The sequence below is a fragment of the Columba livia genome, chromosome 1 (genome assembly GCF_036013475.1).
Source record: "Columba livia isolate bColLiv1 breed racing homer chromosome 1, bColLiv1.pat.W.v2, whole genome shotgun sequence".
NCBI lineage: Eukaryota > Metazoa > Chordata > Aves > Columbiformes > Columbidae > Columba > Columba livia.
In genome coordinates this window covers 139,350,512-139,455,773 of record NC_088602.1, presented here as the reverse complement: position 1 = coordinate 139,455,773, position 105,262 = coordinate 139,350,512, and the positions used below count along the sequence as shown (strand labels likewise).

Here is a 105,262-nt window from a genome sequence, read left to right as displayed (position 1 = left end):
ATATATATAAAGCAAGCATCATTAGTTGTTATTTTGCACATAAATTTACAAAAAATATTCACGATAGATCAGTAACTGGCATAAGAAACTGCAAAATTATCACACGCTTGTGTCAGAGATTCTCAGGAACAAGATACAATCCACAGAGATTGCTTAATTTCAGTTTTATATGAGGAAGATTGCATTACAGATCCTAAAGAAATTTTTGTATGATGCTGTAGGAAAGTTTATCAATTCCTAAGCACTGGGAGTGGGTCTGTGAACTAGAATGTGACATCATTGGCAAACATACATTTTTGTATGCAATAGACCTACTACAGCAACTAAAAACAAGGAATCAGGTCTTAGATTCTGTCATTATGTAAGAAAAATCATGTCGTTTGAAAAGATGTAAGAAAGATGGATTTTTTTTTTCCCCTCACAATTTTAAATGGTAAGCTGTGCGGCATCTACTCAATTCAATGGCTGTCTCAAATTGTAAGTGAATTGGTTTCCATACTCTCGAGAAGGCAAGAATCCACTCAGTTGTAGATTTGCTCTTCATATTCCAAACTAACCTGGAATATTCTGCCTCAAAGGGGAGAGGGCAATGCCTCATAGCAGCAGAGGACAAAGAACTATTCTCTTGTGTCTCCCAAAAAATGGTGCCTTTCCTTACCTGTCTCATAGGACTGCTTTAATTGCAGTCAATTGGTACTAGTTATGCAGCGTGGAGTGCTTTTTCCTACTTAAATGATAGAAAAATATCGGTTCTGCTTCCCTGTAACTACCAAGAATGTATAAGTTCCAAGTCTTTAGAAAACCTGCGCTTCATATATGTGTATGGGTGGATTTATTATGAAGGTAGAATGATCAGCTCTGTCCACAAAAACACTACCAAATAATTTTTAAAAAGACTACTAAGTAAGTTTTGGAACCATGAATTCTTCCTGGAAGGCATTAAAAAGTTCCTGGTTTTGCATGGAAGAATTTTACTCCATCGGAGTTGTTTATTCTCAATAGATAGCTGTTACTTTTATTACAATATTCATTTACTGCCCCCCCCCCCCCCCCGCCTTTGCTTTTCTCTTTCCTTTTACCTATTATTTTCCTCCTTTTTTGTTATTTTATGTTTTTCCTTTCTCTTTCCTCTGTCCAAGACCTTTTGAGACTAATTTAATAAAATGGAAGAACAAATGAAAGCAATGAGAAACCAGCCTATGAAAATTAACTGTTTTCCTTGTATATTATCTTAGAAACAGCTCATAGCGTCTTACTTGCCTTGATAATTATACAGTTATCCATACGGTCTGGATGTTGTGCTTTACTACAGTATGGTATATAACTGAGATAGAGCTGTTCTTTCTTTGTTCCACTGAAAGTCAGAGTGATACTGCGATGAAAAGATGTTTAGATAACATAGATGAACATTTTCAATGAAAAATAATCTACTTCATATAGCTGCCATTTCTTTTCTTTTGTCCTTCAGTCTTCCACTTCTTGTTTTTCTTTCCTCATTGTTTTTCCTGGACACTAGGTAAATATTAAGACAAGTCACACTGAAATATCAATACTAACACTTGGTTCCTGACTTCTTTTTTTCTGTCATTATTTGAAGCAGATATTTAAAAAGAGACAAACTCCAGTTGAAGTGTTTCCTGTGGCTGAAGAAATCAAGATTTTTTTTTCTCCCACATAGTTTTTTGTCAATGAATATAGATGTAGGCTTTTCTTGAACTAGACCTTTAATGAATTCTTCTCTGTTACCTATATTCAGACTTGTGAGAACTTCTCACTGAGACACTTCTTGTTCAGTTAAGTGTGATTGAAATTAGCTAAGGAGTGTCAGCTTATTAGGGGAGCCATCCAGACAAAATGACACACAGAATAGTCATATACTCTTTTCCCCAAAAGGATACCTGTCAATTATTTTAAGTATTCTGTTTATTTTCACTTGCTGAGCCTTTGCCTGGCTAGAATATTGTACTATATGGTTGCACTTGCCAATTTGGAGGAGTAATGCTGCCCCCCTGTTCTTTTTCTCAGTCCTTATCAGGTCCCAACTAGAGACACATTGAAGGCAGCAAAGTTATTTGCCTCCTTTCCCCTTGACAACTAAAAGGTAGTGAAAAACTGAAGGACCATTAAGAAAATTGAGAAGCATATTAACTTTTCTGCATTGGAAATTTAGAAGTTTTTCATTCTTTGCTGAATATCTTCACAAAGATAGCTCTGAATGCTAATATGAACAGTAATCTTCATCTAAACACCAGCACATGTATTCCCTTCTTTTTTTTAGATGCAAGAAATGAAATCACAGAATCACAGAATGGTTACGGTTGGAAGGAACCTCTGGAGACCATCTGGAGACTCCCTGACCAAAGCAGGGTCATCTAGAGCTGGTTGCCCAGGAGCATGTCCAGATTGCTTTTGAATATCTCCAAGGATGTAGGCACCACAACTGCTCTGGGCAGTTCTGTTCCAGTGGTCGGTCATCCCCAAGGGAATTACTTCCATCCCATGCAAAAATTGCATTATACACTGTTTCATAATGCAATGTAAATGTTTAGGTAAAAACAGAAAAGCTAAAACTGGAGATTCATGTTGGCAGTCAAATAAATCATCACAAGAATATGCTGCTAATTTTACTTCATTTCTATATGTATATTTTTATCTACTATTAGGGATACAATTCTCATCTGAAAAGTTTTGGTCCTTGTTTAGTCTCTGTAAAATGAATTTGGAGATAACTCTATATATTTGCACCGAATACCATTGTATCCTTTGATGAGACTATAAGAATTTATCAGAAAACAGAGGACATCTGAGATCCCACAGCAGAGAGAGGACAGCACTGAGATCCCCCACTATTGACTTTAATGATTTGGGATGTGAATATAAACCACTTTGAACCAAAACTCTCTTCAGTGTACATCTCCCTCGAGATTCCAGAAAAGAAAGATATCAGCTTAATCAGATCAGTAAACTTGTATATTGATGAAGCATAATGACTGTTATACCTATTATACATATATTTTCTCCAGATGTTTAAGAAAACAGAGCTAAAGCTTAGAAATGCAACTATACTTTCCATGGAAAGTAAGAATAAAAATTACTTCTATGGTGTGTAATTTGTGCATAACTTACTCAGGGCTTGAGGCTTTAGCATTCAAATATTTTCTTTCTCTTGCACATAGTTCTAATTCAGATCATATTATGACAGTGAAATTTAGTCAGATGATCAGAATTTGATTATTCTGTGCATCTAGGACCTCACAGTTCTAGCATATTAAAACTATTAACATGGCTCCATTCTAAAGATAAACAACAGTTTCTAGACACAACAACAGATTTTGTTTGCATAAATGCTTTTTACTGAATCTAGGCAGCATTTGAAAAACCATATATTCTTTGTTTAATGTTACTTGCCAAGAATGAGAACACCATTTGGGCTACAAGCTTAGTGACATCATTGCTGAAGAATGAAATTATTTTCCCATCTACTTAAAAAAACCTGCATGCTATATAATGCTTAAAAAAGGTAATGTCCATTGTCTGTTCCTAGTATATAAATTTCTAATAATTTACATTTCCTAGTGGATACACCTGTTTTTAGAGAGATCAAACAGAATATGCAGAAGACAGGGTACATTATTCTTTTTCACTCTGTGCATCACAGAAAAATGAAAAACAAAACCAGCATTAAAAAATTTTCCAGTTAAAGGATAATATGAGAAGATACTAACTATTGGATCAGACCACTGGTCCATCTATTGTAATATCCTACCTTTGACAATAACTTCTATTTATTTTAGGATAAAGCAAAGACATAATAGACACCTTCAAAAGAACCTGCCCATAGTTGTATTATCTTTCTAACAATGAACTCATAACTCCTCAGCCACTAAAGCACTGAAGTGCAGCCTATCTTTAGGCATGAATAGTTCCATTACCTTGAATGAAACTTTGCATGTTCTTAACATATTTTAGTGATTTATCAAATGGTGGTCTTAATAACTGGCTTAAGCCCAGAAACATGACTGTTTACATAATAATTTTCACACCATGCCTGAAGTAGTCCAATAGATTCTCATTAGCCATATAAACAAATTATTTTAGTACTTATTAAACTGTCTCAAATATTCTATTTCCTTACATTGTGTTGCTTTCAAACATTTCCTTCTACAATTTTAAGCATATGGTCTTCCAGTCTCATTGTCTTCCATCTTATGTTACAGAAGAATAAGTAAGACAGCCCATTCACTTTGTTTGTGTTCTCGGCTGTATAATTTGTAGAAAGCTTGAGTGACAGGAGACACCTGAGCCAGCACAAAGCCAAACCAATTTAGATTGCAATTCTGTATGAGTACAACTGCTCTACTTTCAAGGTTGGTTGCATTTCAGCAGCAGCTGGTGTCATGACACGTCACAGAAGGCAGGTAAATAAACCTCTGCAAACCTGAGAAGATGCCTGCAAGATCTACAGAACTAGTAAGTCCCAGTAGTGTGAGACCTGCAGTGACTCAATGTACGTGTGTATTAGCTGAGATATTTGGGCCTACCAGTTGCCCACAACAACTTGAAGTACTTTGTATCTATCAATTTATCTTCTGTATTTTTATACCTTTCTATGGTGACACAAAATCTTTAGTACATTCATCTTGCCCTAGTCAGTTCTTCCACTTCAGTTACCTTTATTATTTGATGCAATTATTTAATCTTACTATTTGACAGTAGCGCTGTGAAACAGTCTCTTCAGATTTCAGGTTAGAAAGCAGGAGTAGATCTAATCTAAGTATTTGTTTATATTATTTTCTCCATAATTATTGTTTTGCACACTGGAAATTGAAGTGGAGGAAGCTTTAAGAATGCTCTTGTGGTCAGGCATGAAATGTGTGGTAGACCAACGATAAGCAATCATGGTCTCCACTATTCTAAACTAGTGCAGAAACTATTTTATTCCTAGGTTGAAACCTTTTTTTTTATCTTTCTCAACTCCAAATTGCCCTTCTCTCCACTTTAGAATTTTTTAGCAGAGGACAATCAGAGCCAAGCGTAATGTATTTGATCATATGTTACTGAGTTACATAATTTCTTAACCTATTATTTGGCTTTGGGGGACATGTCAAAATGGCCGTAAACTTTCCCCCATCTGTCTGTACCTGTCTCAGCTCTTTTTCTTCAGTGGCTACAATTTCTACTTGATAGGTGTCATTATTATTTATAGCATCCTTTACCCTTCACTAGGTTTAATGTTTTCTCAGTGCTGCTTACTGACTTTATCTGTGAAGTGTTCTATGTAGTTACTATGGTACAGAAGTACCTCCTCATTTGTTTTATGGTTTCGGAGACCTGGGCTAGAGAAAATATTATATTTATATGATGTCTATAGATCAATGTGACTTGCTTTTTTCATAAGGAAAAAAGACTTTCAGTGTCACTGCGCCCGTATTGCCCATATTGTGCATTCCTGCTTTCTTCTCACAGCAGCACATTGAATCTCTTCCCTGTTTCAATCTAAATAAAAGAAGATATAAATTCCTTTGAATTCCACAAGATGAGCTTGGAGAAGGTGCAAAGAACAAAGCTAATTGTCCTGTTTAGGGAAAGGATGCAGCAGGAACTCAATACTTCTGTTCAATGTGGCTTTGTAGCTGGTTAGACATCACACTTACAGGTCTGAACAAACCACAGAATTTGTGGTTACATGACACAGGAGGGAGACTGGGAATTTTATTGCAAAATCGCATCACTGTAGGGTAAGTTTAAATACTGTTATTTCACTTATCAATGAAGTCTTTTCTCTACCTGTATCATAACATCAGAATACAGTAAGTCTCATATGCTGGAGAACTATTGTACAAACTGATTTTTAAGTGGAGATGCTAGCATTACTCAAATACTTTCTCTTGACATTTACCTTCAATAGAATATCAACAATCCGATATTTGATCCTAGAGTAGATAAAGTATGAAATTTTCCAGAAAACTAAAACATATGAATTAGTACAAAGAGTGCAACTGAACAAACATTTAAATTCATAGTAACGCAGGTAAATAAACTCTGGGACAAGATCGTTATACAGGTATCTCTAGGAGTCCACCTTACTAACAATACTAGAATAACTAGTTATTTGCTGTGCTGGCCAAACTTGCTACACTTTTATTGTTAATTAGCTTTTTCTAATAAGCTGATCTTTTGTACTGAAATACGACAATAAAACTGTTTTCTAGCATTTACCAAAGGACTGACGAAGGTGGTTGAGTAATTTCTTTTTCCCCAAGCCTTTGGTACATTGAGCTATAGATTAGTAACTTCAGGACATATGGGTTTTATCAGACAGAAATGCAAAATATATTTTCTTTAGCATAAATCACATTTCCAGAAGAGAAAAACATGCACTTTTTATTTAAAAACTTTTCAGCCTTACTTATGTCTAACAGAGGCTTTTTCTCTACTCCGCTCTGATGCATTTCCTCATAAACTGAATTATTTCACAGTTCTGTAGCTTATTTGTAGACAAGCTAAATTTAAAACCAATGCTGTTTTCCAGACTTAATTTGACACAGGGTTTTGTCTTCAGTGAGGGTGCAAAAACCCTTTGCTTCCTCAAGGTATACAATTCAAAACATGAGTTTTATCAGGAAGACAGGAAAGAAAAATTGCAAGTTAGGACAACATTGATGCAAGTCTCTTTTTCTATACTATTCACTTTTTGTGCTTATTTTATTCCAACATTGAATATAACTTGAAATACATGCCCATTTAGCAGCCTATGATTCTTCCATCTCTACACAACCTGGCTCTTGAATATAATCATGCAGGAGGAACCATGAAGATTTCTTTTTAATGTAATTTTAGGACTGTCTAACTATAACTACTCTTACATTTATACAATCCTAAAATTACACTCAGCCCTTTGAAGGCAACAACGAGGCTGAGGTGGCCCCCACTGAAAAAGAGTTTGACACCCTGATCTAGATTGTAAGAGGAGGCAGTCTCTCAAGTATTCTTCTCTGTTAACTAAGCCTGTGCAATTATGCAATAATGGAATTTCTTGTCCAATTGGCAGGTATAAACATCTACATCAGGATAAGCAAGCAAGAGATTATAACAAGTGTGAGCCACAAAGACGATGAAGGGAGTGGAGCATCTACTGTATTAGGAAAGGCTGAGGGAGCTGGGGCTCTTTAGCCTGGAGAAGAGGAGACTGAGGGGTGACCTTATTAATGCTTATAAATATGTAAAGGGTGAGTGTCACGAGGATGGAGCCAGGCTCTTCTCGGTGACAACCAATGATAAGACAAAGGGCAGTAGGTACAAACTAGAACACAGGAGGTTCCATTTAAATATGAGAAACTTCTTCTCAGTGAGGGTGCCAGAGCACTGGAACAGGCTGCCCAGGGAGGTTGTGAATTCTCCTTCTTCTCTGGAGACATTCAAAAGCAGCCTGGACACATTCCTGTGTGACCTCATCCAGGTGTTCCTGCAGGGGGATTGGACTAGATGATCTTTTCAGGCCCCTTCCAATCCCTGGCATTCTGTGATTCTCTGTGAAACCATGACATCTTTGTAGAACACTAATGAATCAATGCACCTTGTAAACTACAGAATAACAGGGGCGGGCTTATGTCAGAATGAAAGACAAGTTATAGAAACTGTTGCCTTCCATTGTCTTGAGCTTGGTACATGCTGCTTCTCATGTTTTGGGAGAGTGGTCACATAGCTGTACACATTTTGACTTTCAAACCATGGCTGCAGGCAACAGTGTCCATGATCACGACCAGAATTTCAGTGACCTCTGCTCTATTTTGTTCATAAATTACTTCTCAAGAGACTCTAAAGTGCAAAAGTTAGAAGTATCAATTATTACTTTCATAATTTACTCAGATTTTCATACAGTCATTCTTTGATGCTTCATTTTTTTCATCAATTATTATTTACATCATTATTTTTCAAATTTTTTTTTTCCATTCTGTTTCTCGGTTAGCTATCTGAAAACACAGATGATTTAGTTAACTAAGACAAACCATGCCACTAACCCTTGTATTAATGAAATTTTATCTCATCATCTTAGAGAAAATTGCAGTTATATCTATAGAAGATGCTAACAATTGCTTATCATCCTAGAACTGGGTGGGAAGTAGGAATGAAAATACCCTGCTGTATTGTTACCTCCACATCATGTTGTAATATTTTTTGGGAAACAGAAGTCTGTTATCTATGTTTTTCACGTCCACACACATTTTTGCGAACTCAAAATATGCAGTAAGCAAACAATTTTTAAATGAGAACAAAGTGTTCTAGACCTTTTAAAATTAAAGTATACATTATGTAACAGAAACTTTTTACTATTAACAATATTAGCACTTATGTTAATTTGATGGCTTTTCAAAAGCTTTAGCCATTTTTTATTTACTTTTCAAATCTGTTACAAAATACCCTTGTATTTTTACTGTACTGCCATTTGTCAATTGTTTAGATCTGTTTCCTGTTTTTTCCAGATCTTAGAATGTCACATAGGTCTGGAAAGAGATGAGTTTACAATTTTTCTTTCTGTGCATGTCTTTAACTCTTTAGATTTTCTTCCATCATTTGATATGGATCAGATTCTAGTAATGTCATGTTCTCCTTTTTGTTTATATAAAATATACTCACTGACAGTCTTATGTAGAGCTTATTGGGGAAGGGGGTGGAATAAAATAAAAAACTGAGAGATACTGGATGAAAATTTGGTTCCACTCAGGGGTTAGGTTTTCACATATTATTATATACCTTTTAAACATACGGTACAAACTGGAACACAAAAGGTTACACTTAAATTTGAGAAGAAATGTCTTCTCAGTGAGGATGCCAGAGCACTGGAACAGGCTGCACAGGGAGGTTGTGGAGTCTCCTTCTCTGGAGACATTCAAAACCATCCTGGACACCTTCCTGTGTAGCCTCATCCAGGTGTTCCTGCTCCAGCAGGGGGATTGGACTAGATGATCTTTCGAGGTCCCTTTCAATCCCTAACACTCTGTGATTCTGTGATAAGTATACACTGGCAGAGCTCACTTGTTTGAACCATACATGCCCAATGCTCTCAGTTTTGTAAGGACTGTTAGTCAACCTTCTAAGGTCTCAAAACTAGAAAAGCTAAGAGCCTTTAGACCCTACCTTAAAGCAGTTCATTGAAGAAATAAGCTGTTTCCCAGCTCTACACCAGCTGTGTAACACTTGGCTAGCCTTGGCAGAATCTCTCATTCTCCAGTCACTTAAGCTTCCAATGAAAAACATTGTAGACAAAAAGCTTATGATCTCTGTTGGAATGAACTCTATTGCTGGCCATCCTTGCAGAAGCCCAGTATTTTATTATTATTTTTTTTTTAAACTCAGCAGGAGCTAAACAGATGGCTTTGAAAACTGCACTTTCATTTATGTATATGCATCCGCACTTACGAATTACATGCTCATATATACAGTGGTAGGCTAAAAAACTGACCCACTGTAATTTCAGTTATCCTGAGTCTAGACTTAGTATTCAGATCTCTGAGCTGGACTCAGATCAGATGCACGGAAACCTGAATCTCCCAAGAGTTCACAACTCAGACTTTTCATCGCTTTGGACTGACTATCATCCCAGAAGGAGCATGAATGTGGGAGTGACAGTGGATCCATCTGCCTGTGATAAGACAGCATTTTCCAGCTAGATGGCTTGCTGGAGACTGCAAATTAGCAAATGGATAAAATCATCAAACTCCAATTACTATGTGTCTGCACGGTTTCTTTTAACTGAGTTTTCTCATATACTACAGTTTTAAACTGTTCACCAGTTTTACTTTTTTCTCATGTTCTTTTCACCCATTTCCTCACTCATCCTGATTCCAGAGCAGTGTCATTGGTTTCAGGTATTTTAACCAATTTCCAGGACATCTATGTTTTAATAGCTCATCACTTAATTGCCAATGACAGCATTAAAACAACAACTAATATTTTAATATTAACGGGTTTTTAAACAAAATATTTCATTGGTAATATTTTTCTGTAGTTGGCTCTTCTTTTTTGTCATTTTGTCCTGTATATGCAGTATTTTCTAATCCTCATTTCCTTCATAGCATTTTCAAACAAGGAAGTGGTATGAACTAACTCTTACGTTGTATTGATGGAAAAAGATCACAGAAAATTTAATAAAGCTCAAAGCTAAATATTTTTCATTTTAAATGCTGTGTCATAGATAGCTAGTACTTACAGTAGTCTTTCTTTTTTAACATATTTCAAACACCACCACTGTAATAGCCAATATTCTGCTAAGATAGCCAGACCACATATGGGACTGCTGTTTTGTTTCACATCGGTGTGATGATGATGTATCTGGATCCTCAGTACTTCCACTCTCTTGTATTATTGCAAAATGGGATAATTACACTAGCTCACATATTATTACAAAAGAATTATCTACCTTTATCCATCTTTTCTAAGGACAGAAAGAAGGGGCCTTTTTTTTTCTGGAGCTTAACATGACTATTTTTTGCTATGTTAACTGCAATTGTGCAATTTCTACTATGACGTCTAGTGGCTGCTGTTTGTTTTCTGTGGTTTCTCCTACAGACAAGATTTTTGTGGTTTATGCTGTGATGAATTATGATTGCTAATAAGAAGCCACAGGATTTAGACTTCTCAGGGTCAGAGTTCACTATAATTTTGCTGAGCAGCCCTACATTTTTGAGTTAGAGCATCAACAAGAAAAAATCCAACAGTAACGTCCTCCTCGCCTGATGGCAAATACTCATGCAAGTATTTTATACATCACTGAAGTAACCAGTGGAATTTTCTCTAAACTTGGGACAAATCTATATTTATATGGCACTCACTTTTCACTACTAGTCTCCTCTATACATTTTGATCCATTCTCCTGGCTGATAGTTCAGTCAAGAAGAACTATGACTTTAAACTACAGTAAGGAGTATCTTTCTGAAGGTTACTGCATAAAATGCAGGTAGTACATACCATCAGTAAGGTGTCTGGCTGTGCAGTGCTGTCCCATTCTTGTAATAAATCTAGAAATAAGAGGACAGTTTATTTGGAAAAGCATTTAAGCAAACACAAAGTATGGTGAAGTCCTAAAGAAGTATTCAAAGATTCCTGCAAAAATAGGCACAGATATACAACTGTAACAAAAGAAACATACAGAACAGTAGCGGTCATCTATTTAATAAAGTTAATTAAAAAAAACAATAAGCTAAACCAACCCTTAAATAAATTCACCTTTAGATAAAACTCTGCTTCCAAAAAGCAGTATCTATCCTGATTAAATTATTGTCTGAAGTACTCCTCATACTCCCAATACATCATCAGCCTTTAAGTAGAATGTCTGCTAGGTATTCAGTTTTTCCTGGTTCCATGTGATGTCATCTGAAAAGCATTTCACTCTAGTAATAATTACAATGTGATACGACAGAAATCACACATAAAATTTACTGGAACAGACTTACTATTCAATTTCTCCCTAATTCATACAGAGTATTTCCTTGCTTCAAGAATTTGAAGTACAGTTTTGAGGTATTACAGGGCTGGGAATGAACACAGTATCCTCAGGAAAGAAACGTGGAGGTATATGAGAAGCAAATAAAGAAGAGTACAATTATAGTCTGAAAACCAGAACTGACCCGTCTTCATTAAATCCTTTTGTTTATTAGCATTACTAAAATAACATTAGGTAAGAAGAAAATACTAATAACACTTCACTAAAAGATGAAAATAAAGCTTAACTTCACCCTTGCATCAGGAAAACCAGGAAACCTTAGTAAAATGTAGTTTATCTGTTCAGAAACTGATTATTTTTCCCATTCAGAAACTTTCTTCCAGTTTAAAATCTATATGGCCCTTTGTCTATGAACAGTTTGCCTTGTTTATTTGTACATTGAATTTATGATTATGTAACATATCTGCCTACATTGCCAAGTTTTGAGGTTAATGTCCCTTGAATTGGATACGAAACAATATCTTCAGTAATTAAAAACTGGTTATGAGAAAGTGGTCTAAATATAACTCATTTGAACAGAGAAATATCAAGATCCTCACAGAAATATGAAACAGAATAGAAAAAGATAATTAATACTTTTTTATCATTCTATAATAATTTTTCAGTATTTGAAATAGCTACGTTTACAAGAGTAGAAATCTCTTTAATATTGCTATAACAACTTATGCAATTTGTCAAAGCAGCAGCAGCAATTTACTAAGTGAACTCCTCCAAATCCGTATTAGTACACCAACTTTGCACATGAAGATTTGCACTCTTCCAATAGACATTTATTCTATTTGTATAGAATTTAATGCTCGTAATAATATAAATCGCATGTTGTTCACCAAACCAAAATTCACTAATATAATAGGCTTAATTCTGATTAGTTCAATTCAGAGGTTAATTTTATTCATGCCAACAAATGAAAAAAATCAGTGAATGGCGAAAGTTGAGCCAGAAAAACACCAAAAAATTATTTTATAAGGTCTGTTCACTCCTTTTAGATTTATGATGTTCTGGGGTTTTGTTTGTTTGTTTTAGCTGAAAAATTGCTTTTTTTTCAGTTTTTTATTATGAAGTTGGAGATACACTTTAAACATCTTTCTTGTACCATGCAAACACTCTACGGAAGTATTACATTTTACTTCAAAGCTGTATTTCATTAGCTACTGTAATCCAAAGCTCACTAATACCTATAAGACTCTTACTAGGCTTTTATAAGTTAGAGGAAGAAATGTAATTACGTTAGTAACTCAGCCATCTCTTCTTGTAAAATAGCAAATAAAACAGCAGACTTATTTTTCTTTAAACTTTTAATTAACTGATAAAACCAGAACATCCATATATTATTGGAAGAAAATAAACAGCCCACTGGCATGTGGGTAACAGGGATTTTTTTTTGTTTGTGTAGTTTATTTTGTCTCTCTCACCTATGCAGTAAAATAAAACCAGTGGGAATATTTTTAAATTTCCTAGATGTTATGAAAATTCCTAATTAAGAAAATAACTACTAAAAAAATAAAAGTAAGCAAAATTAAACATTATCAAGTGCGGCATGGAGGAACAATGCACACTGGGATGCAGACAAAGATGCACACACAGGCAGAGATCTTGTTCAGGAAGGAGCACAGAGCCAGGCAGAGCAGAGAGCTGAGCCAGACTGAGACCCTCTTTATTAACCATTGGCAATTTATAGCATTTACAGATATGAGCCTGGACTAAGAGGTTAAACAAGATGTTTTATCAGTAACTGTTATTAAAACCACACCACGGTCATGTTACGTTTGTTTCAGTTATGTTCCCACTCATTCACGGACCAGGCCCAAGGACATTCACACATCACATGTACTTGGAAGTGGTTATCCGGCCCGAGATACCATTCTCGTGAGTCTGGGCTGTCACTCTTTACAAGTATGAGAAACGTACTTCAGCACAACCTGTCCAAGGCCCTTTATATTTTGACTAGTTGCTATGATCTAATTATGTTAGTACTATTTCTTCTTTGACCGTCCAGATGGTCATGTTAGTATTGATCTTCCCGTATCATCCAGGTGGCTGGAATCGCACACCTTGCTTTCCCACATCTTTACTTTCCAACCTCTCCCCCTTTTTTGTTTTGGAACATCAGGTTCACAATGAGCACAGCAAGGACCCTGGCTTTATTCTTCTTTGCATTCTGTATCATTCTCCAGATGATTCGGAGAACTACAAGAAAAAACATTACACAAGCACATCTGATTCCCACAAAAACCCATATATGCAGATTGAGGCCTGAAAACCAAGTTTTTGGGTCTAATAACTTTATGCTATTAGATAATGTTAGCCATTATGTCTTACAGTGATAATTCTTACAAATTATACAATTGTTTTGCAGGGCACTGGCTAAATCCTAAATCAGGCCTTGCACATTAGCTAAGACTGCTCTCTGGAGGTGTTGTTTTACCTGATTTCACTCATAAACACTATAATTCAATTTCAATAGTATTACACATATTTAGCACTCTGACAACATAACATAAAATACAGGTTCAGGTATTAGTTGAGGAGATTATTTGAATACAATAACATAAGAATAATGAGGATCCACAACGTGCATGTAGTCACTCACAAGAAACAAAACTAGAGGCCTCTTACTTCAGGGTACTCACAAGAAATAATCACTCGCCTGGGTTAGGCGAGACTCATTCAAGGATACACCCAGTAAATAATCACTCACCCAAATGAAGAGGTGAGGTGTTCTCAATCCCAGGAAGTTTCCTTAGACCATGTTCCTGTCTAAGGAGAGGGCTCCAGTTTACAGACCCGCAGCTCCGAGAAGACCACTCAAAGCATGTCTTCGGCGGGAACCCCGTTTTATAGTCTGGTCAGATGTGGCTGTGGGCATTACAACATAGACCAGAAGCTTTGCAGCTAGTCTGGGCACCTCCTTTGTTAAGGACCCTGTCAATTGACCAAGGGTCCCACCCCTCCTGCTCCATCAGTTGGTAGCGGTGAAGCTGACTGACAACACCTTGGTACCACTCTAGGTGTATATATGTGGGGACAGGCACAGTGGGGCACAAAAGGTGCTAAAGAGCCATCAGCCTCTTCATTGAAGGCTCCAGATTTCAGGGGAATGTGCAACTGCCACACAATCCAACCTGTGACCACAGTCATCTGACAGGCTACTTTGAAGTGGTACTGCAGTCACCTCTTGCCTCCAAAGTCAAAAGGGGGCATTCTGTTGGTGAGTTTGAATGCCCACTGCGGATCATCATACATTATGTGTCATTTTTCTGTTATACATTATTATTGCAAATCAACCTACAATAGAATAGAATAATACAAATTACAACAATTGTAGTTATTAATAAATATTGGAGAAGGCTGGTTAGTCATCCTAATAAGGAAAACAAATGGATTGAAAGATTTTTTTTTTTTTTTAACCAGTTAGTAATCTGTACAATTCTGATATGCTAATGCCTCTAATTTACAAGGGGCCCAGTACAAACTCAAAATGTCTTATATACCTTACACATTAAGACCCTGAATAGAAACAAAAACCAAATTGCTCTGAGCCACATCTCCATCCCCCCATCACTGATAAAACAGACAAAACTTCTCTGACAAACAATTGTTAATAGGTTTCTTAGAAATACATACAGGAGGGGTCTCAACAAAACACTGTTGTGTTTGGTTAAATTCAATCCGATCCTTGTTTTCCAGCAATTGACCTTCTGGTGGTATCCATGCACCACCTACCCAGTGTGTGTTATTGTTACTGCACTGTCATAGGAGATGATAGCCAAGTAGGCTAAGAAGGTGTTAATTGGAGTGAGGGGCCTGCTGCTGCCAGCATAGTACTTGCATTTTGCTGTAACTTCTTAGCTGCCCCCAGGTAACATCACTGGCCTCTTTCTTGGGTCTCTTCTGTTTCTTCATTACCCTCTGCTGCAGGGACAGGTGTTGCATCTCTGGTACTGGGTCCTGGGTCATGTTTGTCCAACTCATAGAAAGGTTTAACATATTTCGCAGGAAGCCACTTTGGTCCTGTTGGAAGAAGAACACAAGCACACCCCCTCCCCCAGGTGATTAGTTCTACAGGCCCTTGCCACTGACTGTTGTGCAGAGTATCCCGGTATGAAACCTTTAGTCTCTGAGACAGTGAATCTGGAACACAGAAGTGTTTTTTCCACTACTGTGATAGAGAAGGGGGCATGGTACGATTAAAAAAATTTAAAGTATATGCTGCATTGTCTAACTGTTCTTAAGGCATCATATTCCCCCTTGTTTGTTTTAACAACATTTGTTTCAGTGTGGAACGCGCTTGTTCAATGATAGCCTGACCAGTGGGAGAATGTGGAATACCTGTGACATGTGAGACACCCCACTGCTGTAAAAAATATTGCGTGGATCTAGCAGTGTATCCAGGACCGTTGTCAGTTTCAATCTGTTGTGGCACACCCAGCCTAGCAAAACAGCGGGTCCAGTGGCACTGAACATCTCTGCTTTTCTCACTCATATGAGCAGGTGCACAAAGCATACCTGAAAAAGTATCTATAGAAACATGTACATATTTCAAATGGCCAAAAGATGAAACATGTAACATCAGACTGACAAATGTCATTAGCTGGGAGCCTGCAAGGGTTATCTCCAAGGGAAGGCGAACTTGTTATCAGACCATGACATTCCAGGCAAGAGCGCACTATGTCTCTCACTTGTTCGAGAGTGAGACCAAACATCTTTTTTAAAGCAGCAGCATTCTGGAGGGAAAAAAGCATATGAAGCCCTGGCAGACTGGAAGCGGACTGCAGCTACAGTATAAGAGTCTGCAACTGCATTGCCTTCTGTTATGGGACTTGGTAAAGTTGTATGAGAGCGTATATGAGTAACAAAAAGAGTGTTCACGAAGCAATGATACAAACATTTCAAAGAGCTGCTGTTGCAAGATTTCTTTAAGAAAAGCAGAGGGGATGCATTGTAAGACCTTGACTACGTGCTCAGAATCACAAACCAAATTTAGAGGTTCCTCCCTAAAAAGCTCTAAGGCATGTAAAGCTGTGCCAAGTTCTACTAATTGGGTTGTACCTTTAATAACTTTAAAAAGAATGATGCCAACCGTTATCATCACACCAGACCACTACAGCTTTATGAGACTTCCCTGAACCATCAACAAAAACTGTGCGAGTATGTGGGACAGGACGGTCTGATGTCAAAGACTTGCAGATTCTGCAGCATTTTATATTTAGGGATGCCAAAAGCTATGCTGTTAAGAAAACCAGCTAGTGCAATTTGCAAGGACACAGACTGTGAATAAAAAAAATCAAAATCAGATTTCACAAACTGTACATATATGAGAGATGGGTCATGGCCCACAAAGACCTGAATCCATCCTCTGCCTTTTTTGATCAGAGTAACAATCAATTTCAGGGGCTGAGTAATAGTTTTACGGAAAGAACTGGGCAAAAAAATCCATTCCAAGTATATCAGTCTGTTTGCATTCTCATCATACTGTCCCACAATAGCCACAGGTTGGTTTTGTGTTGTAACTATAAACAGACATGTCTGCAAGTCCAATCGAATGCTGTCAGCCTATAAGTTTGTAATTTCGTGTGCTACCAGCTCTCATTCTCTCTATGCTGTGGAGTTAAAGCGCAAAGACATGCTAAATCTGAATCTCCTTTTAGCAAATTAAACAGATGCTGGAGTTCATGGGTAGAAATTCCAAGCATGGGTCGTACCCAGTTAGCTGTACCCATCAATTTCTATAAATTATTCAATGTCTTAATATCATTATTAATTGTCAAAGGCTGGGGTTTGATCATAGTTTCTGTTAAAATCCAGCCTAAATATTTCCAAGGAGGCACAGTCTGCACTTTTTCCTGCGCAACTTGTAAACCATGAAGTTTCAGAGCTTGAAGTAAGTGTGTTACTGCACTCTGTAGATAATCAGATTGTTCAGCACAAACTAAGATATTGTCCACGTAATGATGTTTTACAGCCTCTGTGAATGCCTCACGTGTAGGCTGCACAGCAGTACTCACAACAAGCTGACAAATTGTGGAGCTGTTCATCACGCCCTGTGGTAAAATCGTCCACTGATAACGCTGCATAGGCTGAGCATTGTTAATGCTGGGAACTGAGAAAGCAAAATACTGACAATTGTCCGGATGTAGTGGAAAGGTAAAAAAGCAATTCTTTAAATCTATAATCTGTAGCGTCCAATTACTAGGCAGCATAGTGGGATTCAGGATGCCACATTGTAAGGCTCCCACAGGTTGCATTACTACATTAACGGCACATAAATCTTGTAGCAAACACCATTTCCCTGATTTTTCTGGAATAACAAAAATGGGAGTGTTCCACAGACTTGTGGAAGGTACTATGTGTCCTGCCTGCAGCTGTTCTTGAATTAGTGAATGAGCCTGGAGCAATTTTTTCCCCTTTCAAGGGCCACTGGTCAACCCAAACCGGCCTGGCTGACAACCAAGTTTGAGCAGGGGCTTTAGATAAGAGACCCTTAAGATAAATTTGTGCCTGCAGTGGTTAAAGTCATGCCATTGCCATAGCAAATCCCTACCCCAAAGGTTGATAGCAGTCTGTAACACATATGGCTGAATCCAAGCTGAGATATTATCTGGGCCAATAACCTGTAACATCCGAGCACTGTTTGAGTTCCTCCAATTCCAACAATTGTGGCCATAGCTACTTTTAGGGGCCAGTTTCCTGGCCAGTCTTGTTTAGAAATGATAGAAACATCAGTGCCAGTATCCACTAGCCCTGTAAAGGTTCTGCCCTGAATTTAAACAGTAAGCATGGGTTGCTGTGTAGAAATCTCCTGGGACCAAAATACTTGTGGTTGGCCAGAAATTCCAAAACCAAAATCACCTTGTTCAGCTGTAACTATTTGAGGGACCCAGTAGGCAAGAGCAACAGTTGTGCAATTTGCTGATTAGCTAGAATTTTGCAGGGAATCTGAGTCGCTGTAAACATGATTTTAATCTCTCCGACATAGTCTGCATCAATTACACCAGGAAGGACAAATATACCTTGTACACTAGCAGTAGAGCATCCAATAATCCATCCAAAAAATCCATTAGGCAAAGGTCCCTATACAGAGGTACTTACTGAATATATCCGGGATTCTGTAATTAACAATTCTGTCGCAGTTGCCAAATCCAACCCAGCGCTGCCTGCGATTGCAGGGATGAGATCATAGACTGTGCGCCGGATTGTGATACTATTGCTACTCTCGGGGGAGAGATCGTTCTGCGGCTGAGAGGTCGGATTCCAAACCCTGTTGGATTGCAGGCCACCGGGTTTTGTGCCCCTCTTGCAGTTTCCCAGCAGGGGTTTCGCTGATCTATCAAACTGAGATTTGCAGGAATTACTCCAGTGATATCCGTTCTGACAGCAAGGGCACAACTGCGGTGAGCATCCTCTCTGCTTTTTATAGCGCTTTTGAGGACAGTATTTACTGACATGACCCTCATTACCACAAATAAAGCACTTAAGATTCGCTTGATTTACACTTAGCTGAGACAACGCGGCTGCTAATACTAAAGCCTGATGTGTTTCAGTCCCTATATTCTGACAAACCTTAACATATTGCATGACATCAGTGGCTTTACCTTTCACTGACAACAAAGCAGCCTGGCAGTCAGAGTTAGCATTGTCATGTGCCAGTTGAAGCAGTAAAACTTTCGCTCCATCTTCATTTTCAACCTGCCTTGCTATAGCGGTTTGCGTCTGTCAATGAAGATTATCTAAGACTCCTGCGGTCCCTGTCTTATTGTTGCAAACGAGTTTACGCACTGCCCTGCCTCCGGGACCCGACGCCACACCATAATAGCAAGACGAGTTGGCTGTTCAGAAACCTGCTGCAGAAACCCAGCCTACGCTTGTGGAGTGACATACTGTCCGGTTCCTAGCAACATATCCTGATTTATCCCTACTCCTGATGACAAACTTTCCATGACCTGTTCAGTCACAAGATCTTGATTCTCTAATTGCCACACAGAATATTGCACTGGTGTTAAAATTATTTTAGCAAGCAATTTCCAATCCCATGGAGTCATTACGTATGTGGCACCAATACCTTCAACAATTTCCATTTTAAAAGGACTGTGTAACCCATTCTCTTGCACAGATTTTTTTAACTCCTTAACCATTTTATAAGGTATTCTGTCATGTTCTGGTGATTGTTGTGGTTTGTAAATAACTGAAAAAGCGAAAGAAAAATTGCCATGCTCCATAGCCTTTTCACGGCATTTTTGCATCACCCCTTTGTGTTCTGCCGTCTTAGTCATGAAGGGGTTACTGTGTGCTGTATAAGCATCATTAAAAGGAGGCAAAGGAGGTGCTGTGGGCAGAGTTTTAGACTCCTGACCCAGCTCCTCACAAATTTCTGCCTTATCTTTACACAGCTGTGATGGCATTAATGATGGATATAAATCTGACTCCTTTTCGAGATCTACAGATCCTGACTCAAAAGGATTAGTGCTGTCAGTGCTGTCAAGACTCAAATCATTAGCAACCTGCTCATTTGTGTTTTTCTTTCCATATTCCCCTTTTTGCCCTTGCATTATTTGCTCTGCTGACTGTAACTGCGACAGCGCAGAGTACACAAATCGCCAAGTTACATGCAAATCATCGGGAACTGCAAAACCTAAATTCTTTTGTGTGTAGATGTTCCCCAACCTTTTTCCAAATTTTACTGTCAAACATACCATCACTCAGAAACCAATCACAATTCTCTTTCACCCATACCAGGAGTGAAGTGACCTGCTTCTCAGAAATACGATACCCAGAAGAACGTAATATATGTAGTAAAACCTGTAAATACAATTTATGTTCCTGAGAAGCAGCTTGCCCCATACTAACGCAATCCCGCAGTTCTCTCCTTCAAAGAGGACAGCTTGTCCCTATTACTCCCCAGGGATTAACGTGGCCACAAGTAAAATTTACTCACCCATCAGATTGCGTGGTCGCTGCCACACACACTGCTCGATGAAGGGCCTCAGAGGGGTCAAACACTCACACCGGGCAGCACTTGCGATGATGAGGAACGATGGACACCAGGACGCAGACAAAGATGCACACACAGAGAGAGATATTGTTCAGGAAGGAGCACAGATCCGGGCAGAGCAGAGAGCTGAGCCAGACTGAGACCCTCTTTATTAACCATTGGCAATTTATAGCATTTACAGATATGGGCCTGGACTAAGAGCTTACACAAGATGTTTTTTCAATAATTGTTATTAAAAACATACCACATTCACATTACGTTTGTTTCAGGTATGTTCCCACTCATTCACAGACCAGGCCCAAGGACATTCACACATCACATGTACTTGGGGGAGGTTATCCGGCACGAGATACCATTCTCACAAGTCTGGGCTATCACTCTTTACAATTATGAGAAATCTACTTCAGTGCAAGCTGTCCAAGGCCCTTTATATTTTAACTAGTTGGTATGATCTAATTAAGTCATAAAATTTTTATTCATTTGTGAATACCTAAGTAGCAGGTAGTCTGAAAGAGAAGGCTGTAGGAGACAAAATTTATAGGAACAGCAGTCAGAAGAAATAAGGTTATTGCAAACAGATTTAAGAAAATTTTTGTGTGAGTAGGGATGTTTCCAAACCAAAATAATTTATTATGTGGACATATTGGTAGATGTCTCAAGCCATTATGTGGACTACAGAGATTACAGAACAGCATAACAAAATGGACAGTAATAAATTGTCAAGAATCAATGGTCTGGTTTGAAGAGAAACAACTAATCAAGTCCCACAAGACTTTGTCCTGGTAAAATGGTATTCAACATACTGAAAAAGGAGGTAAATATTGTGATCATATACTTTACTGCTCATATTAACCTACCAGTGTAGCAAAAAGATGGTGAAAAGAGCTGCATAGTAAGTTTGTGATACTGAGTGATGGGGAGATAAAATGGTAGGTGAAGTTTGATACAAAAAAAATCCCAAAAGTAACGCACAATAAAACCTCAAACAAACACCCAAACTAAACCAAATCAAACAAAATGCCCACAACCTTACGTTTATATATATTTGGTGGCCCTGAATGAGCTGATACCACTGAAGAAAAAGATCACCGAGTTAGAGTATAGAGTTCTATGAAAATGCATCTCACTGCTCAACAATGGCCAAGAAACCAAAACAGATGTTGGGATTATAGGGAAATATACATATAAATACTATGGAAAATACAATAGAAAATACCATTCTTACACAATCTTCTGACTTAATCTCAAAAAGTTTATGTAGTAAAATTCTTGAAGTACAGAAATGGTTAGCAAGGACTGAGAAATATACATTACAGCTGTTTAATGAGGAATTACTGAACCAACTAAGGATTCTTTTCATCCTAGAAAAAGGGAAGATTAAATGGTGATGTGACAGAGGTCTAAAAAACTGTAAAGAAAACAGGGAATAGCTGTTCACCATTTTAAAATATTTTCATAAAAAGATTAACAAGCACCAACCAAAGCTGGAAGATGTCAGGTTCAGAAACAAAAAAACAAAAGGTATGGAGTCTGCAAAAATAATTTTCTATCACAGTTCTTAAACTTAATAACAAGCACCTATAGCTCTGCAAGTCCCTAAGACAGTTTGATGGAAACTAATATTCCTTCATCAAAGAGAGGAAGATGATTTAGTTGGATACTTATTCTGTCACATTTCTTAGTCCCTCTTTAGGGAAAGAAATGGAGGAAGGGTAACGATACACAGAATTTCAAACTCATTTGCTCACACCAATTACCATAATTTCAAAGACTTAACTATGCACTTTTCACTATGTAGTGAGATACACTGAAAAATAGATCTCATTTAGCTAGTTCACGTTCCAGTGAAACACAGAAAGATTTATACCAATGCAATTTAAACATTACAGAACTACAAACATAACCAAACCAACTGATTGCCATGAGATTCTTTTCTACTAAGAATTTCCTTGGGTCAGAGCTTTGCTCCAGATTTAGGATGGAGAAATTCCCCACAGCAAGGAGCAAGGTCATTTAACATAAACTGATGTCTTCTACAACAGCCAGAGTAATTTTGTGTTTTCTTTTCCTGAAAGCAATCACCATTATCTTGCTCAACAGCATCATGGACATGCATTTTTCAAAGCTGCACATATATTCTATCTATGTCACCTCTCAGTCTTCACTCCTTTACCTGCCTGTTTGTTCATCTGTAGATTCAATATTTTTTGATACATGAATCTTGCTTACAGCAAAACTAAAAGCAAATACAATTATATGAGTGAAATTATATTATGAAGTACAGACAGTGACCAGCTCATAAAAGTTAACAGTTGCCTTTTCAGTGGGGAAATTAAACATCGCATATTGATCATTGACAGTATTATGTACAATATTATAGAAGTATAAACTTTGAAAACTAAAAGCAAGTAGATACTGTTAAAAGGATGTCCCAGATATAACTTGGGAAGTATACAGCAACAGATTAAAACAGAATGAATAGACCAGGCAGGGAATAATCGTTATCCTTGGAAGTATTAGCTAGCCAAATTTTGCTGTTGTTAACATCCATTAATTCAATAGTTTTAGAAGGCCTTCTTTTTTACATCTCTATAAAAACATCAGTTTCATGCTAGTCTCTCTTCAGAGAAGGAAATACAAGTTAATCTATCACATAATATACAATATTCAAAGAAGTGTAGCTTAATATGAAAATATCTCTAATACAAAATTACTTATATATCAAGTCCTCCTAGGAACAAGTGAAAAGGTTTTGTGCATACAGTGTATGGAATTATAAAAAAAAAGTGTAAAAAAACCCAGGAAAAAGTAGAATACTGGACTCAGTTCAACCACTGTAACTTTTTTTTTTAAACTTTAAATACATACCTTTTCCCAGGTTATTAACCCAAAGTACAACTGTTGTAAAGTCTGTAAAAACCTACTCACACAAGTTGGACAAATGACAACAACTTCATGAACTTTTCAACACTTTCTTTATTAATTTTTCTGTCCAATAACTAAAACTTTAGTTAAAAAAAAAAAAAAAAAAGTCAGAGACGGAGATATTCACCATAGATCAAAATGAACCATTTGATGGCCTTTCTATTCTAGTATCTGCACTCCTGAGATTGTTAATTTAATATAGTATTTGGTAATACTACAAAGACATCCAGCCATGTGTGAATCCTAGTCTGACGAATAAATGAATCTCCAAATGCTACCACATTAGAATTTCTTGAATCCCATCCCTTCTTACTTCTTTGTAGTCCAGCTCATCATTAGTAGTGCATGTGTGATCTGTTCTCAGGTTTTATCTTCAAACCTTGCTGAACAGCATATTCTTCAGTTCCTGTTTTCCAGCAATAATGCATTTCTACCTGGTTTCTACCCATACTGCAATTAGTTCCACTTGTATTAATAAACTAAAACTGTGACATAGCTTTTGGCTATGGGTTATACTGTCCCAAGACACTTTATTAGCCATTTTTATACTCTCTCCCTACTTGATTTGCTTACTCCTCTCCATCTAGAAGGATTAACATGATGGTCTTTTCCAGACTTCTGCTGTTATTACGTTGTTCAAAATGGTAATTAGTCATATTGGCCTGATCCCACAGGGACACTATTTCAGCTGAGCAAAGAGACCTGTTTGAAAAGAGTCCCCTTTCAAGGAATGCAGACAGACCTGTTTGAATAGTGCCCTTTCAAGGAATGCTTCCTTCAAACACCTCAAAATCCTCCTAATAATAGCTATCTTGAGAACCATGCATTCTTCATTATTTTCACAAAGATGAGAATAACTCATTAGAGTTTACCTTGGCCTCAGTTTCTTAAACATCTTTCCTACTTAACTTGGTGCGGACATCTTCAACCTGTTTCATCAGAACTCGAAGTTATTATTTATCCTGATACAAAGAACAATCAGAGGAATCTTTGCCAATATTATGAGGAAGTTTTAACCACAAGTTTACATCCCAGATTCCGGCAAGCTACAAATACGTATTGAAGACGTATTCTCATGAACTGCCTCTCCTTTTATTAGGTGTTTACAATCTCTTAGAGGTCTTGGATGTTTAGCTGAATATCTGGTCATCTCTCTCTCATTCTTTCATCTGTTTTGTATCATTAAGTTTTCTAATCCTTCTTCCAGTCCTCTGTATGTCATCTCTTTGCCTTCTGGATATCTCCATCATCCATGTCTCTTGTGCAGTTAGTTTCTTCCATTGCTTCTTCATATTTTCTTCTCATGTGTATCACTTGCCAATTTTTCAAGGATCATTGACTGGCTCTTCCATTGCTAAGTCAATTTTGTAACCATAAGGCCAGGAAGCAAACTATTTCCCTGAATTGCCCCACTCAAACTGAGATTTTTCTCATTGATTTTGTTTGGTACACACCTACTTCGTGCTCCCTCTTCCATCACATCTGTAAACCCTCCCTACACTCTCTTTCAGAAGCACACTGCCCTTAAATTTTCTCCGTTATTTCTAATGAGTGACAGCATATGTTGGAATATTTTCGCCCCACACTTTTCCCCACTTACTATAACACACATTCCATTTCTGTGTCATGCCTTATTGCTATAATCATCTCAGTAAATATCCACATCTTCACAGAAGCATAGAAGGGTTTTGGTCAGAAGGGATCGTAAAGATCATCTAGTCCAACCTCCTTGCAATGGACAGGCTCACCTTCCACTAGACTAGGTTGCTGAAAGCTGCATCCAACCTGGCCTTGAACACCTCCAGCGATGGGGAATCCACAAATTCTCTGGGCAGCCTGTTCCACTGCCTCACCACCCTCATGGTGAAGAATTTCTTCCTTTCATCTAATCTAAATCTACCCTCTTTTAGTTTACAGCCATTACCCCTTGTTCTGTCTCTACATGCCCTTCTTCTCTTCTTATTCCCACTATCAGGCAATAAAAGTGACACTTCTGAACCAAGCTGTCCATTTCTTCCTGTTTGCTTGCTTTTATGTTCTGGCCTTTTTTGTCTTAAAAAACCAAACCAAGCCAAAACAACAAAGACCAACAAAACAAAACCAAAACCGAACAACAACAACAAAACCAACCAAACACAACAAAAAAGAAAGCTCAAAAAGAAAAAAAAACCACAAAATTTTGTGCCTAGGTCATCTTTTCTCCCCTGCTATACAATCTGCTAAGTGTAGATCACCTGTGATCTATGTCAAGCAGCAGTGCTCTCTGACACCAAGTTGCCTTAAGTAGCAATATATTTTACATCGTGATTCCTTTCCAGAAAATTATTTCTAAAGGCATGGAAAATGTAAATATTCCATTATGCCTGAGACACACACAGTCAAACAACCTACTACTGAATCTACTAATACTTTTTGGGAAAACAAAGTTCAAAAACTATTACAGTGTTCTCCTCCTCTTAGCACAGATGTGGCCTAGCAGACTTTTAGTTTGAGTGTACTGTTTGAACAGGGTAGGGAACAGATGAAAATAATAAAACATAGGATTTCTCAATTAAATTTTTAATATGTCTACATACTTCTGTATATTTCAGGTTGATGCATCCAGAATGTCATCGGCTGGTTGTATTAAACTGTGCATAGTACTGGTCTGTTGGAAAGTTTGAAAATTCTTCTTCTTTAAGGTAAATATTCCTAGCAATAAATAAAAGAAATGCAGTTAGTAAATGTTTTCCCATTATAATATGGAAATAACCTGAGAAACCTAAAGAGGTAAGGCATAAGCAGTCATAAATGTTCATAAAATTCAGAATTATTTTAAATTGAATTAAATATAACTAGATTTTTTCCTCCTAAATGTATGCCATGTCTCAATGTAGCAAACTTCTTCACCCTAAAATAAGTTTCCAAAAAATCACACAGTGAAGAACTAAATTAACACAATTCTGAATTTTTGCTTTCATAACAGAAAAACATCAGGTACTGGAAATTCTTTTGCAAAATGCATGTACGCACGATGAAGGAAAAAAAAAAAAAAAGACCGGAAGACTAGAACACCAAATCTCTTGGGTTTATTTTTTTTCTTCACATAGTATCTTCCTCCTTTTCCCATTAGAGCAGACACAAGATCTGTCCACCGAGACACGTCCAGTGGTCAGCTAAAGAATCCTCTAGTTTTCTTATAGATAATGGAAGAGATCTGTTTGTGCTGTTTGCTTAACCTTAAGCTATCAGAAACTGGCAGTTCTACTGAAGTCAGTGGATACCCATCCTCTTTTGTTTCAGAAAGCTAAAGTAAATTTAAGATATACATACTGTTTTACACCTGATAATGTAATTTTCTGCACAATTAATTGTATTTATTCTTGATTTTGCTATCTGTATAAACTGTCTGTTGTCAGTGGAAGACTTAAGACTTCCAGCTACTAATCCATACATGTAAGTCACTAATCACTAACAATCATAACCTACTCTTTGAATATTGTTTAAAATAGTACTGAAAAACACACTTAAAAATCAACAATTTAGCTTAAGTAAGTATAAACTTTTGACAAATGTATTTTAAAAGTAACAAACAATACAAGTGAAAAAGCTCTTTGAAAGCCAAGCTATTGTGTCAATGGTAAAGATTTTTATTTGAAAAAAAAGAAAACTCTTTTGTTACTTACTTTGATTTCTGCTCCCGAGATAGCTCTGCATTTACATTATCTAAAGCTCGGCGGTATTCCCGATTTTGTCGTTCTAGATGCCGCTCTAAAATCAACTGCGCTCTAGCAGCCTGTAGACGTTGCCTGTCCCATTCGGCATCTCTTCGGCGTTCTTCCTCGTTTAGTCTCTATAGGAGTGCAAAAAAATTGCTTCTTTTTCTCTTTGTTCAAAGATGAAACAGTATATGTAAAGTCTGATTGGTAAATTCATCCAAACTTGCTTGCCTTTACTGAACACTAGGGGTAACACTTGAAACGGAGAAAACTAGGTAGGAGCCCATGCTTTAGGCAGAAGTAAGATACTGCAGATCAGAAAACTGTCCTTTTCCAGGGAGCAAGACAAACTCCTACTTCTGCACAAGGTAAGAAAATTTGGATCTGCTGCCTGGCAGAAGTTAATCAGTAGATTACTATTTCTTTCTGACATATTAGATCTCTCTAAAAACCCAGAGCAGCAAAACAGGTTTGTTTTTTGTCTTTTGAGGTTTTTGTTTGTTGTTGTTTTTTTTTTCAAGTTCTTGTTTGCAGGAGTTCTCATTTACTGAGGTTAGAAGTTAGTAGTCATCAGTGTGCCTTAAAATATAGCTAATTCAGTGTAGTAACTGAGCCACCAACACCAGATGCCTAGAGCAAAATTGGGTTTTTTGCCTCTGTTATACTACCACTTCCTTACTTCATGTCTGACATCACGTTGAAATAATTCAAGAAACCAGGCCTGCAAAAAACTCACTTTCCTTGGTGGGGCTCTTTTTCTGCCAGCTTAACTAGCTGACTAGGTTTACTTTAGGGTCACAGGAGAGCCATGACAATGACAATTCTATCTTCAGGTTTAGTGACAGCAGTAGATAAGACACAGTGTAGCATATGGTACTATAGGGATTAAAAAATAAAACTGAACAGCTATTCATTAGCTGTTATGAATCCAGCCTCTGCACTGAATGAGGTAAGTAGCTTCTTACTTCACGATACCTAGGCCTGTACACTCATGACTGCCTAGGAAGGGTAGATTTCTTCATTTTGACTGCCTGCTTCTATCCACCTTAAGAGCAGCAATTATTGGCAATATTTTGTTTTTCTGTTGTAACTCTGTCACAGAACATGGCTCATAGTTGTGTGGGATGGTAGGAAGAAAACTCTGTTGTGTTCATGAACTTGAAATATGACGATGAAATATGCATGAGCAGGAACACTAGACCTGTTCTATTTGTCTTGCTTGAGTAGCCCTGAGCACAAGAATGATGCCCCAGCTGCCCTGCTCTTACCCTCAGCCCCTGGCTCTTCTTCCCGTATGGAGCAGCACACTCCTTCTCATCCGTTACAGGTAACTCATGCAGCTTTAAGTCCTAAACTGCACAATGAAGCCTGGCCCTCAGGCTGTGGCACAGCTTTGCTCCTCGGCAGGACCACCACAGACTGTGACCCAAGAACCACCAGGCCACTTGGCCCTGGGCTCCACAGCAACCTTCCTCCCAGCCATACCCCAGGGCTCCAGCCCACTCCTGCTGCTCCATGACATTTTCCAGCTGCTTCAGAGACACTGTGTTCAGTTTGACGGATTAAAGTTTGGGTAAAATTCAGATCAGTGAAAAACACAGTCTTATAATGGGACATGCAGGGCAAACAATAAATATTTTCCTCTACAAGCATCCTCTATAATATTATTACAACCAGGAATAGAGAATATGCATGTAAGCTTAAATACCATTTTCTCCAGAACTTGTTCCTTTTGAGAGTAACGGATTGCCATCAGCTGATCCTTACTCATTCCCTTCCATCGATCTGTGATCACACGATGTCTACCAAATGAACTGACTGCTTGTTCAGGGTTTTCAGAAAGTAAGTCTCCTTGAAGGAGGCCGGAAATTTCATCCATGTCATCTTTCATTTTTTGGTGCTTTTCCAACTTCTTTCTCTCAGCTACTTCAGCAGCCTAAGTTAAGTGAAAGGAAAGAACTGATAGTTTTCCAAGAGAAAATATTAACTAAGGGGTGCAACAAAGTCAGCACATCGTAACAGATTTCTTTCCAACTTGCATACCATTGTCAATTGCATCACATATAAATACTATGATTATGGTCCTATAGGCTAATACGTTTCTTAAATGTTGTCAGATCACATACAGCAAGTAATTTGGGGAAAAATAATTTTGTTTTATAAGAAAAGCCAGAATTAAATAAAAACTAATTTCACATTAGTCCACAAGCAAACACCAGTTGCAATTTGCAAGGCAGACACAATATGGAAGAAATTTATGATAAACATTTACAACCTTGAACCACTAGCCTTGATACATATTACATATACCTGGAGAGCATGGTTAGGCACTCAAAAGAAAGAGACAGCAGATGCCTTTGCTGATCCAAAATGCAAACTTGAATCACACTATGGGAATACATCAGTAGTATTGGAAAACATAATATGCATTTCCTATGGAAATTACTGTTTCTAATGTCCACGTGTGGTGGGTTAACCTTGGCTGGATGCCAGATGCCTACCAAATTGCTCTATCACTTCCCTCCTCAGCAGGACAGGACAGGGAGAAAATAAGTTGGAAAAACACTTGTGGGTCAAGATAAAAGCAGTTTCATAAAGTAAAGGCAAAGGTCACACATGGAAGTAAAAGAAAACAGAAGATTTATTCTCTTCTTCCCATAAGCAGGCGATGTCCAGCCACTTCCCATCAGTATGTGTAGCACTTAATCCAGAGGATAAAGGTAGTAACAACAAATTCCCCGCCCTCACCCCCTCTTCTCTTAGCTTTTATTGCTGAGCAGACGTCAAACAGCAAGGAATATCCCTTTGGTCAGTTTGGGTAAGCTGCCCTGGCCATGTCCCCTTGCAAGATCTTTTCCAACCCCAGTGTACTGGGTGACAGGGAGGAATGTTGGAGAGATGGCCTTGAATCTGTGCGAGTACTGCACAGCAGTAGCCAAAACACTGGTGCATTATCAATACCTTTCCAGCTACCAATACAAAGCACAGCGCTATGAGGGCTGCTATAGGCAAAATTAACTCTGTCTCGGACAGACCCAATACACCACTGTAAGATCATAGTCTCCCGTTCAGAGGAAATTTTCCCCTCATAAAATTCCAGAAAGCAAAAGGATTTTACTTGAAAGTAATTACCTTCCAAAGAAGAACTAGACCAAGCAAACTAATTCAAAGTAGAATGATAATGCCATGCATCATTCATTTCTAATCTGTCTCATTCTTCTGTAATGTGTAAACTAAACCATCAGGAACAATGCTGACTGCCAGCTTCCACTTGGACAGAGTACAGACAATCTCCTTCTTGCTCAGGCACAAAGAGCACAGGTTACCAAACCTGCCTCTCAGTTATGTAGCTTTACACATATATCTTGTCCGCGACAGACCAGTGGACACCCATCTCTCCAGTTTTTTCAGGATTGTCTCATGCTCTGTTCAAAAATCAAAAAACTTCTAATAAAAAATAAAACAAAAACAGCAAAAATTTTCAATCATCTGGTATTTTTGGGAGACTAAACCAGAGTGTCTGTGTATGTACTTTTAGCTCATTAGTAATATGAATAGAGCAATTATTTTTTAGTTCTGAAGATGCTCCAGAGTAAATCACATTTAACAGAAAGTCATTTTGAATGGGCCTCACATAATTACTGGCCTATGATGAATTATTGAAGCTTAAAATGTGCAATTTTTGTTTAGATCACTCGATTAATGTAATTCTACTGTGATCTAGCAATAGGTCCAAAAATGGCACCAAGATCTTGCAATTCTAACCTTCTCAGTAAGAGGGAGAGCCTAAAATTTCTGAGCTGTCTGGGAGTCTTACTGGACAAAACTCCCAGCTCTGTGCATACATATGCATGTAGCACTACTATGCAATGATTAATGACACTGCAAACCAAAGATTTTAAATTCACAAAATGCATTAGATTTAACCTATCAAGCCAAATCCCTAATAAAACCTAATTCATTGGCATAACACAGAAAAAAAAAAAAAAAAAAAAAAATCAGATGCACAAATACATGCTCCAGTATTTATTTTGATTTGTGATCCAACATTATATATCTTCCCTACGACTAAATGCTTCCTTTCAACGTTGATTCAAGTCAAAGCACAAGAAGAAATGCACATAGAAGCATTATGAGGCCAGGACTCCACATGCTTAGAATAACACCAAGTTTCGAGTGCATGATGAGCTAACTGCTACCAATACAGGACTAAAGGAATGCGCAGCTCCTAAACTCCTTATCACTAAGTCACAAAGCTCACAGATGACCAGAGTGACCTATGCAGGGTCTTAGGAACTTGAGAAAGTATTCTTAGTCTGTATAGTAAATACATTTCCTTTGTCTGTATTGTACAGAGACTTCTCTCACAGTAGAGAATTGCATATCCAGCACATTCAAGCTAGGAACTTGTGCTTAGCAATGTCTGTTAAAAATCAGTACATGCACTATGCTTCCTTATGCCTGAAAAGACGGTAAAAATGTTGTTGATTCTAGACACTGAATATCAGGAATAGGATGTAAATGATAACAGATATTTGCACAGTACACTTCAAACAATGATAAAACGTTACCATTCTTCTTCTACGTTTAGGCACTCAAGATATTTCATTTCAGGTGAAAAATGGCTCCACAGCGAATGCAAATACATCATTTACTCAAAGCCTGAAAAGCTATTTCTCTGAAGTGGCTGCTGGCTCTGAATTTGTTAGTAATGATGACATAATGTCGAGTGAATAATGAAGCTGAATAATGAAGCAGAATAATGCCATCAAATGTCCAAGATAACAATATTATCAGCAAAACTATAAAGCTGTTGTGGTATGCCCAGGAATAAATTCTAACTGCAGCTACATAAGATTTATAAGATTGTTAACAAGTCTATAAATATGAGATTGTTAAATTAGAGATCCTTTGTAGTCACATCCTCTCATTTTCTTAGCATTATCTACAAAGTGTCTTGGAAAAGATTCAAGTCCTCTGCTACATAAAGCAAAAAGACCCTTTCTGATTTCAAGAGCACAATCAGTATATCTACCACTGTACTGCTAAACTGGGCATTCCCAAGTGTTAGTATCCTTAGTGAGGAAACTCTTTCTGCAACTGTAAGATTCTGCTATGGAATCACAATCACATCAAAAGAAGTGAAAAATATATACTCTAGTCAGGAGTCTGGGTAGCCTTCATTTCTGTTACCTGGCCTGGCAAATTAAAATGATTACTATGTATGTATGAATGATTGCAGAAGGAATAACTGACAGTTCGAGCTGGTATTAAAAGTCTTCTCTTGCACCAAGGACAAAAGCCATTTTGGCATTTCTGGTTAACACATACTTAAGTGAAAGAAAATCTGAGATGAAGGATAGCATGAATGTTCTGGATACTACACACACTTAAAATGTTTACAGTACAGGATCCTTCACTGCTGGGAAATACAGTACCAAAATTACCATCAATTCATTGTCCTGCTAGTTAATTTCAGAAGAAGAAAAAGAACCATTTGCAATTAGCTTGTTAAAAGTCATTGGCAATGGTACTATGGTAAGTGGAGGAAGGTGAAACACTGTCACAGGGGGCAGCAACATCAAATCCTGTAATAAAGGCAGGCTGTGATGAACTAAGATACCCTACTTTCAGTCACCTGCTGGGATTCTTTACCAATTGACCAGAAGACTGAACAAAAAATGTTTCTCCTCAAGTACATGACTTAGCGGTTTTTATGGTTCTGTGTCTCTTTTTTTTTTTTTTTTAAATAAATTATTTTTTACATCCCCTATGGTCAAACTCAAGGACTACAGATGATGGTCATGGAGATAATGATTGATCCAAAACCAAATTCTAAAAAATTTCTTCCTTTCTGAAGATGCATTCCCATATTACACTTTATCCAAATTACAGTAACTGTGGGTTGCCTTAGGAAGGGTAGGTTTGCTTTTTCCCTTTACCACCTGGGCACTCACTCCTCCCAGTCATATCTAGCAGTCACTCATTCTAGACCAGAGTTCACTTTCTTTTGGACTTGAGAAATGATTTAACACATCCTGAAGCTTTGTGATCATTAGATCCACTACAAGAGACAAAGTAGAAATAAATGAATGAAACTTAGGGAACAGGAAGAAGGAGTTCCTCTTTTGGTAGTCACTGACAGGTAGAGTAGTTGCGGGTAGAGCAAAACATACTGTCAGACTGCACCCTCAAGAGGTTAAGGTCTTCAAACCAGCTGTTCAAAATGTTGAAACTGCTGGAAACTTCTGTTTGATGTATATGAGGTTAGATACAGAGATTTCTTCTGTGAAGTTCATTCTCAGTCTAAATGCCCTAGTTTGCTCTCTTGGGAAAAAGATGTGTAGTAAATCTCTCTGTAACATAGCTTTCTCTTAAAGACAATGTCACTGAAAGGCCTGGCAACCTGAAACCTCTGGCTTGCATGTTTAATAAGGCAGCAACTGTGGCAAGCACATCATTTCAGGGAAACAGAAGAGCTTTTCTCAATCATTGAGCAAAAAATCGAAATGCTGAAAACAGTATTGTGGTCTTAACTAACTAGCTCAGAAAGAAAGAAAAAGAGGTGCAAGCTCCAATCTATACAACACAGCAAGGGACAGTAAGAACTAAAATGCCCCAACCTCTGTTATCATATTATCTATTATATTATAAAAAAACCCAAAGAGCAAGTATTCTTTCTAATTTTTATAAATTTAATATGCACACAAGGCAAGGAGAATGTATATGCCCAAACATTAAAAACCATACCCAACACAAATGTCCCACCCCACTCCATCCCCAGATCCTGTCACAAATTCAGGAAATTTATGTGGAATCAATTGGTATGACAATAATTATTTGGGATACTACTGCTACCCTATGTGTACCAGGCACCTAGTGTACTTCTGTGGCTATTCATAAAAAATACCGTTCAGTAGACATGACTTCAAGCAGTAAAAGCCTTTTCAGTTACCTTGGGCTATCTATAAACAAAATTATATGCCCAATGTGCCCTGAAAGGCTCAAGCAACAGTTACACAAAGATCTGTACACTTTAGACTTAAACCAAAAGATAGCATACTTAAAGTAGGCAATTAAAATGTGATAATTTTGATGTGGCTAAATAAATTCAAAGCTAATTCACACCCAATACAGTTTAATCAAACTAATGGCATCCATGTAGCCCTTTGAGCTGTAAGTGTAAGCTGAACGGAAAACAAATCTGCGCAGTAAGGTAAAGAACCGAAGCGTGACAGATAATGGTACTAAGACCAACAGAGAAAGGTTCATGTCATGTTTGAACAGGTTCCAAACCATGCTTGGTAAAGAACTGAGAGATAAGTATGCAAATACCAAGGAAGCTGCCAAAGCACCAAAAACAGTGGTTGTGAGGAATTAACGTAGGCAATAAAGACAAAAAGCTACTGGTAGTAATATGCCCACACAAGCAAAAAGAAAAGTAGGCAGACTCAGCTAAGATTATTCAATAAGTGACATAAAACCAGAAGAAAGCATGGGCGGCATTTGCTGTATCCCCATTGACAGACTAGAAGTCCCTGAGAATGGGGTGTTGTTGCTGTCCTCTAGTGAGCAAGCTGAAAACAAGGAGGGAGAATTTTGACACAGGGCAACTAGACAGAGGATAGCTAGATCCTTGCAGAGTTCAAAGTGAATAAATCCTGTCTTCCAATTACTGAAACAACCTTGGAAGTTAGCTGCTAAAAACCCCTCTAAAGACATCATTACTTGCTGTAGTTTTGCACATCTTATTTTCCTTCTGTGTCTCCACTTCTTATAAAACAAACTAACCAACCCATTAATTTACCTGTGCTCTGTTGAAATCTTTAGTAGCTGCACAAACAGCACGCTTGTTTTCTTCTTCTTTTTGTTGTAACTCCATAGTCTTTTGGTCAAGTTCAATCCTATACTTATCATGAAGATCATCTAAATTAAATTAAAGTGAAATGTAATCAATATTCATGGATATGATGTGCCATATGGTTAAGCCACAATAAGACAGATGGAGGAGCTACAAATACAGTAGGCTGAATTACATGACTATTTCTAGATCCTACCACTGAAGCGTTCCATCTTGGAACTTCAGGTGACTCATTAGATCAATTTATTATTGTCCCGGTTTCAGCTGGGATAGCATTCATTTTCTTCCCAATAGCTGGTATAGTGCTGTGTTTTGGATTTAGTATGAGAATAATGTTGATAATACAATGATGTTTTGGTTGTTGCTCAGTAGTCAAGGGCTTATGAGCTTCTCAAGTAGTGTCAGGTGCCTGAGAAGCTCAGAGGGGGCACAGCCAGAACAGCTGACCCAAAATGGCCAAAGGGATATCCCATACCATATGATGTCATGCTCAGTATGTATTTTGGAGGAAAAACAAAGGAAGAGGGGTCATTTGGAGGTATGGTGTCTGTCTTGACAAGTAACTGTTATGTGTGATGGAGCCCTTCTTTCCTGAAGGTGGCTGAACACGTGTCTCCTAATAGGAAGTACTGAATAAATTCCTTGTTTCGCTTTGCTTGCATGCACAGTTTTTGCTTTACTTATTAAGCTGCCTTTATCTCAACCCATGATTTTTCTTACTTTTACCCTTTTAATTCTCTTCCCCATCCAATCAGGGTGGGGAGTGAGCAACTGTGTGGTGCTTAGTCGCCAGCTGGGGTTAAACCATGATGATTATGTAGCCCATGTTTTCTTAACAGTCAGACAAAGCTAAAATGAAAAAAATGTTTCACAACAAGCTAGAAAAGAAAAATCAGTATTATTTCGTATGCTCTAGAGGAGCAAAGATTGGATAATCTGGTCTGATGAAGTAAACGTTAACATCTAGCATGAAAAATAGATGTTTTTTTCAGAATGCTCTGATACTTCATTTGAGGCATAAGACAGAAATGAAATTATCATGTTATTAAGTACAGATTTCTTAAATGAAATACTGAATGCATTAGAGCTTGTCAAGTAAAAACTGCTGCAGTATTTCTAAAAGCTGAATACTGAATATACTAAAATACTGCTGTCAGACTCTGACACAATAGGCTATCCCATAGTATTGTCAGATATACCAGAATTTCAGAAAAAGAAGATTAAAAATTTATTATCTTTTTTTGTTACCTGCAAATTTTTGATCAGCTAATGCATTCTTCAAGTCTTTCTGCTGCTGAAGAGACCACTCTCTTAACTGCTCCTTTTGAAATTTGATCCTTTGATCATAGTTCAAGTCTTCACCCATAAACTTCTGCAAGCCAGATATAGTACATCGAGGATCATCGTCTGAAAGTCGAGCAGGTCTATCCTTCTTTAGAGCTTGCGGATCAGACAGGTCAAATTCACGTCTTGTTTCTGGCTTCTGAAAGTTCTTCTGAAATTCATTGATAGCCTTATTTATGTTTTTGATGTCATTTTTCTGTCGTTCTTCTAGCATACACATGATCTTGTCATTTTGCTTCATTTCATTAGCTAAAAAAAGTGAACACAGTTTAAATACAGTTCCTAGAACTGTGCATGTATCATTGAAGTGCACATCTAAGATGGAAAATAAAATTTTGAAGAGGAATAAATACAATATAAGTCTTCAAACTTATATACCTTAGGAAAGAGTATTCAATCTAGGAGTACCAGCCCAGTGAACACGCTAATGTTAGTAGTATTTCCTAATAAAATATTTTCAGTTTTTTAGGAATCAATTATCTTATTAATGTTACAATGAAATATATGCATGTGAAACAAAGACAATAATATACACTTCTAGAACAATGAGGTTTCATTTGATTAAAACTTACAGTAACACATGAAACAGAATGCATACTAATTCTTCCTATTTACTTTTAGTTTACAGTTACAACTGAAATATATTGTTTCGTAAGGAAAAAAGTAAAAAAAAAAAAAAAAAAATTCAGGCTCCCAATGAAAGAAATATAGTTTTTTCATAGTTAAAATGATTTTTACAACCACAGCACTAAAAGAATTGTCTGGAACTAATAGTTTTTGAAGAGCTTACTAGCTCTTGCCCATTTAATCAAAATGCTATAATTGATATAGTTTTAAAGAAAACCAAGCAAACACCAATAAAACCCCATCCAAAACTACCCATACTAGCCATTTAAATATAACTCAAAATAAAAGATCATTTCCTCTGCTGCCAGACTACACATTGCTTCTGGCAGTTTCCTAGGAGCCAGAGTCTGACAGGTATGCTGCCAGGAAAATCACAAGCAGCCACAGAAGCACAGCATGGAAGTTGGCAGCTCCATTCCAGCTCTTCTTGAAACCCACAGAGAGCTCTGTCTGTCACATGATACCACAGGAAAGCATTCCGAACACAGAAGGCCACAGAGGGTTTTGAGGTCAGAGGACATGGCTGAAATATTTGTGTCGTTATGTGCTCTGACTCAGCAGTGGTTTCTGCTTACAGCCCTGTTGTACATGACTCATGCTTCTAGCAACAATAATGTATAGACAATTCTATAAAAATTTCTATATCTGATTGAAGAATGGCCAGACAGAACATGGGCTTACTCTACAAGAAAGCAACCAAACACATTTGCCACAACTATTCTGAAAAGAACAGCATTAAGTAATAAAGGTTTTTTTATAAAATGTTCCCATATCTTCAAGGTCTTTAAACAATGCTATTTGTCAACATTTATTGAAAGAAAACACAGAAAATTCTGGCCTCTTAGGAAATACATACCAGTTTAATCATGTCAATATAAATCTCCAGATACTGAGGAAAACACATACTGTACCAATCCAAATGTATGAACATAAATATGACTACACATTATAGCATTCAGTTCATATGTCTAAATTCAGAGAACAGCCTATAATTGCACTTACATATATATATCTTGATTGATATATTTATACAGATAGAGTAATACAGCAAGACTCAAGGAGATACGTTCCATTAGAAATAAACACTGCAGTTTGAAATACTTGAAGGGAAAACAGGAAACAGTAAATTACATTTAACTCATCACAGAAATATCAGAGTATCTATATATATACCAAATTCTTCGTTTCGTGCTCTTTCAGCTGCTTCTTGAATTTTCCTCTCCTTGACTTGGGTATCCAGTGCATCTTTATCAACCTATGAAAAATTTAAAAAAAGCAGCTCTTTAAGAGATACTATGTTTGAAGGATTAAAAACAGTCATTGTCAAGCTACATGGATTCACAGTTGTACAACACAGATATAAAACCACTACCAACAGCGTATATACACATCACTATTTAATGTAGGTAACATAAAATGAAAATCCAGAAACAGCAAAATTCTTGTTTGTTTGCTACATTTTACTAATGATAGGTGTAATCCTCCACCAACTCAGAACAAAACACCACATTTACATGACATATAGAGCTATAAATACAAACATTTTAAGCTGCATTACATAGAATATGTTTTCCCCATTATAGATAGCATTTTTACGTAGTTTTTTCTTGCTTTCACTTAAAAAGCAGGTATTTTGACAGTCAAGATGACAGGAAGTTATAATGGTTCAGATTTGAAAAAAACATAGATCCTTCCCTATAAGTACATTGAGGAAATAATAGTGAATGCAAAGAAATTTTCCAGTCTTATCTGATAGTGGGACTCATTTAGTTGCCAAAATGCAATATTGGGTGCCATTTGAGATACATGCAGACATCTACAATGAGCAGACAGATACAATACATAATATTTGACGTTCCTGGAGAGTGGTAGCTGAGCAAGGCATAACACTCTAAGGTATTTCATCAAATTGTAGCAGCCACCTACATTTTAGGCAAAAGAATCGGGTTGACAGAAGGTGACAAATTAATAGGCAGAAACCTAGATTATTTTTTTTTTCAACTGGTTGAGTCACTTAATGTCTTTAAAAGATTTAACAAAAAACAATGACAATTCTTCAAGAATCTGGTAAACTACTATGATAGCCTTTGCCTCAAAACTATTCAGATCAAGACAGAAAGACCTAAACAGATCATGGCTGAAAATACACAAGAACTACTAACTATACCAATCCGGAAATAGGTAAATCTGTAAGCAAGGGTGAAACCATAAAGAATTCTACAGGGTATCATTGTCCAAAACCAATGGTGTTGTGGACATTACATAACAACTCATTTAGAGGTCTCATTTGGGAAATCAAACTTTCAGTCTGACTGTAGGAAACACTGTTAAGAGAAATTCAATATGTCTCCATCAGTAGTTTCTGGCAATAATACAGGTAAGTAAATGTATTGACTTGTGTGTGCAAATTCAGTTACACTACCAGCTCTCTCCCATTAGGACTATTTTCACTTGAAATGTATACATCCCTAAAACAAACATTCCTTGTCACATAAAGCTACACATTCAACTTCTAAGCACTAAAATAAGAAATTCCTTACTATGAAACAATTTAAAGTCGCTAATTTCTAATCTACTTGTATTTATGCATAATAGTTCATCTATAAATGGAAAGCAATTTTTCATTTGGACTACTCATCTAAACGCTTTTGGGAAATCACTGATTTACTGAGGATAAATTCTTAAACCTGTAAGTGAGGAGACTGGTATCTTACTTTTTCATTACTCAGATGAGGAAACATACAGAAGTCCAAGTAGTAATAAAATCAAGGAAAAAAATAATTTAAATCTAGGTTCCCATTCTGCTTTCCAGTCAGTATATTATCTCCATATTTTTAAACTACTCAATCCCTGCCTAAGGATTTGTGGTGTCTAAGTAAACATTGCCTTGATCTTTTTTAATTTTGTGAGAAACATCTGCTCTGCGAAACTGGTGACAGAGAGAAATCAAAGAAACTAAAACCACATTAGAAATACTGATATAGTATATCTCTGTATAGATTTGTTGACTCTTCATGCTTGGCCTAATTTCAAAGAACAAGAATAGCCCTTTTGTCAGCAGTCATTATTCAGTCAATGAATAAGGTACACTGAGTGACATTAATCAAAATATTTACAAAATCCTTCCAATGGGCTCGCCTTCATTTTAGATGTTTGTCTCTTGCAAACTGATCTATCAAAACCTGTCTGATAGTTAGTTCTGCAAAAATATTTGAGAAAGACCTTCAGATGCCATAATTCAATATTGCTCAATGAAGTACACAAAGACATGCTGATCTCCATTTTACATTTAATTCTTAAGGTTCTAGAAAAGACTTCTTGCAGGAAAATTCTGTGTTTCATGATGAAGAAAGTTGATCTCTATTACTATACCCATCCTGCCTCTATTAAAAAAGGTTGTTAGCTGAGTGGATTGTTGGCTACCATCTATGTCAGGATGCTGTATCATGCGGACAACCCGACCTGATAATTAAGTGGGAACCACTATTTAGCTGTGGAAAATGACTCTTGCATAAGAGTCACAAGAATAAATCCTAGGTGCTGTCAGAAATAAGGTGAAGATACCCTTCCACTAACATGAGACATGTTTCAGGTACTTAAATATGATGGATCAAATTGGCATCTGTTGCATTTCTTCCAGTCCAATGAAGTCAACAGACTGGACTTATTTTCACCAACTCTAAACATGGTTCTTTGCTAGTTAATGCTATGGCACTTAGACACGACATATTTATCAGCATAAAGCACTCAAAATCCTTTACAAGCAAAATTTAATCTTATTTCACCTCGCAGCACTCTCCCTCCACACACATATCTGGAGTCTTAACACGGGCCTTTGGACACAGGAAAATTAAATGAACTACTGTATGCAAAAATTTAAATAGGTATAAAATACAACATCATTGACATTCAGGGTGCAAACTGTATAGATGACTCTAGACAAAACCGATCAGATGGAAGGTATCATCCCCACAGATCTTCACAGACTGAAGGGCATTCACATTCTGAATCTTAGAACCATAAAATCGTTTTGGTTGGAAGGCACCCTTAAGATCATCGAGTCCGATCACCACTTCAGGAAAAAAAGGACATATTAGTTAATTCCAGATACATAAACACGGCCTGATGGGTCTGTTCTATTTTGCCTGATGCAAAATAGAGACCAACAGCAGGATCCCTATCAACAATAAATCTCTAACAGACTGTATCTTCTAGTCAGAATCAAGGACATAAGGGAAGTATCAGCAAAGCAGTTTACTAGTTTCCATCACATTGCATGAGCTGAATCTGCAGGCTTCTGGCTTACCCCAAAGCAAAGCATACTACATTAAGTTAACTCCTACACAGATATTGAAACACAGACTTCCATCTTTTTTTCCCATCACGGAAAAATTACATGTTGCCCTCGAACACTGCAGCTGGGAGATACAAATCCCCCTCATGCTCCCTCAGAAACACTCGCCAGCGAGAGCTGCCAGAAATAACGCTGCTGACGATACTTAGAGAACCTCAAATCGCTTTCACCAGGAAAATTTTCAAAAGCGCCTCAGCCCTGCAAAAGACGCAACCGGGTGTTTATCCCCCGTTTCCCGCCGCCTGCAACCACCCGCGCTCGCGCACACTTAGGAGGCGCTGAGGAGGCGCGCGCTGCCCGCAGCCGTTGGGGCGGCCGCCACCCGCGCGCCCAGGCGGGTACAGCTCCCCCCGCTCTAGCGTGCCCTAAGGGTCGCCCCCGCTTTCCAACACTCCTCTCAGGGCACATCGGGGCAGGGAGACGGCGCCATCCCTCCTCCTTCGGCAGCGCCCTCACCCCTATGGTCCGGAGTCGCGCGTTGAAGATGCGGCTCTGCCGCTGCCGCTCCTGCTGCCGCCTCCGCTCCACGGCGGCGGCCTCCTGCAGGTCTCGCTCCGGCCCCAGACGGCTCATGGTGCCTAGGGATCAACCGGCCGCCGGGGCTGCGCCGGCGACGTGCCCGGACCGAAGCTACCGCTCCCGGAGCACAACACACAGGGTCGCCATGGGAGCAGGAGCCCCGCCCCTTTCCCGTTTGGCCCGCCCCCTCCGCACCCTCGCGCCGCCGCCCAACGTGGTGAGGCAGCGTGGCTGCAAGCACAAGGCCGAAGGCCGTTGAGGGCCGGGCCGTAGCGGCGCCGCCTGTGGCGGGGAGAGGCCTGGGGGCAATTGGAGGCCGAGCGGAGGGGGGGCCTCCCCTTCGCCGAAAGGCAAACTAGCGAAGCAGACTCGTTGATTATTTAAATTTTCGGGGGAGTGAGAAGTTACTGAGCTACCTGCCTCAGCTGTGCCTCTACCAGTGCTGCAGGGATGGGTTACCTGAAGCTGCTGGTGGTGAAGGACTTCAAGTCATGGAGGGGGGAGCAGGTTATTGGCCCCTTCATGAGGTTCAACTGCATCATTGGGCCCAATGGATCAGGTAGCAGGCTGGGGGGAGGTCGGTGGGCAGCTGGTCACCCTGGTTCTCCACTGTAGCTATCAAGATTGAAGTTTGTTTTGGGGTCTTTGACAGGTTTTTTTTTGTGTGCGCTACAGGCTTGATGGGGAGGAAATCATAGCGGTGCAGGTGCAAGCCCAGGAATAGGGCCAACATGGCTGCACTGGGTGAGCTTGGTGATAGCTTTTCTATTCAGCAGAGTTGTAGGGCTATGTGGAGGGGAAGTAAGGACTCTCATGGGCCTGCTTAAAGTGTCTTCATATGCACCTGAGGGGGTAGCAACACAAATTGTGGAGGTTCCTGATCTGCCATTATTTCTTTAACTGAGAGCAGATTTCTTCTTTCTAGCATGGAAGGACAGGGTGGTGGTTGAAGGCATTTCCATTACTAGTGTCTTCTCTTTCTGGCCCTTTTAGAAGGAGTGGATTGCAAACAGCACACCTTGCCTCTGCCATTCTAGTTTGTAGTTCAGCTTACCAAGGTCATGTAAAGATCGTTTAATACTCTGGATTGTAAACTGTAGCAATGGAAAGCTGCGTCTTGATTTGAGTCTGCGGTCTTTGCCATACAAATAAAGGCCTCTGGGAAAGAGAATAGCTTTACAGGACGGTAGCTGCTTTGTAGTTTAGCCCCCAAGAGCCTTGGTTTGTAGATGTGACTCCACATTGTTAGCTTGTGGGTGCTGGAACTTTTTAAAATATGATTCCCTTCTTCTGAAAGCTTCTTCTAGAAAATGGGATTTTACCTTCTATTTGCCAGAGAATACAATAGGAGGTGAGGGTTGTCCTAACAAAGAAGGGCTTTGCATTTGGTCTTAGTTTCCCCGGTCTGTTAATGATTTAGTTTATGATTTAGATTTTTAGATCCTGTTTCTTCATTTATCTAATTGAAGTGAAATAAATGAGTGTAAGTAACTATATTTAGCATTATTATAATATTCTTTGTCATACTATCCTCACTGTTCCCTATGGGTAAGTCTCAAAATTATGGATAATTTTTCCAGTTACTTCTCCAGCTAAATCTGAATATATTTTCTAAAATAACTGGAGGAGAAAAATTGTGAATATTGTGTAATCTCTATTTTCTCACGAGTGTTCTTCCTTTTATGGTATTTTGGAGAATAAGTCAAAATATTGCCAAGGTGGCAAGGTTGAAGGCAGATAATAATTGTTGTCAACAGAAATGCTCAAGACTGAAGGAGAAAAACAAAAATAGGGTTCAGTTAAGGGAATATTTGTCTAAGATGTATGATCAGACAACTTTGTGGTGAATGAGTCTGGGAAAGTACTCGCTTTCTTTAGAACACTGGAGTCCTAGTAGAGAAGTCCTTGTTGTGGTACAGAGTGCTTTTGCAGCAAACTGCAGTAACTACATTATATAAAGGAAACTACCGAGTAATAATTATGATGTTGCTTGCTCAGTTTAAGTAATGACCTCTAGAGATTCCTGTGTAAGAAAAATCTGTTCAACAAGGCTGAACAAATAACAAATCATTTTCGTGATGATTTTTGTTACAGACAGACTTATTATCTGCTGCCAGTGTGTTACATCTCAGAAATTTATTTCTTTACTATATGCAATATTTTTTCCTGGATGAAAAAGCAAAATATAGAATTAGAAATAAAATTAAGAAAGACTTTTCCATTTATGTGTGTGTTTTTTATTTGATTGTTTATCAAATGCCTCCTCTACTTTCTGCCATGTCAGAGGATTTTGTGGTTTTTTTTAAGGAAAATCTAACATAATGGATGCTGTTAGTTTTGTGATGTGTGAAAAGATATCTAATTTGCGAGTTAAAAGTGTTCGAGAACTTATTCATGGAGCACATGTTGGAAAACCAGTTTCTTCTACAGCTAGTGTGAAGATAGTATACTGTGAAGAAGATGGAGAAGAAAAAACATTTTCAAGAGTTATCCGAGGTAGGCAGTAGATTCGGTTGCACATACTTTCTGTTGTCCAATGTATAAAAATGGAGACCAAGAACATTCAATTTTAAATTTCAAATACCTAATATTCTTTCATATTCGAGTGGACTAAGCTCATGAGTCTTGCAATACTTCTTATAGTCCTTCTGTAGCATTTTGATAGCCAAGTGTTACAACTGGAAAAATATACTGAGGCAAAGTTAAAAAGTTAAACAAGTCATTAATATTTGTTCTTTGCACTGTGCTTTGATCCATAGATATTCACTTGGAATATGTAGATGGTATAGGCTCTATAAAATGGAGTCTGACACCTTGCTGCAGGCATGAGCACATAAGCATTTGTCAATACCTTTTGGAAGTATGCAAATAGAATTTTCATATGGAAAAGAGAAATTATTTAAATTACTGAGGGAGTAACTGAGATCTGCTTTCTTCTTTGAGGAAATTGCTTAGTTAAATTGTTCCAGAACTTTGGGGTTTTTTTCTATGAATTTTGTGTTTTAGCTATTTTATAGTAATATTCTTTTTTTCCTCCTTTAGGTAGTTGTTCTGAATATTTTTTCAATGATAAATCTGTCAGCCGATCTGCTTACATATCTGAGCTTGAAAAAGTAGGCATACTTGTCAAAGCAAGGAATTTTCTTATTTTTCAGGTGAGCATTTAAGGTACTTTTGTAAAGAAGCTAAAAGCTTCTGAGATACAGTTATCTATTAGATAGAAAAGAGGGCACCATTAGCTAATTTCAAGCCAATACACTTTCACCTGACCTCAGCCAAGAATTATGAGACTGCAAAATGGAAATTATGGGGTTTGTGTGTACATGAGTGCACTAGTAAGAAAGCAGCCAATGTGGAAGGAATTAAGTACTTGCGATATTCAGAGTGTATAAGAAAATGTGTGTCTCTTATTTATAAATGTTTAGTGTATTAAATTCTAGAAGTGTTATAAATAGGAAAAGATAATTTCATCTTGAAATACTCCTATTTGTCAAGATGCATGAAAATTTACAGGATTTTTTGTTAAGATTGAAGGATTAGAAATCTAACTGGATTATTAGTTCACAGGTATTAAATGGTATAGGTTAGAAATGCCATATGATTACGATTAATGTGTTGCATTCCTTACAATTGCTGAGGAAAATTCCCAAGAACTGATTTTTCCTTTTTGTAGAAACCCTAAATATAGCTTCTTATTGTGATAATAATGTCTATGATTTGTCTGCTATACAACTAGAATAAAACCCACAAGACTGCTGAAAATAGTAATTCCTTCAAATCAGTGAAGATTTGAGCAGTTAACACATGGACAGAACCTCTGTGCCTGTTAACTCTGGGAGCTGTGTAATCATCTAGTGTATTGACTTCAACTGTTTTGCTTTTGAAATACTGTGATACTGTGATGGCGGGGGTACGTTTATTTTTCTTTGAAAACGAGTTTCAGTTCCTTTAAAGAAGCTAAGATTTAATTTCTTCATTCTGATACTGCTCACTGGTTTGTGCAGGCTGAATTAGTTTGAAGGCGTTTTTTATAGATCATGTCTGACATCCTAAAACTTTTAGTGATGTCATTTGATTGAGGTGGCTAGGTGATACTTCTCTTGCTACTAAACTTTTTCTTTATTTGAATCTGAAAGTATTGTCATCCAATTCTGTTAACCATAAATATATCTGGTGATTAATCTGTACTATATGCTCTTAAAGAAATTCAATACATGACATAATGATCTACAGTGCTGCTTTTTTTTGTTTTGTTTGGTTTTAGGGAACAGTAGAATCAATTGCAATGAAGAAGCCAAAGGAGAGAACTCAGCTTTTTGAGCAAATCAGTAATTCATGGGAATATGCTGAAGACTATGAACAAAAAAAGAAAAAAATGCAGCAAGCAGAACAGGATGCACAGTTTAATTATAATAAGAAAAAAAGTGTTGCAGCAGAACGCAAGCAAGCAAAGATGGAGAAAGAAGAGGTAAATCAGTTATTCCTTTTTTGCATGTTGAGATGTTGGATTTTTCATCTTTTTTTTGAGCTTAAATACAGGTTTTTCTTAAAAAAAAAAAAAAGCCACAAACTTCTGTTCTTTTTCATCTAGAGTTTTTTCAGTATGCTATACTATATACTAATTTAGGGTGATGTAAAAGGGTAGAGGAGTCGTTGTAATAAAGTAATTGGACTGTAAGTTTGCCAGTATAATTAACTTAAGTGTTGACTTATATGTTTGAGTTTTATGATTAGCGTGCATTACCAGCATTATAGCTGCTGGTACATCAACTTATATCACTTTGGACTTGAAATTAGACTGCTAGTGATTAAAATTTTATTTAATATTTCTAAAAAGGATTTTTAATGTTCATAGGCAGAGCATTACCAGATGCTTCTCAAGGAACTGGATGAAGAAAGGATACAGCGGCAGCTTTTCCGGCTTTATCACAATGAAAAACACATTGACTTTCAGAAAAAAAATTTGGATGAAAAGAATATGGAGGCTAGTATTAAGAAAGAGTCTCTTTCTGCAGCAGAAGATGCATTTAGAGCCAAGAAAAAAGTACTTGGTGTGCTAAACAGAGACCAACAGAACATGGAAAAAGAAATGAAGTAGGTTTTCCAGTCAGATTCTCTGATAGTTGAGTTAAAGCATAGTCTGCACTGGGAATTGCTTGGCAGGCGTGCATGACCTGTTAAAGGAGTTGGGTGATAGCCCAATGCAATGGAAGTCAGCTTGTAGCAGTTTGCTGAAGTCATATCTAGATATTTATTTCACCTACAGCACCATGCTCAGGTTGACGGCCATTTAATTATATAAATACTTGTTAAATTTTTTTAAAAGGTTATGCTTCACTTGTTGAATTTCAATTTTCAGTGGATATTAAAAAAAAAAAATTACCTCTGGATATGTAACCTTGCAGTTGACAGTTGGTTATTTGATTGCATGTGTAGCTGGGAGGGTGGTGTTCTTTTTCCTTGTGGTGTGGTTTTGTTGTTTTGGATGCATTTTGTGGTTGGGTTTTTTGTTTCTTTAAGAGTTGGTATGTTCATTTTGGTTTTTATTAGGACTCTAGAAGCATCACTGATTCAGCAGAGACCCCTCTATATAAAAGCAAAGGAAAACACTTCTTACCAAATCAAGAAAGTAGAAATGTCTAAAAAATCTCTAAGGGACAAGGAGAAATCATGTGATAAGGAAAAACAGAACATAAAAGAACTAGAGACAGAATTGGATGATATTGAGAAGGCGTGGAGAGCGTTTGAAAAGAAAGCTGAAGAGGAGATACTGAAGAGAGCAGCACGTGTTGAGCTGGGAGACAGTCAGGTGAATTGGGAGGCCAGAAAGTACTATTTACTAGTGAAGTCCAAAAATCCCTACTGATGAAACCATTGTTTCACCAATAACCTGTAATTTCTAATGAAAATTTGTTCTTGTTTGAGCTTGACACCAAAATTATAACTCTTACTTAGAGACTGTTTCATGTGATACAGAGAAATAATGATACATCCTCTTGAGGGAGTGGGCTGTCTCCTTTCTTGGAGGTGCATAAATATGTCTTCAACTAAAAAAGCAAGACAACAAAAATGAAGACAAGACTGTGGGTCAGAATCCAAACAGATTCTGAGTGAGCTACCTAGTTTTAGAAGGAAAGGACTGCATCACTTTACTGTAAATTCACATTTGAAGAAGGTATCTTTGCAACCATGTAGCCAGAAACACAAAAAACTAAGTGCTAGCTTCTTTTTCCTCTATCTGTTCCTTAAAGTAGCTTCTGATCAACTAATGGAGAACCTGCAGGGTTGTTCTTTTTGTTTGTGAATCCTCTTACTCTGCATTTTAGAGTCATAATTTTGCAGGATTGTTTAATATGTTGTTTTATAAGTTCACCTTAAAAATATGCATATAACGTAAAGAGTACTGTAATTATAAATAGCGAAACTTGCACTAATTTTGAGCTGTGCAGAAACTTTGTGTTGACCATAAGATTAACTGGGACGTACTTTGAACTTTATAAACTTTCCTAAAATATAACAGTCATTTGAAGTCTAAAACAGGACTGTAGGAAAGAACTTTAAAGTATAAACTTTGAGTTGGATCTTTCTCTAATAAAATATAAGTTTTGATAACACAATCAGTAACTAGAAGGGTCTTCTGGAGAATTGGGTGGTTTTCATAAACTTCATTATGATAAAGTAGGAATTACTAATAGAGGCTATAACAACATGAGTCTCAACACTTTCAGTGAGTGAATTTTTTTATGTTATTTGTCCAGTTGGAGCGCTATAAGGAACTAAAGGAAATAGCAAGAAAGAAAGTAGCTACACTAACCCAGCAGCTAGAAAAACATTGTTGGGAGGATAAAGCAGATCACGAAAGGCTGAAACTTAATCAGCGCAAGAAACAAGAAGTTCAGGTATGTGTATTAAGCTACCGTTACGTTTTCAGGAGGAAAATGTTTCCTTCTTTTATAAATGTCTGTATAAATGTGTTAAATGCTTTGATGTAAACAAATCCTCAGCAAAGGAGATACACTGCAAGTGTCCGTTCAGTTTTCATATTGCAACAGGTTTGGCAAAATTACTTCTAAATTTATTCAGGGAATGGTTGTGTGGGTCCATCCTGAGGACTTGGTTTTGAAAGCTTTGGCTCTAATATTTGACAGTTACTGAGAACATATGCTTAACTATAATCAGTTCCTGTTTCTGTAAGTGTAGTTTTTCTTTCTGAGATGTCCTGCTGCTCTTGTATATCTGTATGTTACTCACACCCTTTAAAGGTTCATTTTGATCGCAGCTGCCTTGTTGCTGAGTGGTTTTTAAGGTCAATGATGTGTATTAGTGTGTTGTAGTTGGAAAAACCTCCTTGGTGTCCACTCTTCTTTTGCCCTTCAGAGGCAGGATGTTTAGTGTGAATATAGTTCATTGCCGTCATATTGTTTCTGATTTCTTTTATCATTGCAGATCCCAATATGTAGTAATAATATGCTGATATTTTTCACTATGACTTAGTCACCATGCCTGATGTTCTCTTTTGGAAAAAATAGTTCCCAGCTGATTGTTCAACTTCACATGATGCACATGATGGTTCTGATAGAAGTAGAAAGAACAGAAGCTCAGCTGACAAAGTCTTTTGCTGGAAACCGTGCACTTTTAGGTGTTTTGGCTTTTTTACTTTTTTTTTTTTTTTTTTTTTTTTTTTTTTTTGAAACCATGCTAACTTGCAGATTTGCGACCTACTAAGAAGTTATACAAGGCAACGTGCATGCATTTCTTCACCATTTAGTTATGGAGTCAAGGTTTGAAGGTTTGAAGAGGACTGTGTTTGGAAAACTTAAAAATCCATCAAATGAGATTTTACCACTTCTAGAGTTCCTAACACCTCATTCTTGCGCATATAAACTTGCTTGCATGGAAAAGCCTGTATTGTACTGTTTAGCTATGAAGATGTGAGGTCATCTTTGCCGTGATATCTAAGTTAATACTTGTACATCCATTTGCTTTTGAAACAATACTACTGCTTCTTTTTGAAGTACCAGTTACCAGGAAAACGTAGTTGATATCTAGAAACAAAATAAACTCTGAAAGTCCTATTGTACTGTTGAGAAAAAAATAAGGGATAGTTGAGATTTCATAAAATGTCTGTCTGACCATTCAGAGTTGTCATTACTTATCTGTACTACTGAAATGTGATGATCACGCCTCACAATTCACTACATCCAGCATGCTCTGAGTTCTGGGCTTCCCAGTATAAGAAAGGTACTGGCATCCTGGAGTCTGGCACAGAGCCACCAAACTGGCTGAAGCTGGAGCACCTGGCTTATGAGGCAAGGCTGAGACAACTGGATCTGTTCAGCTTGGAGAAGGAGAGATTGAGGGGAGACCTTATTGCTGTCTGTAGTTACCTCATGGGAGGGTGTCAAGAAGAAAAAGCCACACACTTTCTAGAGGTGCACAGTGATAGGATGGGAGACAACAGGCTCAGCCTAAAGTGCATAAAATTCTGAATAGCTATTAGATAAACTATTTCATCTCATCGGCAGTCAAATGTTGAAGCAGGTGTGCAGAGAGATTGTGTACTCTTCGTCCCTAGAACTATTCAAAAGGTGACAAGTATTTCAGAAGTTAAATTAAGGCTTAATAAAATGTGTAGGTAACACTAATTTTTTTTCTTTCATTTCCCCTAGTTCATGTATTTTTATTCAGTCTGAGTAATTGAAAGTACTTGTTTCACTGTTGGTTTGGTTTTTAGTACAATGCTTTTTTTGTCAGGTTGGGAAAGCTGATATCAGTCTTGGGCCAAGAAAAGCACCTTTTTTAACACCTGTAACTTATTAATACTATGTTTAAAGTTGTTTTATTTCATGGTGTCATGATTCTTTAAGCTCAAGAGGCTTTTTCTGAACTGTAACTGAACATTAAAAATCCACTAATGGCCTTGATAAAGTAATTTCCATTATTATTCATAGTGCAATTTGGCATTTACTATTGAAAAAGAGATCCAACTACTTCAACGGTGAATACCAACAAGGCAGGAAAGATCTGTCTCAGTACTTGTTCTGAATTAGGAACTTCATATCTTGCTATAAAACTGTCATTTTTCTCTGTTTCATTTTTAAAGCATTGTATTTGTGATTGCATAGGAAAACATAAAACGGACTGTGGAACAGATAGAAGAGCATAAAAAACGAATAGAGAAGTTGGAAGAATATGCCAAGATGTGCACGTATGTTTAAATATTAAAAGCTACTTGGATTTCTTATGTATTATGTTTTCAAATTAACATAACAGGTTTCTAATTATTTCTAATTCTTCATCAAATTTTTATAAGAATTAGGAATCTTACTAATTCTAATTAATATTTCAGTTACTTGAGCTGTCAAAATAAAGTAGGAAGTATGATGACTCATCTGTATTTTGTTTGAAACCAGTTTTATAATTGCTTCTAACTTCTCAGAGGTTTGCAAATTATGTCAGTACAGGTAGGGTATGGGTCTATTAGTGTACAAATTCTGGGCGAGAGAACAGGGCAGTTCTGTAGTTGTGCTGCTCTAGGAAAATGTTAAAATTGGGTAATTATAATTGGGTATAAGGAGCACAGTTCAGTTCCTGCTTCCTGGGCCTTGTCTTCTACCTTATTTTTACTCTTTATGAAATAAAGTGTGAAAGCCCTTCACTGAGCAACCTGAACGAACTTTGACATCAGCCTGTGTTTTTTGCAGGAGCTCAGAGTAGTTGATCTCCAGATATTTATTTTTTTTCCAACTTATCCTTTCTTATGCATCTGTAATGTGTGCTTTGGCTTAGTGCTGTGTATTGAACAAAGTTCTCCCGTTGTGATTGGTGTGATGCTAAATTATTTTAATTAAGTAGCTGTGGTAGAACCTTAGTGACTTTGGTAATTGTGTAAAGTGAGTCATAATTTTGCATGAGAATTCTGAGTCTTTCTTAGTTTTAAAATATCAGCCCTTTCCTTGATGGACAATAAAACAGTATGGTTGCATGTTACACAGGCAAAAACTCTCTTGAACTCAATTTAGAAACCTTAAAAATAGCTTAAGGTATAGAATACAGGTTGTGTAAGAAGTAGCTTCTTAAAGATACTTAATCTTTAATGATTTTCAGAGTCTGCAACCATAGAATGACTTTAATTTTATAAGCTAAATCTTGTATAAATGAAATGCTAAATTGCTTTCCTATTTTTGCTTGCACTTAAAGTGAGTCATTAGCAGAGAAAAAACAGCAAGAGGAAGTGCTAACTAAGGAAGTTGAAAACGCAACAAAACGAATGGCTGAAGTGAATGAAGAATTGAATAAAATAGTTGGTGAACTGCAGAATGCCAAAATTGATTACCATGAAGGAAGGCGTCAGCAAATGAAAGCAGAGATCCTGGAAAGTCTGAAAAGACTATATCCGGATTCTGTGGTAACTGAATGGCCTCATTTAAATGCCTTATTTTAGGATTACAGGTTAAGAGCTATGCCTGAGACTGAGTAAGCAGCTAGAGTAATTTGAACTGTCTTGAATATTATTTTAAACTTTATGCTTGTTTGAGTGTGCTTGGTGCAGTAGTATTACCGTAAGAATAGTAGCATATACTGTCACTATTTTTCACAGTTTCCAGAAATAGATTGCTACTTAGATCAAGGAATATTTTTTATCTCTTGTGTGATTTTTGCAGTGTTTGATTTATTTACTTTTTGTTTTCTCCTGTCCTCGAACAGGACTTATTTTGAACAACTGAATGGGAAGTTTAGCTGTGAGACCATTTATTCCAGAAAGAATGCTTCTTCCAAAGGACAGTTTTTATATGTGCATGAGATTTTTTTCTGTTAGGAGATGGTCTGTCTTTGCTAATCAGTTACCATATTTTACTTAAATTACTCTTCAGTAATGTCATTAAATGTTCTGTGTATTGATCCGGAATTGTCAGCAGACACTGATTGTTTTATGAGGCATATCTTCACCTTTTTATTGACACTTAAAAATATTTACTTGAACATTGGAAACCATTCCAAATAAAACTTTTTAACAAATCTAATCAATTGAATAGTTGATATCTGAGTATGTCCCAGTATGATCAGTCTGTTTTGAACATAATCAGTTGAGATGTACATGCTGGGAATCTTCTTTTTTTTAATGTTTAGGGGGTGACATATTTCTGATTCTGAGTGCTGCCATATGAACATAAAAATAAAATGTTTTCTGTTGTTCTTGGTTTCTTCATCTTTTGCAGAACATCCTCAGAATCTGGCAAGTGTCTGATCCTGTTGTTTTCTTGAGAAACATTAAAATTAATTATTAAAAACTAAGAAATTTGCTTTTCTTCAGGATTTTTTCATCCACGTTAACAAGGTGTTCAAAAAAAATCAAAAATATGATTGGTATATCTTTCTTTGCTCACTCTTTGTAAAAGAATCCCTAGTTGAAAAGAAGTGGATCAGACTGGTGATAGTTTGTTGGCTTAGGGGCGTGCAGGTGTTCAGGATGTTCTGTTATTTTCCTTCAGGAGCTGCAAACATAAGAGTACTTACAAGTGTGATCACTTCTAACAAATGAAAACTAGATAAGTCAAATCAGTTAAATAAATTATCCAATTACAGAAAGTCTTAATGCTGTCTGCTTCAACTACCTTTGCTCCTGCAATAATTTTTCTGACACCAACATATGAGGTAACGGAGTTGCTTCTGAGCTGCTCCTTATACTCTAGTGTACCAGTTCCAGATTACTGAACACAATCCAAGCTAAAGTCTTGGGATGGAAGGGTTGTGACACATTTCATCTTCTGGTAGTCCACTAAGTACTCAGTCAGAACTGAAGGAAATCTTGGTATCGGTCTTTTGGATTTCGTGGGCATAAAATGGCATACTGCTTCTACATGTTTAATTCTTACATCCATTTTAAAGCTTTTATTCTTCTGTTCTTGTAATGGTTGGTGAGCATTCCAGGTACTGGAATAGCCATGCAGCAATATGATGGCCACTGTATGAGTGACGCGTACATTTTCGTGGATATGTCTGATTTAAGTTAATTTTGCAGCTGATTACAGATTTTACAGTTTGATTTTCAAAATGGCATTCTTACTTTGGCGGTTTTAATTGGCAAGATTGCTATTTTTACCGATTCAGTTGGGCTGTCAATATTTGTTTTCACAGAAATCTGGCATTCCATCTGGACTTAAGTGCCTGTGTCTGTTATGGGATGTAGATCCTCTGTATGGTTTTGCATGTCTGAAACATTGTGTGTCTGAGCTGTAGACAGAAACATCCAAGTAGATGACTTGTGTGAGAAAACCAGAAAACTAAATAAAGACCTTTGTGATCTTGGGTGTTTTCCTTACTTCTACTGTTTTTCAGAAAAAGGAGAGCATTTGTCAAGAGAAGGGTAGGAAAGTAGATCATAGTGGGCCATGATTTGATCTACTGGCAACTATCTCAAATACATAATTCGTGAGATAATACTGTGGGTGACCTGTCACATACAGCTCTTACCAGTTGTCTTCCTGTTCTCATTTGTTTAAATTTGATAAAGTTAAACCTGTAGATATGCAATAGGAGACCAGTAGCTGTATGTCAACAAGCAGGAAAATTGTTCTTGCATAAATTTACAGGTTATAATGTTCAGAATGTACATCACTAGCTTTAATAATTTAAGAAAAGGTCATCTGTACCTACAATTACAAAAATGGAACAAAAGGCCTTGAGGGAGTGTGTACAGCAAAGAACTAATTAGTTTTATCTGTGGAGGTATTATTTCAGTATATGGCAAAACAGACTTGATTATGTGGACTGTGTAGTACAAGAAAAGTGGTTTTTATTCTTTTCATGCTACTGAAGCAAGCAGATACTTCTTTTTTTGGGTTAAAACTGGAATACTGCTTTTCTTCCTACCATTTTCCAGTTAACAGTTCTATTTATTCAGGACCTTACTGTCCTTCAAAGACCTTACTGTGTGTTAAATACTTTCTTTTTATTAGCTAATTTTGCTGTTTTCAAACTGTCATACTTCTAGAAGTTGATACTATACATTGTGAGTAAAACATAGATATGTAACTGCAACCTCAGAGAAAAAATAGCTTCAGATTTTGGAGGTGTACTTTGCTGTTTGGATTGATGACTGCTACAATTTCTTTTTTTTTCTGATGTATAGCCATTGTAAGAGGGTGCAGCTGGTAGACATGTGACACATTTTCCTCTTACTACTTCAGTGTCTTCTATGCAGAAATATTATTTTGTATCTAAAGTAATATATTGCTATATTCTCTATTTTTATATTCAGTTTGGAAGACTGCTTGACCTGTGTCATCCTATTCATAAAAAGTACCAGCTTGCTGTTACAAAGGTATTCAGCAAATACATGACTGCTATTGTTGTTGCCACTGAAAAAACAGCAAAAGATTGCATTCGATTCCTAAAACAAGAACGAGCTGAACCTGAAACTTTTCTTGCTTTGGATTACCTTGATGTAAGTACATTTTTCTTTATCCTGTCACCAGCAAGTTAATACACTTGTAAATCTTGATATTGGCTCATTGAAGCTTAACTAAAATAGGCTTAAGTGTTAAGTCAAAGCACTTATGAAGTGAACTTCATGAGGTTGGCCCGTTTCTCTCCAGCCTGCTGAGGTCCCTCTGGAAGGCAGCATGACTATGTGGCGTACAAACAATTCCTCCCAGTTTTGTGTCATTGCTAAAGCTTGCTGAGGGTACACTCTGCCGCATCATCCAGATAATTAATGAAGATATTAAACAGGATTGGTCCCAGTACTGACATGGCTAGTTACTGGCCTCCAACTGGACTTCGTGCCAGCAGTTGCCACTCTGTGGATCTGTCTTTTCAGCCAGTTTTCAGTCCACCTCACTGTTCATTTCACCTGTATTTCAGCAGCTTCTCTATGAAGATCTCATGGGAGACAGTGTTGAAAGACTTACTGAAGTCTAGGTAGACAGTATACACTGCTCTCATCTACCAGGCCAGTCATTTCGTTGTAGAAGGCTATCACTTTGCTCAGATATGGCTGACTTGGTGAATATATGCTGACTGCTCCTTCAAGACTTTTGTGTCCTTAGTGTGCCTAGAAATGGTTTCCATCACTTTCTCAGGGATCAAGGTGAGGCTGACTGTCCTGTAGTTCCCTGGGTCCCCTTTCTTGCCCCATTTTGAACACAGGAGTGCCACTTGTTTTTTCTCCAGTCCTTAGGCACCTCTTTCAGTTGCCGTGATTATTCAAAGATTATTGAGAGTGGCCTTGCAATTACATCAGCCAGCTCCCTCACCACTGGTGGCTGCATCACATCAGAGCCCGTGCATTTATGTGTGTCCAGTTCACTTAGGCATTCCCTGACCTGATCCCCTTCAATCAAGGGTATGTCGTCTTTGTTCCAGACTTTCCCCCAGTCTTTGGAACCTGGCACTCCTGGAGGCCAATCTCTCTAGTAAAGACTGAGGTGAAGAAAGAATTCAGTACCTCAGTTTCTGCTATATCCTGTGTCACCAGGTTCCCTTCCTCATTCAGCAGCAGGCCCACATTTCTCCTAGTCTTCCTTTTATCGCCTATGTAGTTACAGAAGCCATTTCTTTGACATCACTTGCCAGATTCAATGCCAGTTTGGCTTTCACTTTCTGAACCCCATATCTGCATGCTTGAACAGTGCCTCTATACTTCTCCAAGGTTACCGGTCCCTACTTCTGCCTTCTGTATACTTCCTTTTTTGTATTTGAATTTTGACAGGAGCTCCTTGTTTACCCATGTAGGCCTCCTGGTATTTTTGCCTGCCTTCCTGCTCGTTGGTATGATAGCTCTTAAGGCTAGAGGAGGTGGTCGTTGAATATTAATCAGCATTCTTAAGCCCCTCTTCACTCTGGGACCTTATCCCATGGGACTCTACCAAGCACATGTTTGAAGAGGCCAGAGTCTGTTCTCCTGAAGTCCAGGGTTGTGATCTTGCCATTTGTCCTGCTCCCTCATCTCAGGACCCTGAAATCTCCTATCTCATGCTGACTGCAGCCAGGACTGCATTTGACCCTCCCATCTGCAGCTAGCTTTTCATTGCTGGTGAGTATGAGGTCCAGCAGAGGCCCTCTCATTGGCTTCTCTGTCACTTGATTGAGGAAGTTGTCATGAATGCCTTCCAGGAACCACTTGGATTTCTTATGCCATGCTGTGTTGCCTGTGTAGCAAATATCAGGGTGGTTCAAGTCCCCTGTAAGGACCAGGGTTTCCGAATGTGATACTGCTTGTAGTTGTCTGTACAAGGCCTCATCCACTTGTTCTTCCTAGTCAGCCTGTAGCAAACACCCACTAAAATGTTAAATTTATGTGTTCTTTCTTCAGTCCTTACCTATGAACTCCAAGTTGGTTCATCATCCTTCCCCAAGCAGGACTCCATGCATTCCAGCTGTTCGCTCAGTTACAGGGCAACTCCACCTCCTCATCTTCCCAGCCTGTCATTCCTAAAGAGCCCTTACCCCTCCACTGCAGCACTCGAATTGTAGGAACCATCCCGCTGTGTCTCCATGATCCCAAGAAGATTGCAGCCCTACAACTGCACACAGATCTTTAACTCATCTTGTTTATTCCCCATGCTATATGCACTAGTGTACTTGTATTTCATACACAGTGAAATAGGTTATCAAGATTTAAGGACTATAATATATGCAGAATATGAAAACCAGATTTGTTCCTAGTCTTGTGGCGATGGAGACTCCCATTCCATTGATTTGTATGTCCTGTCCCTGGACTACCCATATTTGTACATGCATTGTTATTACAACATGGATTCTAAACATCATTTGTTTGCTTTACAGGTTAGACCAATCAACGAAAAGTTGAGAGAGATAAAAGGAGCTAAAATGCTGGTGGATGTTGTGCAAACTCCATTTGCTCCACTGAAAAAAGTGATTCAGTTTGTGAGTGGGAATGGCCTGGTCTGTGAAACAGTTAAAGAAGCAAAGCAAATAGCATTTGATGGACCAGTGAGGTTGAAAGTAAGCTGAATTTTGTTGCATATGTTTTTTGTTGCACTTATGTATTTCATGCCATTTAAATAAATCTTCTATAAACATCCCATGAAGTATTGCAGATGAATGCAGTGGTATTACACTGTCTAGTCTATTCCCACATAAATAAACCCCCAGATATTTCACATGGTCATACTTTGCTCTGTATGGTAGGATGTATAAGTGGTTTCCTGGGAAACAGTCTGGTTTAAAAATACTTTATCTTTCTAGCTTTTCTATGAAGAAATGCTTTCAAAAATTATTTAAAATATCTGACAGAACCACTTCAGTTGTAGATGTAGACTGTGGTGAGGACTGGAAGCTTCTCTCTGTCTCTTCCTGCAGTTCTTCTCCCTTATCCATATCTCTGTTGTTGTCAATAGTCCACAGAGCCTTTTTATGCACTTAGTAAACTTCTAAAAATCTTGATTAAAACAGCTTCATGTTGAAGGTGAGTATGAAACTGTGTTTATTTGGAACCCAGTTAAATCAGAAAAACACCCACTTTCTTTACTAAAATTTACACTTGTTGTTTATAAATGAGCTGTTTTCCTTCACTTCATTATCCCATTGCTTGGTTCACGCTACAGAGCTAGTTGCCTTCTCAGTTGCCAGTGTATTCACAAATGTCTCATAGTATTTCCTAAATACAAGGAAATTATATAATTCCACTTCCTTCTCTGATCAGTTGCAATAATACCAAAATGTGACTAGTGCCAAGAAACAAAAGATGTTTTTTGTGGCTTCGTGTATCTTATTTTAGCAGGTTTGGAACAGGAAAAAAAAAACAACAACCTGGAGTCCAATTAAAATGTGGTTGTTTCTTGTTTAACTACCATATCTTGGTGCACTAGTTCATGGGATATTTTGGCTGCTTTGTGTTCAGATTTATTTAGCTATAAGGTGTTTTTTTTTTCTTCCAGACAGTGGCTCTTGATGGAACATTATTTTTGAAATCTGGAGTGATTTCTGGAGGATCCAGTGACTTAAGAGTTAAAGCTAGATGTTGGGATGAGAAAGAGATGAATAAAATGAAAGAAAAAAGAGATAGTTTGATTAATGAGTTAAAGGTACGTCTCTTAAAAGCACTTAACTGCAAAAGGCATAAAGGGTTGAATGTCAGATGTAATTTAATTCAGCTATGGGAAGATGATTTTCTAAAAAGGTGATTTTCAAAACATTTAGAAGATGCAGGTAGGACATAATAGCTGTTTATCCTCTTCCAGTTAATAATAATCAACTGTGGGTCTCTGTCCTTAGCTGATGGGTTGGTTCACTTATCACAGAAGCAAAGAGCCAGGACAATGCTGTTGATACAAGTGCCTTCAAGGAAATTGAGCTGTTGTTTTCAAGTACGTGAAGGCTTTTGGTGGAAATGATGATACATTCCGTTAACCCGTTAACATTAAAATATTTGTACAGACCAAAACATGTCAGTGTAAAATTATTTGTCATACCTCTAGTTATTTTGGAGGAGGGATATGGTAGGAATTCAGGAATTTGCAAGCATGTGTTTTCTTTTAATAAATCTGTTACGCTGAATACGACCAATGCTATCAGCATTTACCTTGAATGTAGCCTATTCAGTGAAGCTAGCTTTATGTAGTGCATGAAACTGAAAAATTAGTCATTTCCCAATAAGTCATCTTTTACTCTATATGCTTTTTCTCCCATTGTGATATTTTTCTAGGACTTAATGAAGATCAAACGAAAGGAGACTGACTTGAAGCAGTTGTATGCTCAGTGCCATGGAATTCAGATGCGCCTTAAATATTCACAGACTGAATTAGAGCTTATTAAAAAGAAACATCTCGCTAATCTCTACACGGTATAGTACTAAGTCTTTATAATTTTCATGTTTAAAAATTTTATTGTTTTACCTAGGCTGTAATTACTGGTGAAGTAAATACTACTTCCTTACGTAGTTTTTTTAATTCAGTTTAAGTTTTACCTAGCAGCAATTATGACTGACGAATTAGTAAAATATATTTAAAAAAAAGGTTACAAAGTAATGTACATGAGGCTTTTTCTATTTTAGGTTTTAAATTTAATTTCTGGTAGGCTTGGTTTGTCATTTAGTAACCTTCAGAAGTCCGTAACTCAAAATGCACTGTAAATTATACTTATGTAATTTGCTTTTCTACTCATTACAACTCTAATCATTGCATGCATCTTTGCAATTCTAGTGGGTAAGTGGCATTTGAGAAGATAATATTTAATGTTTTTAGTCAGAAAAATACAGTTAATCTGGAACAGAACTGTCTCTGAATTTCTAGAAAGTTGACTGTCCTTTTAAGAAAAATTACCATCTTTTTACTTCCTATGTAGGAAAAATCAAAACTGGAAAGTGAACTGTTAAATATTGAGTCTCAGCATGATATGCTGAATGAAGGAGTAGCACAAAGAAAAGAAAAAATTGAAGAATTTCAGAAAAAAATTAATGAGGTAATGCCTTCTGTCCTGGTCATATGTAACAGCTTGTGCTGTTGAACTGCAGAAACTTCTTTCTGTTCCTGCTGACTTTTAGAACTTGGACAACATTTAACTTTGAACTACTTTGTTAACAAGGGTTGTAAGTTAACTCCAGCAGTCTTGCCACATTCTTTACTTTCCTTACCAAGGTAACTGAACAGAAATACATTTGAATGCTAATATATATGTGTCACAGCTTTGCAAATCAGTTTCCTTAAAATCAAAATTCTATTACTTCTATGTGCCAAACAGACACTGAACCAATTAAATCCATCTACTTCTTGAATATTAGATGAAGCTTTGCTTAATATATACACTGTAATGTCGTTTGTTGTAGGAGAAAATTTTTGAGTTTGAAGAAGATGGGTTGGTTTTCCTCCGCCTTTTCTTGCTCTGCTAATAAGTACTATTTACTCTTTGTAATATTAAGCAGGGACAGTCCCTCAAAGTGCACGGCTTTGGAGCTCTCCTACTGTATATCAGATCACAGAAAAATACTACCCTCGGCCTGAGAGTAGGATTTAATAAGTCTCAGCATATTCTTTCTCAGATTCTAACACCCAGTTTACTTGTAAGAAACTGCAGTTACAAGATCATCTCTGTTTGTGGAGAGATAATTATGCAGTGTGACTTCATGGCTAGACTATAACTTTCTTTCTGGACGTCTGCATCTTTGTGCAACCAAAACTGCCCCATGTTCTCTGTCTTGCTTGTGGTACAGGCATGAGGAAGTGCGGAAGTCATCTGCAAGTACTGAGAAGAAAATAATTGATGTTAGGCTGTAAGAATTCCAAATACAGGGAACTTTTCTTTTGTTTGTTCTACAAAAAAAAAAAAAAAAAAGAAAAAAAAAGAAAAAAAGGAGGCTGGTCATCAGTTTCCAAAGAATACTGTTACTTGAATAGTGATTTGATGTTGTATTTGATATCTGGTTAAACAAGCCTGCATACCAAAAACGTATAAACAATACTGGGCTTTGACCTGTAAAGTTCACTTAAAAGTTTGTTCAGTTCATTGAGTTTTTTTTTAAAGGCTTTAGGCTGTTGCTATTTCTTTGGTCAGTCATGCCATAGATGCCATAGACACTATACCTACTATTTGCTTAAATTTTTCATTAAGATTTTAGGACTGGTTTTGGCTGAAGCGTTTGTTCATATGTATGTATAATTAGGAAATGAGATATGAAGATTTTGTTAGTATATACTTATAATTAGGAAATTAGAGATTCTGTGCTGTGGCTTTGCTATGAATTGAACATGGTCATCATAATCTTTCCAAGTAACACATAAATATTAATGAAGAACTGAATGACACCCAAGAAACCTGTTGTATCTGATTAGTGTCTTGCGTACTATTCAGCTTTGTCTTCTTCAGCTGACTGGGAACCACAGATGAAACCAGGGGTCTTGGTGACATTGTGATGACTTTGATTGTCTTTGGAATGAACAGGTGCTGTCAAGATGAGCTTAGAGTTACCTTTTGCACATCATATGCCTTGTATCTGACATTCGTATTGAAGGCGTTATTTGAAAATGTCAAATACCAATTATTCCTCAGTAGTTCAGTTTGCTGTTTCTTAAAGTACCTTGAAAATCCAGCCCATAGCATTAAGTTATTGTCTAAATGTTTTACTTCTGTAAGTGCCAAAAGAGTATAAACATTTTTTGCTCTATTTATTTTTATTCAAAGGCTGAAGATGCTGTTTTCCGGGAATTCTGTGAAGAAATTGGTATAGAAAATATTCGTGTGTATGAACAAGAACATGTCAGACAACAAGAGGAGATTGATAAGAGAAGGTGGTATTTGTAATTGAAATGTAAAAAAGTGGTTTGTATTAGATTGAGCACACTTGTAAATTAGTAACTTCATCACAGGAAAGACCACAAAAACCTAGAACACTGTAAAAGGTTATAATATCATTGCAAAGATTAGTTAGCAGTTGCACTGCTATGGTTTGGTTTTATTGGAAAGTTATTGACATTTTGCTAGAAACTTGAAAGGTAAAATTTAGTATTTTAGTAGCACTAGTGTAGAAAAATAAAGAATAGTTTTCTAAAATCTGCATTGAAAAGTGGCTCTATCACAAATTGAGGATGACATGAAGGCTCTGTGTGTACGATGCATTGATTTGGTATAGGAACATGCTGTTAAGGAAAACAGGATATTCACTTTCTCACGGGCAACCTCAACTGGTATTCCCTTCAAACAGGCCCATGTCACAGGACCACAAATTTATATCTTAACGAACAAGAATATTAAAATGTCTCCTTGTACTACAGGCATTTTCAGGCAGATGATAGTTTGTGCATTTGCTGACCTTATTTATAGATAATACACCTTTTCTACAAGATTAGTGTAATGGCTAGCACTGAACTCCATTTTCTTTTCAGCTGTCTTCAGCTGCTAAGGGATCCTGTGACTGGTTTTCAGAAGCTGGTCCAGATGTATGTTTTTGGCTAGCACTGCAGTGAGGTAGTAGTGCAGTGCATTCAGTTGCAGTTAAAGCGCCTGTTGACTGAAGTGATATGATCATTTATGTTCGCAAGATCTGAAGTCTGAGAAGTTAATAACAGGACAATGAAAAGAGGACATTTTTGCATGGCCTTGTGCTACACTGCACGTACAGCCTTGGCCTTGCTTGTTCCCTAACTTGCCACCATTAGTCCTGTAACCCTGGGCTATGGTGCCTTCTTGCTCTGGTCTAAAGAGCCTGGAGCTGGTGGTGTGCCAATCCTTTTGGTGGGACAACGGATGCAGCACTAGTAGTAAATAATTTGGGAACCTCAGAGGCAGACAGTAACAGCTGAGAGGAGGCCATCCTGTAAATAGCTGCTTAGTTTTTCTTCAGTCCTTTCTCACAGCAGCATGTGAAAAAGTTTCTGCCATTGTACCCCTATAAACAAATAACAGGTCTCAATTGAGAGATGGTAAGCAAGGCTGAATATGACTTTAAAAGTTCTGGTCTCATGCTTCTTAATTGTCGTCTCCCAACTGAGATAGGTTCCTTATTCAGATAAACATGCACACCAACTGACTTAGGCTTAGAGAGGCTGAGCAGGGAGCGCTGGTGTTGGATAACTACACAGTATCAATGTAGCTTTTGTTAGGCTCATATCTACGTCATTTACAGGTATATCATTCAAACTGAGATACTTGAACTTTTAGTGTTATTTTCTGTATTATATATGGCCATATTATATATTGTATTTTTTGAACTATTATCACTGTATTTTTGTAACTTCCAACATATTCACAGGATGTGGTGTAGTGGAATTGATGATCCAAATGTATGCAAATTTTTGTGTTCAAGTAGAAGATATAAAAATGCTATCTGAATAGTCAAAATGAAAATGTATCTTGTAATAACTTAAATTATAGTTATTAGCCTGCTTTGTAAGTATTGGTTTGAAATGCTGTACTTTGCCTAGACTGGAGTTTGAAAATCAGAAGACACGACTAAACTTTCAGCTGGAATATAATCGTGATCATCTACAAAAATTAACAAATGCAGTTAGCAAGTTCAGGGAGACCATTCGTAAAGATGAAGCTGAGATTATTGGGCTACAGAAGGTAACTAAAATATATTTATATATATATACATATATATATTTGGGGCTGAGAAGAAAGAAAGGATTGAATTACAATTCTGAATAAATGTAGTTGACTATGAGTAGTAATTCTACGGCTTAATTCAATGTTGATTTTGTAAATGTTAAATCAGTGTAGTTGCATATTGTTATTTTAACCTTGGAATAACCTGTCATATTATGGTACTTATTAATTATTAAAAATAAGCTTACTAAAGATAAAATTTGGGATTACCGTATGTACAATGTTACACTGTGTTTAGTTTATATGAAGAGGCAGCATATGAATACAGATAAAACTAGTAGCTTGTGGCTGAGATGCTTAGCATTTTTAAGGTGCTTCACAGACACTAATAGGCTTAAAATAATTGTATGAAAACTGATTTAGATTTTTACTTAAAGTAATAATTATGGGTTCCTCCTTCATAGTGTTCTGTATGAATAAAGTATTTTTTGTGTGTGTGTGTTAATGTTGCATGTTAAATAAACTGTGCTTGTGCACTGGAAAGTGAAGGAGAAAAGATGTAATAGTGCTGTGAACAAAAAACAGAAGTGAAATATAAAACTGTCCCAAAGTGGGCAAAAAACCCCACATGCATTATTTGAAGTCTGTATTTTAGCATTAGAAGACACATATTTCTGATGCTGAGAAAAAACAGTAGACCCGTTCTCAGTCATGCACAAAACCATGTCTGACTTCATGTCAGTGTGCATAATTCTTCTGAAATATGACTTTGAGTAAATTCAGATATTTTTGTCCTGGAGAAGAATTGTGTGTATTAAGTTCAGAAGGTACTTTGTTCTGATACTGAAACAGCAGTAAGTCTTGATTAAGTTGCTGTAATTTTAGTCTCCTAAGGACCATGTCTTCATGCATATAGCATCAAGTTTACTGTATTCTAGCACCTCATTTTTAGCAATTTAGCATGGGTGTGGGTTATATGGGAAAGACTCTTGTAGAATACCTCCACAGATTGCTTGTTCTCTGTGGATTGCTTCAGGATTTATTTTTAATGAACTGTAGTTTTAAAGGATTTTGGGTTATGTTAGCTGTTGCTAATTATGATTTACAGCAGATGGGATCTTTTTGTCCAGAGTTAAGGGACTAATTGAGGGGAAGGGAGTAACCTACAGATTGGATGTCCTGGGGTCCCTGCCTTTTTGATGGCTTTTTATAGTTTAGTCTGGTACAGTCACAAATCTTGATTTTTGTCAAGATTTTGTCAAGTTGGCTGTGTCTGTGTATATGAAACAACCGGATCTTCATATGTGTCAGGGTGTTTACTCAGTGCCTTTCAGATTTTGTGGTGTAACCCATTTGAACATACTGTAACCAATTTAAACTCTTTCTGTCTGCATAATAAAGGCTCCATATCAAGCTTTTTGGTGAAAGGTTAAAAATGTAAATATTTCTGTGCAGGATGAGGAGAAGTTTTTAAAGAAAGTGAATGAACTTGTGAAGGAGCAGGAACATCTTAAAGATAGATTAAATGTCCATAAATCTGAGGTTATAAAAACCCAGAAAGAAGTTGAAGAGTTAAGAAGGACAATGTTGGCCCTTAACAGGTAATCACTAATTGTACTTCTGGGAAAATGATTTATGTGATAATATTTAAAATAGTAATCAGATGTCTGAACTTCTTTTGTTCTGTTTTCTGTTTGCTTGCTAGTAGTTCCGTGTTTTTGCTTGAGTTGTATGGTTAATGAGATTTTTTTTTTTTTTTTTCTGATTCCAGTGTTCTCATTTTCTCCAGGCTTTTCAAGTATTGGATATTCATTTTAGGTCACTATTTTGTCCTTGCTATATTTTTAAATCACTTGCTTTGGGGACCGTTTAGACTTAAGTTTTCTTACGCTTGTTTATTATTGATTTATTTAATGTCTCTTAATCAAGAGTCATCTTTGTGTTCGTAAAAAACGCAACATACTGGCACAGTGGAATTGTGTATAAACTCATACATGGTATACCTAGTAACTGATTTTGTAGTGTGTAATTTTAACAATATAAGACTGTTACATCTCTGCCTTACTTAGCAACTTGACGCTATCAAAGGAATTTGTTGCAAAGAATCAAGGCATATTTGTTTAAATTTTAAAAGGATCAAATCTCCATAACATGTTCAGCAGAGCTGAGCTGAGCAGAGTTTAGTTGTAGTTAGGAAACATGGATATTTGAATATGTTATAGTGTGAACTCACAATGTATTGAATCTATGTCCATGTTACTGTAATTTACCTTGCGATAGAGTTAAGAGTTACTACAGAATAGCAGTGTTAGCTTGTGTGCTAGAATAGTGTGTGGTTCCCAGCTCCCTCTTGAGTAATTCAGGAGAATGAAGGGGATGGAAGAAGTTAAGTACCACTTTCCTTTATGTTTGATGAGGTTTACAGAGCAAAAAGCCCTCTTTGTGATTGCTAATGTTGATCATGCTACGTCACTGCAGATATTATTGGCGGTGCTGCTGCTGCTCTTTGATAGTTTTGTGCCTTTTGTGTACGTAGGGAAGCTACGAAATTACAAAAGGAAGCTACAGCTATAGAAACCTCTCTAGAAGAGAAAAGATTAAGAAGACACAATATGCTTCTTGAATGCAAGGTGCAGGACTTGAAAATAAAGCTCCTGTTTGGATCACTGGATGACATCAGTGAAGTAGAGGTACTTAAAATGTTTACAGAAGATAAATATCACGGACGAGTAATTATTCAATCTTGAATTTAAAGATTTTTCTTTTTCCATACAAGACTGTTTGTCTTGCATAATAGTGTTAAAATAAATACCTTGTTTTCATATGAACAGGCCTCATCCACTCAAGAGAAGGATTTTTGTTTGTAGGCAGAACTGTTGTTGCAAGTATTTTTGCTTGTGCTTGAAATGTATTCCTGTGAAATATGTAAAATCACTGTAGTACAAGAAAATTGGTAATAAGGAGTATTCTAGATATACATTTGTAAGAGGATATATGGGGTCAGTTCAGAACTGTAAATAAATATGGAGTGTACATAGGTTGAGGTAGTATTTGGTTAATCATCCATGATATAAATGCTGTTTAAAATCATCCTTTTGTCTTCAGTAGATACAGATATTCACAGAAATTGGGGATAGGCTAAAATAAAAATACTCTCGCTATTAGAGGATTGACCCTAATTATTTTTCCTCAGTCTTCCCTCTTTTTCCAGCATATCTTTTGTGAGGAGAAATCAAACTTTCTCCACTGTTATGAAAGAAAAGAGCTGTGGGTTTTGAAGGACTTGTAACAAGTTGTGAATCTGGAAGGAGTCCTATTGTATCCATTCCTTGGAAAAGTACTTTGATTGGAGGGATAGGTGTGAATGGGTGCATGAGAAGACAAAATAAAGGCAGGGAGGTAGGCAAGTCTTTATGGGAAAGGACAGGAACTGCTAGTCATCAGAGTATGGAGGCAGCTCAGCTCTCGCCATTTACGAATAAAGAAGAGTGAAACCAAGGAGGTTGGCAGTATGAACAACAGCTTTGGTTCATAATTAATGTCACTGAGAAGTCCAGTAAGATTTGGTTCTGTGAAAGAATCTTGGCAGGAAAGGGACTAATAATGGCATGCAGCACGCACTTCATTTAAGGTCAGGTAGCTGTTTGAAATCCAGGCTTACAATGTCAAGAAGATAGTTGCTTCATTTCTGTACGACACAAGCACCATCATTTCTTTTGAGGCCAACTGAGTGGAAGAAACACCTTGACCTATACACTTCAGAGCCTTTCCTTGAGAGGGGAATGAATTATCATGGGAACATAAATCCTTTCCAACCAGGAGATTTACAGAATGCACATTGTTCCAAATAAATCACAAAAAGAAACAAAACAAAACAAAAAATTACTGCTGCTTTTCTAGCTTCAAACTGAAATGAGCAGATGTTTTCATCTTGATAGAATACGTGCATTTTTTAAGTAGACTCACAGGATCTTAACTAACGGTTAACTCCATTTTGGCTAGGGGAGGAGCAATGGAATAAGTTTACCACATACTGTGTTACCACTGTTTCCTCATTTCATATCATTTTAGTGTATTAACAGTTTGAAGTTAACTGTGCCATATTTTTGAACTGGAATATCCTTCATATTTATAGCTAGGAACTGAAACAGAAGGCACTGAGACTACATCAAGTATCTATGAGAGGGAAGAGGCAATTCAGATAGACTACAGCAGCCTAGCAGAAGACCTGAAGGTAGTAATTTTCCTTTAAATTACTAGTGATCGCTGTTTTTTATTTTAATTTATTTTTATTTAACATATTTTATTGAAATTATTTATTCTTTACTAGTCTTCAAATGAAACTTAATAAAACCACTGTTTAAGCGTGTGTGTGTGTGTTTTGGTTTTGCAGTCATATACACAGCACTAACGTATGGGATTTCTGGATAGGTCAGTTTCCCATATAACTAAATTTAATTTAAAGTTTACCTGAACTATAAAAATAGAATGGAGAAATATTAAATAGAACTCTGATTTTTTTTTTCCTTCCTCCTTCACTTTCTGCATTTAATTTCCAACACTGTAGATTATGACTCAGAACTCTAGAAACCAATGATTGGCTGCTAGGGGGGTTGTACCACCCTCACTCTGTAGTATTTTCAGAGACTGAGACTTACCAAACTTCCTTCTGTAACACTCCATTAGGTCATGTTTTCTTAGCAGATTTTTGTAATTTTATTTTTTTTCTGTTTAATCATAAAATAATTCAATGTTGGAGGCTAGGTACAGAGCAAAGGACGCGTCTGTCATCAGTGGAACTTGTCTCAAAGAACTCGTCAAGAACCTGTCTTCAAAGGTTTTCTTAAGAAATCGTGAAGTCAGCTAATCCTCCTCCTCTGTTCCATTTTAACCCCGACTTCTAGGCTGAAGGGAATCTGTGGTCTCTTTTTAAAGGTCTTGTGGAACAGTGCTTAGGACCTAGTAAACTTATTCCGAGAACTGAGACTCTGGGTGGAGTTTTTTGTTTTGGTGTGTTTTCAGTCAAAGCTATTAGGTGAGTGGGATACTTCTTCCAGAAATCATGAGTGCTTGCTGTATATGGTGATATATCTTGGCCTGAAAGCCAATTTTATTGCTCTACTATTTTTATTTTTTTCTTTAGGAGCTAGAGTCTCATAAAGAGATAGAGGATCGTCTGAACCAGATACAGCAGGAAATAAAAGCTAAAGAAAATACTTTAATGAAGACAGCTGCTCCAAACCTCAGAGCAGGAGAGAAATTACAGATAGCTCGGGACAAGTTCCAAGAATCAATAGATGGTAACACTGAGTCTTTCTTAATTATCTCTTTTGTGACTGTGAGAGTTTTCACCCTAATTGAAGTTCTTCTTCCTGGGGTTGGTCTTGCTGGCTTTGCTTCTTTTAGATTTAAGATACTTTAAAAAATATTATTGTCTTTTTAATTATATGTAAACCATTTATTAACATATACTTTGCAGTAGTTTACTGAAATACAGTGTGAATCATTGGAAAGATACTTTGTTGGCCCAGTGACATCATAAAGTATTTTTACTTATTTGCTAAAAATTACTGACTTTAAGGAAAATTAGAATAATTTTACTATTAAATAATTTAAGGAACATATATATGTTGTCCAGAACCCAGACATGAGCATTACTGCAAAATTATTGGTATCCTTAAAGAGCATTACAAGCATTAACATATTAAGAAAGCCAAGGTGCTCTGAAGCTGTAACAGGTAAGTGCTGGTGCTGCTTAGGGCTACCCAGCTTACAGAAGGAATTAGCAGAAGAATTTGTTCATTGCTCCAGATGAATAGAGCAGGTTGAATACATCCCAGCTGTTCAGTTTTTGGCGCCTCCATTTGAAATCTGGAAGGAAACTCATAATATTGGTATGATCCTTGTATGTGCATTAGAATCTTTCTTCTGCAATACGTTTTCCTTTGTTTGTTATGGTACCCAATATATATTTGTTCTGTGTATTTGCTTAGAGGCTTATTATGGAGTAATTTCACAAATTTCTTTTCATAGCTTTTGAGACCAGCAGAAAGGAGGCCCGAACATGCAAGCAAGAATTTGAACAGGTGAAAAAAAGAAGATATGAGCTTTTTAGCCGGTGCTTTGAGCACGCCTCCGTAGCTATTGATCAGATCTACAAGAAACTTTGCAGAAACAGTAGCGCTCAGGTGTGTCATGTTCTTAGGTGCTTGGCTTAAAAGGCCCACTTGATGCTTTGCTATCTAGAATAAGAGAATTTGGTAACACTTTTTTTAGCTTCCAAAGGTGGTTTCAGTCCTGAAAAAGAAAATTACACAAATAATAAATAATTCAGAATTTTTGGGTCAGAGGAGGAATAAGTAATATGCCCAAGCGTGCTTGACATTAGGCAGAGAAATGTCATGTAAAGGGAAGTACTCAGTTTGGGTTAATTTTACTCTTTGTGTTTAGCAGACTTGTAGATTATCATGACACAAATGTGAAATGTATTTGAGTAATTAATTTGCAAAAACATTGTTTTACAGAACTAATGATACCAATAATAATTAAAACCACTTAATCACTAGTGTAGATTAATCTAAAAATCATACATCACTATTTCAGTGCTAGTATTTTGTATGAGGTATTGAAGCTCCTTATACCTAACCCTGCTTAAATAAATATTTTTAAAACGTAGACTTAATATCACAGAATCACAGAATGTCAGGGATTGGAAGGGACCTCAAGAGATCACCTAGTCCAATCCCCCTGCCAGAGCAGGAACACTTAGATGAAGTCACACAGGAATGTATCGAGGCGGGTTTTGGATGTCTCCAGAGTAGGAGGCTCCACAGCCCCCCTGGGCAGCCTGTTCCAGTGCTCTGGCACCCTCACTGAGAAGAAGTTTCTTCTCAAATTTGAGTGGAACCTCCTGTGTTCCAGTTTGAACCCATCACCCCTTGTCCTACCATTGGTTGTCACCGAGAAGAGCCTGGCTCCATCCTCGTGACACTCACCCTTTAGATATCTGTAAACATTAATGAGGTCACCCCTCAGTCTCCTCTTCTCCAAGCTAAAGAGACCCAGCTCCCTCAGCCTTTCTTCATAAGGGAGATGCTCCACTCCCTTAATCATCATTGTTGCCCTGCGCTGGACTCTCTCCAGCAGTTCCCTGTCCTTCTGGAACTGAGGGGCCCAGAACTGGACACAATATTCCAGATGCGGTCTCACCAGGGCAGAGTAGAGGGGGAGGAGAACTTCTCTCCATCTACTAACCACCCCCCTTTTAATACACCCCAGGATGCCATTGGCCTTCCTGGCCACAAGGGCACAGTGCTGCCTCACGGTCATCCTGTTGTCCACCAGGAACCCCAGGTCCTTTTCCCCTATACCGCTTTCTAATACGTCATTCCCCAGCTTATGCTGGAACCTGGGGTTGTTCCTGCCCAGATATAAGACTCTATGCTTGCCCTTGTTATATTTCATTAAATTTTTCCCCGCCCAACTCTCCAGCCTGTCCAGGTCCCGCTGGATGGCAGCACAGCCTTCTGGCCTGTCAGCCACTCCGCCCAGCTTGGTGTCATCAGCAAACTTGCTGATAGTACACTCTTCTAAGAAACCTGTAGAAAAATTGTGTCACAGCTGTATTAATCTTTGCTAGTGTTCTAGTATTTATGCTGAAAGAGGAGATTCCCAAAGGCTGTGTTTACATCAAATTCTGTAGATAGTTGAATGTTTAAAAGGCCGAGGCTTGACCTTTTTGTCTGTCTTAAACTTCAGGTTTTGTGTTTTCCCTCAGAGTCAAATATTCAGTGAACACCTTAAATATCTTTAAAAATATCCTTTCTGCTTGTAGGTTGCACAGGATAATAAAGCATTTCTTTCTTCGTGATTAGTAGGCACATACCTTCTTCCCTAGAATAAATGTTGGACACATGTTAACTTCCCATCACTCTGACACAACCAATGTTTTCCAGATGCATTGCCAAAAATAAGTAGTTGGGTGCTTGCTTTCTGAGGTCTGTGATGCTGCACCTTGATTCGAGCTGTAGTAGTAACCTGGCCAACAGATTATCCTGTGATTAGCTGGGAAACTAAAACTACCCACTAGATACTAATACAGTAGCTGAAGGAACCTGGTCTCATTGCACTGGAAGAGAAATGGTGGTTCTGTGTGTGGCAGTTTGCTCTGGTTAGCTAAGGAAAGGGTTAGCTCTGAATTTTGCTATCAGAGGAGGTGGCCTGGGTTGCAGCTTGAACAGATACTTTTTAAGCAGCCTTATCAACTTTTAACATGAACATTTCTTAATATTAAAATTGATATTTGTTAACATTTATTAGTAATGCTTTCCTATCTAGTCCAAAAAAAGAGCAGCTTTCGTAGACTGAGTTAATTTAACTTGCAGAGATTCTGGACTCAGTACATTTGTGCATTGAACGTAATGATTAGTAAAATTTATTTCACCAGTACATTTTTAGAAGTACTTTAAAAGAAACAGCTGCCTAAGAAATCTTACATACACAGATTCACTGCTGGCTTTGCCACCAGTTCTTTTCCATTCTTCTTCTGTGGAGAGAGAGGTGTCGTTCCTTTCATGTCTTGATGAGCAAGGAACGTATGTTATCCTAGTAAGCTACAAAATGATTTTTGCTAACAGTGCCCATACATCTGAGAACTTCATCTTGCATAGATACATGCAATGGCATAGAACTGGGGGTTGCACTGCAAGATATTTGACATGTTTACAGCCTGCAGGACATTGTAGTAACAATGACAAGCATTCTCTCAACAGAGAAAAAGAGGAAAATATGCATGCCTCCAACAAAACGAAGATATTGCAAGCACTATATCTTACTTCTAGGACTATTTGCCACAGGAATTATTTTAAATAGAAAAACATGTAGTAGTTTGTTTTGTTTTTCTTTTCACTGTAATCTATGATCTGAGAGGAGCCATTTGAAATGACAGTCAACTATGGAGATTTTTCTTTTATCTGTATCCAGTTGTGCAGAGGAGAAGAGACTGTATTATTTTATTGTCTCTTCTATTTAATGAGAAAAATAAACCACGTAGCAATTATTTTATCCACTGTATTTTTTTTACTGGTTTGGAAAATGGCTCTTCCTTTTAAATAATGCTTTTAATTTTTGGACCTGGGAGCCATGATACAAAGTATAGAGAAAGAGTGTCTATATTAAAGTCTTTCTGCAGCTCAAAGCTAGGTTTGGTAAAACTAGCCTATCACAAAAAGTGTCATTTTTGATGTATATTAACTTCCAAAGGAGAGAAAACTGCTTTTGAAGTCTAAAATTTTAATTATTATTAAAAAGAGGCAATTACATAAAAGGTGATAAAATTAAGTTTATTTAGAATTTGGAAGTTTGTAAATAATGAGTATATGGAGCCATTTCCAAAATGGTTTTGTTAATTAGTCTCCTAGCTTGTGGTTCATTAACAAAGGTATATTCACTGGGAAATTTTAGAATGCTGCTCTTCAGCATAGATTGGCAGGTGGTACCTACAAATGAAGCTAACCTACCAGTTTCAACACTAGCTCAGTCAGTATTAAGCCTAAAAAAACATCAATCTTAATAATTTTATAAATGTCACTAGTAACAATGAAATGTATGTGTTTCCAGGCATTCCTTAGTCCTGAAAATCCTGAGGAGCCTTATCTGGAAGGCATTGGCTTTAACTGTGTGGCTCCAGGAAAGCGCTTCATGCCAATGGACTGTTTATCAGGAGGTGAAAAATCTGTGGCAGCTCTGGCTCTTGTGTTTGCTATACACAGGTAAAAGAAATAATTATGGTATTACTCAAGTACATGGTTAAGTGCAGGAAGATAGACAGTATTAGACTTAGCAGATTTTTTTAATGCAGTAATAAGAGTATCCAAACACTTACTAAAGTCCTTTATTCTTTACCTGCCATTACTTTTTATCCAAGTTTTCTGATAGAGAGAATCTCAAAAGTAATTAGAAAGTGATTTAATGTTTTTTGCATCAAAATGCAAAATACGGTGTATTTTCTTCTACAGTTTTCGGCCAGCGCCTTTTTTCGTTTTAGATGAGATAGATGCTGCCCTGGATAACACAAACATTGATAAAGTAAGTTGGTCCCTTCCGCTTTACCATTTTATCAACAGGATGATATCTTCTGTAGAAAGGTGGCTTCTTTTTATTACAGGTTGTTGGGATAAAGAAATTGATTACACTGTACTAACCTGTTTTCAACTACATTGGGTTTAGGACTGAAATAATGGTTTTATGAGATGTTAGACTAGGGCTAGGTTTAAATTCCTAAGTCTAAGTGTGTTTTAACCAGTCCCCAAACTGTGAAGTTGGGAGGATAGGTCAGGAGTGTGAACGTATGCTGCATGACCATGTGTGGTACAGTTGGATGCAAAGGTCACTTGTGAATTGTGTGGTTGGAATTTTTAACGCATTTGAGTTCCCTTACCTCTAAGAAGCAGAAGGGAGTGTATCTGTATGTTGAAAATCGAGTCATTCTATCATTGGAGTATTTATTTTATATAATGGGCCCACTAAATATTTTTACATTTAACACAAATTAAGAGCTATCACTCCCATCATTTTAGTCACCTCAGTTTTTTTGCTTGATGAAAATACCTTCTTGTCCTCTTCTCAGTTTCTCATTCCTATTTTTCTAATAAGTATTCACTACAGCAAAAACTTCTGATAGAATACAAATAGTAAATTGCCAACTGTAGATGTCAGTTTCTGAGAGGAGGAGACTTGATAGAAGGAGATTGTATGTAGGAGAGGAATCAAAAAGATTTCCACATGTGCCTGGATTTTCTTCTGTGGAAACATTCTGTTCCACATCAACTAAGACCAAGCTATATTTCTACTTAATAGTGGTGCCAGTATTAGTAGAACCTAACAAGCAAAAGCAGTTTATAAACACTAAACTTTTTTTTTTCTTTTAATTTCCTAATGGAGTTCACAATGATGTGTCAGGTACCCCAGAGTTTGCTTGGAGGGTACTTCTATAGTAGACAGCTGGGGAAGCCCCACTACTTGTGCCTGCCAGATAGAATTTCTTCTCAGAGATTACTGATCCCACATAGCATTGTGAGAAGCGTTTTCCTGAACCCAAGTTCCTTAAACATTCCTTGGGATACAAGTCCATGAGGGATATCCATCATTGACTACTGCAAGCACAAAAAGTTGCCCTGAATTTGTTTTAACTCAATCCAGTGTGTTTTAGCAACACCAGATCAGATGTAAAGAGACTGTAGTGAAAATAGTTAAGCAAGCTTTGAGTTTTGGCTCTCTATGTAGTGATTAGAAACAAGATTACACATCAAGGGATCACCTCTGTGATACGAACTTTTTAATGGGATACTAGTTACTGGTCTTTTCCTTAAGACCACTATGACTTAGAAGGTGAAGATGGCATATTCTGGTTAAATACCAGTTTTGAGTTTTCTGACTGTTGTTCTTAATTTTGGAGTCAAATGTATCATGGCTGATGTCTTAAGAGTTGCCCAGGCTGCCTCCAAGTTCTCCTTTACAGTCTTTCTTGTCCGCTATTATACTATTTAATGCTAAATTCAACATTTTTGCCTTGCATCAAAGCTGCAGTGTATTAGGTGATTAGCATTTCCCATCTCTGCAGACTTCTGAGGTGGTCTTTTGGATACAAATGTAAAATTCTCCATAATTCTATCTGGAGCTGGGCAGGGTCCCAGGTCATGCCTGACAAAATTGCTGGTTGTTACCTGGATGAGTTTAAGTTTACCCACATAAGTTCCTGTTGCAGTTGTTACAGATGCACCTGTTGTCAATTGCATACGCTTCCATGAAGTTCATGATTTCTGGTATGTTATCAGCTTTCCTTAGAGACTACAAAGGGTGCATTAGCACAGCTGCCAAGAGGCACAGTCATGAGGCGCTTTGTTGCAGTTTGCCTTTCTGAGTAGGCGCATTCGGACACATCTGGCAGAAGAGATACCTGCTTTATACCTAAAAATATGCTTCAGAATATGGTAAACAAAGAATAGCTGATTTGTTTGGGGTTTTTTTAATGCAGCTGGGTTTCTCAATTCAAACATATTTCAAATCTGACTGGTTTTCTTCTCTTCAGGTAAAAATCACATTCATAGCCCATTAAGGCCAAATTGTTCCTAGGCTTGTAACCTTTGCCATTGGTAGTATTTTGATGGTTTGAAAGTATCATATTTCATCTAACACATCAGCAACAATAATGTATGTTTTAAATATGTGTATTCAAGAAAATAAAGAACACAAACGCAGAGAGTTTTAAGTGCTGCAAGTTCTGGTCTAATGTATATTTATAAAAATAACATCCATAAATACCACTTTATGACCAAAGAACAATTACATTTGGATCATATTACACTTTAGGGTTAATCCTGAAATTGCCTGTAGTCTAAAGTAAGCCTTTAGTTGAGTCCTTGGAGCCCATCTAATCTGCCTGGGAATTTCTGCTGAGTTTCCTGCTTCGAAGTTGAATTGAGCTTCTATGCGTTTCGTAACCCTCACAGCTAGAGACGCCCATCTCTCCTAAGGCTGGTGTGGGCTGGCTGTGCAGCCCCTGGTCAGAACCTCCCCTTTGGCTTACTGCCCTTCTGCAGTCCTTTTTCCACAGAACGGAAGGGCTTGGGGCCTGTGTCTTAAATTGCAGAATGAGAAGAAGCAAAATTGTGCTGATCTGCAAGTATAATGAACTTAACCTTTCTCTGCTCCCAAGGTCTTTCATATCTCTTTCCTTATCTGTAAGATGCAGTTGTTACTGGAAAGCACCAAAACCTTCAGAGGAATGAAATAGCACAAGTGAGCAAAAATAATACATGGAACATTGTATGTTGCTAGTACTCATTGGTATCCAAGTTTTATGCTTAGAACTAAATCTCTTCCTATTTTTTCAGTTCAAGGATTTACTAAAGCAGATCTCCAATAATTTACTTGTAATTATTCCATGAAATGAATGTGAATTATGTAAGTCACTAAAGGCACTTGCTCTATTAAAAAAAATTACTTTTATCACATGTAGATTTAACTATGCAGACAAAAGTCAAACTAAAAATGTACTGGTTTTCCTTTATTGAGCATTTAGTTTATATTGTGGGATACTGCCTTATTAAGTCACCAGTTTATAACTTAATATTTGTACCTTTATTTTGCAGATCATTGAAAAAATGTTGCTGTCTGCAGTGAACTAATACATATTTAAGATCTTAGTGTACAGCCAGTAACAACATTTTCACACTTTTTATTCTTTATTCAGGAATTTCCACCTCCTTCCTTTGAAGTTATATTAAGTAATACACTTTTAATTGGCACTGGCCTTTTTCTGTAACTTTCTTCATTGGAGAGAATGATTATTTTCTTACACACTTTCAAAAAGCAGCAAATCTGAGAGGTAGTCTTAAGAACACGCAAAGTATTTGCCTTAAGACTGTTTTCTCATTTTACTTACTTATTTCATAATTGAATGACTGAATTTTGCAGCCAACGTAGTTCAGTTCTTACATCATCATTCCCTAATTATAACATGGTTTAAGTCTGCCAGAACTAACATGTTGAAATGTTTGGCTTCTTTCCAAAGGTATCGAGTTTCATTAGAGAACAGGCACACGAACGGTTTCAAATGATAGTTATTTCTCTAAAGGAAGAGTTTTACTCCAAAGCAGACGCATTGATTGGAGTGTGTCCGGAGGTAACAATTATTACCAAATTTTGTTAAATAATACATGCTGGGTTTTGCTGAAGTACTGATTTACACGTTAAGTGTTACTGCAGTGAATCACGTACATCACTGTGTTGCTCGATTTTAACTACTTTGTGTTCAGAAATATGTGCAGGTACTGGCTCGATGAAAAGATCATTTTGGTAACTCAAGTTCATTATTGTATCTCGTAGTCATTTAGAAATGCTTATTTCAAATGACAGAAATGTTTTAAATTGCATGATCCTTCTTCTCCTCAGCGTGATGATGTTATGTTCAGTCAAGTACTGACTTTGGATCTTACCCAGTATCCAGACACTGATGACCAGGAAAGAAACGAGAAGCACAAGCGCAGTTCTGTTTCAGAATAAAGCATGGATGATTTCTAGCCCAGGTGACAAGAAGCGTGTTTAAAGCTGTTAGAAATCTGAGTTTGAATGTTAGAGGTTGATAGAGAAATGTTTACCTTTCAAACCAATAAGTTTTCTTAAATATTGAAGGAAGTAACTGTTATTCATCAATACAGTTTCGTTAACAAGTAAGAGATAGCCAGAGGTGGCTGTGGAAGTATGTACACTAAAAGCATTCTCTTCAAATATTTTGGTTTTTTTTTTTTGCCTTAAGCTGGATGATTACTGGTTCACATAAGCACAGAAGAATAAAGCTCTTGCTTTTCTTACGAAAAGTAATGTGCTTAGCCATGGCTCCAGGGCACTGCTTAGGTGTGTGCTACCACTTTACAGTCTGTTTTTTGTTGCTGCTGCATCCATTTCCCTTCAGATGGGATCATTTCCTATTTTTCTTAAAAGAACATGATACCAGAATCTGCCTATAACCTTTATCTTTTGTGATGTCCAGCAAGACTTGAGTCTTTCATTGCAACCTTATGAAAATATTAGTTAACTTTACAGAAGCTCATGATGTATCTCTATAGGTATAATGTAACCTGGAAAACTTCCATCTTTGAGGTATTCTACCCCCCACAAAAGTGGAAAGCATAAAACAACTGTGAGTCAGATGCTGTAGAGGTACCAGCCTTAGAAGAAAGTACATTGGTTTGCAGTTGAGATTGTTACTATGTAGCTGTCCCAGTAAAGTTTATTTTGATGGCTGTGCTTTATCTAGGAGAAGTTACTGAAATTGGTTACAGGACACTGAGAGAGCTTAAATCACTTTGGCTTCTATTCCACCTTGGTGTATGCTGAAGAGCTTTATTTGGTTTATGGTTGTTCATAATAATTACATCTTGTGTTCCTGTACTAGATTCCTTTTGTTTATTATGTTGCTTATACACATCTACCTTGTAATGTGTTGCTAATACTGTGCTAGTTGCACACAACTGAGGGTGTCTGGACATGTGGGGTTACTGCATACGGAAGGAATTACATGTGAGCACAGTAGATTGTGTTCCTATGGGAACATTTCAACAACATAAATGTGTCCACTTGGGCTGTAGGCAGATGCTTATCAAATATTTATGTTGCTGCCACATGTTATTAAATAAAATTGTTTACTCTGCATTAACATCAGTCCCTTAATTCAGAATCCCGTGACAGATGTGGAGATACTTGGAGTAGTGTGAAGTACAAATAGAAGAGCAGCCTTGAGTGATTTTCAAAGCTCTCTGACCTGCATCAGTCTTTGTATTGCAAACACAGATGATGTGGTTTTGTGTTTTTTGAACCATTTGCTAGGAATAGTTGAAATACAAAAATACAGTAAAGAACTGATCACAGTATCACAGTATGTTTGGGATTGGAAGGGACCTCAAAAGAATCAGTCTGAAGAATAGTGAAAGCTACACCTTTTAGCTAACATGCAAGAACGGTCTATTTGGCTTTAAGTATTTTATTAAAAGAGTGTATGCCATCATAAGAGATATCCTATCAAATTCATTATACAGTTTGAGCAAAACAGAATAATAAATGGTCAACAAGTTTGTTTTCAGTAACTATTTTACTTAAAAAAAAAAAAAATAGAAAAGGAGCCATCTATGGTAGAATCAGCAAACATCATTTAACATGCCAGTTTGTATTGTTAGTTCTTTCACAGTGCTCAGGTAGTAATTTGAAGAGGGCTTTAAACAAGTTAATCTTTCACTGAACAGATAAATGGAACAGAGAAGTTCTAGGTTCTGTCCCTTTTGACTGTATTTTAAACCCTGAGGTAGCTGCAAGGCAATCTCATCCCTAAGATGACTACAAGTATTCTGACTGGGGGGGTGGGGCATGGAACAAAACCAAAACTAGGCATTTCTACCTTCTTATTGTGTATGTTAGAAATTAAAATAACCCCTTCCTTCTTCATCTGCTTTTCAGGATACAAATAAATGGCACTTGAGTCAGGGGAGGCTGTTTTACAAGCTGCAGTTCAGTAGTGTCTACAAAACAGAAGAATCATCAGTGCTAGGTGTAAGCTGGTCCTCACCGAAGGGAGGGGATGTGATTTCCTAATGTAGCTCTGACTTCAGGCCCAAAATAAGATGCTACATGACTTTAGGGTTGGGCTTAAGTAATTGCAGTAATCAGGGTCATATATAGCTCATCTGATTAATTCTGCTGCAGCTTGAAGCAATGGGTTAAGTGTTCTAAGCTGATACATCAGCATCCAAAATAGCATGACTGATCACTTTTCAAAACAGCCACTTCATGCTGACTAGAGAAGCAAATTTTAGGGGTTATAGTCCTACAGATAATGCTATACATGATGCTAAAAGACAATTTTCAGAAGTGATGTATGCATAAATACAATCTCTCAAAGGGAGAGGATGAATATGGTCTATATTCAGGCTGGTTTTGCTTTTGATATTTACCCTTTAAAAGACACAGCTGAAACTTTGGAGAACTGATACTTGAGGTCCTTAGCAATTATACCACATACTAAAATGCAAGTATGCCTTCCAGGCTGTCAGTCATTCTGTGAAAGACAAGTAGGTGTTTTCTTCTGGGGTAGAAGAGGCAAGAGTCACCGTGCACGCATTATGTAAGATTGCTTTTCTAGGCAAAACGTACTCACATCTTTACCTACTTCTGAACGGGGACACACTTCTACACCACAAAAACTCTGCCCCTCTCAGTAGTTATGGACCTAGAAAGAAGCATGCACCTCACGTTTAAGCTTTTCATTGTGCACACATGCATACTAGAGAACAATCAGAAACTGTTCTTGTGATGTTGTGAGAGTAGAGCTGACATACTCCAACTGAGACAAAAAGGTCATCTGACAGACCCATCACTTCTACTCCCTGTAAAGCCGTATTATAGTGTGATGCAATTTCAGAAGGCACAACAGATCAAATCTACACGGAACATGAGCAGAGAAATCTGACTGAAGCAACCCTCCAGGGCTGCCAGATACAAATGTGCCAGTATCAGAACAAAGAATAGTCCTGAAAATGCTCTCCTGCAGACAGGAGAAGGTGAGAGGCAGCTGACTAGAATATTTCAGAAGATTATCAGTGTTAGCAACTGGATGGGTAATTATGTCAGTTCAGTAGTGAGACAGTTCGGTGGTAGGTGAAGTAACAGCACCTCAGAAAAAGTTAATGCAGTGTCTAACTGTAATCATTTGACTAGTTCAACTGAAGTAAAACTTGCACACTAGAAATTGTCTACAGATAGATACTGACTGGTTTTAATTCTGCTGCATTAAGACTATCCATTATCTGCTTGCTGAGATAACTAGCAGCATACTCTATGATTTAAACAACTGCTAAAATATTTCCATAGAAATACACTGCAAATAGGTCTGTAAGCCCCCATGTATATATGGTATTTCCTTGCTCATACATTACTACAATGCTTTTCTCCCCATGTGATCTCATGCCTTAACAGACTGACAAATAATAACGAACATTCATGCTAAAAGGGTAAAATACATAGGTTATCATGATGCAGTTTCCATAAACATGAAACATTTCCTGTTCCTCACAGTGCAGAGTTCTGAATCTGAAGCTTGCAAGCAGCCTTGTGCTGACAGACCCCTGAAGACTTCAGCCTCCAGCAGCCTACCCACAGTTGAGCTGATGAGAAAATGAAAACCCCTTCATATTAAAGGCAACTAACAGTCACAGCTATAACAAAAGTCATTTCTGACAGATTAAAACATGACCTTTGTTGTGGCTCCACCTTGGTAGGAGCTGGGTCCAACTGGCTTGAAGCACAGGAGAGAAAACTTGCACCTGCTTGTGAATGACCCTGCAGATACAGTGTTAGTTGTATAGAAGTCTGGGTTGGGTTTTGCACCTTTTTTTTTTTTCATTAAATAGTGGGTATACCATTATCTGATTGCTTGATTTTCTTAGGGGAGTCAGTGCCATTTTCTCCTAACTTCCTTTTAGCACAGTCCACACATGAAGTTCCTGTGGAGGGAGAAGGAAAAATTAAATTAAAAAAAAATTAAAGTTGCTACATATTTGTACTTTGTACACTTTTTGTTACAAGCACCAAATATTAAGATAAACACAATACTGTTCCACTGAGGTTCTTGCATTTGGATTCTGACCTGTAACACTAACCCTGCTGAAAGTCTGCACCAGTTCAGTGATCTCAAGCTCTTCCCCAAGTAAAACCGGAAGTAGAGAATTATACAGCTGCTCCTTAAAAAAATAATTCTTGATTTTGTGTGATGATAATGCCTGTGGAGTTTACAGGTGAGAAGCTTATTTTAAAAGCTTGGAAAAATCCTGGTATGAGCTACTGTTGAAAGTATAAAGAGAATCACTGGACAACAAAAATGAACTGAAGGGAAATTCCTTGAAAATCAGGATATCCGTTACTTAAAACTCTAGATACTTTTTTTTTTTTAGGGTATTACAAATCTGTGTTAAGTAACAGGTTTTTTTTTTTTTCTTGGTATGCATTCCAAAATGCAAGTAAATGGCTGCTAAAATTACTTGAGGGTGCTAATAAGTTATTAAAGGAGCTTTATTTTAAGTAGAACTAGAATAAATTCTACTCAAGTTTTTTTGTTTCTTCTCCACTGATGCCTGATTTTACTTTACTTAAAAAAGAAAAAGGAAAAATTATGACTCATCTGAAAGACACATAAGCTTAAAGTCTAATTGGAATTACAAAACTAATCTCTGACTTTACATCTGCCCACAAGTCTCTTGGACCTTGTCTACTATTTGATGGTGAAAAAGTGGGGTTTTTTTAATCTAGCTCCTGCAAGACCAAAGACCCTTATTTGCAACAATGAAATGATACTTTTATACATTTTGATATTATTTGCAGCAGCAGCACAGGTATCTTAGAAGTACAATCTAAGTTGCAGTCTTGTTTCAAAGAGAAATTGTGATATTTTATACCATATATTTGAATGTATTAGTGCTCTGCTTATTCACAGCAGTATCACAAAGATGCCTGAACAACACTTAGCCAAAAAGGATTCTTCAGTACTACACACGCTTGAGATTCACGCTTCTAACCTTTGTAAGGATGTAATTCAAAAAAGCCAAAACATCATGGATGTCAATATTATCTTAGAACACTCTGATCAGCATTAATAATTTTTATATTTTCCAGAGGTTTTCCATTCTATCATTTGTCATTTTTTTGACAGCTGAAAGTCAGCAGTAATCTGCTAACAGGTAAAAAAAAAAAAATAAGAGGGTAGAAAGAGAATCTGTTAAGCAGACTTTCAGAGCTAAATCAAAGCACTGCACAATAATCATTTAATTGCTTTGTAAATAAGAGACTTAGTTTTATCTCTCTAATAGATTATGGAACTTCCTGTGAAAATAAGAACTTTAATTACCCAGCAACGTTGTGCTGTCCACTCGATCAGTATCTGGAGAAGTATAAGAGAAGCAACAGTACAAATTAGCATCCAATAAGTTGTTATACTTCTATGCAACATCCCAAAACAGCAAGGTTGTATTGAGAATCACAGGATGGTTTGGGTTAGAAGTGACCTTAAAGGTCATGTAGTCCAACCCCCCTGCCATAGGCAGGGACACCTTCCACTACACCAGGTTGCTCCAAGCCCCATCCAACCCGGCCTTGAACATTCCAGGGATAGGGCATCCACAGCAGCTCTGGGCAGCCTGTTCCAGTGTCTCACCATTCTCCTAGTTAAGAATTGCCTCCTTGTATCTAATCTAAATCTCCTCTCTTTTAGTTTAAAACCATTGCACCTTGTCCTATGGCTACAGGCCCTACTAAAACTTTGTCCCCATCTTTTTTATAAGCCACCTTTACTACTGAAAGGTCACAATAAGGTCTCTCCAGAGTTTTCTCAAGCTGAACAACCCCAACTCTCTCAGCCTGTAGGAGCTGTACTCCAGCCCTTTGATCATCTTCATGGCCCTCCTCTGGTCTTGCTCCAACAGGTCCCTGGCCACCTTATGTTGAGGGTCCTAGAGCTGGACACAGTACTCCAGGTGGGGTCTCACAAGAGCAGAGTAGGGAGGAGAATCACCTCCCTTGACCTGCTGGTCACACTTTTTTTGATGCAGACCAGGACACTGTTGGCTTTCTGGGCTGCAAGCACACATTGTCGGGTCATGTTCAACCAACACCCCCAAGTCCTTCTCCTTAGAGTTCTTTCCCATTTTAGCATTAAACACCCTCTACAGAATGTCATTCAGTGTCACAAATGTAGTATTATTCCATAGCCTCTTCTATCTGATTGTCATAAAACATCATCCTCACACTCCGGTTTTCTCCCTATTCACTCTGTGTTAAGCCAAACACTACTGGGTGTAGTGATTTAATTTCCCATTCTGTGCTTAATCAGATACTGTGGCTTAACAGCTTATCCCACCAGTTAATTCCTTCAACTCTTTTAGTATCTTTTACTGACACGTCATATTTCATATAATGTACTGTAGTAGTTCAAGCCAAAAGAATACACAAAGTAAACATCTTAACCAAATGCAAACAAAAAGAAAAATTCAGAATTAAAGATTAAATTTGCAAGAATCCACAGAGCTTACTGAAAGAAGTTTGGGTTCAATTTTGTCACATGTTCCAACTCCACATGCCATTCATAAGGAAGGATGCTGCACAGGCCTACCACTAGCTACACTCAAGGTCAACACCTCAGATCAACTGCTGACTGTCCAGACACAGCATCCCTCTATGTACCTACTCAAAATTTTCTTACTAAAGAGGATACGTTACCTGGACTTCTCTGCTTGCAGATTTGAGCAGTCAGATCTTGTACGTACTCTGGGAATTGTTTAAAGCAGTGCCCGTAAGACACTACTTTTATTCCGTGCAGCAGCATATCTGCCTGGAGCTTAAAAAAGTGGTCTTCGTTTTCTTTCAGCACCAACATATAATGTTCTAAATCCACTTTATTCTTTACAGTATATAGAAAAAGAGCTTGGAATATCTGATCACGCAGAGTCTCTCCACAGCCCAAAAACAAAAAAGACTTGCTTCGATACAAATTTTGAAGAACCTCCTGTTAAGAAATATAAACACACAAGAGCTATATTTACTTAAGTAGTTAAAAGCCCCAGGTAAAAACTTTTAAAATATGTCAGACTTTAAAGGAGAAGCAGAGCAGACATTAAAATGGAACTGAATTAAGCATATGTTTTAGGATTGAGGTAAACTGACATTTCATTAGCACTGTTTCTACAAAAAAAACAAAAAAAAAAAACAACAACAACAACAACAAAAAAAAAAAAAAAAACAACATTCAAAAATCAAAGTTACCATACAAAGTTAAGTACACATGTAAATATTGCCAGTAATGGAATTTTAAATTGAAATAATTACGATGATAGAATATTAGGCTTCCATTAGCTCAATATATAAATAAGGAAAATTAACTTGAACAAAATACCTAAGATATCACATTAAGTCCAGGATCCAGAACTGGTAACAGCTTAAGCCCCTAAAAATGAATCCAGGTAATCAGATGCTGATGAATCCTTGTATTGGTGTCTAATATTCTGGTGTTAATGTTCTTTCATGAGATAAATACAAATAACTCCAAAATTACCATATACAGCTGATGGTTTAGACTGTGATTTAAATAGAAGCAGTATACAAGAACACGCATTGCCCTAACCAGTTTTCAGAATAATACCGTCACTTTTCTGGGTCCAAATCATTTAATCTATATGATTTGACAAAACCCTAGCCGTAATGTGTATGCAGTGATTACAATAAAATAGTTTCGCAAAACATAGTAAAAATTTTGAAGACCACACAAACCATAACTTCAGGATCTTGAGTAACGTCTTTATATCCCGAGGGATCCAGCACCATTCCACAGGGATCTGTATATAAGCCATGAATATGAAGAACTCCGTATTTTATATGCCCTCTTGCCCACTGAAGAACCTGAAGCAAATCATGCAAGTTACGTTCTTTTGTTACACTATCATAAGCTATAACTAAGATTTTGCAAAAATATAGAGCTCCCCTAACTTATAAAACTACTTTAAGCAGAAATAACATATTTTGCACTTTTCTACAGCAAAATATTTTTTTAATTACTAATTACACAGCTTGCTTAAAATTGCAACAAAATGATTGCTGATACTGAAGATATCTCTGGCTTTTTGGTCTAAACAAGCATTCATCGAGAAGCAAGTTCCAGCAATGCTGACAGAAAAGATATGAAGGACAAATTAACTACCAGCTTGGTGAAATCATATTTGTGATTGTAACAGTTACTTCATGTAAGTTAAAGTTCGTGGGTTTTTTTCCAGGGAGTAAGGGGGAATTGGCTAATAAATTTGTCACTGAAATCTTGCTTGGTAACCATTACCAGATTATTCAGAACAAAAAGATACAGAAAATAAATGTCTGCGCATCTGCTGTTAGCTTACAGACATGCTTTACCAATTAGGAAATTTTAGCCTTGACTGTCTTTGAACAGGAAAACATCTTTCAATCAAGCTTACAAGCTGTCTTCTCTTACAATAAATCTAAAACTTTTACTGCTCTCATCGTACCTTATCCTTATCTTTCAAGTCTAGAGATTCCATAGGTTTACCCTGTTGCTGACCAAAAATTTCAAGTAAATTATCATAGTTTGTAGTCAGAACCATTGTGCCTCTCTCCATGAGTCTCAGGATTGATTGCAGAACAACAGGATTCTGAATGTGTTGCTCTAAGTTATCAAACACCTCCATTAAGCAGTCCTGGAAGAAGTTGGGCTTCGTATCCCCAGTACGCTGAAGGGAGAAAAAGATAAACACTTCATAAGGACCATGTGTACCATTATAAATGCCTCCAACAGAAAACCCATGTCATTTCTCTACTTAATGCCAAAGCACTTCTTTAAAAGAGGGCTTGCTTAGTGTCCCAAGTATAAAGGTACAAAAGGTACAAAACTATTAAAAAAAAATCTCAATTTATTCTGATGCTCTTGCCTCCACTCAGAATAATAGTCTGGTTTTCTCAAGGAAGCTTGCAATAAAGGCACAACAAAACTATTTTGCTACAGTTAAATGCTCACTCATCACTTCTAAAAAAACATCAAGGTAGTCCTTCCTAAAAAAGCAGGCTGTGTTTGCCCTGAGCATCTGTTGAAACAGACAGGAACATGCAACAATTGTATAAAATACACAGGCTTCCTATTCATTAAATTGTATTAAACACAGAACAAATGTCTGTTAATAAGCCAAATATAGTTACTGGCCTAACAACGTGGAAACCGCACCTTTCTCAGAATGCTTTTACTGTTTTGAAGATCAGTTAGTATACTAAAATTAGCATTCCCTGGATTCAGAGTCTGGGATATACCATTAGAGGGCATTTTTTTTCCTACCTGGTTGAGAAAAATGTGCTCATCATTAAATCTGCTGCAAAGCCTAACCATACATGCAGACTCCTCCCAAAAGAGATAGGTTGTTATTACTACAGTTTGCCTGTAGAAAAGCTCACTCACCACGTGTTTGAAAATACTCAATACATCCTACAACTGAGCAGTATATATGTCACTCTAATTTTTTTAACTAGAAGATTTGGCAAACCTAAAACCACAATCTGAAAATCTCTGGAACCTAAAAATGAATGGCTGAGGAACAGGGTATGTATGGAGTGTCTTCAATGAAGTGTGAACTGCAGTAGTGATTATGTTTGTGTGATCTAAGGCTATCAGTAGGGTCAAGGTCTACCTGTATTTTCAGGGTATTCTAGTTTTAGCCAGCAAAGCTATAAATTCCTCTTTCCATTTCAAGAAAGATTATGGAGAATGGTCAGGATTCTTGCTTGAATTAGTTAAGATGAAAACTAACTTACACTAAAAAACAAGGATTTTTTAGCCTCTTCAAAAGATACAGTGTACTACATGATTACTGTGAAAAATTCCATTTTTACCCAAAAAATTTCAACTTTACAAAAGCTGAAAAGAATTTTTCTTGATGACAAAATAAAAGTATGTAATAATTTTAGAAACTGATATTATAAACATACTCACTGGTGACATTTTCCTGATGAGATCATGTGCAACCACAAGCAGGTCTCTATCTTTGATTACTTTTTTACGAAATTCAGCAACATCTCCTGGATGAAGCACCTCCAGCTGTTCAGCTGCTTCAATTACAGCCTCGATGCAGCCCCTCCAGGAGCACAGCGCTGGGATTCCTGGTGCTACTGCAGCACTTACTCCCGTTCCAATTACAAGAAGAAGGTCCCGAGGCTGCTTTCTTATTAGACTTTTTAAGAATTTTCTTTCAAAAAACAAAACAAAAATTTTCATATTTTAACTGTGCATTTTCTAACTTGTCTGAAGATCTCATGACTGACTCAAGAAGTCCATAAGAACAAACTGAGTTCCCCATTTCTATGCAGAAGAATGGCATTGGCAGCAGTTCACGGACTTCCCCAAACAGACAATTTACTTTAAGACTTTTTACACAAGTAAGCTTGCATAATTAATTTAAGCCAAAAAATGGCAACAACTTCAAATCACTAATGTCTTTAAGATCTAAATTGACAATTACCGATTTTCAGTGCACTGAGCTAACCAAGCACCATTTCAAACGAAATCTTGAACAAGTGGTCAAAGGGCTACCCAATTATTTACTTAACATGTCTGATAGAAAGTAGGTAGACCTATTTCAAAGGGACGAGTCACAATATTTCAAAGAAACAAATCTCTGGGTTTTTTTCTGGAAAAAAAAAAGCAGTATCTTTTCTCCCCACTTTAGGATACATGAACATAAGAACACTAATGCTTGTTCAGATCAAGGGTTCATCTAGCCCACTGTTCAGATGTTACTAACCACAGATGACTCTCAAAGGCATATTTGGTTCTATGTCAGTATTCACTATGCAAGCCAGCACAAGACATTGTCGAGAAAGTCTGGCTTTCACAATTACTTTGCAAAGAAGTGAAAATGCATTTAAACCATATGGTGAAATCACTGTATACAAACAAGGATTTCACTAATACAGAACCTTAGAATTCTCTGCACTTTCAAAACTACCTTCACAGATTTCTCATTCCTGTTATTCTGGCAATGTGGACATTTAACACCTCTTATTTCACAATCTTCTGAAACTATCTAGCTAAAGCTACAACGTTTAACTTGAAATGGCCTCAGACAAAGCAATTAATAAACACATAGATAAGGTTGCTAGCTAATGCCCACAAAGAATATGTTGCTGACAATCTCCATGCCTTCCCGCTACATTCAGCACAAACTCTTTCCTCTCAACATGCATATTACTTCTTATGAACAGCTTAACTGAGTTTGAAGCACACAGTGGAAAAACAAGTTTCTGTGATAATTTCAAGTTTTCTAGCATGATGTTGTTCCCAGATCCAATTTTCAGCAATGTATTTCCACTGTGTTTTCAGATTTTTATTAAGAGACAGTTTTGTATAAACTTTGCAACACAAGCTACCTGGATTTCTGCTTGCTTCTAGTTGTTGACTGTTCTGATGAATCCATCTCTGAGCCCTAAGTAAAACAAAAAGTAAAATAATTCTTAATGCTTCTATCTTTAAAAAAGCCAAAATTAAAACCAGAATTATTACTTTTAGCATTTTCTATTTATTCTTAACAAGTGTTTTAAAATCAAGACTCTGTCACATCCCAGGTAAGCAAACAAACTGACAGAAACAAAGCTGACAAAGTATGAGTGTGAAAACCTGCTACAGCTCCATTTAAACTCTGTAACTGATATTGTGAAGCTAACAGAGATAAGGCTATTCTTGCAGCTGAAAAATACTTATGTCTAAATTTAAGATAAAATTTAGCATACCCATTAAAATGATAAATCAAGCAAATGAATGCATTTCTTGATTTTTTTTTTTCATAATAATCAGTTGATTCAACCAAGTTTGTGGAAACTGGACTTCTGCAACACATAATGATCATGAGAGGCCCTCCACCAGCCACGTGACTACCAGACCATATAACATTCAGCATTTTTTTCTCAGCAAGTATTTAAAATATGGATTTATTTCTGTATCATCTATATTATCACTTGAACTGACATCTGCTCAGTTGAGGTCACTGTCCTAGAATTGTCAGACAACTTGTCTGAATTTGTCTTTTTTTTTTTTTTTTCTCTTCCTTCTAACACTTTTGCATCATTACTGTTTGCCAACAGTTGGCCATACATATTGCCAAAATTTGAATAAAGGAATACCAGCAATTCATTTTTTTGTACAATTTCATCAGATTCTGACATGTGAGGCAGAAAGCTGCACTTTTTAGACAATATAAACCAAGGGAAAAAAAAAAAACCAAAACCACACAACCTAAAAGGATTATACTTTCAAAAATCATACAAATCTTACATTATAGAGCACCACAGGATCCCTCTGTACTGGTAAGTCTATGTCTACAGCTATTTCCTACATACTAATAAAGAGACGAAAAACATTTACATTCTTGACAGAAAAATATTTTTTCCCAAAACCAAGCTAATATACAAAATATAACATTAAATTTAACATGTCATTAAAAAAAAAAAATCCCTTTACAAAACCAATTTTGCACAGGAAGCTGAAAGAAATGCACTTTGAGCTATCGGACACCTCTGGTATGGTGTACGGCGTATCCATCTCATATGGTAGCTACACACAGAGGTTTTAGAGCACTGTGTGTTCTGAAGAGCTCAGTTCAGCCTAAAACAAGTACTTCATTTTTATTACCATAAACTAAATTACACATTCCTAAGGCTCGAACATTGTAGACATGACACAAACAGAAAAAATACACATTACCAAAAGACAAGTTCATAATTTACCAGAAGACTAATTAAAAGCGTAAAGCCAATTAGCAACTCCTATTTCTATTGTACGGTTAGCTTAACCATGCAAGGTATCTAAGAAAAGTATAAAGGTGGAAGCTAAAATCCTCACTGCAAAACCCTGTCAGTTGTCATCTTGTGTGCCCTGTTCATGCTAACAGACCCAGAAGAAGCAGAATTAGGAGCGAGGATCTGAACAACTATTTCTCTTTAAACCACAGACTGATACTGTAATTCTAACATTTAGTTCATTGAAATTCTACATTTAGAAGACAGAACAAGTTTGAACTATTCACTCAGTTAAAATGTATGGTTAATATAAAGAAAAATTCAGCTCCCAACTGTAAACCTAGAATCAAGACACTGGAGTTATTTTAGGTTTTTACTGTTATCAACATTACATTTGTCTCTAGTACTCTGAAGTCCGTGAAACCACAAACATTTGCCCAGGGGTCCATGATGTAAACATGATATATCAAATATATAAAACCAGAAAAAACAGTACCTATATAATGAATAATCCTGGCTCTCTCCCCATACTGAAATCCATATTATATAGACATCTATTGGCTTTATTTTGTCCCCATCATCTCTACACTGGATTTGTGATCTGCTATAAAACTCCTCCTCCTTGCAAGGAGCTCTTTCATCAAGGGTAATATCCAAATTATCATCCTTCTATAACAATCTCAAAGTATAGAAAAATCTTTTAGTTTCTCCCTCCAACAAGTTTCTCAAGCCAACTTAAATCTAAAGCATAAAAACAATTGCATCTTGGCAAGAGAATTTGGCTACAGTATCATCACTTAGAAATCCCCAAGTTTCATTACATTAGTTCTTGGTTTTATTTTTATAAGGACGTATGGAGTTTTTTGGCTTTGAAACACATCTTAGTTTGTGGCTGGGGAGACTGCAGACCTGAATCCCCCAAATAAGCATTCTGCCAGACTCCATGGCTCATAAGGCTACTTGCCAGCTCTCAGGCTCATATGCTGAAAGCTAATTTGAAGTAAGAGGCCTAAGTTTGGACATCATCTGACAAGAGAAAAACACCCTACAACAGAGAGACATCAGAATTGCTGAGGAAAGCACACGGATCTCTTCTGCAAATGCACCCAAGGTGTCTTTTCAAGTGAAAAATCTTGTGGTATTTATTTTCTCCATGCTCCCTTCCTTCACCGACAGCATCGTACAAAGATACTATACTACCATCTAAAGAATGTTAGCACATTCAAGATTCATAATAACTTCCCTAGAGCAAACCACTTTATATACGGAAAAATATTGAGTTCACAATGCACAAATCACATTCAAAAAAGCACAACTTCTTTATTCTGGAAAATATACTATTATTTTATAACCCCATCCAGTGAAGTATTGGGGAAAGAATCCCCAAGAAAGCTTTAATAATTAAATTAGCAACATACCGAAATTACAAAATAAGCACCTCACCACAGGATGCTGTCAGTACCAACATTTTAGACCCTATTGTTTCCTTTTATCCCTTAAAGTTTCTTTCTGGAAACAAAAGTTGTGTGAATAAGTGGCAGCAATTATCACCAACAGGTAGTAGCTAAATGCCTGCAAATGAAAAAGGTCAAATTGCTCCCCTCTTTTAAGTACTGAGTAATTGTGGATAGTCTTGAAGATTATCTTATTAGATGTAACGAACACTTCTTCAATGAGCATACCTAGAAAAACAGAAGACGTGGGCACTGGCATTCAACACTGGCTTAGTTTTAAAAAGACACGTTAGACTAACCAAAGGTGTGCACAGTTGCTTTGCAACAAGCTTTCCTCACAGGAGCCTGGACATCAGACCCGGCTATAACCCAAACACACCTGAAAATGCTGAATGGGAGCTGGGTCTTCACCCCAAACATCGGGCCTAATTGTAATTTCATGTTTTCTTCCTGTTCAACTTAGTTTTATTTAAGGACCTACAATGAAATAAAGAGCTCTATTCACTGACTGAAACTTCAAGTCAACCAAACGATTTTTCCAGGCAGTTTAATATAGGAAAACAGCCTCTAAGTTGTCCAACACACAGGAACACCCGACAAAGAAAAGCCTTTTTCCCCCAAGGGCCCGCTGACTCGCGAATGAAAACAAGCAGCAGGGCTGGGCAGCGCAGCAGCTCTTGCTCAATTAAATTCCCTGTCTCCCGCCGGTAACGGAACCGGCGTTACCCAGCGCAGCGAGCAAGTATGGCGAGATCCTGCTGGTGCCGCTGACCCTCCCTCAGCTGCGAGTCAAGTGAAGCCCCTCTCCCAGCAACACTGCCGGCACCGGCGCGGCTACTGCCGCCTGACCCGCCCGGGCACCGCGGCCCCTCAGGGCAGCCCAGCCCAGCGGCCGTTACGTCGCGACCGTTACCTCACGCAGCCGGAGCGGCGGTTCGCCTTGGCAGCACGCGCCGCCCCGGCCACCCGTCGCGCAGAGCCCTGCGGCCGCCACCCCCCGCCCCGCCGCGCCCGGCCTTGTGGCCCCAGAGGGGACGGCTCTGGATGAGGCGGGGGGAAGGATGGCGGCGGAGAAACCAGGCGCGGAGCCGAGCGGTGACACCGGTGTACCGCCAGCCGCCCCCACCCCGTTACCTCATGGGAGCGGCCTCGCTCTGCCGCACCCCGCCGCGCTCCGCCAGGGCGGGGGCACCGACACGACGCTCCCCCCGCGGCCCCGTCGGCGTCCTCGCCTCAAAGCGTTCCCCGCCGGCCCGGAAACAGCCGCCCCAGGAGCAACATTCCGCTCGAGGCCGGTTCCGGGCCTGGCCGCACGGCAGCAGCCGCCGCTCTGAAACCTGCGGGAAGAACGGGAAGCGGTCGCTCCCAGATGTGCAAGGGTGAAGAGATCCGCACCTCCCCGGCAAGGCTGGGCGAGCCGGTGCGTGCTTCTCCGCCTGCTTTCCTCCTGAGGTGGAGATGGACGCCGCTCACACACCCCTGAAATGCGTGACACTGTTTACCGGCAGAAATACAAATTAGCAGTCTGTGGATCTGTGTGAAGTAGAAGAATCAATTACCAGTTACAGGAGAAGGGGAATAGGTAAACTTGAAGGTCAATGTGTTTAGTGTGATGAAAACACAGATGATCATAAAATCATAGAATAGTTTGGGTTGGAAGGGACCTTCAAAGGTCATCTCCTCCAACCCCCCTGCAATGAGCAGGGACATCTTCAACTAGATCAGGTTGCTCAGAGACCCATCCAGCCTGGCCTGGAATGTCTCCAGGGATGGGGCATCTACCACGCCTCTGGATGACAGAAGTATTAAAGACTAAAAGGTTTAGGGTGAGGAGAAAGCAACACAAACCAGCAAAAAGAGAGTGTAGAGTTACCTTTAGTGGTTCTGCTGAAGACTGGACTGGACTGCCAGTGCTGGCTGAGGCATCCCCAGGTGTGAGGCTGTAGGTGCTGACAGCTGGCAGCTGGGTGACCTAAAGGGTCACATACAGCTCCTCTACAGCTGGCTTGTCTCAGCTGTTCACAGCTTCAAGCCAACAGGCAAACCTCTCCTCTGCTTCAAATCAAATTGCTTTAATTGCTGGGTTTTGGTGTGTTGGGTTTTTTGTTGTTGTTTTGGTTTGTTTTTTTTTTTTTTTTTTTTTTAAGTTTTCAATCTTTTAAAGTTGAAACCTAAAAACTCAAGAGTTCCTTCACCATTACACTAACGCAGTCGATTAACAATAGTTAGCTCGGTTCCACCACATTTTCTAACAGCAGTGCCCAGCTTTCTTTGCAATGCTGTAGATTTAGAGAGCTGACCCCAGGAGAGGAGTCAGCTTTGCATGAAAACCAGGCAGTCAGATGTGAAAAGGCTGATAATTGTGCCTAAGGATACTTAGTGCTGAATGGTACTTCCCAAATTCCCATTGCCAAGCTGTGTTGAAAATGTGTCATTCCCTGATTTTAATTTCTTAACTGGAGTTTTCAAAACTACTCATGGTACACTTTTCCCAACTTTTGAAGACTTGAAGTACTTACTGGCGTAAGGTTCCCAAACATAGGTCTTAAAAGGTTTTCTTGGTTTCTCTAGTCAATCACTTCTATTGTTTTGGGGTAGAATGGGGATTCACAGGTTTTGCATGCCTATATGATGGATTTGAACGTTCTCTTTTGTTTGTTAAATGTAAGTGTTGTATTAATATTTTACTATAATTTTAGGAAGAATTTTGGTAAGGATGGGCAGTTTTGCAGATGAAACAGAAACTCACTGTTTTTGCTCTATATCTGGTGTTAACGTTTGGCAAGAAGTGTTGACTGCACTGACTTCACTTTCAGTTTGCATAAGAACATTTTGTCCTTGTGAACTGTTCATGTAATAGTCCCTAGACATCACTTCTCACTTTGTGATTTTTTTTTTTTTTTATTTTACTACATTGCAGTGTCCCTAGAAAGGCATAACAAATATTTGAAGAATCATATTCATACCGATAAGGAAGATGGAGGATGGGATCAGAGAAAACAGGAAGAGAGAAGAAAGAATGTAACAGCTTTTCAATGCTTCTTGCTCTTTGCCTTTCACCTTCGCTGCTTCAGGCAGTCAGCAAGGCATTTTAACATGCTGATTCAGTAACCTTGAAGGTCAAAGATCTTGTGTTTTAAAATAACCAGGTGATATTCTGCTCCCTGAATCCCAGTAACTGTGTGGGAAATCCAGTTTGGAATGCTGACACTGCACTGTAATAGCGTTGGAATGTGTTACTGAATAATTTGCTGGGTATCTTAGAATATTTTGTCAGCTGTTGGGAATGGGAGTCACAAAGACTTACTAAATATTTTCCTAAGCCTGAGAATCGAGGTCAGACCCATTGTGTACATTTACAATACTTAATATTCTTATTTGTTTTGCTTTAATTTAAAAATATAAAAGGAAATACTTGTGAAGAAAGGCCCTTATAAGCTTTTCCATTTTTCAGTCTGAATCAGTTAATTTGATAAATACCTTTTCCTGTAAGTTTTGCTCCTTTTATATCCTTAGACTACAATAACTCTTATTTAAAAACCCCAACAGTACTCACAACAGTAACAAATTATGTAAACTCCAGACTCCTTTGCAAGGGGTTAGGAAAGTCACTAAGTACAAAGAATATCAATACTTTTCAATTCAATATGGTCCAAAAGTAGCCATATAAAATACAGTCAAACAGAGGCTTAGTATAGTTTTTCAAATCTATAACAAGAGCCAACAATGTATTCTTTCTTATTATATTTCCTTGTTATTATTCAAACTGTATATGAGAGAGATAAGCAAACACCATTACAAGAAAACTGGCATAAGGTTCAGTAGCAAAAGTCACAGAAAAGGATGATGAAGCGTGTTGAAAACTGTAAGATTTGAAATAGGAAGGAGTTTCTTTGAAGAAACAACCAAGAAAGGCAAGTACAGTTGCTTGCAGTTGAGAAACTCTGAGAGGTAGAACACATATTTTAAATGAAATAACTCTAGAAGCTTACCACTTAATTCAGCCTGAGATTTATCCCTTGTGTTCTAGTAAAATTGTATGTTTATCTGAGTATACTAAACAATACGTTAATTCAGGTGGTTATTTTGGGCTTTCTTGCAGACTTTGGAAATATTGCTCAAGGTGATGTAATCAGGATAAGAAATGTGGCTGAGTGAGGCAATGTGTCTGATTATTCAGCTGTGTTTTTATGCACTGAGATGTAATGTTGGTTTCTTTTTGACATCTTGCTGTTTAATAAGTTATGATAAAGTAAATCCTAGTTCACAATGTGCCAGAAGCTGCTGGTTTGAAAGAAAACATGTAAAACCTGTAATGACAGTTTATTGAGCTTGCTGAAAAGTATCTTTAAGGCACCAACTAACTTGTGTCCTTTTTTTTTTTTCATAGCAGGAGGCCAGTTTGCCCCTGTTGATTGAGATAGAATCGCTTCTATCAATGGAACAATGGAACTGCGAGTTCCTCCCTAGTAGGCCATTACTTTTTTCTACATTGAAGCTGACTGGATCTTACTAGTTTGTCATCTTTGTAAACAGAACAGTTTATAAAATGCTTTGAAGAAGAAAGATACTATCAGAAATTTAAAGTATGCTTTCAAAAGCCAGTGTCAGTTCACTTAGAGTTTAAATGTGATTGAATATAGAGATTAACTTTCAAAGACAAGCTTTTAATTTTTACTCCCAGCACTATATGTGTATAAGCCTTTCACAGTGACATGATCTGTAAGATAATTCTGTATGTAACTGCAGGTGTACACTGGAGCTTATTTATAAAGATGCCAAGTGATAAGCACATCTTCAGTGACAGATACCAACAAGGTCTCTCTACAGTCAATTTTAACTTAACAGAACCTAACTACATGCAAGTTCTGCATTACCTTGCACCCACCACTCATGCTGTCTGAATTGCAGTGGGTATTTCAATGTGTACAGTTTGCTGCTGCTGTCCTGTTGAAGAGAAGCTGCCAAATTAATGTATACTGTGATTGAGTTATAAAAGACATACCCCCTATTAACCAACTGACATGAGATAAATGCTTTCTGACCACCTGCAAAATGAGGGGATATTTTTCAAGCTTTAGATCCTTCTGCATGACAAGAGGGAGACAGAAGATTAAGTAATACAATATTTAGAAGCAGAGTGCTTACTTTATATTTAACTGATAATTAATAGGTGTATTGTAAGTAAGAAACTAAACAATTATAACTAATATCATCAATTATTTCTTAGCATAGAGGTATTATATGTCAAAATTTTCAAAAATTGTAATGCAAAGGTAATAACGATGTGAATATAAGGAATGCAAGAGTATCCAGTCTTTGGAGCACTTATGGAGGACGATCCCCAGTGTTTTCCCAGTGCTGATAAAATAAAGAATACCACTTAACAGTATCATTGATTTTGCTGTTTATTTCTTCATTTCACTGTACTTCCAAGGAGACAGGGAAGACACAATAAGCTACAGCTTCTTGGGAAGTTTTTCTGAGATCTCTTTTGAATAGCTTTATAAGCTTTAATAGTTAAAGGCTTTAATAAAAGATTTGACTCTATACTGAATACAGACCAAAATTCCAGAATATAATTTTATAGTACGCTACCTTTTAAGATTAAACACAACCTGTTCAATCCATTTACCATGGCTTTTTTTTTCCCAATAATAAATTAATCCAATAATTACCCATTTTAAAATTAATAATTATTGGATTAATAATTAATAATTAATTCCTATAATTCAAATCAGTTTTATAGAGTCCAGTAACATTAGCATCAGTGAGAATGTAATCATTTTGGTATCATATGTAATGGGGAAATCGTCAGCTGCGGTCTTTCTGACCTTGAATTTAGTTCGAACTGAATATATGAGTTTGCTTTGAAAAACTAAGGAATGTAACCAAGTGGAATGTCCTTTGATTAGACAGGTTGTCTTTTGCACCTTTTTGACCAAAAAAAAAAGAACAAAGGAGCTTGTCACAAGGCACTTATCTGATGTTCTGAACAGCAACAATGTGTGAAGTATTGTGAAAGGGAGAAAAGCCATTTTGAAGGAGAGGGAAAAAAAGAGCAAAAACAAAACCAAAGAGAAGACAGTACAAGGAAAAAAAAACACATTCTAGAGAAAAATAAAACATTACAGAGACTGGAAGGAATGGATTTAAATCAAGCAAATTATTGTAGAGAGTGGGCAGAGAGAAAGCCAAATAGGAAGTTGCAAATACTCAAATTTTCCTTGAATAAGTTGCTGCTTGGTGAAAAAACATAGTTAGGTCAGAGAATGAACCTTGGGAATATTATTTGAAGAACTTGTTGGTGAACATGCACAAAGGTCTTTCTTAGCTATCAAATATCAGATGTTGAAAATGTTTGCCAAATATTTGCAGAAATTATATATATATATATATATATATATATATATATATATATATATATGTTAATATAATAGGGACAAAAGGAGAGGTGTTACTCTGCTCTGTTAGAACACATCAAATGTGGTAGTAAGTAATAAGGGGTTTTTTCCTGCTTGGCTGGATTTTTGTGGTCCTGTGCCTACTTTCTCTGTCTAGGCATATATTTAACAAGCTGAAAAATACAATCAACAGATCAGAAAGTAGCGATCTATAAAGGCGACCAGCACATGGGTCCAGCATGCAGTGCTGAAGCGCAGTAGAGAAACATTGGTTTGGATCTTGGACTTCTGTTGAACTGCAGCAAAAAGGAGCCCTGAGGACAGGAACACTGTGACCCTGCACAGTGGCAGCAGGTCAGACCGGCTGTCTGATCCAGCCTACTGATCAGCTGAGGGATTGATTGCATAATAATGCTATTGACTGCACAGATCTCATGTATAGTCTAGTGAACAATGCTTTGCTTTGAACTGGTTGGTAATAAGATCTCTACCATAGCTTAAGTAGTTGTGCCTGGCTCCTCATTTGGGGATGTAGTTGAGGTTATCTATGATTGTAATTCCTGTGAAGTCAGGACCAAGTCTACAGGAGAAACTGTGAATGTAGCACTTAAGTCCAGGGGTGTAAGTCGAATGAAATCTTACTTAAGAAGTAAAGTTTTTTTGTGTGCAGCCAGCTGTCATGCCTTACACCTTATAGCATGTCTAAAGAGAAATGAAATGTTATACCGTGTTTATGTTACACTTGCTTGGATTAACATCACCAACAGATGAGAACCACATTGTGCACCAAACATGATTTTCAGTGTGAGATCGCAGTTACTAATCTCATTTAACACATGTTGTAACAAAGTGTTTTACTATAACCTGTGCTTTTATTCGAATAAAGATTACAGATCTTGGCTCAGGGATATTTGGACACTTACCTTCCATTCTTTCATTTGAGAATCTGGGCCTTCCTGCATTGCTGTTTGACTGATGGGAGAAAAAAATGATGCATGTAGCAATTAAAACAATACTTATTGATTTGGTTGCCTATTTTTAGATTACTAGAATTTGTTTTGTTCTACTGCTTTATGTTTTATAGTACCTTGAATATTCAAAGCAGTTTCCATTGACCACAGCGGTAGCTGGGAGTGTTAAGTATTTATCCAAATCAGAACTGGATCCTCAAACTTTGTACCCAGATAACAAAGAACAAAATACTACTGATCATGCTAAATAATTTTGTTGAGGTGCTTTTGTCCAGATTAGTACAAGAACTCTACGACAGCTGATGAGACTAAATCTACCTCCATAGAAGGGACGGACTACCTGAATTTTGAGATTATAATTTTCTTTCCTTGTTTAATGCAAAGCAGGGGTATTATCTGACATACAGACCTGATTCACACACAGAGACAGAAGTACGTGGAAGAAATAATCTGTGTATTTTGAGACAGTATAACAACACCTATAAGTAAGATGCTAAATTAATATTGCAGAAATGTCCATAATACAGCTTTCCAGACTTAACTAACTTGACTTTGCAGCCATAGTGTTCTTTTAACACTATTACGAGTGTAAGGTTAGTAGTGAAAGACAGACAAAATTCCCTCATGTGTTTTTTAGGACTAGAGGCTTTAGAAGCAATTCAAGGACCTTTGTCACCTGGGTGAAGAAAGGAACTGATAACAGAAAAGTTAACATGCTCTAAATACACAGATACTTGTGATGGGTGGAGCTCTTTTTCTGTGTCTTTCACAGATATCAGGAGCAGCAGAGGAATGGTGAGATTCAGGAGCCCTGGGGCCCTGTTCAGGTTTGCAGAGAAGCATTTTATATTCTGTATTTCCAGTTTTATGCATGCAACACCACCTCTGTGCTGTTCCTGACAGTCTATTAGAGTCCTGCCTCTATCTCAAGTTGATCCTTTGTTCCTTCTTTGTTTCTCATTCTTTCTATTCCAATCTTGATACCTTTACCCAGCCTGCAATACTCTCATCTTGAGAAAGAGTCATTGATTCTCAGTACATTCAATAGAGTTTCTTTGCCAGGTCATGTTTAGTGTCCTCTTTCCTTCTGCCTCAGCACTTACCTGCTCTTGTCCTTCCTTATCACAATGAGGTGCAGTACTACTTTGTCCCTTTTCTGGCTCTTTGTGCCAAACAACCCACTTTTCCTTGAGCATCTTGACTCCCTGTCAGACTTGTTTCTTCCACAGGGTTGATTTGGCATCTGATTCCCTCACAGTCACAAAATCCCTCCTTCTGTTTGACATACAGATCTAAGCTATCCCCTGTTCTTCTATTCCTCTGCTACCACACCAGTTCATGGTTTCTTCCCATCATAGTTACCCAACACAACACATTTCAGTCTCCTTTTCTTCCCATTGCCCAGTTCTGTTCTGTTTGCTCCATAAATCCCATTCACAATCGCTCTCTGTCCTTCTTTTCACTATGGTTTTACCAATCAATCCCAATTTTACCAGGCTGCACTGCCCTTATCTGTTCCTTCCTCTCCCATTATGCACTTTTCCCCTTGAGACATTTAAACCAAATTGTTTCCTCCTTTCTCTGCAGTCAGGTAGCTACTGAGACAAGATCGCCCCTAGGAAATCTTGTGAAATCTTAGCCCTTGAGCCCCCATTGCAGGGAAGGACAACCTCCCAGCCATACTCCCATGGCCAGGCATCCTCAATGCCTCACTTAAAACCTATTCAGGGCAGGGAATGAGATGAGACCTACAGACACCTGCTGCAGACAGGACCTGGGCTTTCACAGCTGTAAACCATCTCCCAGTCTAATGGGACAGGGTGTACCACACCTGGGCCACCAAGGTCACCTCCACCACCCCTGCCATGGCCTCAGCCAGGCCCTGTGGGAAACATCTCATGACCTATCCAAACCTTTCCACACAAACACCTACCAGCAAACCCTGGTCCAGAGCACAGGGAGTGACAGCAAACAAAAGCAGCTACTGCTGCAGCACACAGGGCCATGAAACACTAGGGAGAGGCTTTTCCATTCACCAGATGAAAATAAATTGCAATAAATTGCTTCTTAATCAGCAGAACTAACAAACCTACTCTCCTATGTTTTGGTGTCTTTCCAAAGGCTAGTTTTACTAGTGCAGCTGCTGATTTACAGCCAGATTTCATGCTGCTTCTGTTGCCAAGGGAGAGGCAAGAGTTTCTGCATGCCTCCCCTGGAGCAGGACACTTACCTCCTCTGCCCAGCTGCTGCCATGGCCGCTAATTAAGTGAAATCGTAATTACCTTTGAGATCACCACACTTCACTCAAATTTGGCTGGTGGTGCCCAGCAGATTCCAGAGCTGCTGGAGGAGCTGGCATGGCAGTACGTACCCTGTTTCCTTGGGTGGTCAAGTTCAAAACTAAAGGTGCAGTTAAGCTCACAGCCCAGAAACCATTTGTCCCAGTGGGGCTCAGCTGTTCGCTGGTGTGTTTTCGGCTGTGGCGGCCACTGGCTCCTAGCATGGGCAGGGTTGGGTACAGCAGCCAGCTCCTCAGGGTTCAGCCACCTCAGCAAGCTAGAGAGCAGTAAGGGACTGTTTTTTCTTAATGAAGAGACTGTGTTTTATGAGATTAGTCGCTTCACTGTTCCTGTACTGGTCTGCCTGACAAACGGCACCCACCCCCCAGCCTGCTGCCAGGGTGGCAGCAGGCCCAGGGAGCCACAGCAGTGCCATCTTGCCTCAGCCATCCCTTCTTGCCTGGCAACCAGCGTCCCTGCCAGCCCATCCTGTGGCTCCCAAGCTCATCTTCACCCTCAGGTCTCCAAGAGATAGCTGTATATTCAGCCTTATTTTATCCCAAACACCAGAAAGAGAGCCCCCCCCCTCCCTCCCATTCCTGTCAAGTGGAAGCTGGGTATGTGGCATCCAGGCATGGAGGCATAGAGCAAGGCAGTCTGGAGCTGCCTCGCCTTCAGCCTTAGGGCTGCTGGATTTGTTTGGCCCAGTGCTATAGGTGACAGCCATAGTGCTCCTGTCACCACTTGCCATCGCTGCCCCTCTGGTGTCTTGTCCTGGTTTTGTTAAAAAAAAGTTTCTTTTTTAGTGATTTTGCCTGTCAGCTAAAGCCTTCATATTAGCTGCATTTTCCTGGAGAACCATACACATGTTTTGGTAAACCTAGCAATGGAATGCAAACTTATTGATAAGCATGGATGGACATCTCGCAAGAGGGACAACGAGAAACAAGTGACCAAGAAACTGGCCAACTGTGTATAACATTCCATTCACGTGAATACTTCATATAAAAGTGGGAGATCACGAGGATCTCATCCCTTTTTCCTTTCCCTTTTCCCTTCTGCTTATGGCCGACATTGGGAGAGGACCTTGCTAGTTGTCCCTGTGAACTGAGGCCTAGTGAGAGACTGAATCCAGCTCTGGTTGGCTGCAGAGTCCAATCCAGGACTTTGGTTGCCGGCTCTGCAGTTGCTGGGATTTTCAAGATTGGTTTTGTATATTTTGTATTATTTTCTCTATTCTTATTAGTAGCATTAGTAAAGCATCTTTAATTTTTCCAACTCTCTTCTCTCAGTCCTTCTTTCCCTCCCAATCGCCTGTCCTGAGTGGGAGGGGGAAGTGGGGGGGAGAGGAGGTTAACAATACATCCGCCAGGGTTTTATTGTCACCCCACAATCTAAACCCTCGACATGTCTCCACCTAGCACGTCTTTCCCCGTTGTGGAGAGGGGGCACTTGGAAGGTGAGAGCAAGGTTGGAAAACGAAGGGGAGACTGCTAGGTATTACTGGGGGCTTGCTTAGTGTTCTCCATGTCAATGTTATTTAAATGTGCTTTAACTTGTTGTAGTTTACTTTTATGAGAAGAAGGTGAAGCAATTTCTACTCTGCACATATGCTGCACCGTTTCCTCCCCCTTTCTCTCTCACATGGAGTTCCAAGCTCCTGACAGAAAACACTGGAGTGTTGCCAGCACTCAAGGAAAAAAAAAAAATATATATAGGGACAAACCAAATTATTTTCCTTAGACTTGCTCTTAGAAAGTGTTGAATTTTTTAAGTCTATTTTCTGGACTATTTTTTAGCATATTGCAAGATGTCGGCCAGAATGGTTAGATATTGGGAAGATCACAGAGTAGCTAAAGACTGGGTCCTTTGTAATGGAAAGTGGTGGGAAAACTTGACTGTATATGTTATTATCAGTGCTATTATAAAAAAAGATAGCCCTCAGAATAGAGACATGGTAGAAATTTCAGATTACTTGTGAAGAAACTTGTGCTAGAATGTGAGATACTTCACCTGGTGCCTATTTTCAGATGATCAGTAATAATATACAGTATTTACTGAAAATAAGTGTGCTTCTGCTGTACATGGGCAAGCTTGGTATAGGTAAAGCATGAAGTTGATGGAGGATATAACTTGCCAAATCAAACAAGAACACTACTAGTAAAAAAAATTTAAATGTCTCCTGGAGTTTTTTCTTGTTAACTAAATACATTTTAAAATCTTACTTGGTTGTCTGTTCTCCAACAGTTCAAAAGTGGTTTTTAAATTCTCCCAGAACCAGCTGCTTCTCTAGGCACAAATCCAGGATTTGTGGGAAGTGCCCAAGGGACATTGCAACTGAAACAACATACACTGGTTCAGCTACAGATGATGCAGTTCTGAGTGTAGATAAGTCTTTGGAAATAATGACGTTAATATTCTGTTTCTTAGAAAGTGGTGCATAACATTGGTAACATTCCAGGCATATGTAATACCCCAGGTTTCAAACACAGTGGAGGGATAAAAAAAGGAATCTATGGGCCTGAAGTAATAAAATGTATGATATAAATATTTACCTTCAAGCAAGTAACTTTTTCTTCCTGGGGTGAAGTATTTTGAATAATTTAAGGAGAAACCTGCATTCTATTTATGTTAGTTATTTCCATAGTAATAACCTGATGTATGAAAGTCTGCAAAAATTAGTTGATTGTAAAAATCAGTCTTTTCTAGGTATGAGATCTGTAGCTTTTCTCAGCTGTATGGAGCAGTTTCTGTGACACCAAACAAAGGAGCACTGGGCCATCCTACAGTCTGAGCCAGGTTTGCTCTCTATTTGCAGAACAGATAGCACAATGAGCTCTTGTTTTCACTAGAGGTGATCTCTTAAATGTTGCACAATGTAAATAAGGGCATCAGTATATATACAAGTAGTTCAACTCTCAATGTCTTGCGTTTCTTAACAGTTCCTAGGAACCATAAATGTTTACTCAAGCAGAAATAACTCCTTTTAGAGATGAACTCTGTGCAAAGTGGTTTATGGCTTCTAGGACATTTTAAGCATTGCTTGGCATAATGCTCTGCAGCTGAGGCATCTGTCAGATGGTCTTCAGAGCAAAGTATTATAAAACCTATCATGTGTTGTGATAATAATAGTTCAGAGGATGCATTTTGTAGTATAGTTTATATATGTGTGTAACTATATTTATATGTAGGTGTAACTCTCAAGTATTAAACAGGTCTAGCTGAATTTGGAAAGTGTATAGAAACTACTAAGTATTTCCTATTAAATATTTTATGATGTGGTTTTGGCTTCTTTAATAATTCACCTTTACAAGCAAATAACTTGATTTTTTAAAAAATTAAATAATAGTCTTCCTTTCAACCAAGATTCAGTGTTACTGCAATTTGAACTAGGACATATTTGTGGTTATCTTTAGCTTATGAACATCACTCATTTTTATTTGACACTCAAA

The 105,262-nt window shown here is 37.7% G+C and overlaps 3 protein-coding genes across 15 annotated transcripts; 1 reads left to right on the top strand and 2 right to left on the bottom strand.

Moving 5' to 3' along the window:
* Positions 1 to 13,094: 13,094 nt before the first annotated feature.
* Positions 13,095 to 41,985, bottom strand: RIBC2 (RIB43A domain with coiled-coils 2). Of its 5 annotated transcripts, none has more exons than XM_065033190.1 (9): positions 41,758 to 41,985; positions 38,121 to 38,202; positions 36,225 to 36,569; positions 34,923 to 35,041; positions 28,824 to 29,051; positions 27,083 to 27,249; positions 20,436 to 26,108; positions 14,202 to 18,835; positions 13,095 to 13,690 (listed from the first exon to the last, which is right to left on the bottom strand). In XM_065033190.1, the coding sequence occupies exons 1-7, from the start codon at positions 41,872 to 41,874 to the stop codon at positions 26,027 to 26,029; spliced, it is 1,140 nt and encodes a 379-aa protein (XP_064889262.1). In that variant the 5' UTR covers positions 41,875 to 41,985; the 3' UTR covers positions 13,095 to 13,690; positions 14,202 to 18,835; positions 20,436 to 26,026. The 5 variants fall into 5 exon arrangements, with proteins under 5 accessions (XP_064889262.1, XP_064889242.1, XP_064889253.1 ...); XM_065033170.1 differs by having other exon boundaries at positions 13,095 to 17,603; positions 18,593 to 18,835; XM_065033181.1 differs by having other exon boundaries at positions 13,095 to 15,543; positions 18,593 to 18,835.
* SMC1B (structural maintenance of chromosomes 1B) lies at positions 41,973 to 79,501 on the top strand. 4 transcript variants are annotated; one of them, XR_010466720.1, is made up of 25 exons: positions 41,973 to 42,379; positions 44,128 to 44,316; positions 44,863 to 44,975; positions 46,085 to 46,288; positions 46,676 to 46,914; positions 47,371 to 47,629; positions 48,579 to 48,719; positions 50,946 to 51,028; positions 52,021 to 52,228; positions 55,082 to 55,267; positions 57,610 to 57,789; positions 58,725 to 58,871; positions 59,492 to 59,629; positions 60,130 to 60,246; positions 61,963 to 62,069; positions 63,702 to 63,843; positions 65,281 to 65,426; positions 66,362 to 66,515; positions 67,961 to 68,059; positions 68,969 to 69,125; positions 69,859 to 70,013; positions 73,444 to 73,595; positions 73,842 to 73,911; positions 76,977 to 77,509; positions 77,779 to 79,501. XR_010466720.1 is itself a non-coding variant. In XM_005509537.3 (25 exons), the coding sequence occupies exons 1-25, from the start codon at positions 42,271 to 42,273 to the stop codon at positions 77,887 to 77,889; spliced, it is 3,717 nt and encodes a 1,238-aa protein (XP_005509594.1). In that variant the 5' UTR covers positions 41,973 to 42,270; the 3' UTR covers positions 77,890 to 79,501. The 4 variants fall into 4 exon arrangements, 3 of the variants coding, with proteins under 3 accessions (XP_005509594.1, XP_064889160.1, XP_064889165.1); XM_005509537.3 differs by having other exon boundaries at positions 77,399 to 77,509; XM_065033088.1 differs by lacking the exon at positions 76,977 to 77,509.
* FAM118A (family with sequence similarity 118 member A) lies at positions 79,351 to 93,594 on the bottom strand. 6 transcript variants are annotated; one of them, XM_065033117.1, is made up of 10 exons: positions 93,291 to 93,594; positions 92,536 to 92,633; positions 89,338 to 89,393; positions 87,905 to 88,157; positions 86,436 to 86,657; positions 85,690 to 85,818; positions 84,643 to 84,928; positions 83,276 to 83,308; positions 81,795 to 81,878; positions 79,351 to 81,701 (listed from the first exon to the last, which is right to left on the bottom strand). In XM_065033117.1, the coding sequence occupies exons 3-10, from the start codon at positions 89,382 to 89,384 to the stop codon at positions 81,568 to 81,570; spliced, it is 1,188 nt and encodes a 395-aa protein (XP_064889189.1). In that variant the 5' UTR covers positions 89,385 to 89,393; positions 92,536 to 92,633; positions 93,291 to 93,594; the 3' UTR covers positions 79,351 to 81,567. The 6 variants fall into 6 exon arrangements, with proteins under 6 accessions (XP_064889189.1, XP_064889198.1, XP_064889181.1 ...); XM_065033126.1 differs by lacking the exon at positions 93,291 to 93,594 and adding an exon at positions 93,070 to 93,084; XM_065033109.1 differs by lacking the exon at positions 92,536 to 92,633 and having other exon boundaries at positions 93,291 to 93,591.
* Positions 93,595 to 105,262: the final 11,668 nt, after the last annotated feature.

Bases quoted from the DNA above. Each gene is read 5' to 3' on its own strand.
- RIBC2 (XM_065033159.1), bottom strand. From the start codon at position 41,874: ATGAGCCGTCTGGGGCCGGAGCGAGACCTGCAGGAGGCCGCCGCCGTG. The intron at 36,570-38,120 runs GTATATATATAG...CACTTTTTTTAG, and splicing joins AGCACGAAACGAAGAATTTG to CTAATGAAATGAAGCAAAAT. The intron at 29,052-34,922 runs GTAAATTAATGG...CACTTAACTTAG, and splicing joins AAGATTTCAACAGAGCACAG to GCTGCTGAAGTAGCTGAGAG.
- SMC1B (XM_005509537.3), top strand. From the start codon at position 42,271: ATGGGTTACCTGAAGCTGCTGGTGGTGAAGGACTTCAAGTCATGGAGG. The intron at 58,872-59,491 runs GTACGTCTCTTA...ATATTTTTCTAG, and splicing joins GTTTGATTAATGAGTTAAAG to GACTTAATGAAGATCAAACG. The intron at 59,630-60,129 runs GTATAGTACTAA...CTTCCTATGTAG, and splicing joins ATCTCGCTAATCTCTACACG to GAAAAATCAAAACTGGAAAG.
- FAM118A (XM_065033117.1), bottom strand. From the start codon at position 89,384: ATGGATTCATCAGAACAGTCAACAACTAGAAGCAAGCAGAAATCCAG. The intron at 86,658-87,904 runs GTGAGTATGTTT...TTCTCCCTTCAG, and splicing joins TCATCAGGAAAATGTCACCA to CGTACTGGGGATACGAAGCC. The intron at 83,309-84,642 runs GTAACGTATCCT...ATACTTCTCCAG, and splicing joins CTGCAAGCAGAGAAGTCCAG to ATACTGATCGAGTGGACAGC.